General features: G+C 44.5%; 2 protein-coding genes and 1 pseudogene across 3 annotated transcripts; 1 reads left to right on the top strand and 2 right to left on the bottom strand.

Moving 5' to 3' along the window:
- Positions 1-14,279: 14,279 nt before the first annotated feature.
- On the bottom strand, positions 14,280-109,254 carry MAPK1 (mitogen-activated protein kinase 1). The gene is made up of 9 exons (XM_081252209.1): positions 108,915-109,254; positions 53,480-53,662; positions 51,559-51,748; positions 39,976-40,092; positions 33,996-34,110; positions 33,597-33,728; positions 22,480-22,589; positions 20,571-20,696; positions 14,280-15,803 (listed from the first exon to the last, which is right to left on the bottom strand). Exons 1-8 carry the CDS (start codon positions 109,028-109,030, stop codon positions 20,580-20,582), a joined length of 1,080 nt encoding a protein of 359 aa, XP_081108335.1. The 5' UTR covers positions 109,031-109,254; the 3' UTR covers positions 14,280-15,803; positions 20,571-20,579.
- LOC308626619 (non-histone chromosomal protein HMG-14-like) lies at positions 46,064-47,616 on the bottom strand. Its single transcript, XM_081251891.1, has one exon. The coding sequence runs from the start codon at positions 47,537-47,539 to the stop codon at positions 47,234-47,236; it is 306 nt and encodes a 101-aa protein (XP_081108017.1). The 5' UTR covers positions 47,540-47,616; the 3' UTR covers positions 46,064-47,233.
- LOC308626918 (small ribosomal subunit protein eS27-like) lies at positions 70,152-71,659 on the top strand (annotated as a pseudogene). The gene has a single exon. The product of its transcript is annotated as a small ribosomal subunit protein eS27-like (transcript).
- Positions 109,255-127,963: the final 18,709 nt, after the last annotated feature.

The raw sequence follows: 127,963 nt of genomic DNA, 5'->3' as shown, positions 1-127,963 counted from the left end.
TATACTCTCCTGCTTTATTTTACTTAACCACAGCCTGCATATGACTCCCTACACAATTTCACAAGCCCTCCATCAGCCACAGCCATCAGGCTGCCACCCACTGCCTGGTCACCACCCTCCATACCCTCAGTTATGGGCAGCCCGCTCTGGGACACCACTCTGTTCCTTGGCCCCCTCCTGCTGGCGTCCCCACCACAGCCACCGTCACCATACTCAGGGCCGCACTCACTGTCCCCTCCGCCACCTACCCACCCTCATGTCTCACCTCCTGCCTCGGCCCCCTTCTCACACCACATACTTTCTGGGCAGACACCATCCCGGGTGGATGGGACTCTGCATGGCTTGGGGAGACTGGGTTCCGGGGCAGTGCCCTCCTCCTGGCTACCCTACACCTGCCACACCTCTTGTGTCTGTCTAAGCCCCCTTCCTGGATGGCGCTCCTCCCTCCTTCTGCTCCTCCCCCTTTGCTGTGTCCTGCTCCCAGCCGTCTCCCTGCCCACCTGCCACCACCAGTCCATGTGGTCCACCAGTGCACACACCCTTTCTCCTGCATCCTCGGTCCCCTCTTCCCTGGGTGGTCCCAGCAGATTTTGGGACCTGCTGTCATCTCCACACCCCCCTCCGCTGTCACCGTGCTTCCCCGCAACCCTGCAGAGCCAGCCCGGCTCCTCCTATTCTGGGATTCCCATCCCACTCTCCCCATCAAACCTCGGGTCTGATCCTAGCCACATCTGACAGGACAGTCCGAGCAGCATTTCACTCAGCTGGTCACCTTCTTTAACCGCTTTCTCACTCTGGTCCCGGGCTCTGCTCTCTCCTCCTCTCTGGTCCCGAGTCACCGGCTCTCCCACCCTCCTGAGGCTGGGGCCCTGACAGCTCCCAGCACAGACAACTCCCTTGAGCCCTGCACTCCAGGCTCACGTCCAGCTGCCGACTGCATCCCCCTCGGAGGTCCGTGAGACCTCAAGCTCTGCACACCCTCCATCAAGCTGCCTTCTTTCTCACTTCGGCAGAAGGCGCTGCACCCTCCCAGCACCGGCCAGAACCCCCAGCCCCTCACCTCCTCTCTCCCCATCACACCCCGCAGCCGCCCCTGTGCCCAGGGCCACACCACACTCCTCTCGTCTAGATCCTTGCCCCAGCCTACATGGCCCTGAGCTGCAGGCTTTGCCTCCTTAACTGTGTTCTCTGTGGACAGATGCTTTTAAAACAACAACCAGATCTGCCACCTCTGAAAGCTCCCAGGAGCTTTCTGCTTCCCACAGACTAAAAGCCAGAGTCCCTCCAATGCCCCACGTGGCATGGTTGGTCCCCGGCTCCCCTAACTTCCCGCTTCTGTCCCCTCAAGCTTTGAGGCAGCTGGACGTTGGGAGGGGACTTCTGACACCAACTGCAGGCTTGGGGTCTCCAAGATGACCCTCAGGTTTGACCGTCTCACAGAAGGACTCATGGAAAGTGTTACACACTCATGGTTTCAGTTTACAGCAGAGAAAGGATCCAGATTAAACTCGGCCTTCACAGGGTCAGGGGCAGAGTTCTTCCTGGGGCTCCATCACACAGGCATGACTTACTGATCTCAGGCTCCAGGCCCCCAGGCAAATGGACGCTCTTGTGAGGGCTGAGAGACCACCTCCCAAAAGCAAGGGGCGATGGTAAGTTCTTTCCCAGGAAGCCCCCCCTTGCTCACCGCCTCCAGACACAGCGCCTCCTGCCACTCTGCTCCGTCTCGGGGACTCCGCACCTGCCATCCCCTCTCCCGAAGGCCCCTCATTCCCGGGATTCTTCTCAAATGTATCCCCATGCCCTCCAAGCTCGGGGGACCACCGTGCCCACCACTCACCCCCTCACATCCCCTGGATTTGTTTTCCCTCCTTAACACCCCCCAGCAAGCGTCTTCTTGGTTTGGTTTCTTGCCCCCTCCCCTCACCAGGACGCCAGCCACGGAAGGCAGGGGCTTGGTTCCTTCTCAGCTGTGTCCCGGAGGCCGGGGTGCAGGCAGTCTCCACGAGGACCCAGTCAGGTGGGTGTCAACGGGCTGAACTCTGTCCCCCCAGATGTGACTGTACTTGGAGATGGGGGTCTTTAAAGGTGATTAGATTAAAATGAGGCCATTACGGTGGACCCTAATCCAGTCTGACTGATGTCCTTATGAGATAAGATGGAAACACAGAGGGTGATCATACAGGGACACAGGGAGAAGATGACTGTCTGCAAGTCAAGGAGAGAGGTCTCAGGAGAAACCAAACCAGCCAACACCTTGATCTGAGACTCCCAGCCTCCAGACTGTGAGATATAAATCCTGCTGTTAAAGCTGCCCAGTCTGTGGTGCTTTGTTATCGCGGCCCCAGCAAGCAAATACACTGGGTTTTAGGGGTAGAAAAAGACCAAAAGCAATTCTCCAACAGGGTCCCTCCACCTGCCTTCCATCCCTGTCTGCCTAAGACCCCTGGGTGGCCTGGCCAAGCAGCCTGCGTAGGGAATTCAAGGCAGGCTGGTGTGTGGCTGTGGGGCCTGGAGCCCTCAGCCAAGCGAGGGGATTAAGGTTCGCTGTAGCCCCTTGAGGTCTAAAATCTATGCATTGCTGCTGGTTTCCTGTGTGATATTCCAGCCCATTAGGAAGTAGCTGCTGTCGGCATAGCAACCACAAGCCATCTTACGTTCCTTCCAAACTAAAAAAATTTCCCAGCTTCAGGACTGAGGAAAGAAAGATGTAAAAGCAGAGATGAAATTAAATTACCGATGGAAGCGGTTGCCATGGCATCCTGCTGTCCTTGGAGTCCGCCAGTTACTGCTGTGATTTCTCCATTCTTGGTGCAAATGAATGGGTCCGAGAGAAGTTAAAACCTGCCTCCCGCAGTGAGGGAGAAAAATCAAGGCTGCGTTTTAACGAGAAATGGTAACTAACGATGGAAATTTATATTTTGAGAATAACTGTACAAGCAATGGACAGAGACTTTCAAAATTTAAACAAATCACCTGGGAATTTGTTAAAACGTTTGCCGAAATGCAGTATGTCTGAGGTGGGCCTGAGATTCTGCATTTTAATGTTTAATTGTGGGAAAATAAACATACCGTCAAGTTTGCCACCTTATAGCAGAGATTCTGCTTTTGAATGGGCTCCAGGTGACAGTGATGCTGCTGGTCCACAGCCCATTATTTTGCGCATCAGGCTTCAGTAGAGACTTTCTCTGTACTAGAGTCTGAGGGAGGCGGCGGCCATACCCAAACGAGCAAACCACGCAGCATGCTTTCCAGGAACTTCCTGGCAAGTGGATGAGAGAAGAGGCAAAGTCACTCCAGAGGAGTGGACAGAAAGCTACCTGATTCCCCAGTGAGGCTTGGCTTTGAATGTCGGGGAAGGGGAGGTGGGTGAGGACACGCGGACTCTGTCACAACTGTGTCCACTTGCTAAGTCCCCTAGATCATTCCCTAATGCTGGGCATGCAGGCTACTGACCTTCTTTCTGCTCTTACAAATAATGCTGGACAAACACCTCTGTACACGTGGCTGTTCTCCCTAGAATTACTGTCTGGGAAAAAAATCCCAGTAAAGGAATTACTGAGTCAAAACACATCTTCTGATTTGTTCCTGTCACTCTGCGGGACGTATACATTTACAGCACTGTTAGCAATGCCTTACAACTTCACAATGTTTGGCTTTTATAATTTCACCTTTGCTTAAAAAAACAAAAAACAAAAAAACAGACCACCACCAACAAAACCCCCAGAAAGTAGGGTGTGCACAAAATGGCACTGTGTCTTTATTTTCATTTGCATTTCCCTATTTACTAATGACACTGGGTACTTTTCCTCTTGTAAGCAGACAATGTTCTTTGATTGCCTATCAGCTGGGAATGAGGCAAGGTGCTTGTATTTTTGAGGTTCTTTTTATGTTTTGGAAAATAGACTTTTCTTGTTGGGTCCCCATGGCAGATGTGCCCCTGGCTCCCGTGGTGTCTCCTGCACTGTTGTCCTTATGGGTCTGTGTTGAAATCAGATGTGGACATGTTTTTCTGCAATCCTCCAGTTTGTCCAAGACACTGGACTTAATAGTTTTCTACAGCTACATCTGCTGCGCCAACTCCTTGCCCTTCTAGATGCCTTTGTTAGGAAGGGCAGCAAGTGCAAAACTAACTTCCAGTTTTAGCTTCAACATGTAAAGAGCTTGGAAGTCATCACCTGCCCTCACAACAAGAAAAAAGCTGAATAAACTGAAAATCAGTGACTTCTAGATCCATCAGATGGTTGTCACAGGACAACCCCAACCCCACAAACTGGAAGAGAGAATCACAGCTTACCAGCAACAAAAGCCACGGTGCCAGGAACTGGCAGGAACACTCAAATGACCCCATAAACGGTAACATCGAAGATGTTACCATCAAAGAAATGCTGGAGGCTGAGTGGACTGGCTTGAGAGTTAAAAAGTCACAGGGACCCAGTCTAAGAGGGCCCCACACTTTCACAAGTTTTACCTCCAAGGAACCCCACCAGGTTCTCACAGTGAAGACTGAAGCAAAATCCCCTGTGCATGACTAGGGACGGGGGAAGTTACCATCGGGAAACATGCCCAGATTGTTATCCACAAGGAAGGTCAGCTAGCAAGGAAGGGAGAGGACTTTCTCAGAGCTTCATCCAACACAGGGGAAGGGTAGACCTAAATCACCTCCTTAGCCTTTCTGTCTTACTTAAGGGGGCCAAAAAGCCCCGAGAAGCACTTGTGAGGGTCACAGGCCCACTAGGAGACTGAGACCTAATCATATGATCTGAAAATGCTTCCTCTCCCTCCGTTTCTCCTGCATGGTCAACAGGGCTCCTGTATACTGCAGAGAATTACCGCTGAAAGAACAGCAAGGCTCAGATTCCACCTAAGAAGGAGGAGTCTCTAGGGAAACCCAGGGACAACAGGGGAAACAAAGCAGGGATACTGGAGGACATTTCAGCCTCTGACACCTACAGCTGAACAAACAGTAAGCAGAGCCTTACTTCTAGCCAGAAAAACAAAAACCTCACACTAAAGGCCGGTCTACCCCATTTCTATTACCCAACAGATTGTGTCTTACTTTCAACAGGAAGTTACCCATGTGCTGAGAGAAAAGGAAAAACACAGTCTGAAGAGCAAAGGAAGCATCAGAACCAGACCTAGACATGAGATTTTGGAATTACTGGACTAGGAATTTAAAACACTTACAATTAATATGCTAAGGGCTCTAATGGAAAACATGGACAACATGCAGGAACAGATGAGTAATGGAAGCAGAGAGATGGAAATGCTAAGAAAGAATCAAAAGAAAATTCTAGGGAAAAATAACCTAACAGAAATGGAGAATGCCTTTCATGGGCTCATATGTAGATTGGATGCCACTGAGGAAAGCGTCAGTGAACTTGAAGATATGCCACTAGAAACTTCTCAAACTAAAACACAGAGAAAAAAGAATGAAAAAAAAAAAAGAAGAACCAGAATGTTCAAGAACTGTGGGACAACTGTAAAAGGTATAACATGTACACAATAGGAATTCCAGAAGGAAAGGTGGGCAGAAGAAATGGTTAAAGTAATAATGGCTGAGAATATTCCAAAATTAATGACAAATCATGATTCCAGGAATCTCAGACAACACTGAATGGGATAAATGCCCAAAAATCTCCATGCAGGCATATCATATCCAAGCTGCAGAAAACCAAAGACAAAGAGGGAATCTTGAAAGAAGCCAGAATAAAACAAACAAACAAACTCTCTTAACTATAGAGAAACAAGGATAGGAATTACAGCAGACTTCTTGTCAGAAATCACACAAGCAAGGAGAGGACTGGAATATTTTAAATGCTTATATGGATCTAAATTTCTGATCTGTATCATTTTCCTTTTCTCTGAAGAATTCTTAAACGTTTTTTACAAAGCAGATCTACCAGCAATAAACTCCTTTAGCTTTTGTTTGTCTAAGAAAGTCTTTTTTTTTTTTTGGCCACACCACACAGCATGCGGGATTCTAGTTCCCCGACCAGGGATCAAACCTGTGCCCCCTGCAGGGTAAGTGTGGAGTCTTAACCGCTGGACTGCCAGGGAAGTCCCTATTTCTCCATTTTTGAAGGATAATTTCACTGGTACAAGATACAAGGTTGTTTTTGTTTTTTCTCTTTCAGTACAATGTTTAACAGGAGTGCTGAGAGGAGACATCCTCACCTTGTTCCTCATCTAGGGGAGGAAAGCATGCAGTTTCTCATTATTAAGTATGTGGCCTGTAGGTTTTTTATAGATGCTCTTTAACAAGTTAAGTTCCCCTCTATTCCTAATTTGCTGAGTTTTAATGATGAATGGGTGTTGGATTTTGTCAAATGCTTTTTCTGCATTTATTGATGTGCTCATAGGAGTTTTCTTTAGCTTGTTGATGTGATGGCTCACGTCAACTGATTTCCAAGAATTGAACCAGCCTTGCATGTCTGGAATAAATCCATCTGGTCATGGCATATAATTCTTTTTATACATTATTGGATTCCATTTTCTAGTGTTTGGTTGAGCACTTCTGCATCCACATTCATAAAAGATACTGGTTTGTAGTTTCCTTTCTTGTAATGTCTTTATCTGGTTTTGGTATTAAGGTAATGATGGCCTCACAGAATGAGTTAGGTGTGTTCCCTCTGCTTCTATTTTCTGGAATAAACTTTAGAGAACCCATATAATTTCTTCCTTAAACCTGTGCCTGGTGCAGTTGTGCTCCTTGGTATTTACCTGAATGACTTGAAAACCTATGTCCACACAGAAACCTGCACCCAAGTGTTTATAGCAACTTTATTATTGCCCCAAACTGGAAGCAACCAAGATGTCCTTCTGTAGGTGAACAGATAAACAAACTGTGGTCCATCCATACAGTGAACTCTTATTCAGCGATGAAAACGATGAGCTGTCATGAACTAGAATAGAATGGTTACCAGGGGCTAGGGGGTGGGGGAAATGGGGAGATGCTGGTCAAAGTGTGCAATTCTTTAGTCCTTCTTCAGTTCTGGTGGCAGGGCTGCCGCGAAGGGGGGCTTGGCCTCCATCCTGGGGTGGCCTCAGCTCTCTGCTCCCTGCCTGTGGTCTCCAGCCTCCAGTTTGTTCTGACACTGGAGCCAGGACAGTGGGTGGGCTTGGAGGGAAGAACCAGGAAGGGTGTGGGGTCATGGGGCTGGAGCAGCAGCTGGACAGCAAGCCAGACCCTCCACAGGAAGGGGAGAGATTTTGAGTAGGAGATCACCGTGACCTGGGGATCTCATCCCCGAGGCTCGTGGCTGCTGTCCAGGTGGAGAGAGGTGGGGATGTGGTGTCGAGGACCAGAGGGATGGGGGCAAGCTCCCTTGGGGGCCTGATACTGCTTCCAGAACAAGAAATGTATACCTGTTACTTCAAGGAAAAACAAAAGGCAAAGCCAAGCAGCAAAACACAAATGACAAGGAAGGTGGGGGGGGGAGGGGGGAAGCACCGGTGTGGAACCCACTGCAGATGCAGGACACACCCGTCCTCCTGAGTCCTGAGAGCCACCATCCCAATTTCACCAGCGGAGACCTCAAGGGCCTGAAGTGCCTCAGCTACGGGTCAGGCTTAGGCTTCCATCTCTTCCCACCCCTTCCCCGCCGGGCTGCATCCCTCCCCCCAGCAGGGACCGAAGTGGGCCTGGCCAACGGCTGTGGCCAGACAGCCGGCGCTCAGGAGGCTAGGGGTGAGTCTGCCTGCCTTTTGGAGCGTCCCCTGCCCATGGACTTGCATCCTCTGAACCCAGGCGGGGCATCCTACCCTGATGGCCACACGATTTAAAATCAAGCAGTGGGTGGGTGGGCTGAATACCCGCACCTGCAGCAGCCAGTGTGGGAAACTAGAGAATGCACATTACAGGTCATTCCAGGTCGGTGCCCTCGCTGGCCACCGTGGGGGGTGGGGTCAGACCCCCCCGTCACCCAGCTACGTGTCTCCGGCCAGGCCTGTCTAAGCCACCACATCTGAAAAAGGGAGAGACAGCCTGTGACTCCCTCCAAAGCTCTTAGGCTCCAGGCTATTCTAAGACCTCGTTCCCTGTGGAGCAGCCGGGCCATCCCACGACCTGGTGGGTGGTCAGGGAGGGGCCCCGTGCCCAGCCGCCATCTGGGAGAGAGCAGACTAGGCGTCCTGTTTGCTCGGCCATCATGACATCCATCATCTGTCTTTTTCGTCCTTCTGACTTCACCCACATGCTCTGTCTGCACAGTCTGCTACTTGCCTTTTCAGGGAATGTACCCTGGTGGCAGCGCACACACACCTGCCCCTGTCCTGAGCCCCCCGTACCTCCTGGCCAGGGGAGGCCTCTTCTGACGGTCACTTCCTCCTCCTTGCAACCTGCTTGGCCCAGCGTTTCCTTCTGAACCAGCATGTTCACAGACGACGCAGCTGCCTCTGCAGACATGCCCTTGCCAGACGCTGCATCAACACTGGACACTTCATCCTCCATCCTTACAAGCTCATCTTCCTTATCATCTATCCCCCCACTCCCTATTTGTACTTCTCAGTGGTCTTAACAATGTTTCCTTCCCTTTTTAAAATATATTTTGTTTTTATTAGAATACAATTGCTTTACAATGCTGTTTGTTTCTGCCACACAGTGAAGTGAATCAGCCACACGCATACACACATTCCCTCCCCTCTTGGACCTCTCCCACAATCCCACCCAATTAGGCCATCACAGAGCATCAGGCTGAGCTTGTTTCCTGCACTTTTAAATCAGGAGGCTGACCCCAGCTAATCCACCGGTGAGGCGCTCCCGCAAGTAACCGCCACGCTGCCGGCCCTCCCTGGTCCACTGTGGACGTGGTGTCTTCTGTGGCCTTGTTTCTTCAATTGCTGCCTTCTTGTGGCATCTGCTCTTCTATGGCTCCTATGATCATCTTTTGGTTCTTCTGGGGAAGAAACATCATGCTCTGTGGGATGGAGACAGGTAGGGGTGCTGGGGTGCCCCACCCCTGCTTATTCAGAGCAGATGAATTTTGAGTTCACTTCATGAAAGGGCACTGGTGATAAAAAATACTTGAGGGCTTCCCTGGTGGCGCAGTGGTTGAGAGTCCGCCTGCCGATGCAGGGGACACGGGTTCGTGCCCCGGTCTGGGAAGATCCCACATGCCGCGGAGCGGCTGGGCCCGTGAGCCATGGCCGCTGAGCCTGTGCGTCCGGAGCCTGTGCTCCGCAACGGGAGAGGCCACTACAGTGAGAGGCCCGCGTACCGCAAAAAAAAAAAAAAAAAAAAAAAAAAAATACTTGAAAAATTGAAAACCGGATGCGTAAGTGCAGCAGAGACTTTCAAAAGCAATCTAAGAAACCCCAGTTCTTCAGAAGAAATCAGCTCTGGCTCCCTGGTGCCATTCCCACTGGTCCCCATGGCGGGTCTATCGCTGTGGTCGTGCACTCGTGTTCTCCTGCTCCCTGGGTGCTTGATTCAACCTCAGGAACCCCACACACTCCAGCCTACAGAGCTGGCCAGCTCCCCACACTCACGGAATGGGAACACTTCAGTGTGGAGTAACAGCACTCAGTTGGGCTTTGAGGAAAGTAAAAAGCGGGCACAAATTTCTGGGAGTGGCGATGTGGCCACTGGTTCCTGACCAACTCTGGCCTTAGGGTCAGCCTGGTGATCTGCTGGGGACAGACAGCTGGCTTGTGTGCCCACACCGCCAGGCTGCGCAGACCCCTCAGTCACCCGCCAGCACTCGGACCTGAAAGCTTTGGCTCCGGTGCCCCAGGCCCCAGCCCCACCCCCAGCCCCGCTGCACCCTTTCTGGTCCTCCCACTATTTCCACGGCTGATATCAGACTTGTTACCTTCTGGTCTTAACTGAAAAAGGGGCGGTGGCTTCCCTGCCCCTCTGGCCAAGAATTTCAAGCGTAATCCTCTCCAACTCCCACCCAATTCGGTGCTCCCCTTACCTAATAATACCTTTACCCCCTAACACCTCTTTCCCAAGCCTGCGGCCACAGCAGAAAAGAGCTGGAGGCCGTCCTCGGACCCAGCCCAGCACAGGCTGAGTCAGGACCCAGTACCTGCTTCTGGTTGGTCTGGGGGAAAGCATGTCGACACCCAACATGTGAATGCACATTGTTATGTGTAGAATTCCTTAGACTCCCAATTTTAGAAAGAAATTAGTTAGGAAACAGGATGAAGGGGAAGGAGAAAAGAGGAAATAACTTGTCCAGACATTAGTGATTAAAGATGCCTTAATTTTGAAATGAGGAGGCTCCTGCCTATTTTCTGTGTCCATAGCACTGGGGTGGCTTTCAAGGCCCTCATGAAGGGAGTGAAGATGACCCGCAGGGTCTCCCTGATCTGCTCAGAAAAAGACAAAACTTTGCTTTCTGATAAAAATGACTAATTTTCACATTCCTGTTGTCATCGTTAAGATTTTAAATCCACACATCTTTGTGGACCTGCGCAGACATGGTCATTATCGCAAAGCTGCTAGACACAGGTCCTCTGGGCCTTTTCTGGCTGAGAGGTTCCCCTTCCCTCACAGGCCGGCAACTTCATGGATTTCCTGGCAGGCAGGGCCTGGCACCCAGTCCACTGCGAGCAGATCAGCCTTGAGGCCGGCAGGCAGGAGGTCTGCGTGACCGGAGTCTTCCAGGGGTGGTCACAGCTCAAGGTGACGGGTCTCTCCCCTCCCATCACTGTTGTCACCCCCCGAGGGTGACCTGGCGAGCCCCGGGAGCCTCATTTGCACAGGACCCGGGTATAACAGCACCAGATCTCCCTCTACCTTCCTGTACCTCTCGCCACGCATGCTCAGCAGTGGCAGGTGCCTGTGCAGCCTTGGTGGCCGTGGCTGTCACTCAGCCGTCTCTCCCAGGCCCCGTATCACCCAGCCGTGGGTCACCGCTGATGACGTGGTCCCTCAGGTCGGCTCCACTGCAGGCCTCCTCGGATCTCCTCCTCACAACACCGTTCCCATTTCACCTGGACAGACATGTTGTGAGCACCGCCACCCCCTCTAGAAGATGACCTTTGTCCTCAGCCATCCTTGGCGCTGGACTCAAAGAAAGTGCCATGGCCTGGGTCCGCCTGGACCTGCTCCCCCCACCCTCAGCCCCACAGGTGGCCAAGCCCCCATGACACCAGGCATTGCTCGGCTATTCCTCTGCAGACACCCCAGCCCCTCTCCCCCTCCCTCCCACCTCCACCTGCTCTGCAGTCACAGTCGGCCCTGGACACTCTGGTTCTGACTGAACACAGTGAACTGGGCCAGCTGAGATGCCATCTACAGTGCCAACCGGAATGGCTGCACTGCTGCTAAGGCCGGGGCTCACGATTAAAGTGGGGGACGTAGGGTTATCAGACTCCTGTGTCCACTAACAGGAGGATCATTTGAATCGTCTAAAGGACTGGGACAACAGCAAAGCGTGTTCATCTCTCCAGGGAAAGCAAATGCAATATCAGTGCTTCAAACACCCCTCAGAAACTCCCAGTTCAGGTGGGATCCACTCATTTGCCTGAAGAACGTTTGGGGCAGTTTTCCTCTCAGATGAACAGAAAATAGTTTGCTTAGCAGACACTGTCGTGCTGCCTCACAACAAACCTTAAAGCAATAAAAAAAAATTTAGGAAGATTTACCGCTTGCTTGGAGGTACTACGCTAGGCACTTGAAGTATCTGTATATACCCTTCACCGTGCTCAAGGCGAGCGTGCCGGCTCCACAGTGCAGCTGCGGGTCCGAGGCCCAGAGCCGAGCTCCTGCTGTCTCACCGTGGACACTGCTGGTATCTTTTCTCGTAAATAAGCCACCGCACGATGCCCAACAGTGACAGGAACCAAATGTCCAACAGTCCCTCCCATGGTCATGATTTCTTGGTCTGAAAAGAGGTGGCCAGTGACACCTGCCCAGCAGCGGGGTTGCTGAAGTTCAGGGAGATGAGAGGAGATGCACGTGGCACTGCCTTCTCCCCCTACGGCCAAAGGTCTGAAGACCACTCTGGACAGACTAGGATTCCAGTGCCTCCAGAGCACCAGCTGACGGTACTACCACCATGTACTACGAGCAAAGTCAAACCAGAAGACGCACTTGCTTGGGAAATGTAATAAAGGACCAGGTGACTCCATATCTTCATGTATGAAGATTCCAGTTAAACTAGACATGCACAGTACCATGTTATTTTGGTAACACGGACACAATTTAATGATTCTAATTTTTTTGTAGTTTTTGTTTTTTTACAAGTTAGGTGCCATAAACAGTCAAATAATCCATCTTTTAAAAAGTACGTTTACAACATCAAAAGAATTAAGATGAAATATAAACCTTTCTACTTACAATTTTTATACAGATTAACCAAATCACAAATACCACAAATAAATGTTAAGTTGTAACAATATAATGAATAAACATTCAGATTCTTAATAAAATCTTCCTTTAACATTTGTTTTTAACTTACCATTATACTAAATAATCTATGCAGAGTTTGGGGTTACAATACCAAGAAGGCACCAACAGTACAAAGCAGGTAACAAAGCAGTTTCAGATCTTGAGTGCCCTACACGGATAAACAGCACAGAAAAGGCCACGAGCTACAGGGAAGCTGGTGCAAGCCTACATACAGCATCCATCTGGATTTCCCGTCTCTGACCCATGATGCCAAGCTGGCTGCAGTGAGGGAGACAGCGTGTTTCCTCTGCTGGGACACGCCTCTCATCTGTACTAGGAGGATCATATTTCAAACACCAGCACGACAATTTTAAAGCACAAATGCTTTAAAATGTATAAGCAAAAGGACTGCTCAGATTTTCAAAACCACCACATTTACAAAAATATTTCCCTTAAACTTGGGATTGCTCCAAAACATTGATTTACAAATATAAAAGTATTATGGAAGGACCCAAAGCATGTGTGCATATGTATGTGTATTAACATACTATTACCATACTATAGAAAAATTACCAATTTAAAATCTGTATTAACACGTAGCAAATAAAGGTCAGTCTCCTCTGAATGGTCTGCACGTGACTGGTACTCGGCTTGTCGTAGGCAATACACCTGTCTGCCTCAGGGACAGCCACCGACCACTGTGGCCCCGCCACACCCGTCGCTGTGCCTGCAGTAGCAGGAGTCACGTGAACACACTGCGCACCAACGCAGTGATCTTCTACCCTCACGTCCACGGTCTGCATGTCTCTACCAGCTTTGAAGGCTGTGTCTGCACAGTCATCCTGAGTTCTCTCAAGTCCATCCTGCTGGCTTGCTAGGTATTTTGTTTCATACTAAGTGAAAGGACTGGAATGTTTCGACAGGAATTTTTTGCTTACATTTTAGACACCAAAAAAGCCATCAGTCTGAAACTTATCTGCGCGGAGCAGTAATGGAGGCGTTCGGGATCACCAGCATGAATTTAGATGACCTAACCTGTACATTTTTAGAGGTGAAAGATCCAAATGATGAGTCTTTCACACCTAACAGCTAGTACTTTTCACAGGTACCTTGGTTAAGACAATTCCCTGACGTGTTAAACCAAGTTTGGCATGATTAGTAAAAAGCACACAACCTGTGGCTACAGGGACTCTAGAACGCAGTTAGTGGTTTCATGCCCATCTGACTCCATGGTACCAGGGGAAAAGAGCCTAGAGTCCCCAGGGATTAGTAACCAAGGCTATGGCTTTCTTTCTAGTTAGAGGACTGCAGGTTAACCTCATAATACTGCTAACATTCCATTTAAAAAGTACAAAGAAACAAGAGCAGTAAAACTACCAATGCTCCTTTAAAAATGTATCGAGGAACAGTCAAATCTCTGTATCTTTTCAATGCTGTGTGGACCTTCACAAGGCAGCTCTGTGCATGGAGGTGAAAATCACGTATCTCAGGGCAAAAACCTAGACGTAGTTTTGATTTCTGAGGATGAGTCAGCCACCTGCTCTGGCCCGTGAGGTGTGAGCACCAGCACGCTGGGCTGGAGGGTGGGGGGTGGAGCCCTTCCCAGCACTCAACTGGGACACAGGCCGGCCCTCTTTAGAAAAAATCAGAGAATCCAACCTGAGACATTTGGGCTGCTTCATCAGAGCCTGACAGAACACTGTAGACCTATGATCTGAAGAAACGAACATGTCAGAATTGATTCTCTGCTGTGTGGAAGGAAAAAAGAACCCTCCAGAAATGCTTTCTAAATCACCTGACGTAAAGCAAAGTGTTTGGGCAGTGCCTGGTGGGAAGGGGAGGCCTGCAAGCCTTTCTGTTCTAAAGCACAGACTGAGCCTGACTGTCCATTTGGACTCGCTAATCCAGAGGAAATCAACACCGAATCTTAACATGAATATGAAGATAGAAGATGTACATTTATTTCCATGAATTACAAGTGCATTGCTGTTCATATTAGCAGGCAGTCTTTATATAACCCATTCTCCATTGCTGTCAAAAATCAAACAAGGAAAAAAAGGACAGCTGAGAAATGAAAAGCTAAAAATAGAATTATTTTTCCTAAGTGATCTGCTGGATAGCATTTTCCGTGGAACACAACTCAGAGGTAACAATAGATTTTTTGTTTCAATCATAGGCATGTGGCACTTGGACAGTCATCTCCGCACAGAAAGCTATAACAGTCATGCGAGGGTACAGTAATTACTGAACAAGGCAGATTTCTCACCACAGAGAGCAGTGGGGGAGTCAAGAGGAGGCACCGCACGGGGACAGAACACCGAGTCCACACCACAGGGTGCGGCAGCGGGAACAAACACTAGAGGGCTCAGGAGGGCAGGGGCTAGGGCTCCACGCACGCAGGACCTAGTGCTAGCTGCTCCTGACGGCCTGAGCTCAGTGACATCAGAGACGTGAGCGAGCACTTGACGACAGAACAGTGCTCCAGTCGTGAGCTCATGGAGGCTTTATTACAAACTGTTATATTGTAGGTTGAAAATGAACTTGAGATGCTGACATGCTGTAGGAGGAAAAGGAAGTGTACACTTTCTCATTGAAAGACGCAGTGTTCCTCTCTGCTAGACCCTCAGGCGTCGAGCGTGGCTACAGCGCCCGTGGCACCTGTGCCCACTGGGCGTGGAGCTCAGCCCCATACCACCTGGGCAGCCTGCATGACCTCGCGCACCTCTCACCAAATCCCGAGAGAAGCTGCCACTTTACGTCTTTTTGCATAAGTCTTGCAAACACCCAGAACTGTATATAACACATTTTGGCAAGTGTTGTGCCCCTGTAAATGGTACAGGTGGAACTGCCTGATGCAGGACTTCTTCCTTTTATTTAGAAAAAGGACTGAATTTTCTAAATGCTGGGCAAGCAGTACATATACCTTACATCTGCTAGGGATTAACATGACACGAGGAGAGGTGCTGCCGAGTACCCACAGGGTCCAGGGGCGGGAGCACGAGCTGCAGGGGCCCCGGCAGGGTGGGAGAGGAGTGCAAAGAGGGGCCGTCACTGCCTTAAAGTGCCCGAGGAGCGGCCGCCCTCCCGGAAGGTGAGACGCAGTGACCGACGGTGAGGGCGGGGTCAGCAGGGCATCGGGAGGGAGGATTAGAGAGGGTGGAACCACTGCATCTTTCAAACCAGAAAGCGATTAGTGACTAAAGCAAGGTGAGCAGTAGGTGCCCTGAAGTACGTACTGCCACAGGTCACCGGAGGGCGACACACACAGGGGTGCCAGGAACAGTTCTCTGGACTGAAGGAATTCTTTGAAAGCATAAAAGCCACAACTACCAGAAACTGCCCCTCCGAACGGCTCAAAGGAGTCAGGTGGACACGCCGAGACAGGCTGGAGACAGGCCCGGGGTCAGGAGCTGGGAGGAAGAACAGCGATGCCTGCGCGTGGCCCGTCCTCGGAGCCCGTGTCCTGTTGGGAAACAGACAGACCGACTGTGAGCTAAGGGTGAACCACGTGGGAAAAGCAGCAGCAGCAGTGCTAGGAAAACGGAAGAGTGAAAAAGCAAAGGAAAAACACTCCTGCAGGAAAGGTCGTTTCCCTCAGAACCACGTGGCACGAGTCACACCCGAGGCTCCTCAAGGGTGGGCTTGCCTCCACCCCCCAACCCCCGGGCACCTCCTCTCAGACATTTAACAGAGGATGTTTCCAGAATACTCCGGGGGGAGACACGCATGCTCGCTCACAGCCAGGCCGGCGTCAGTATTCCCCAGATGCTATTTATTAACCAACGGTCCAAACCAGAGTCTGAGAATCTTTGTAAACGCATGTGTGAAGTGGAAAACGCTTCTGCCTCCTATTCTCAGCACGTCTCTCTCTCTGGATGAGCAGGTAGGTCACAATCAACCACACAGGACGCAGAAAGTGTGTGTTTTTTTTTTTTTTTTTTTGCTGTACGCGGGCCTCTCACTGCTGTGGCCTCTCCCGTTGCGGAGCACAGGCTCCGGACGCACAGGCTCACGGGCCCAGCCGCTCCACGGCATGCGGGATCCTCCCGGACCGGGGCACAAACCCGCATCCCCTGCATCAGCAGGCGGACTCTCAACCACTGCGCCACCAGGGAAGCCCAAGTGTGTTGTTTTTAATGCTCAAGTTTTCTGTGACTAAGCACAACAAGCACAATCAAGTGCTGGTAGGAAGCGTGAAGCTGGTGGGCCTGGACCCAGGAAGGGCAGGAGGGGACCCAATAGCTGCTGTCCCGCCAGGTCCCCCTGGCCCTGAAAACACCCGAGGATCCCTCAGGAGGCCCCCGAGGTCCCCCATCACTCTCCTAACATCTCTATTTTACTTGAGGAAATTATATTCTGGGTTAAATCCACTCCACCCGTTTACAGACTAGCAGTTCTCAGCTGTGAGCACAGACGGCTGGGGGTGGGGCGCGGGTGGACGTGGGAATTCCCTCCACTCCGAGGACCATCCTGGGGAGGAGAAGTGCACGTTCTCTGTCTCACGACGAAGCCGCATGGAGACAGCAGGAGGGTAATCGAGTGCGTCAGGATGCAAGCAAAGCAGACCTTCCTTCCCCTGGAGACGGGGCCTGTTAAGCGTGTCACCATGAACTGCAGCCACACCTAGCAGCTGACAGAAAACTAAAACTGCCCTAAATGCTTTTATCTTTAATGAAACCAAAGGGAAACAAGAGGTTAATGCCCCTAGTAATCAGTCCCCCCCCACCCCCCGAGAAAGTCCAGTGACGGGCGAAGGAGGAAGAAAGGCAGGCACCACCTCCTCTTCCCCAGCTTCTCGGGGAAGCAGGTAAGGAGATGGCCTGTAAGGATGAGGCTGACCCCAGGCCGGAGGAATCGGAGACTTGTCACAACGTATTAACCACTTACACCTTTTTACCTTTCCAGTGAAAACATTTCTAAACTAGAGCCCCTTGAACAAAATATAATGAATATACTTTGACCCTTTACAATCACTCAGAGCCGCCACTAAGAACATCAGCGAGAGGGCTTCCCTGGTGGCGCAGTGGTTGAGGGTCCGCCTGCCGATGCAGGGGATACGGGTTCGTGCCCTGGTCCAGGAAGATCCCATGTGCCGCGGAGCGGCTGGGCCCATGAGCCATGGCCGCTGGGCCTGCGCGTCTGGAGCCTGTGCTCCGCAACGGGAGAGGCCGCAACAGTGAGAGGCCCATGTACCGCAAGAAAAAAAAAAAAAAAGAAAAAAAGAACATCAGCGAGCAGGGGACACCTAGGGTCTCCCCTGGAGCGGTCCCTGCTGTCCCCTCCAGCAAAGCCCCCACAGCTGTATGAGCACGTTTCCCCAGCGGCCCCGTGTGTCACAGCACCGTCACCTCCAGGCTCTCCTCTGCGCAGTTCTGCCCTCGCTGCAGACTGCGAACTCACACCCACGGTCCCTCCATCTCCCTGGGGAGCAAACCTAGGTGAAAAAAGATCTCTGAGTTTAAAGGACCTGGACTCTCTGCCTAGTTTTGCCACCGATGTATAATCTTGAGCAAAATGCTTAAACACACTCCTTCAGTTTCGTCAATCGCAGACCTGGGCTGTGTGCTGACTTCAGAGAACGTTGCTGTGATCATCAAAAGGCAATGTCTGTGAAAGAACCTGGCCCAGAGCTTAACAACGCCCCCGCCCCACCCTCCTCTGCACTCACTCTTCTATCCTAGATGACTAAATTATAAGTCAGTCTAGATGTTGGAAATTTCCTTTGAAATGCACAGAAAAAAACAAGATGGATTGATGGGTAGATGGAGGAATGGATGGACAGATACATGAGAAGGCAAAGAAACTATAATAAAACATTAATCATAGGATCGGGGTGGTGGGAATATGGGTGTCTACTGTAAAACCCTCAACTTCTCAGAATAGGTGAAAATTGTCATTTAAAAAACGTTTGGGAAAAAAATCAGGCTACAAGCACATTCTGTGCCTTCTGTGTGCCTGGAGGAAGTGAACTAAACACAGAGCAACCCCCCTGCCACCGCCTCCACTGGTGACAGGCCCCAACCCTGGATACTCAGAGCTGGGGTGGGCCCCGGGTGGGCTCGGTCCCCGTGTGTAATGGCCTCCAGTAGGCATCCAGTCAGCAGCCTTGTCCTGCGGCCCAGGACCCTGGTCACTGTCACGGTCCCCTGTGCCTGCTGCCTGACCAGCCACCCCACAAGTCCCTGCTCAGGTCCCGCCACCCAGACTGCCCAGTGTCAGATGCCCTGACACTTCAGGACCTAAGACCACCTGTGAGGACAGGCGGGCTCCTCCCCACCAGCGGGGCGCCCCCTCCCGGCGCTCTGCATCTTTGGGGCCAAACCCTCCCCTGGTGCAGCACCACAATGCTAGGCCTGACTCCCCGGGTCCTGCCATCAGACTGCTAGAAAGCAAAGCCTGGGTCTTACCCATCCGTTCCCTCCTACCCGGCACTAAGAAGTATGTGACAGGGATTAAATGAACAATGACAAACTGATAGCTCCATCACCCCCAGATGTTCTACACCAAAGATGTGCATGACGGTCTGTGTCTTTCTCCCCTCTCAGGCCACGTGCTCCTTGGGGGCCACGTTCAGTCCTGTCTGTTCTGCTCACTGGGGTGAGCACACAGCATGTATGCCCTGAAACCAGAAGGCAGGGAAATCAGGGGCCACGAACACACAGGAAAGCAACCCATGGAAGGGACCCTGCAGAAAGTTGCTCAGCTTGACCTTCCAGGCCAGGGGTGAGTGGCCTAATCTGTAAAGAGCCAAACAAGAGCTTATTCACCCAACGCAGCCAGGCCGACCTGGCACGGACACGGGGACGGGAGAGCAGGCCCCTGGCAGAGACAATCCCCCCACCGTGAATGCAGGCAGAGAGGCCAGGAAGGGGTGAAAACGGCTGGGTCCCAGGGGCTGCTTTCCTTCTGTCGGTGAATAACCGCACAGTGCCTTGTGTGCAACAAATTCTTCAAGAGATTGTCCCGATGTGAGGTGTGGATGGATGAACGCTTCCAACCCCACTGGACTGGCCTCCCTGTCCCCTGTGGCATCTCCCCTTCCTGCTCAGACACTTCCTGAAGGTTGGCTGCTGGGGGCACATGTGCTCGGGCTTGGAGTCTGGCCTCTAGTGTGTCCCAGCAAGGGCCTGCCAGTCCCCCTCCCTTGCTTGGTTAGGGAATCGGGGTCTTTCGGGCTCTGCTCCCCTCACTCCCCTGCAGTCTCCCGACCACACCCCAGTCTGAGCCCCAGGTCTGGAAGCTCCTCTCCCACCCTCTCTGCCCTGGTCCGGCCCTGGTGGCTCTGTGAGTAGGTGAGCTGATCGCATCTGCTTGTGGCCCCCCTTCTGCCCTTCCCTGTCCCCTGCACTGGGGCTGGGACCCTGCCTTAGCACCGCTGCCTGTCCTTGGCAGCTGCTTCTGGTGGGACTGCCAGTGGCAGGCACTGAGAGGAAAAGCCTTCCTTCTTCCGCCTCTAGTGACACATGGCTCTTTGGGAGGGCTGGTCCTGGGTTTCAGAGGTACTGGAGGGTGGTGGTGACTCAGGCCCCTGAGGTCCCTGGGTCAGTGGCAGTCTGGCTCCTGACCCTCCTCAGCAATGGTGATGCTCTAACAGCTGCAGTTCTGGCAGGGGCCCGGCACCCTCCTGGCCTGCTGACCAGACAGATGCTGGCTCACATCGCTTCCCCTGAGGCCCTGCAGACCCCCATCTGCAGGAAGCCCCACCGCCCCCCTCTTGCTCTCCAGCCCTTCCACAGCCTCCTGACTGATCACACACCCTCTGTGTGAAATACCTCAAGCAGCTTCTGATCTCAAGCCTGGACGCTGCCCAACACAGGTTACCTCAGACCAACCCTCATCCTGACCCCCATATGTGAAAATTAAAAAAAAGGCCCAGGCAGGCGAGAATGGACTTAAGATCAAGCTAAGAACCCCCAATGCCCACCGCTGCAGAACCCCCACTTCGTAACCCTGCCCGAAGCCCCCTCGGTCACCTGTCTGCAGACCCCACTGCCCGGCCATCCAGCTGTCCCGGGCTGGTCTGTCCAAAGCATTTCCCCAGCAGGTGCCTCAACCCTTGGTCATAATTCTTTATCTCACTGCTCATTTCTACAGAGTTCTAACACAACAAGCCCCACTCTCTCTCCCGTTCCGTATATTCTCTAAAATTGAGATTTGTGTTTCCTCTTTTTGAACGCTTTTTACCTGTCTCCTCTGCTAGGATATACTATATGGTTAAAGCTCCAGGTACCTGAGAAATTTAAGATCTGTATCCTGGCTGGAATCTAGCGGTCTCTTCAAAAATGAGTTCTTTGAGCTTTTCCTTGGGCAAGTCATCCAATTCCATGTCAAACTTGAATGGTGCTTCGGCGATGGGCTTGAAAAGAAAGCAGAACGTTTAGACAAAAGTGGTTGTGGCTGAGGCAGTCATTCACTGCTCCACAGAAAGACCACGGCTCAGGCTTTGGAACTGAGATGGCAGGACTGGCACCTGTGATGAGCAGCCCTGTGCTGCGCTCCAGTCGCGGAAGTGCACCTCCCGAGAGCCCCGAACCAGTGAGAGGGAGCATCCCCACGTTATTCTCCAATGTCTTCAGGCACTGCATGCACATGGCAGCCACAGGAATCTGCTGTGATGGGAGGGCTGCTGCTGGTGGTAGTATGTGTACACAATCAAGACCCTCAATACTTGAATAAATACATTTGATTATATACATCACAGTATCTTTATATGAAGAAATATTATGGAGCCATTAAAAAATGAAGCCGCAAGAAAGGTGAAAATCATGGCAAAATGCCCATATTTGTGTTAAACAGAATGAACTCTACTTTATTTTTAAAATTTAGATATAGAAATGTAAGACTGAGAAGAAAACACTCCAAAATTTTAATAATGATAACCCCATAACAAGACTACAAAGTGATCTTTCTTGTATTTTTCTGCAAGTTTTTGCTTTTTTTTAGTATACTTTCTCTATAAATAACCAGAAAGCTAATGCTGTCTATTCATATCAAAAAACCTCCATGCATACTCAATGATAAAAGATGTAATTAGTCAGTTAATATTTTGATTTGTAAGCACCCCCCTCCAAAAGAATGCAATGTTACAGAACCTGATGACGATACAGCTGTTACCAGGCACCCCAGACCTTATCCATGTCACCCTCACAACAGGTATTAAGGGGAAGGAAACGTGCACCCCAAACTCTGCGCTAGGCTCTGGCCTCTTGAAAGGGGGAAAAGAGAAAAACAAGCAGCTCCCCTCCCTGAAGGAGGGCTCGACGTACAGGACCCTACACATGCCACCCTTCTAATCCACCTGGCCCCCTTGGGGTGTGCGGTACCACCCCAGCCTGAAAGTAGGACGTGGGGCTTAGGAAACTGCCAGCTCACAGGGCAGTAAGAGCCCCAGGTCCCATGTTTTCAGCTGCTGCCCTGTTATGTACCACGGAGGTCGTGTCAACTGTTTCCTGGAAAGGCTGTGGAAGGGGAAGCTGACTGATAAATGCTTCCTCTGATTTCCTCTTTCTCTTTTTCATGTAACTGCTTTTCACTTTTGTAGTTAGTTCTTCCTTTCCTCTTCCATTTCCCCTTTAACACACTCCTCTTGGTTCTCCCTTTTTTAAAAACAGGAGTGTGAAGGCTTACTGTCTATGCATTTGAGCCTCAACTAGAAAGATCCACATTTCTGGTTCCTACTGCACTTTCCTTCATTATCCTCCAGAGAACAAAGTTAAAAGTGAGCCCCCAGAGGAACCAAAGAGCCAAGGAATGGGGACTTTTGGACAGAAGATGCCCGACATGCAGCACCTTCATCTGGATGCCCAGTGTGCACTGGAGACTCGCACACGCACCTCTGCGACCAGATTCCTCATCACAACAGGCTCTCGTGTCTCTAGGGAGGCACACAGGGAGGCAGACACGAAGCTACCAAGCTCTGGTGGGACTGTCCTGGCTGACCTGTCCCCTCCTCCCCTCCACCCTCAGGGCGGGCCCTGCGGTTCCATGTCTCTTCCTGTCCTGTGCTCCCCTCCCCCTCCATTTCCCCGGCCCCACCCTGTGCAGAGGACCTAGAGGAAGGGGTTTCAGGCTGTGGGGACAGCACTAGTCTCAGGGACATGATGGCAGGGCCACTCAGCCAGGGGGGTGCAGGCTCTTACCTCGTCACTTGGGTCGTAGTACTGCTCCAGGTATGGGTGGGCCAGAGCCTGTTCCACCTCAATCCTCTTATGAGGGTTGAACGTCAACATCTTGTCCAGTAAATCCAGAGCTATAAAGAGAAAGGTTTTGCAGAGGTGAGAAGCCAAAGAAACAGTCAATGAAATACTCTCTTGTCTTCCTGTTTAAGTCCACTGACCCACAAGACAACCGAGCTAAAAGAGCCCCTGCCACCCAGGGGTGCCTGTTCCATCTCTGAGCTTGAGTCTGAGCACCTGTTAGTAGAGACCCAGACTCAGGAAGGTGATGTGCTCAGCAAAGGCTCCACATAGTGGCCAGGATTCAAGCCCAAGTCTGCCCCCAAAGCCTGGCCTTGTCCTAAATCACGGCTCTGCTCGCAGGGTCAAAAGCAGAGGTTTTATGTATGTACTGCTCTTAAGTCAACTCCAAAGTCACTTCTGCAATGGTCACTACCTCCTATGTGGTTTCAGCCTCCTCCTTCCAGGTCCTGGGTGAGAGACGTGTGTAAAGCACAGGCCCCCTAGCCTGTTCTGCAGCCTGGCGTCTTTCTCCAAGGCCCCAAACTAAAAGTATTCTCTCGACCTGGCCAGCAGTTCAGCCCTGACCACCTCTTTCATGTCGACAAGGCAGCAAGTGTAGGGCCAACAGGAACAAGCCGGAGGCGGTGGCCAATGAGCAGCCTGCCCTGGGGCCTCTGCAGAGTGTCTAGGCACCACCTCAGGCCGTGAGGACAGCCAAGGGGCACGGCTGACAGTGGCTGGGACCAGGGTTAAGGGTCATGTGACAAAATACTTCCTGTATTTAGTGTCAGAAGTAGGTTTCAATGAGGGAGAATACATGCTAGAAAAGACATCACTGTTCTGGTAAAGAGGTAAAAAGAGGCCTTCTTTTAAAACTGTCTCCTTTTATTTAACAATGCTCAGACCAGTGATGCTCACAGCCCTGAGACACCCCTGAGAAATCCAAGGGCTCCAAGAAATAAATCTAAAAACTACTAGGTAGGGCTTCCCTGGTGGCACAGTGGTTGAGAGTCCGCCTGCCAATGCAGGGGACACGGGTTCGTGCCCCGGTCCGGGAAGATCCCACATGCCGCGGAGCGGCTGGGCCCGTGAGCCATGGCCGCTGAGCCTGCACGTCCAGAGCCTGTGCTCCGCAACGGGAGAGGCCACAACAGTGAGAGGCCCGCGTACCGCAAAAAAAAAACTACCAGGTAATTATTATTATTATTATTATTCTTTTTAAATTTATTTATGTATTTTTGCTGTGTTGGGTCTTCGTTTCTATGCGAGGGCTTTCTCTAGTTGCGGAGCACAGGCTCCAGACGCGCAGGCTCAGCAGCCGTGGCGCATGGGCTCAGCCGCTCCGCGGCACGTGGGACCCTCCCAGACCAGGGCCCGAACCCGCGTCCCCTGCATTGGCAGGCAGACTCTCAACCACTGCGCCACCAGGGAAGCCCCCCGGTAATTATTAAAGAACACACATTTTTAGAAAATGTATTGACACTAACAAAAACAAAAGCACTGGTATCTACTTAATGAAGCCTTGTTACTCACGGTGATAGTTTCTTATTAGGTTATCAACCTCATCCATCTGCAAATGAGCACCCGACTCTAAGCTCTAGGATAAAGAACGGTGATGGAAAATCACTGTAGTCACTAGGAAATGTGCTCCCTGATGGAGAGCAGCCGGCGGCTGGCCAGGGAGTCGCTGGGAGAGAGTGCGTGGGTGGGGTGCCCCACTGCCCGAGGTTGGGGACCCCCCACGTGCACATCCCTGCACACCACCCCACTTACCTTCAATCAGGAGATCATTGATGTGGTGCACTGTGTGTTGGATATGATGAGAAATTCCACACAACAAAGGACTTTTTTCATGTCCATAAAGTGAAGTGTGAAAACCAGTACGTTTTTTTAAAGCCCACATAATGAATTTCTACAAATAGTACATTTTCAAACTGGTAGACGGGCGAACACACCTGCTGGGCCTCAGAGCCCTACCATACCTAACACAGGTACTAAAACCGACCTCATTTCCCGCTCCCGCCCCCTCCCCTAGAGCTCACAGACATTTCTCCAAGGACTGCCTTGAGATCAGATAACCTCCGAACATGTCAGGAGAAGCCGAGGGCCCAGCCACAGTCAAGAGTCTAACAGCATTGTTTTTAAATTCCAAGTCTTGTTGATATTAAGGAGGGATGCACTCCAAGGCAACTGGATGCTCTGCAGCTGACACACTCCTAAAACAGACCTTTCAGTTCCTTCAAGTTCAATCCTAGGCAACAATTTCAAAAGAAAAGAGCTTAAAAAAGTTTTTTTTTGCTACTTGAAAACTGACTGGCTCTCCAGCCTCTTTTGACTGCAGCACTATTTCTGCACTGCTCGCAGCTACAGGAGGGGAGGGGGGGAGATGGGAAGCAGCTGGCAGGTGCTGCTCCCACAGTCAGAGAGCCCGGCCTCCCTCCTCCTCCCACATGCTCAGCATCCCGCTGGCACCACTCCGACGTATGAATCACGCTGGCTGTGCATATGCTTCCTTGGATGCAGATTTTATTTCCCCTAAAAGACTGAAGCCCCTTCAAGGCCAGGATGACATCCGACCACGATCCTGACTCTCCCTGGTGGCGACCATGAGCCCACACCTCTCCTCTAACTCCGGGGTGTGTGTAGCAACATGACCGCACCCTTCCGGCTCATCAGTCACTTCTCCTTCCAGGTCCTGGGGCGGGTCACCCGGCTGGCAGCACTGCTTTGGGGCCATCTCACCTACCCAGCAACACTCTGATCCCAGATCAAGGTTGCCATCTGTCACTTCCATCCTCAGCTCGAATTTCTGAGCAGGGGCAGAGAAAAAGGCCACCTGTGCAGACTGTGCCACCGCAACAGTGCTTCTCAAACTTTCTGATCTCAGAGCCCTACTCCTGAAAACTACTGAGGATCAATTATTAAAAAGCAGCTAATTCAACTCACAGTTCAAACAACTGCACAGCACCATCCTTTGAGGAAACCACTACACTCAGTACGTGGCAGATGTGTTCTGCGTGCACTTATCCCGCGCTGTCACATGGAGCACTAAAAAGACCGGCACAAAGGACAGGACACAACAAAGTGAGTTCTCTGTGCTGCTTCACCAAGGGCACCTCACATGCAGCTGCCCTGGTTTTAGCTGGGAGGCTGGCACTGCTGCCTCGCCCTGCACTGAGCACAGATGGCAGCACAAGGGACAGGGTGCAGGATGCCTCAGTGTCGCCATGAAAGCAGTTTTCACCTCACCAACCCCCTGGAAGGATCTTGGGGACCTTAGAGGTCTAAGGAGCACACTACCAAGAACTGCTGAGCCACAAAAACTCAAGATCTTTAATCTTATCATGGTCCCCAAGATCTCGGGGAAAGCCCTGGTCAGCCCTTCTCTACTCACATGGGTGGATCATGCCCTTCCTGCCCACCGGCCCTCATTTCTCTCAGCACATCCTTCTGAGAAAATCAAGATCCCCAGGGGTGACTTTCCTGGACATACCTCCACCAGATCCACATGCATCCTTCTGTGGAAAGAGGGGACCCTCTCCCCACCCAAAGCCGATCCTCCCTGCTGCCCTCACCTGGCTCAGTCCTTTCTGTCTCCATGTTCCCACTCCTCTTATGTGGTCACCCATGACCTGAACTGGAGGCCTCTGTGCCACGTGGAGGTGCTGAACTCGGCCACATTCTCACAAGGCATTATCTGTGTGCATCTCCTCTACAGGTTGCGAGAATCCCCATCCCTCCCGCACTGCCCAGGGAAGATTCTTGTCCAGCTCCTTACACATCTCACTCTTCACCTCCCCAGCCTCTTCTAGGATTTCAAATGCTATCTGTTAAAAAAACTCCTAAATCGGGGCTTCCCTGGTGGCGCAGTGGTTGAGAGTCCGCCTGCCAATGCAGGGGACACGGGTTCGTGCCCCGGTCCGGGAAGATCCCACATGCCGCGGAGCGGCTGGGCCCGTGAGCCATGGCTGCTGAGCCTGCGCGTCCGGAGCCTGTGCTCCGCAAGGGGAGAGGCCACAACAGTGAGAGGCCCGCCTACCGCAAAAAAAAAAAACAAAAAAAAACTCCTAAATCTATTATTGTCAGCTCAGGACTCTCACTCTCTGTATACAGAGACTCTCTGTAGGTAATGAAATAGAATACAGCTTATTATCCCATTGAGAACATATATATGTACACGCATTTACAGGAGCAGTAATAAAGTCTGGAGGCTTTTCAAATAGCAGGTTATCTGAGAAATGGACACAGACTTCTCACAAGAAGGGCATTTTTTAAAATTTCAAAAAATAGGGGAATTCCCTGGCAGTCCAGTGGTTAATACTCCGCTCTTCCACTGCAGGAGGTACCAGTTTGACCCCTGGTCAGGGAACTAAAATCCCGCATGCCGCATGGCATGGCCAAAAAAACCCCCCAAAAACAAAAAACGAAAAACAAAAGTGGGACCGAGAGAACAGAATTCCTCATCTTTCTTCACGCGCTGACAGCCGTCTGCTGGCTTTCCGCACCAGTGTCCCCTGCCCTCTAACCACAAGGAGCTGCACTTGCCAGGGGGAGCTGCACTTGCCATGGGGGAGCTCTCAGGCTTGCCCGTGGGAGCGCTGACACCAGCTTGGCCACATTCACTGGGTTCTCTTGGCCACAATGACTGTCAAGGGTGTGGACAGAGAGGCAGTGAGTGTCAGCCCCACACTTGGGCTAAAACTATCAGGAAACAGGTCAGCGTGAGCCTGGAGATGCTGGTGGCCATCGTGTCACCACGAGAAAAGAGGCTGGTTAACAAGAAAGATGGACCAGAGGAAGGCAACGCTGAATGACAAAGTCCAGATTGTGGTCAAAGCAGCTACGCCCGGAATCAAAGCCCTGCTGGGCCTGTCGGTTCCGAGAGCCAGTGAAGCCCTTCTTCAGGCCGAGGCCAGTCCCAGTGGGTTCTCATGAAGTGGATGGAGAAGGCCTCAAAGAGCCGACCCTCCAGTCTGTGACGACTCACCCCATGCCCACAGCCCCATCGCTCAGTGGGAACCACTGCTCATCTCTGGACACGTTTTGTAGATTTCCCTGTGCATCTTCTTTCACACAGTTGAGATCATATTATACATAACAAAGGCTGTGTTATTTCCTCAGTCAACACTGCTCATTAGTATTTTCCCATGCTACAAAAACATCGTAAAAATCACTTTTAGGGACTTTGAGTAGATGTATCAGTTGACTCTGATCCATGAACAATGAACAGTTAGTGCTGAGGTTGTTTCTAAAAATTTTTTTTTAAATTTATTTATTCTTGGCTGCGTCGGGTCTTCATTGCTCCATGTGGGCTTCTCACTGTGGTGGCTTCTCTTGTTGCGGAGCACAGGCTCTAGGCGTGCGGGCTTCAGTAGTTGTGGCACACAGGCTCAGTAGTTGTGGCTCGCAGGCTCTAGAGCACAGGCTCAGTAGTTTTGACGCACAGGCTTAGCTGCTCCACGGCATGTGGGATCTTCCTGGAGCAAGGCATGAACTCCTGTCTCCTGCATTGGCAGGCAGATTCTTAACCACTGTGCCACCAGGGAAGCCATTTGTAACAATTTAACACGGCCCAGACCAAACTCTCAACTGCTAACTCCCGACTGGCTCCTCCCACAGTGACCTCTCAGCTCATTACCTCTTCATGGAAGTTGTGTGTTCTTGTCCTTTGTTCATGTATTTATCCACTGATGTCTTAGATTTCTCTCTGCTCTTTAAACACTAATAACATTAACAAGAAGTCTAACATTAAGAACTACTGTTCTTAACCCTCTCTAATGTTCTTAGCTCTCAACCTTCCCAATTATCCTATGAGGTGGGTAAAACTTGCCCCAATTTTGAGATGAGGAAAATGTGAAAAAGTGAGGTCATAAGTCTGCACTCAGGAGGCCAATCGCAGAGTACAGGACCTAACCACCATGTGTGTGGCCATCAACAAAACGGGACAGGGATTCTTTAAATGTTATTCAATCTAGAACAAATTATATCTATTTGTCCACACCTGGTCTAATCTAGTTTAAATTTTAAACTTTTAAATCTACTACCTTTCATTTATGTTTGTCTTCTTGGTTTTGTTGTTTTTTTTAATTAATTAATTAATTTATTTTTGGCTGCGTTGGGTCTTCGTTGCCGCACGCTGGCTTTCTCTAGTTGTGGCGAGCGGGGGGCTACTCTTCATTGCGGTGTGCAGGCTTCTCCTTGCGGTGGCTTCTCTTGTTGCGGAACACAACAAGGTGCGTGGGCTTCAGTAGTTGCAGCATGCAGGTTCTAGAGCGCAGCCTCAGTAGTTGTAGCACACAGGCTTAGTTGCTCAGTGGCATGTGGGATCTTCCTGGACCAGGGATTGAACCCGTGTCCCCTGCACTGGCAGGCAGATTCTTATCCACTGTGCCATCTTGGGGTTCTTTTGTGTTTTTTTTTTTGCGGTACGCGGGCCTCTCACTGTTGTGGCCTTTCCCGCTGCAGAGCACAGGCTCCGGACGCGCAGGCTCAGTGGCCATGGCTCACGGGCCCAGACGCTCTGCGGCATGTGGGATCTTCCCAGACCGGGGCACAAACCCATGTCCCCTGCATCGGCAGGCGGACTCTCAACCACTGCGCCACAGGGAAGCCCATCTTGGTTTGTTTTTAAAGCTTAGGAAGATATTCTTCCCCCACGCAGAGATCAGAAAAATACTGAATGCTCTAAATATTGTTCGTTTTTAATAGTATGATTTTTTAAAAAGTATTTGATCATCAATTGTTTTGGAATTCACTTTGATGTGTGAATAGTGATTTAAACTGGTTTTCTTCCAAATAGCTATTCAACTAGCCCAGTACCATCTGCTGAAGAATAATCATTTCTTCCCCCTCACGGGAGTAATTTTGGAGAGAATCCTAAGCTAGATTCCTTTGAAGAAAAATCTACAATACTACTGGTTCAAGGGACTCAACAGTCACAAATTTCCAACACACATGTGAAAAAAATATTCAATCTCACTCTTAAAGAAAAACAAATTAAAATGTCACTTCCCCCCCATTTGGTTGGCAAACCCAAAAGTGCAATACCCAGAATTGCTGGAACAAAAGACATGTGACAGAATTGCCAAGCTGCCTTTCAGAGAGACTCCACGGATTCACACTCCACCAGCTGCCTCTGAGAAGATCCCCTTCCCCACGGCCTTGACCACACAGTGGGTTATCAAACTCTGTGATTCTTGCTACTGTGATGACTGGGAAAAAAATGGAATTACTGACCTTTCAATGTTCGTATCTCATATAATAAATAACAATGAGTCCCTTTTCCTATATTTAAGAGACATTTACATTTCCTTTTCTGTGAACTATTTGAGTTCACTTGGGTTTTCCCATAAGATCTTATGGAAAAATCTGAACATTTTGGCCAACCTAATACTATTAACCAAACTTAAAAGCACCAGTGTTTCAGCTTGAAAGTTTTAATTTCTTGAGATCCCCGGGGTCTTCCATTCATTTCTTCCTGTTATTTTCTTGCAAATCTAGATTATTAGCTACCTGCATGCATGTTCTTAAATCTGTCTTATTGCTGCTGTTCTATGTCCAGGGCCTTAGAACAGACACCCATCTATTTATTAAATGAATACATTTACCAATGTTGTAGTAAGAAACTAGAAGCAACCTGGTGGCAGATAAATATGGCCCCCATTTCTTTGCAGCTCCTCCCACGAAGGGGTGGATTCATTTCTCCCCCTCTTGAGTCGGGTCTGACCTTGTGATGTGCTCTGACCAACAGACTGTGGCAGAAATGTCCATTTCTGAGACCCGGCCAGGAGACCTTGCAGCTCCTGCTCTGGTTCTTTTGGAATGCTGTTGCCAGCATGAGAAGCCCAGTCTGGACCACTGTAGGACGAGAGCCAACGGGGTACTAGGTGCTGTGAGGCACCCTTAGGCCATGCAGCACGAGGCAAGCCGAGCAGACCCGCCCAGCTGCACCCAGCCCTGTGGGCTTTGGAACAAATATGTGCTGGTCGGGTTTTTAAAATTTTTGGTAATAAGGGTCAATTTTAGTAAGATCCTCTTCTATATCTCATTTCACAAGGTGCCACATTAACCTAGTTATGGTTTGGTTTCAATGTAACTGTTTCTAAGTTTCAGGTGTGCAGCATCATATGGGGTGATCTGAAGGCCCGGAGTTGTGGAGGGGTTTGTTGCACAGCAACAGATAACTGATGTGAATGTCAATGTCCAACATGAGGTTGTGAAAGACACTACAGGCCACGCACAAGGGAACGTTATGTACCCATTTTTTATAACTACAGAGACATAGAAAGGACCCAAGATATATAAATGAAAAACTCTGTCTTAAGATCTCAGAACCTAGTCCTACCAAAACCAGCAGTATAGACATTCACACAACCCTGTGATGCAGGTACTAATATATATATTTTTGTTGTTACTGTTTGTTTTTATTCTTTTGTTTTAGGCTAGGGAATTTTTTTTTATTAGTTTCTGCTTTATAACAAAGTGAATCAGTCATACATATACATCTGTTCCCCCACTCCTTCCCTCTTGCGTCTCCCTCCCTCCCACCCTCCCTATCCCACCCCTCCAGGCGGTCACAAAGCACGGAGCTGATCTCCCTGTGCTATGCGGCTGCTTCCCACTATCTATCTACCTTACGTTTGGTACTGTATATATGTCCATGCCTCTCTTTCGCTTTGTCCCAGCTAATATTTTATAAATGGGAAAACAAGAGGCCCAGAGAGGTTAAGTAGTTTGTCCAAAGGATGCTCAGCTGGTAAGCGGCTGGGCTGTGGACTGAACCAGGGAGGTCTGGCTGCAAAGCCTGTGCTCTGGACACATGATGTTTTATGCCCATTTCAGCACTAAACTCCATCTTTCCACTTGATTCTATGTATAGTTCTTCCCCGCTTTTTCATTATATTCACCCAATACCTACAATTCAAATTTAACTGGATTTTAGTGGGGTTAATTATTAACTGAACGAACCAATCTCAAAGTTCATGACCTTAACCTAAGGAAAATAAGCTAAAGAAAACCTCAAATAATTTGATGCAAATTATGACTAACTAGAGAAAAGAATGAGGAAACAAACAGGAGAAAAGCCCAAGAGTTCTGTTTCTTGTAAGGTCTTAATTGTACAGTTTTGTTATGTACACACCTCTTAAAAAAGGTAACTCAGGAAATCAGATCTAGGTAACATGCTTGGGATGGACGATACAGCACACAAGCCAGTCTAATCAGTAACACGTGGCAAGGCATGGGAAGTTCTAATTTTGAAAATTCTGCAACTAGAATACATTATATAACTATAACTAAATAGGTAGAAGCTGTGCACACGTTGGTAGAGCAAACATTAAAGGTTATTTTGGGATTCTGATAATTAAGACTATTTCTTATTCTCTTACTTTTTCTATACATCCAAACTGTCTACCATAATCATACACTACCTTTATATCAGAGAGTTTAAAAGACAGTTCCTCTTATATCCAAAAGAAATTCAATTTTAAACCAAGTGTTTCTGAAACTTGGCTCAGGTCAACACAAAAAACAAATTTAACATCTAAGCAAATCGTTGTTAATGTTAAAAAATACACATATATGTACACACACACATATATGCATACACACATATTAGAAAAAGCTAAAATTCAGTCAACAGCAGACTGGATGTAAATATTGTAAAATCGCTGCACTAACATGTCAGCAAGCTGTTCTTGGGTTCCCTCCTCTGACACCTTCCTTCCACTCTAAGGACCCCTTTGATGACACCAGGCTCACCTGGACAACCCATGCTAATCTCCCCACCTTAAAGTTAGCTGACGAGTAACCTTACCCCTCTCTGTCATGTAACCTAACATGGATTCAGTTTCCGGGAATTAGGACACGGACATCTTTGGGCATGGGGTCATTATTCTGCCTACCACACTTCTATGACAGTATAAAGTTAAAAAAATAGCTGCCTAATATATTTAACAGGTACATGTTAGGCAGGAATGAAGGATAATATAATTATTAAACAAAATTAACTTATAAGATATCAAAGACTAAAATAGAATGTATGACCTTTCTCTTTTATGGAACATGCTCTTGGAACATATATAAGATATCTTCACCCAACCTAAGGCCATGAAGATTCTATCCTGTTTTTTTCTCAAAGCTTAATAGCTTTGGTCCTTCTATTTAGGTCCATGTTACTTATTTTTTGCACACAAATGTCTAATTGTTCCAGCACCATTTGTTGAGGAGACTGCCACAGGCACCAGTACAGATAAATCTAAATCTGAAATGCATTCTGCTGAGTGGAAGAATCCAGACATAAAAGGCTACATATTACATAATTGCAATTCTATGACATTCCGGAAAAGGTAAAGCCATAGGGACAGGAACCAGATCAGATGTTGATTGCCAGGGACTAGGCGAGGGAACTGACTATGAAGGGGCACAAGGCAACTTTTGGGGACAATGGGAATGCTCCAAAACTTGACTGTGGTGAAGTTACAGGACTGCATACGTTTGTTAAAATTCAAAGACTTGCACAACTAAAAAGGGTGAATTTTACTCTATGTGAATTATTCTGTGATAAACCTAACTTTCAAAATGATCAAATGACAAGATGACCTTAAAAAAATTGAACTTAATCCAAGTTAAAAAGTAGCAAAGAGGGCCTCCCTGGTGGCGCAGTGGTTGAGAGTCCGCCTGCCGATGCAGGGGATACGGGTTCGTGCCCCGGTCTGGGAGGATCCCATATGCCGCGGAGCGGCTGGGCCCGTGAGCCATGGCCGCTGGGCCTGCGCATCCGGAGCCTGTGCTCCGCAACGGGAGAGGCCACAACAGTGAGAGGCCCGCATACCCCAAAAAAAAAAAAAAAAAAAAAAGTAGCAAAGAAACCAAAACGCGGAAAACTAAACAGTCACCTCCAGACTCCCTTACCCTATGGCCACCGCTCCTAAATAAGAGGGAAGAAAGAAATGAAGAGTGACCACCAAATAAGGCATTATCCAACAGCCATAGACTAGTGACCTACTGCTTTAATGAATAAGACAAAGAAACAAATAAAAGCTAAGCCTAAGAAAAATAATCAATGAAATCACATTTACCTTTGGAGTCAGCATTTGGGAACAGCCTGTTCCATGGCACCTTATTTTTGTGCGGAAGAGAAAGCAAATAGTTTCTAGCTTTTAAATTTATTATACAATTCAGGTCTTCCTGGGATGGGGATCCAAGAATACCTATCAGATAAAATAATCAGCTGTTAATTATCAAAACCAAGGTAAACCAACTGCATACCATCAGCAGTGGGGCAGAATGGGCACTGACATTCAATGTCTTCTCACTGCCTCCCAATGCTTTTTAAAAAGTCCTTAATGTTTTAAATCAAGGAAGATTAAAAAAAAGCTCATGTCCATCACAGGCTGAAGAGTTGCTGGAACTCTTCTTAATTTCCTGAGGGTACTCTGATGTATACAGTGGGTCCCCAGAATGCTCACGAACCTTACCCAGAATGTGGTTCAGTTGGTCGAGGTAATGCTTCCCCGGGAAGATGGGCCTGTTGGAGAGCATCTCTGCCAGGATGCAGCCTACAGACCAAATATCAATGGACTTGGTGTAGCCCTGCAGTGGAAAGGAGAGAAGATGGAGAATGACCTCTGCTGTTCCATGACACAACGAGACCTTTCTGCATGACAGGCACAGGGCTGCTGGAGTGCCAGCTTCTCCTCTGGCTCTGTAATTCAGAAATAAGAGACCATGGAGGACAAATATCATTTGGCTTTCTTATAAGACACTAAACAACCCAGATTGCTTGATTTTATTTCTCTCTTCAAAGCTGATTAACTTGTTATTAAGTTAGAATTTCTGCAGTATACTTCATTTCTTTTTTCAAATGATTTGAGAGAAAGAATCAGAATCCTTGTAAGCTGAAGCTGGAAAAAGAAAAAAACAGAAACAACCACTGATTGCTTTAGGACATTTGTGGCCCACTTACTCATTTTGGAAACCTGGACTTCCCTGGTGGTGCAGTGGTTAAGAATCCGCCTGCTAATGCAGGGGACTCGGGTTTGAGCCCTGGTCCGGGAAGATCCCACATGCCACAGATCAACTAAGCCCGTGTGCCACAACTACTGAGCCTGCACTCTAGAGACCGCGAGCTACAACTACTGAAGCCCGGGCGCCTAGAGCCCATGCTCTGCAACAAGAGAAGCCACCACAATGAGAAGCCCGTGCACCGCAACAAAGAGGAGCCCCCACTTGCCGCAACTACAGAAAGCCCGCGCACAGCAACAAAGGCCCAAAGCAGCCAAAAAATAATAATAAAAATAAATTATAAAAGGGGGGGGCATTGCTACATATCCAGAATATCTTTATCCATTTTGAAAATCATTAAAAACAAAACACAGGGCTTCCCTGGTGGCGCAGTGGTTGAGAGTCCGCCTGCCGATACAGGGGACACGGGTTCGTGCCCCGGTCTGGGAGGATCCCACATGCCGTGGAGCGGCTGGGCCCGTGAGCCATGGCCGCTGAGCCTGCGCATCCAGAGCCTGTGCTCTGCAACGGGAGAGGCCACAACAGTGAGAGGCCCGCGTACCGCAAAAAAAAAAAAACCCAAAAAACAAAACACAACAATTACCCATGATCTCTGCCGAAAAGAAGCACGTGCCGGCTCCATCATGTCTCACCGATCCCTATTGCTTATCTCCTTTTTCTATTCATTTTTCAGGTATATTTTTTTCTTTTAAAGGAATTCGGTGAAAAGACATGGAAGAATTATCATACAACAGTAAAAAAAAAAAAAGATGTTACTATATAAGTTGAGTTTTATGGAGAATGCTTAGGTATAGTGATAAATAGAAGAAGAAATGTGGAGAAAAGCTAGAGGGAAAAAATTTCTACAAATATTAAAGTTTATGGAAACATAGCAAAGTATTTTTGAAAATCAAAGAATTAATGATGAGATCTACAGCTCTGATAAAATGGGATGAATTTCAAAACAATTCTCTTCAGTAAATTACAGAGATTTAAAGTATCTTCCCACAATTTCCTAGTACATTGATTGATTCATTCATTATTTATGGCTGTGTTGGGTGTTTGTTGCTGCACACAGGCTTTCTCTAGTTGCAGCGAGCAACAAGAGAGGCCACAACAGTGAGAGGCCCACATACTGCAAAAAAAAAAAAAAAAAAAAAAAAAAAAAGGCTGAGGAACTATTTCAGATTAAAGGCGACTAAAGCAACAATGCAACGTGTGAGCCTTACACACATATTGAGAAAAGCTACGAAGGTTATTATTGGGACAATATCCAAAATCTGAATATAAATGGGGCATTACTATTGGATTAGTGTTAATTTTCCCACTTTTGATTACTGTACTATGGTCACGTGAGAGAACACCCTTCTTTCTCACCTCCACTGCTGCCGCTCAGGGCTGGACAAGTCTTTGTTGGGGGGCCGGCCTGCGCACCTCAGGGTGCTCGCCACTGCTCTGACCTCTCACTGCTCGATGCCGGCAGCACCTCCCCTACTAGTTGTGACAACCAAAAATGTCTCTAAACACAACCAAATGTCCTCAGGGAACATTCGAACTACTGTTCTAAGGACACACATGGTGAAATGCTTAGTGCTAAAGGTGCATATCTACAATCCATTCTCAAATGACTCACAAAAACAGGCACACAGAGAGAGAATGAAAAAGCAAACGGGACAAAACATAAAGAGCTGGTGAGTGTGCATCTGAGGTGAAGGGTGGAGAGTTCCAGCCAGCAGCTCTGTGAGGCGGCTTCCCTCTGCTTTAATACGACTGTGATTCTGTTTTCCTCTTCACTCATTCTCTCACATGTGTACAGGAGATTTTTCTAGAGATTACATGACATTACAGGATATTATACATGAAACGTGACAACAGTGAACCGTGCTTCCCTAACGCTCTGTGTTACAGAATCACGCATGGGTGTTGGTGTCAGGAAGAGCTATGGATGCCATGGTTTCAGATTTCACATGGCAATTAGCCTTTCCTCTGCTGGGTTTTGGTGTGGTATCAATGATGAGCCAAGCGTAGTTGAAAAGACTACTAACTCTCCCTTTCCGAGCTTCGTGTGAAGACTCTTCACTAACTCTTCACTAACTTCACCAAAACAACATATTTGACAGACTGAATGCAGAACCAGGTGAGAATCCAGCAGTGTTCAAATCAAGCCAGACGCTGAAGAGATATGCAAAGATGAGAACACCACTCTTCTCACTAAAATGTTTTTGTTGTGGAAAATAAACATTTTAAAAATGAGAACTATGTAGCTTTTTAACATTTATTTTTAAATAAATTAATTTAAAAATTAATAAATACTTTAAAAAGTTTCAGTTTTGGGGCTCCAAACTGGTGGCTCAGCAGTTAAGAATCCGCCTGCCAATGCAGGGTACTTGAGTTCGAGCCCTGGTCTGGGAAGCTGCAACTACTGAGCCCATGTGCCCTACAGCCTGTTCTCCACAACAAGAGAAGCCACTGCAATGAGAATCCCATGCATCACAATGAAGAGTAGCCCCCGATTGCCACTAGAGTAAGCCTGCACACAGCAACAGACCCAATGCAGCCAAAAAAAAAAAAAAGTTTCCGTTTTAATTTCTATATAGTAAATATTGATAGATAAAACCCACATAAACAAAACCTGCTTGGGGTCTTGGATAAATTTTTAGACATTCCGACATTGAAGGAGTCTTGAGAACAGAATGTTTGAGAACCCCTGCCTTTTCTTTTCTTGCAATGTTTCTGCGAATTGAAAATTCTATCAAAATGAAATGTTACAAATACACATATACACACAGTGCTCTAGCTGGCCAAAGCTAAGAAAATGAGTATAAAAAAAAAAAGAAGATAATGCACAGCAAACAAACAAACAAAAAACCCCACAGCCACCATGAGTCCATAATCATGTTTTCAAAACAAAGACAGGGGTCAGAGGAAGAGAAAGAGAAAGGGGGGAAACCTCTTCTTCACAGATGAATGCCAGCTCATCGATGTAAAAGGAACAATCAATTTAGAAAATCACGTTTTGCAATGGAGACAATGGTCCTCAAGGGCGCACCCCTGGGGAAGAGGCTGCCAGGAAACAGAGGAGCCACACACATGGCTTCCAAGACTCTGTGGGGTTTGTGCCAGAAAAGTGTGACCTAAACCTAATCAGGAGGAGCCAGTCCCAAGAATTCAGAAAGAGAACCGCTGGGCACAACACCACCTCTGTGCTCTGCCAAGTATTCCATGTCATGGAGAAGCCAGGAAGGCGGGAGGACTGTCCCAGATGGGGGTGACACACACAACTGGGATGGCACTGAATGAGCGCCGGCCGTCACAGGCGCTCGCAGGGTACTGCGGCTGTGGGGAAGCACACCACCTTTTCGGGAGTATCAGTGAACTCCTAGCATCAGTCGAGGTGTGCAGTGCTGGTTTATGTTGGTGAAGTGTGAGAGGGTTTGACACAAGGGAAGAGAGAGAAGAGACAGGGGAGAGAGAGGGAGGCAGAAGATGTCAACAGCTGGTGCTGTAAGGGGAATATGGGTATTCACTGGACTCTCTTCTGTGGGTGTGAAAATGTTCTAAATCAATAAAAAAAATCCTGAATACATTGCTAGAAGTAACATTCTCAGGCTAGAGGTGTTATAAATAAAAAAGGATTCAAACTCAGTTTTGACTGTAGTTAACTCTGCAAAAACAGAGGCCACCCTCCTGGCTACTTCCCCCTGGAGGGTGGCCAAGAAGTGAAGACAGGGGAGCAGCTCAAGTGGGGATGAGTGCTGTAAGACCACAAGGCCCCAGGACCCAAAGGACAGCTTTCCTTCCAGCTGGCAGGCACTGCTGCACACACGGGCGCCTCTGGCGTGGAGTGGCTGTCACGTGGCCCATCTATCCACAGCAAGAACCTGTTGTGTGGGATTGTCGTACAGAATTATGAGAGAATCAACACAACATTTTCTCCTTTGAAACATCTGTTACACCAAATCCTTCTTTAAATGTAATATATTTTAATGGAATTTTACTTCCATAGCTAAACTAAACACAGGTATGATATCAAGAATAACTAACTGCTTTAAACAAATTCCGTTTCCTCACAAAAGCAACCTACATCCCAAGCCCTTTCACTCGTAAAGGATGGAGGAAGAGAATGCAGCCTATGGGCTAATTACACCTGTTCTTCTCATTCCCACGAAACCTCTCAGGATGATTTCTGGTTCCTACACCTGAACACGGGGTCCAAAGTCTGTTTTTATAGCTTTTTTTCTTTTTTTTTTGGTTGCACTGGGTCTTAGTTGAGGCAGGTGGGCTCCTTAGTTGTGGCTTGCCTGCTCCTTAGTTGTGGCATGCGAACTCTTAGTTGCGGCATGCATGAGGGATCTAGTTCCTGGACCAGGGATCGAACCCAGGCCCCCTGCATTGGGAGTGTCGAGTCTTAACCACTGAGCCACCAGGGAAGTCCCTATTTTTATAGCTTTTCTTCATGTATATTAATGTTACATTATGGAAGATGGAACCGAGATCAAGAATCTGTCTTGAGATATGAGAAACAGGATTAGATATTAGATGTCAGTTGCACTTAACTTCTCAAATGTGACACCTTATTCAAATACTACTTGCAAATGATATATTAAAAATACTGAAACTCCAGGACCTCCCTGGTGGTCCAGTGGTTAAGACTCCGTGCTGTCAATGCAGGGGGGCACGGGTTCGACCCCTGGTCAGGGAACTAACATTCCATATGCCGTGTGGCATGCCCAAAAGATAAAACAAATAAAAAACAAAACTGAATCCCCACAGCAGCCCTCACTGTTTGCCACTGTTGCTCATACACCTAACAAGGATGTCGTACTTCACTCTCTTGCTTTTATAAATTTTTCAATCATTCCTCATGACCCAGACAAAGACCTTGTTAGAAGTGTGCTTTCGATCCAGATGCAGGGACTACCATTTGGAAGCAGGACCATCATATAATTTTGAAAGAATTATAGCAGCTCCAATTTTTTCCACACTAATGTTTTCTTCCAATTATACTATAATTTTGCTAAAGAGGCATTCTTCATTATCAGGTATGTCTGACCTTTACAGAAAAGCTCTGGTCCGCATTCACAGAAACACACACCGTATACAGAGCTCGTCTCTGACACAGAGCCAGCCTGCCCCTGGCAGTGGCAGCCGCAGGAGTGAAAGCTGCCCCAGGTAGGACTGCAGCAGAGCTGACCAGGGGGTGGGACACAGACCATTCATTGTACCAGTGACCAGGGAGGCGGGCCCTCCAACTCTATAACACATCAGCACTACCCCAGCCAAGGGCCCAGAAGTTCAGTGTTGAATGGGAGACAAAGACATACCTTGGTTCTGACCAGACAGGCCAGGCCTCAACCCAGGTGGAAAGAGACTTACTGAGTGGGAGGCTTACTGCAACTCACGTCCAAAGCTCTTTTGCCTCTTGGTTTTCCTTTATGCAAACTTGGTCCTTACCTTGGAATTCAACATAATTTCCGGAGCCCTGTACCAACGTGTGGCAACATACTCCGTCAGGAACCCTGTGTGATCATGGTCCGGATCTGCAACACGGGCCAAGCCAAAGTCACAGATCTAAGAGAGAAAATAACAGGACACGTTCTTAGAGATTCTAACCAATTTAACATCAAAACATCATAAACACAAAAAAGACAGCAGTAATGATGACAAGTAACTGCTACCATTCCTATGTGGCAGATGCTTCTTGGAATTCTACACACTCACTCTTACCTAATCCTCACCACAATCTGAAAGGCAGCTGCCACGCATCAGACAGGAACAGGCTGGAGGAGTCTTGAACAGAACACATCTTCAGAGGTATCCTCACCTCTCATTATCTGCTTATCCCACAGCAACCTTGCTTAGGCCACTTGACAAAAACTGTTCTGCTCGGAAAATAAGGTTACCCAAACCAGACCTCTCCTGCTGACGCTCAGGGGTGGTCACCGTGGGATCAGCCCCTCTCCCACACTCGCCCTCTCTCCACAGACCTGACCTCCTGCTGGTCCTCCACCTGCTCTTCCTACCTCCTTCCCCCTCCACGTAGCCAAACCCACTCCCAAAGCTTTAAAAGATATTTCACATACTGAAGATGAATCTTTTAAAAAAACAAACACCCAGCTTCTAATTTCTCCTGACTCACAAAAGTACTTGCTGGCCTTTCACCATTCAACGCTTTGGTGCTACTCCAGCTCCAATGTATAAGGAAAGTAACTATAACATATTTAGTCCCGTACAATTGCAGGATATTTTAATTCCTAGCTCCTGGGGAACTAACCCGAGAAACAGAGAGAGATGTTAACAAAGACAGGCCAGAGTCTAGCAGAAGGCAGCCTGGAAGACAGAGATCACTTTGGAGGCTTATTGCTTTAATTCACCTAAGAAGTGATAAGGGTCTGAGCTCAGGCCATAAAAATAGGATAATGAGGAAGGGACACACCTCAGAGATACTCATGAGACGTAAATGGACATCAGTCTCTGCTGAGAGATCCCATAGTTGAAGTTCTCGACAATTCAGAAAGACTCTGAATGCTCCCGTCCACCTCACCAGTGTCTCCCTCTAGCCTTGGACACTGGCATCCCCATGTGGCACCTCTGACCCCACAGGCCCTGCTGCTTGCTTTGACTGCAGCACTCAAGAGAAGTGACGTATCTGTGTCGCCCAATTTCCGTCTTTTAACATACTGTCACTGCATCTTCAAAAGGAGCCAATGTCACATCTGCTTCCCCAGTTGCTCTTCCATAGGCTACGCTCTAAGCGCACCCTAACAGAGCTGCATGGTGAGGCTGTCTGGGCCCTCTCGCAGCTGACAGTCCCCTCTTGGCCTCCATCACCACCCCGCGCCCCCCAGCACTAGCCTCACCTCTCGAGCCAGCCAGCTTGCTGATGCCATCGCACCCTCAACAGTCCCGGGCCTGTCAGAGGATCGGGCTGATGGACGGCCATAAGTTTTACAGGGGGACCGTGGTAAGCTCTAACCTCAGCTTGACTGATCTTGAGGCTTTCGACATACCTGCAACCCTATTTGTTTCCTTAGAGCCTATTCTACCAAGTCCCATGAAACAAACTGCAGGAATACTCAATTCACCAGCAGTACAATCCCTGCAGGCGTGATTCCAGCTCAGGAAGCAAGAGAGGAGCGATTTCTCCTTAAATGCAAAGGTGGGTCCTCTAAGCCATCCAGAAGTCACCATTTGCCATGCCGGACTACCACCAATTCACGTCAATTCCGTGTGGCTTCAACTTTCAACACAGCCCACAGTTTCTCTTTTTTCAGGGCTAACACCTCATCCTCTGATTCAAGTTCAATCAAAGCTCAGCACTTGGTCTGCCCTCTGCATGTAAATGGACACTTGAAGCCATATTCTGAGTTGTGTGCTCAGAGAAGAAATACTGCATCTCAGCAGCAGAGTAAAAGCACTGTAAGCCCCTGACCAGGATTCCCAGATCCTTCACCGCCCTCTACTACACTCAGCCCCACACAGCGTGGATGGGTTCAGACTTCATCCACAGCTTTTTGTGGGTCAGTGGAACCACAAAACAAATCCCAGATTTAAAAAAAACAGCATATAGGCAATTCCCAGCTCAGTGAGGCTAAGTACCGAGGCTGACGTCTCCACACACCTCTGGGAGCGTGGACAAAGAAACAGAAGCCGCACTTTGGGAGGCTTGATGAGATTCTTAAACATCTACAAAGACAGGATAAGTGGTGTGAGCAACTTTACACACAGCTGTGGCAGACTGGATTTTCTAAAGAGGGTCATACCAATACAAACCCTTACCCATGCTCCTGTTTCAAGCTCTTTGGCTGAATTTTTATCAAGAGGGCAGGATCTATCTTCCCTTCTCTTGAATCTGGCCAAACCTTTGTAACTGCCTAAACCAACAGAATATAGTGGAAGTGATGCTGTGAGACTTCCGAGGCAAAATCATAAAATGCAATGTGGCTTCTACCTGGCTCTTTCCACTGGGGTACTTGGAACACCCTGCCCACGTTGTGAGGACACCAGGCCACGTGGGCTACACGTGGCCGTTCCGTGGCATCAACTGCCAGGCCCTGTGGGAGATGACTTGAGCCTCCACCCCCGTATCTTCTAGCCGAGGCCCAGAGGCTGGAGCAGAGACCAGTCACCGCCCACCACTGCACCCTGACTGAACTCCTCACCTGCAGAAACTATGAGCTCAAACGTGATTCTTGTTGTTTAAGTCCACTACATTTTTTTTTTTAATAACAGATTTTCTTTTTCTAGGGCCATTTTGGGTTCACAGCAGAATTCAGCAGAAAGTACAAAGAGTTCCCCATGTACACCTGCCTCCCCCACTATCAACATCTTGCACCAGAGCGGGACGTCTGTTACAGTCGAGGAACCTACACTGACACATCATTATCACCCGAAGTCCATAGTTTACCTTCAGGTTCACTCTCGGTGTTGTATATTCTATGAGTTTTGACAAGTGTGTAATGACATGTATCCACCAGTACACTGTCATACAGAAATAGTTTCACCACCCAAAAAACTCCGTTTTGCCTTCACTTGGTCTTTTTATCCTCAATTTCTTCTTCTTTGGAAGGCCACTACATTTTGAGGTGATTGTTACAGAGCAAGACACAGCTAACATGGTGGTGCTGGACAGCGTGCTTATTAAGATGGAGCAGCCCTCTCTGAGGAGGACCCATGTGCAGTGACACTGGAACACTGAAGAGATTCCAGCCACAGGAAGACCTTGGGAAACCAGAGCAACTGCCCGGGAGTGTGTGAGGGACAGGGTGGCCCCACAGCTGAAACCTCCCCAAGTGGCTCTTCAACTGGCTGCCCTTCCAACATCTCAACCGACAGGGCCTTAGTCTGTCTGGAATTAGGGAGACTCGCTTTACCTGACTGCAATCCGATTCCTCCTCAAAATTCCTGCCAGAGTATTATTTCTAAAACATAAGTCACCTTTCTGGCTCAAAAATCTTTTAACCAATCCCCTCTGCCTAGTAAATAAAGCCCAAATTCTTTAAGCAAAGACCCTCCACACACTGTCTGCTCGGCTGTCTCCCACCACCATCTCTGTGCCACATCTGCTCCTACGGACAGTTCCAGGCCCCTCCTGACTCCGCGACGCCCCCTCAGTTGAGGACCTGATGCTCACCATTGCCTGACCCTAAATACCAGCATAAAAGTGACCTCTTCTGAGAGGTTTCCCAGGAACCAACACCAATCCCACGAATGGCTCACATTTCTGAACTCTGGTAATACTTTGCTTGACATGTATTATATGTAAGCACATACCCACAATCCATGACAGTTAGCTGGATATATGCCCATCCCCACAGCTGGAATATAAGTCCCTAGAAAAAGGCAATACTCAATTAACTTTTTATCCCTAAGTGGAGTGGGCTCTCAATATCAGGTGAATTAAATGCCTTATTTCAAATGTTTATAGGAAGCATAGCAACTCAGGTGGATTAACTGGCAGAGACTAGTACTGACCACTTTTCACAGTATCTGAACTACTGATTATCTCTTAAAAGTAAAAACCAGGGCACAGCATTACCATTAATGTAAAATCTTACATTAATACTTAAACAATAATGTTAAAAAAAAACCCTGCATTGTTCAGAGTGGCAAAATGAAGAAGGAAAAGTTTTAGAATTAGCAGCATTCCTTCCCCACGCGGAACGCTGCAGTACTGCTCCTTCTTTAAACAAGAAATAAAGCAGCAGTTGCTCCTCCTGTCTGGAAGCCATCAGAAGGGGTCCTGTGGCCTGAGGGTCACTGTGGGCTGGGAGGAACCGCAGCAGCCCGGTGGGCTTGAGAGAGGGCTTCAGACCAGGACATGGTCTAGGTGCAAGGTGAACAGGGAGTCCACATGGGGAGGCGGTGGCAGCCCACTCAGGGGACTGGAGGCTGAGCAGAGGGTTCAGGGATTATATTGCACAAATCAATTACGTCACTGAAGGCTGCAAAATGGCGACTTCTCTAATTTTATTATTCCTTGTGCATTTATTAGCTGGCATTTATTTTAAGGAAGAGCCATCATTCATCAACTGGGGCTATTTTCTTACCCTGATGCCCAGATCTCACTGGAAAGACAGGGAAAATGTTTAATCCTTTCCCTTTAGTTACCAATTTTCAGAATGGTGAGTTGGTATAAGGAGGATCGTGTTTCATTACTTGTATCCTCCACTCCTAGTATTAGGCATAGAACCAGCAGGTTCTCAAAATTTTTGATTATAATTTAAAAAATAAAGAGGGTGATGTAGGGTTTAGACCTCTACAAGATTGCACAACTCGGGACTTCCCTGGTGGTCCAGTGGTTAAGACTCCACGCTCCCAATGCAGGGGGCCCGGGTTCGATCCCTGGTCCAGGAACTAGATCCCGCATGCTGCAACTAAAGATCCCGCACATGACAAAGATCTCGTGTGCTGCAACTAAGACCCGGCGCAGCCAAACAAATAAATATTAAAAAAAAAAAAAGAAAGAAAGAAAAGACTTCACAACTCCATTCACGGTCATCAATGGAAAGCTCATGTGATTTTTTAAAGTTCCTTTAACACAGCATTAACCAAAAAACTGTCAAGGCTTCAAAATAAAAAAGCAATAAAATTCACTACAATTCTATAAGAAGGAAGGTAGACAACCAGGATACAGTACAAGAAATATAAAATGACCTATCACTCCTACTTGGCTACTTTTTGGGCTGAGCAAATTCAAATTCTCATAAGACAAAAGCCAGCCCCAAAGACGGTTCATTTGTATCTTTCAAAGTCCTCCTTCCCATGCATACTCAGAACCACACGTGCTGTGAGCCTAGCAGCCCGGAACTCCTCCTGGGGCTGCTGGGGGCTCACTACGCAAACGGCGAGGACACAGACTGCTGGAGACCACACTCCTCTGGCAGTTTCATTAAAAATATGCAAGCAGAATCTCGAAGTAGGGTCTACAACCCTTGTTTTTCTGCGGTCCTGAGTAATAAAGAGGAAGCCTACAAGGAGAGGGTCCCAGGAGGGCCCTGAGAGGCTGGTGTCTGCTGGGTCTCTGGGCTTCAGGTAACAAGTACAAAGCATGTTTATAGAGCCAAAAACTAAAGGTCTAAGACACTGAGAAGAGTTGATATCCTGAGGGCTCAAGACTAGAAAATACTTAGTAACACAAAAGCTAATGGAAAAAGGAAGAAGTGACATCATTACCTACTTGAAAATTCAAAAAGGACCAAATAACAAGTCAGTAAGGCCACCGGTCACAAACTTTCTAGGTACAGGGCTTGTGGGAAAGCATCATGGTCACCCCAAGGTCTGAGGATGTGATGGGCATTTGGGGAGTCCAGAGCTCCACCCTCCCACGTGCATGTGCCCTGGCTGTTGGACATGCTCCCACGGCAAATTGGTGACTCGGTGACACACCACACTCATCTATGGAATGAGAGTCTCTCCTGAATATTCATGCCCATGTGGATGATGTACACCCCACATGGACATTTTGAAATGTGGGTGAATTGCACTGCTGTAAATATCTAAAACATCCTATTGTGTTTCTGAGTGTGTGTTAAAATTGGGCTTTGAAAACAATGCCTGGATTGTGCAGATGGCCAACAAGACATATATATCAGTGTGGGTGTCCATTTTGGTGAGCAGTGAATAAAATGGCCCGAGGTAAAGACAAGTCCACAAACAGTGAAGAGACAACAGACAAAGTAGTCTAGTTCTGTGCTTCTTCTTAAGGACAAGCATTTTCAAGCCAAAGTAAAAGTCAACTTTTCCCAGAAATATTCCATACTTAAAATATTAACAATGGCTCTCCAAAAACAAACAAAAGCAATCTGCCATAAAAGGACTGTGATAAGAAACAGAAAGAAAAAAAAAGCACTAGGAGACATAAAAATATTCACTGTAATTTTTTTTCATGTGCTTCAAGAAATTCTTTCATAATTGAGATTTTATTGGCTGTTTTGAGGATCAGTACACAGACATTTCAATTTGTACACAATTCTCAACATACGTACCAAAAACCTAAAAAATCATGTAGTTGTGATTCTTTTCTGAACAGTTATTCCAGTGACTTTCCAGCTTAAAATTTGGGGGCAAATTTTCCTTCACAGGATATCAAGTACCAATATCTTCAAATATTGATATGTTGTTACATCGTAAGTCCCACTAATTCACAATTTAATATCATATACACTACATACTCAAATTGTCAGTTGTTCACAGCACATTAACAGTTACTAGAAGAATTGGACTACCATGACCAAAGATGTTACAGAGTGCACAAAATTCTGCCCAGGAGAGCCAAGATCAAGGGGTGAGTGGTTTGCTTTAGGAAACAATTCTACCAAAAACAACGTGGGAAGAGAAGTAATTTAAAGTGTTTAGGACATTATATGCACAACTGACTTCAAACTGCCATTTAGTATGCTTTGTATTATAGGATATAAAAGCTACCCTCCATCTGTGGAATGTTAAGCTGACACCCAAGACAATCAAAGCCTCCCATATTCAATATCCCACTATTTTCTGGTTGTACCAAAAAATAAACAACCAGCAAATGATTTCACTTCTTTAAAAAAAGCACTTACACTTAAAAAATGGGATGAGGTGGGATTCCTTCCTTTTTAAAAATGTTTCTAGAGCTACTAAAAAACTTGCATTTACAAAATAGTTGATAAAAATATTCCTCTGGATTGTACAAGAAGGGAAACGGACCACTGACAGGACCAGGTGTGTGATATTAATCAGACTTGGCTTCTTTCTCTCCTGCTTCATCAGAAGCTGGGCTCTCCTCATTTTTAGTTTCTCCATTTTCTGCAGGTAAGTCTTCTTTAGTCTCTTGGTTAGCCACTTCAGCCTGTTTTCCCTTTGCTCCCCTTTTCCCTTTTGTTTGCACTTTTTTGTCGGAAGATTTATCCTTTCTTGCCGCCTTTTTTGGCTTCGTTTCCACTTTTGCAGGAGCCGGTTTAGCTGACAACCTCGCTGATCTCCTCTTGGGTTCCTCCTTCGCCGCCCCCTCGGCGGAGCTGACCTTCCTCTTGGGCATCGTGGAGGCAGGGTGGGCGCATGCCAGGTGCCTGCGGGCCGCGGCGCGCCAAGAGCCTTTGCGAAGCTGGGCTGTCTGGACGCTCTTCACTGTAATTTTTCAAGAAAATCACTAAGAGCCGACAAAGTACGGCCATTCCTTGTGTGCCAACCTGGCTCTCATCTGCACAGATCCATGCACAGGGATCTGGCTACACCCTATGTAGGAAGTACATGAATTTAACTCAGAAGGATCCTAAGAGGTGACAAGAGTCCAGCCGAGTCATACCTGATGCAGGAAGCTGTCCTCCACAACGTTTCACAGGACATCTGCCACCCTGCTTTAAACACCCAACGACAGCGGATAAGATGACTGCCTGATGACAGGACCCACTGCCTTTTTAGATAGTTCCAGAAGGCTCTCCATGATCAACACTTCAGTGATTACCAAAGCTGCAGCCACACAGCGCAGGCCTCAGTGTTGGTGCACTCTTATTCTTACTATATTCTTATTCTTATATATTCTTATTCTTACTATATTTCTATTGTTCCTTCTGCCTGTGCCCAGCCACTCGCCCACTGCAAGCCTGACATGCTGAGAGGGACAGCACGACAATCCTCCTTCCTGATGCCTCACAGCCTGGTCAGAACCAACTCACCTCTCTCCTTTGTGTGTGTTACAACAGACAGTACTGCAATCATCTATTGCTTATCAGACTCCTGACCTATCAGTTTTCAGACTGCAGGGACAGACACTCACCTCCCTTGCCAGGTATACCTTACACAGCTTCCCACAGGAACGTCTGTGGAAGTGAAGTCCACGAAATGATCACTACTATACATCTATACGTACTTTTCAAACAAATTTATGGAGATATAATTCACATACTACACAATTCTCCCATTTAAAGTGTGCAGTTCAATGGTTTTTGGTATTATATCACAGAGCTATATGACCAATACTACTATCCAATTTTAGAACATTTTTATAACCTCAAAAAGAAACCTCCTGCCCATCAGCAGTCTCTCCCAATGCCTCCCCAATCCCAACAGCCCACAGCAACTGCTAATCTACCTTCCATCTCTACAGACACATCTATTCTACAATATGTGATCTTTTATGACTGGTTTCTTTCCCTCACATACTTAATAATGTTTGCAAGAGGCATCCATATTGGGCTTCCCTGTTGGCGCAGTTGTTAAGAATCCGCCTGCCAATGCAGGGGAAACGGGTTCGAACCTTGGTCCGGGAAGATCTCACATGCCATGGAGCAACTAAGCCCGTGTGCCACAACTACTGAAGCCTGTGTGCCTAGAGCCCGTGCACCACAACAGAGAAGCCACCACAATGAGAAGCCCGCGCACCGCAACAGAGTAGCCCCCACTAGCCGCAACTAGAGAAAGCCTGCATGCAGCAATGAAGACCCAATGCAGCCAAAAATAAAACATAAATAACTCATTAAGATCCATTAAAAAAAAAAAAGATGCATCCATATTGTAGCACATATCAGTACTTCATTCCTTTTTATTACACTGTATGGATCCACCACATTCTATTTATCCATCGTAATTTGGACATCTGAATTATTTCTGCCTTTGGGCTACTACGCCACTATGAATATTTCTATATCTGTCTGTGTGCGGATGCATGTTTTCATTCCACTCAGGTATACACCTGGGGCCGAGTTCTTGCTGACACTTATCATCTGATTATATCATTGTAGTGTGTGTGAAGTGGTATCTCGTGGTTTTGATTTGCATTTCCCCACTGACTAATGATGTCAAGCATCTTTTCATGTACTTATTGGTTGTTTGTATACCTTCTTTAGATCCTTGGTCTTTTCAGACTCTGCCCACTTTTAAATTGTGCCATTTATCTTTTAGTTGTTAAGCTGTAAGAGTTTTTCATATATTCTAGATATAAATCTCTTATCACATATATGATTTCCAAATATTTTCTCTCATTCTGTGGGTTGTCTTTTCACTCTCTTGATGAGTTACTTTGTAGTGCATGCTTCTCATCTTGATGAAATACTTTTTTTTTTTTTTTGGCTATGCCACACCACGCCACGCCACGCCACGCCACGCCACACAGCTTGCAAGATCTCAGTTCCCCGACCAGGGATTGAACTCAGGCCACAGCAGTGAAAGCACCGAGTCCTAACCACTAGGCCACCAGGGAACTCCCTGAAATCTATTATAAAAAAAAAATGTTGTTGCTTGTGTTTTTGGTGTCATGTCTAAGAAGTCTGCCTAACACAAGTTTGCAAGAATTTACTCCTGTGTTTTTTAAGTGCATTCTAGTTTCAGCCTTTAAACTTAGATCTCTAATCCATTTTGAGTTAATTTTTGTACATAGTACAAGGCAGGGAGGGGTCCAAACTCATTTTTTTTTTTTGCATGTGGTTATCCAATTGTCCCAGCACCATTTGGTGAAAAGACTATTCTTTCCCCAGGGAATGATCCTGGCACTCTTGTCAAAAGTCAGTTGATCATAAACATGTGGGTTGGGGCTTCCCTGGTGGTGCAGTGGTTAAGAATCCGCCTGCCAATGCAGGGGACACGAGCTTGAGCCCTGGTCCAGGAAGATCCTACATGCCGCGAAGCAACTAAGCCTGTGTGCTACAACTACTGAGCCTGTGCTCTAGAGCCCACAAGCCACAACTACTGAGCACGCATGCCACAACTACTGAAGCCCATGCACCTGAGCCTCTGCTCCGCCAACAGGACAAGCCACTGCAATGAGAAGCCTGCGCACTGCAATGAAGAGTAGCCCCCACTTGCCACAACTACAGAAAGCCCGTGTGCAGCAACAAAGACCAAACGCAGCCAAAAATAAATGAATAAATGAATGAATGAATGAATGAATGAAAAAACCCAAAAACATATGGGTTTATTTATTGACTCAATTCTACTCCAGTGGGCTATATGCCTACTCTTATGCCAGAATCACAATATCTTGATTACTATAGCTTTGTAGTAAGTTTTAAAATCAGGAAGTGTGAGTACTCTAACTTTGCTCTTTCATAAGATTGTTTTGGCTATTCTGGGTCTCTTGAATTTCTATATGCATTTCAGGATCAGCCTGCCCATTTCTGCAAAAAAAGCCACCTGGGACTCTGATACGGACTGCATTAAACCTGTAGATCAAACTGGGAAGTACTGCCATCTTAACAATATTAAGCCTTCCAATCCATGAACATGGGATATCATTTCATTCATCTAGGTCTTAAATTCACATGCATTTTTACTAGACTGAATCCACATTCCCTTCATCATACTGGAGACAGCTGTAGCCCTCCCTCCTTATTTAGCTCTGCCATGTATTAAAATAGAAATATATATATAAATGCTGCCCTTTTTTTTTTTTTTTTGCGGTACGCGGGCCTCTCACCGCTGTGGCCTCTCCCGCCGCGGAGCACAGGCTCCGGACGCACAGGCTCAGCGGCCATGGCTCACGGGCCCAGCCGCTCCACGGCATGCGGGATCCTCCCAGACCGGGGCACGAACCCGTGCCCCCTGCATCGGCAGGCGGACTCTCAACCACTGCGCCACCAGGGAAGCCCTGCTGCCCATTTTTAAGAGAACTCTAAGGACTATAAAGGATCTAGGGTTTCCCTATTTATTGGGAGTGCATTCTTTAGGAATCTAAATCATTAAGGTCGACTTTTCTGCTGTTTTCTGAGTGTTTACTGTATAAAACTTATCAAAGAAAAAGGTGACTAACGAAATATATCTTTTAATGTACACATGATCCTATTTACATATATAAGTTAAAAAGTACATGTGTATATAAGAGCATAGTAAAAATTTAGATGAAAATACACCAATTTGTTATAGTGGTTACCTCTGGAGAAGGAGGAGCAATGGGATGGAGAAGAAAAGGAGAACTAGCACCCTTTACTTGCATTTTTTTTTGCCATAAATGTTTTCATGTATTTCTGGTGTAATTTTAAATCTGAGTAACAATAAATATAAATATGCCCCAGTAACATGAGTTTTTCAACAGATATCACCCTAAGAGTAAATAACCAAGCTGACCTTGAGATCGCAGGTGGTGTTGAGCAGCAGGTTGGAAGGTTTGAGGTCACGGTGCAGCACATTAGCTGAATGGATATATTTTAACCCTCTGAGGATCTGGTAAAGAAAATAGCAGATATGGTCGTTGCTGAGGTGTTGCGTCTTCAAGAGCTTGTAGAGATCTGTTTCCATGAGGTCCTGTACTATATATCTGTTTGGAAAGATTAAGGTAACACACCAAAATAGCTGGTCACACTTAGCAAAGCACTGAAAACAAAACGAACCCAAAAGGTCCATTATTACATCATGAGGCTCAGGAGGGAAATGAGAACCTGATGAAAACTTGGTACACCTCAACAGAAGGAGTTGGAAAGTCGTGAACTCCTTCTTAGGTCCTGTGAGACAGCAGGCATCACGCCTGCCTGATGTGCGCAGTGATGCGCTAGCGGAGACCTGACGCAGGTGGTGTGGACGAGTCCTGGTCTCCAAGCTGTCCACCATCAACAGACGCCCTCTGGGGTTGTTGGAAAGGGCTGGGGGAGGGTGGGGGCCAGCACCAGGCACTCCCTCCTCTCTGGCCTAGCAACAACTCAAAACGTCACTGTTCTTTTACCTCCCTTCTTGTCCCCCTCCTTCTCCACAAAAATCAACCATAAAACTTTTGGAAACACAGGCCTAGAACACATTTGCTACTAAACTCAACCCTCAGTCTGTATGCTTCACTCTTCAATTAAGGTTAAGAGTATAAATAACTAAGACTGTTGGAAGTTGTGCTAGGAAGGGGTCTGTCCTGGTTGAGCTCCTCTTGTTTTCCTGCCTATCCGTGAATCTCAGCATCTAGAATTTTAGTTATGGCTAACTTCATTCCCACAGAAAATAAATTATAAAAGCCGCTAGGTTTTAACTTCACCACGATATTATTTCATTAGTGTTTTTGCATTTCTTTTATTCATTTCTGTGTAAATATTACACATCTACAGATTCATGCTAGATGAGACATGGTACAGGTTTTGAAGGAAACATGACTGGAAAACTTGTCATCTGACAGAGATGTGATTTTCAAGGCAAAAGGTAAAGCAGGACAACAGATGGCAGGAGGAGGCATTTCACTTAAAATATCATCAGAACTTAGTGACAGAGCTGTCTAAAAATGGAAAGGCTAAAAAATAATAATAATAAAAATAAAAATAAATAAAATAAAAATGGAAAGGCTTCCTGGAGATAGTGAGCTGCCTCTCCCTGGAGGGGCAGAATGCAAAGTGGGCAAACTGGTGGGAACACTGCTGCGGCCAGAACTGGAACCTTCTCCCATCAGGTCCTCCTCAGCACACTTCACACTTGTACCTTTCAAACACAGTCTTTACCCAGGCAGCCTCCTTTACCCAAGCCTTTTACCTGCTTAGTCCAGATTTCTAAATGTTGGTCATAGTTAATCACACAACTTCAGAGCTGAACCAGCCTTGAAGATCATGAGGGCGAGCACGCCAGTTTTAAAAACGAGAAAACTGGACCCAGATGTGAAATGGCGCTAAGATCAGGACAGTCTGGACCTGACCAGGTGCTGTACAGGGCACCCTCCTCCACAGTCGACTGCTCTTTCCTTTTCACCATCATAACAAACCATACCTTGAGTGGCAAACACATGACTGGAAAAGGTGTTCTCCAAAATTTTCCACAACTACACTTAAAGGAAATCTTTACTGAAACTGACAGAAAATATTGGATTTGCAAAAAGATACTAAAATCAGTTACTGACAAATGAAAAAATGAATCAGAGAAAAAATGTAAATGATGCAAGTATTACAGTAAATGACAAGCAAAGTACAGTTTCCCCTTAAATGTGCTTTATTACTTTTCCTCCGCCCCTATAAGTGCAGGACACGTCCAGTTACATTACTCAACCAGGTGACGGAGCAGTGGAGCAGTTGCCTGAAAAGGATACACATCTTTCATCTGCTCGATGGTTGGTGCTCGAATAATATCATTGATTCCAATGATGTTCTCATGTCTGAAGCGCAGTAAGATTTTTATCTCCCTCAGGGTTCTCTGGCAGTAGGTCTGGTGCTCAAAAGGGCTGATTTTCTTGATAGCTACTCGAACTTTGTTGACATTATCATAAGCAGAGCTAAAAAAATAAATAAAAAAGGAGGGGAGGAGGGGAGATGGCGTTAAAAACAGTTCTCAGAACAAGGCGGTAAAGTATTAAATGTTTAGCACTCTGGGCAAATACTTGTTTCATACACGTGAAGGAAGCATGTGTATAATCCACAAAGAGGTCTTAAGCTAGGGAGGATGCGGCTGGCAAAATGCAGCACACACAGAATCTCAAAACTAACAGAGGGCCTGGCCCTGGGAACTATACAGATGCCCATTTTCATAAATCCAGGAACACGGGCGTATGACACACACACGCCATTTTCCCACTGTTTTTAACAGCAACTGCATTCTGGTGAGAGCAATCATTTCTGCCTCCAAAACAACTTCCTACTGTTGTATCAGATTCCACTGACTCAGCAGAAACAATCAAATGACCATCAACCACATCTTCAACCCAAACAAAAATGCACCCAAGAGAGCAATAAGGATATACTGCATAGCACAGGGAATTATAGCCATTATCTTGTAATAACTTCTAATGGAGCATAATCTGTAAAAATACTAAATCACTATGCCGTATATCTGAAATTAATATTTTAAGTCAACTATACTTCAATTAAAAGGTGGGGCAGGAGGATGCATTGATTGCTTGCAACAACTTTGTCTTACGTGCAAAATGACATGACTATTTCTTCCTCCTCCCCCCACCACAAGAAATTTAATCAAGATGTTTGGGTAGTCTTATAACAAAACCTAAAAAGTATTGTTCAAAAAATACCTTCACAGCCATAACACAGGGCCCAGTTCTTTCCAAGTTGTCCTGAAGGTCTGACTTAATAGAATTCCAAGCAGAAGCAATAACAATTTTATCTTCAATTTTATGATGAATTTGAATCTTGAATATTACTACTATCTTTATGAACAATATTCTATTGAATCTTTTCTGTAAGAGCTTTTCATATTAACAAGTATCAACATCTGGTCCATTGACCGAAGCAATGAAAGAACACGGACGGGCAGTAAGACATTACTTCTGGTTTCCTCTGGGTAAGTGCTAGAAACAGGAAACAGTAAAATAAGTTTATTCTCAAGTTTGTCCTTCTATAATCATATCTATCAGTCTACTTATACTGAGAATTAGTGATGCATTTGTCTGACTCTACCACAAAACTATGCTGTAGGAGGGACCTTGTCTCACTCAGCTTCGGTTTTCTCACACCATTTATACATTGCACTCGGGTACCCCAACACTTTGAAGTGACGTCTATTTCCTTAAATAAAAGAATAACTACTCAAATCTTATTTTGCTTTGGTTTGCTGCAAGAAGGCCTAAACCACTGATTTTTAGGTAGACAGGCAAAGGGATATGTCGTTCAAGCAAGCTTATTCAACACTGGGAGTAAATACTATTAGAAATCAAAACTTTTTTGGTAATTCAGATTTTAGAGCCTGAGTTCAACAAAAGAGAACACAGGTAAATATAGTTATAAAATATTGGTTTACACTCAACATTATAAATATCCAGGGCTTCCCTGGTGGCTCAGTGGTTAAGAATCCGCCTGCCAATGCAGGGGAAATGGGTTCGAGCCCTGGTCCGGGAAGAACCCACATGCCACGGAGCAACTAAGCCCGTGTGCCACAACTACTGAGCCTGTGCTCTACAGCCCATGAGCCACAGCTACTGAGCCCCCATGCCATAACTCCTGAAGCCCACATGCCTAGAGCCCGTGCTCCACAACAAGAGAAGCCACCGCAATGAGAAGTTGGCGCACTGCAACGGAAGAGTAGCCCCCTCTTGCCGCAACTAGAGAAGGCCCGCATGCAGCAACAAAGACCCAACGCAGCCAAAAATAAATAAATAAATATTTTAAAATTAAAAATAAATAAATAAATATCCAGTTTTACTGAAGCATGGTAGTCAAACAAACATGGGCATAAACTTGCCTTCGAGGATAAGACTGCTTGCGGAGAGGGGCTTATGGTCAGCATGCCCCTCCAACTGTACTGACTGACACTCAGTGATGAAATTGGAACTCGGTATGTTATTTAAAACAGAGACAGGGTGTCCCTGGTGGCACAGTGGTTAAGAACTCGCCTGCCAATGCAGGGGACACAGGTTTGAGCCCCGGTCCGGGAAGATCTCACATGCTGCGGAGCAACTAAGCCCGTGCGCCACAACTACTGAGCCTGCGCTCTAGAGCCCACAGTCACAGCTACTGAGCCTGTGTGCCACAACTACTGAAGCCCGCGCACCTAGAGCCCGTGCTCCACAACAAGTGAAGCCACTGCAATGAGAAGCCCGCGCACCGCAACGAAGAGTAGCCCCTGCTCACTGCAACTAGAGAAAGCCTGTGCACAGCAACGAAGACCCAATGCAACCAAAAATAAATAATAAATACATTTAAAGTAAATAAATAAATTAAACAGAGAGAGAGGCACAGACACACACAGACACACAGACACACATCCCTAAGTAAAGGAGGAAACTTTTTCCAGCCATTTGGTTATACTAACAGGATACAAAGATTATACTATTACTGTGCCCTTGAGGAGCTCAAGCTATTGAGAGCACCCAGTCATCTTACATAAATGCAGCTTCAAGTCCCAGATGAATTCTATCCTGAGATACATAAATGGTGGGGAATGGGAGGTCAAGCCCAGAGGTGAGCACATTCAATTCTTAAAACGGTAGATTCCTACTATTCAGCAATAAAAGGAAACAAACTGTTGATATATACAACACAGATGAATCTCAAAATAATTATGCTGAGTGAAGCCAGACCAAAAGAAAAGTACCTCTACTTATATAAAATGCAAACTAGTCTATGAGGACAGAAAGCACATCAGAAGGGTTTACCTGGGGCTGCTGGGAGGGAGGGATTACACAAATGGAAATGGAAGCTAGATAGCTTTTGGAGGTGATGAATGTTCATTATCTAATTGTCTTGATAGCTTAATGCGTGTATAATATGTCAAAACTTAAACTGTAGGCTGGTATATTGTTCATCAAGCAATTCTTAAGAGAGCAATTAAAAAAAAGGAGCCAGGGCTCTCCAAATGCATGGTGAATTCCAGGGCCAGGGTGGGTGGGAACAGAGATTCCAGAACTGTATTTAACCAGTTAATGTGGAAGTAGAAGCCCACAAAATTCTGGAGTAGATTTATTTAACAGATGTTTTGTGATCGCTTAGGGAAGAAAAGGGAACCAGCATGAGTCAATTATGAACAAGTCATGCTAAACTAACCTCATTTCCTGTTTTGACAGGGTTACCACAACAACAGGAGGGTGACGCCAGAGCTGCGGCGGATTCAAGCCACACTTGTCGAGCACTTCCCACTTCTGAGACTTCATGTTAGTACTGGGGGCAAAACCAAACAGTGATCCTCCTCTTAAAAAACTGGCAATTTAGTGAGGGAAGGAGACAGGAACAGACAGGATGCACTGCCTTTATCACAGTAAAGCACTTCTGAAACCCAAGGAGAAGGTGGGTAGATTAAGTCCAAATAAGGGCAACAAAGAGAGGATTAAAAGAAGATGAGGCCTGTAGAAACCATACCCTGAAAGATGAGCAGGCTTTCGAAAGAGGAGCAAGGGCACAGAGAAGGCGAGAGGCAACATGTGGAGAGGAAAACAATCAGGCCATCTACGGGGACAGCTGGTCCTCACCCAACCAGGCACCTCCTCACCCAGTGGTGATTATGGGGTCCGGGGAATGTGCCATCAGGAGCCCCAGAATCCCAAGGTGGCGAGCAGAATGCTCCTCCAGGGTGTGTACCACAAGGGGAGCTATCTGCAGGGTATACACGGTGTGTGGACTGTTGGGCTGGGGGTCCACAAGCTCCAGCTCATGGGGGTTGGGGGGCACAGCACTGGCTGGGAAGAGAAGAGGGCTATGCTGGAGGCCTGCTCTCCTCGAACTGCTGATACCCAACTCTCAAAAGCCCAAGATCTTTCAATTTGAACCTGATCTTCCAGGTCTTTAAGAAAGTTTATCTGTCTCGGGGTGTGTGTGTGTGGGGGGGGAGAGAATACATTTCTTGTTTCTTAGTTTGATTTATATGGTATGTGATGCTCCATTTGTATTCCTGACCCAGGCCTTGCAAACAAAACATGAGGGGCAGGCCTGGGTTTGGGAGGCACAAAATGAAGATGGGGGTAGGGGAAGACAATGACAGTCTTGTACTTCCTGATTTAAAGATCTGAGGAGGCTTGCAGATGATTCGGATGGCTCTGCGCTTCTAGCAGCATTAAAGAGAGAGAACAAGGTTAGGAGTAAGATTTGGGAATTTTTAACAGAAGCCACAGAGGGTTGCACTACTGAGGAGAGATACGTGGAGAAAACAGGTCTGAGGACAGAACTCAGGAGCAGACAGAGGAGGAACCAGCTAGAGAATGAGGAAGCACCTATAAGCACCAGGAGAGAGTGGTGTTTCAGAAGCCAAGATTATAAAGAGTTCCAAACAGGAATGCTTGACAACAACTGGAAAGCATTCAATGAATCTGCAATCAGCTGATGTGTGGCGCCCTGGGCGGAAGTAAATGGAGGCGAGTGGGGACAGGAGTGGAAGCAGCAAAGGTGACTACTTTTAAAGAAGGCGAGGAGGAGGAGAATGATTGGCAAATCCAAGGGAACATCCAAAAGGCACAGGCTGTTATGAAAGCAGTGGGTGGGTCGAAGGCTGGCAGACCAGGTGGGGTGAAGAGAAGACTCCCCAAAACTAGGCAGGTGTGAGAAGGCAGTACACACTTCAGGCAAAGCAGAGGTGCATGCAAAGCTACAGAGGCCTGTAGGAACCTGCGGCAAGAGAGTGGGACCCAAGGGGACACAGATGGGATTGAAGCCGGAGGCATAAGAAGGAACCAGGCCATGTTTAAATATCTACAATTTTACCCTGGGGAGGCACCAAAGGATGTTAGGCAGGGATTTTAAGCATGGCGATATTTTTTTTTTTTTTTTTTTTTTTTTTCTTTTTGCGGTATGCGGGCCTCTCACTGCCGTGGCCCCTCCCGCCGCGGAGCACAGGCTCCGGACGCGCAGGCCCAGAGGCCATGGCTCACGGGCCCAGCCGCTCCGCGGCATATGGGATCCTCCCAGACCGGGGCACGAACCCATATCCCCCGCATCGGCAGGCGGACTCCCAACCACCGCGCCACCAGGGAGGCCCCATGGCGATATTTTTATGAAGTTTCCTCAGGTAGTAGTTTATTGAAGGAATGGAATGGGGAGGGCAGTGCACCAGGCAGGAGCCGTCTTAGCCAACTTGGAACGATGGTGGAGCCACAGCTTTGGAGAAAGTGGCAACTCAAGTAGTGCCTACTTCACAAACCTCATGTTTCCTAGCTTGGTTCTGTTCAAATGCCCTCCATTCAATTAGACTATATTCCTCAATGGCAGAACTATACGTTCTAAATCACTTATGTCTTCTTTCTAGCAGCTGTAACCAAATTCACAGGGGAGAAACAAACAGTGGAGGAGAAGAGACAAATCTTCCTAACAGAAGAACTTAGAGTAATATGTGTAGATCCTCTCCCCTCCAGGAGGTGGAACTCAATCTCTCCCAGCCCCCACACCTTGCGGGCAGGCTGAACTTAGAGACTTGCTTCAAAAGAACAGAATGTGAAGAAGGAAGGACAGTAACTTTACAGTGGAGAAGCCTGGCAGATACCACCTCCACCAGGCGATCAGTTACCACTACCAGTGACGTCATGTGGACATTGTGACTCCCTGATAGGATGAGGCGAGAAAGGTAGCTCATCTCTGTGATATTCTTTCCCTAAACCTGTAACTCCAGGCTAATAGTGAGAAGAACATCAGACAAACCCAAGTTGAGGGATATTCTACAAAATACTTGACGAGTACTCTTTAAGTCATGAAAAGAAAAGTGAGAAAACAGTCACAGAGAGACAGGCAAACATAACAACTAAATGCATGTAGTATCCTGGATTGGATCCTGGAACAGAAAAAGGAAATCAGTGGAAAAGCAAATTCCAAATAAAGTCTGAAATTTCTTTATACCAATGCTGGTTTCTCAGTTTTGATAAGTGCATACAGTAATGTAAGATGTTAACATCAAGGGAAACAGAAACTGGGTGGGGGCTTACGGGAACCCTCTGCACTATCTTGGCAACTTTTCTGTAAACCTAAAATTATTCCAACATAAAAGTTTACCTGAAGGTCTTCCACTAAATTATACCTCCAAAATTGATGACATAATTATAATTAACATGTAGAAAATATGGGCTTAATTTAATAAGTAGAAGGAGACATAAACATTTCATAATTATCTACTTTAACCCTCCATAAAAATAAAAATGAATGCCCAATGGAAAAAAATATTCCTAAAAAGGTAACTGAAAACTTTACCTAATTGAACTTTAAGTTATGTTCCACCTCAATCATTTGACAAACATTTACTAAATACCCAATATAGGCTAAATCTCACTGCAGATTGAAATAAATAGAACATCATCCCACCTGCCTTTCTCCCTTTGAGCATCCTTAAGAATAGGGATGATATTTGAAGGTATTTACCACAATACCTAAAAGAACCTGTATTGCCAAACATGAGGATTAATACATTATGGAATATTTATATAACAGGTCACTGTGCAGCCATTAAACTAAGTATGAAGATCGTATTAACTAAAGGTGAGATTCAAAATAAACCAACAGACTGCAGCTTAAAAATATTTATCTAGAAGAGGCAATATACAGAGCAAGCTAGGATGATGGGACCATGAGTGACTTAAAACATAATTTAAATTGTATTTTGTCTTACTATTTCTGTCTATTCTGTTGGGAGAAAAAAATAACCAGTGAGGGGTAGGTAATATAAGATAAGGCAGCTTGAAGGAAATAACTTGAGTTTTTAAATGAGTTCTTAAAGTTCTACATACTTTCACAGGCTTTTGCTTCTAACCATGATGAAGAACAGGGACTGATCCAACTCTCTTACCTTAACTTAAAAAAACCAGACAGTATTTATGAAATAACAGTTTTCTGACACCCAGCAACAGGAAACACAGGCCAGCAAGCTGAGTCCTGTGACTGCCCCAGCTTACTGCCTGGAGTTTCCAGGCTTCAATGCAGAGAAGGAAACCCAAATGGAGCCTGGTAGTCTCCCTAGAGACAGAATTCGAGATCTGGAGAGTCCAACTCAGAATGTCTGCAGCTGAGTACAGGAGAGGAGAACTTCAGAGAAGGTTGGGGAGATCCGCAGAGGGTTCCCTCTGAGTGTCCAGCTGATAATGATCAGAGCTTGTGCATGATCAAATTCCAAGGCTGGGGAAGGAGCCACCAGAGAGGAGCAGATGGACTAATCCATGTGGAACAAGGCTGGGAACAGTTCCTCTTCTACCACTTTTCCAGTAAAGACCTCCTCACACCACGACAAAAAACTGAGTCCTCAGAAAGGTTGCTGACTCAGTACTGGGGCTAAATTAGCCTTTGACTAAAGGCTATTCTGGACTAAATGCTTAAAAGAGGGCTAAAATGCTTAAAAGAGAGCTTTCAAGGGATCAAAGTGTTCCAAGTAACTTAACTGCATCCCAGAAAAAAAAGTCCCGAAGTATTTAAAGAAATACCAAAAAAAAACTAGCACTCAATGTAAAATCCAGTGTCTTGCATCCAATCAACATCCAAACCCCACCCAAAATAAAAAATAAAAAATCCCCAGGAACTATATTCAATATCTTGCAATAACCTATAATGGAAAAGAATCTGAAAAATATATAAATATTGAATATACTGAATCACTTTGCTGTACATCTGAAATACTGTAAATCAGTAAAAACAACAGCCACAAAACAAAAAAGCAGGAAAATACAATCTATAATGAAGAGAAAAGCCAATAAAAAAACATACCTAGGAAGTAGAGATGATGGAATTAGTAGACAATCATGTGTACTGGTATAAATATACTCCATATGTTCATGAACGTAGAGCACGATATAAAGAGAGAAGTGGAAGGTATAAGAAAGACTCAAAATGAACTTCTAGAGATGAAAAAAATACAATGGTTGAAATTAGCAAGAGATTATACACTGAAGAAAAACCTGGTGACCTAGAAGACACAACAGTAGAATCTAGCCAAAATGTAATGCAATGGGGGCGTCAGGGGAAACAGAGCACCAGCAAGCTGTGGGACAAGGTCAAGGAGCTTAACATACATTTAATTGGAGTCGAACAACTTCACATGTACAAAATCCGAGGGAAAGTAAGTATTTCTAGAAAAGTGTTAAATGTCAAGGAAAAAAGAAACATACAAGTGCTCTCTCTACACTGGTTTCCAACTTAGCAACAGGCACCACTTAGTAGCTGAGATTGTCATTACAACAGAGAGTGAAAACTTATGCTGATGCCCAAGTATTAGCTGAGAGAAGCTGCAGTATGGTATTAAGCTCTGAGATTATAAAAGAATTATTTTCGGATTCCCACTTGGACATACAGAAATAATTTGATATATTATGGACTCTGAGAAACAGAGGAGCCATTTCAAATCTACTACGTTTGCCAGCTGGAATGACAGCGGTCTTGCATGTGAAGGAAAAAAAGGCCTGCTCCAAATTGCTCCATGAAAGCTGTACCCTTTATTCTTTAAAAAAGCATTATTCCAAAATTTCAGGATTTCTAGTTATTTGGTTATTAGAGTTTAGGAAAGAACCTTTATTCTTAAGACTTTATTCATTTGAATAGCTTTACTTTTGTGGTATAGTTCCTTTCACTGTTAGAAGTTCTTTAATCCTGTCTCATAAAATTGACCTTCCCCTGTCATCCTGAGCTTTCCTGCTTTTTTTCTAGGTATATCTGGGTCTGTCCATAGCCCTGACGGCAGGGCGCTCAGCATGGTCACTACTCTCCAGTGCTGGTGGTGCCCACACCAGCTCCACTTCCAATTCGGCTACTGCATTCTCACCCACACTCCAAGGCTGTGGGGTGTGAGGAGCCGCCCACAGAGCTGGCTTGTACTGCCAACTCTTTACACCCTCGACTCCTGATCACACCTCCTCCTCTCAAAGTCACACTTACTACAGTGCAAAAAGCAACAACAGTTAACAGGGTTGATGCAGCACTTTCAAGTCTTGTTTCCCCCAGGCCAAGACTTTTATTTTTGATGTATATTACATGTGAGGCATATTTTCGCTTCACATCATGTTTACTCACAATTACTGATATATTGTGTTGCCTTGTTTCTTATGTGGACATCACTCAAGATATTTATAGTTTGGTGGTGATAATAAAAAGAAATTTTATGAACAATTCTTATTTAATAATAGCTACAATTTATTGAGTGTTTACTATGTGTCAGACATTGCTCTATGTTAATATCTGTGAACCTCTTTCAGAAGGTGGTATTTATTTAAGGTGGGTTAAAAAGCACAGCAGGGTTTAATAGGCAGTCTATGAGGAAAGGCTTGCAGAAGGAAGGAGCCGCAGGAACTAAAGCATGGAGGGCTGGGTACAAGTGCAAAGTCGTCCAGTACAGCTGGAGTTTAGAGCTCATCTGGGTGAAAAGCAAAAGGTGACGTCACACAAAGAAAGCTGAGAAATATGTACTTTATTCTTTTTTTCTTTTTAATTTTAAAATTTTATTTTTTTATACAGCAGGTTCTTATTAGTCATCAATTTTATACACATCAGTGTATACACATCAATCCCAATTGCCCAATTCATCACACCACCTCCACCCCCCCCACAGCTTTCCCCCCTTGGTGTCCATACGTTTGTTCTCTACATCTGTGTCTCAATTTCTGCTCTGCAAACCGGTTCATCTGTACCATTTTTCTAGGTTCCACATATATGCATTAATATACGAGATTTGTTTTTCTTTCTGACTTACTTCACTCTGTATGACAGTCGCTAGATCCATCCACGTCTCTACAAATGACCCAACTTCGTTCCTTTTTATGGCTGAGTAATATTCCACTGTATATATGTACCACATGTTCTTTATCCATTCGTCTGTTGATGGACATTTAGGTTGCTTCCATGACCTGGCTATTGTAAATAGTGCTGCAATGAACATTGGGGTGCATGTGTCTTTTCGAATTACGTTTTTCTCTGGGTATATACTCAGTAGTGGGAGTGCTGGATCATATGGTAATTCTATTTTTTTTTTTTTTTAAGGAACCTCCATACTGTTCTCCATAGTGGCTGTATCAATTTACATTCCCACCAACAGTGCAGGAGGGTTCCCTTTTCTCCACACCCTCTCCAGCATTTGTTGTTTGTAGATTTTCTGACGATGCCCATACTAACTGGTGTGAGGCAATACCTCATTGTAGTTTTGATTTGCATTTCTCTAATAATTAGTGATGTTGAGCAGCTTTTCATGTGCTTCTTGGCCATTTGTATGTCTTCTTTGGAGAAATGTCTATTTAGGTCTTCTGCCCATTTTTGGATTGGGTTGTTTGTTTTCTTAATATTGAGCTGCATGAGCTGTTTATATATTTTGGAGATTAATCCTCTGTCCGTTGATTCATTTGCAAATATTTTCTCCCATTGTGAGGGTTGTCTTTTCGTCTTGTTTATGGTTTCCTTTGCTGTGCAAAAACTCTGAAGTTTCATTAGGTCCCATTTGTTTTTTTGTTTTTATTTCCTTTACTCTAGGAGGTGGGTCAAAAAAGATCTTGCTGTGATTTATGACAAAGAGTGTTCTTCCTATGTTTTCCTCTAAGAGTTTTATAGTGTCTGGTCTTACATTTAGGTCTCTAATCCATTTTAAGTTTATTTTTGTGTATGGTGTTAGGAAGTGTTCTGATTTCATTTTTTTACATTGTTTCCCAGCACCACTTGTTGAAGAGACTGTCTTTTTTCCATTGTATATCCTTGCCTCCTTTGCTATAGATTAGTTGACCATAGGTGCATGGGTTTATCTCTGGGCTTTCTATCTTGTTCCATTGATCTATGTTTCTGTTTTTGTACAAGTACCATATCGTCTTGATGACTGCAGCTTTGTAGTATAGTCTGAAGTCAGGAAGTCTGATTCCTCCAGCTCCGTTTTTTTTCCCCTCAAGACTGCTTTGGCGGGCTTCCCTGGTGGCGCAGTGGTTGAGAGTCCGCCTGCCGATGCAGGGGACGTGGGTTCGTGCCCCGGTCTGGGAAGATCCCACATGCCGTGGAGCGGCTAGGCCCGTGAGCCATGGCCACTGAGCCTGCACGTCCGGAGCCTGTGCTCCGCAACGGGAGAGGCCACAGCAGTGAGACGCCTGCGTACCGCAAAAAAAAAAAAAAAGACTGCTTTGGCTATTCGGGGTCTTTTGTGTCCCCAAACAAATTTTAAGATTTTTTGTTCTAGTTCCGTAAAAAATGTCATTGGTAATTTGACAGGGATTGCATTGACTGTAGATAGTTTTGGGTAGTATAGTCATCTTCACAATATTGATTCTTCCAACCCAAGAACATGGTATATCTCCCCATCTGTTGGTATCATCTTTAATTTCTTTCATCAGTGTTTTATAGTTTTCTGCATACAGGTCTTTTGTCTCCCTAGGTAGGTTTATTCCTAGGTATTTTATTCTTTTTGTTGCAGTGGTAACTGGGAGTGTCTCCTTAATTTCTCTTTCAGATATTTCATCATTAGTGTATAGGAATACAAGAGATTTCTGTGCATTAATTTTGCATCCTGCAACTTTACCAAATTCATTGATTAGCTCTAGTAGTTTTCTGGTAGCATCTTTAGGATTCTCTATGCATAGTATCATGTCATCTGCAAACAGTGACAGTTTTACTTTTTTTCCAATTTGTATTCCTTTTATTTCTTGTTCTTCTCTGACTGCCATGGCTAGGATTTCCAAAACTATGTTGAATAATAGTGGTGAGAGTGGATATCCTTGTCTCGTTCCTGATCTCAGAGGAAATGCTTTCAGTTTTTCACCACTGAGAATGATGTTTGCTGTGGGTTTGTCGTATATGGCCTTTATTATGTTGAGGTAGGTTCCCTCTATGCCCACTTTCTGGAGAGTTTTTAGTACAAATGGGTGTTGAATTTTGTCTAAAGTTTTTTTCTTCATTTATTGAAACGATTATATGGTTTTTCTTCTTCAGTTTTTTAATATGTTGTATCACATTGATTGATTTGCATATGCTGAAGAATCCTTGCATCCCTGGGATAAATCCCACTTGATCATGGTGTATGATCCTTTTAATGTGCTGTTGGATTCTATTTGCTAGTATTTTGTTGAGGATTTTTGCATCTATATTCATCAGTGATATTGGTCTGTAATTTTCTTTTTTTGTAGTAACTTTGTCTGGTTTTGGTTATCAGGGTGATGGTGGCCTTGTAGAATGAGTTTGGGAGTGTTCCTTCCTCTGCAATTTTTTGGAAGAGTTTGAGAAGGATGGGTGTTAGCTCTTCTCTAAACGTTTGATAGAATTCACCTGTGGAGCCATCTGGTCCTGGACTTCCGTATGTTGGAAGATTTTTAATCACGGTTTCAATTTCATTACTTGTGATTGGTCTGTTCATATTTTGTATTTCTTCCTGGTTCAGTCTTGGAAGGTTATACCTTTGTAAGAATTTGTCCATTTCTTCCAGGTTGTCCATTTTATTGGCACAGAGTTGCTTGTAGTAGCCTCTTAAGATGCTTTGTATTTCCGCGGTGTCTGTTGTAACTTCTCCTTTTTCATTTCTAATTTTATTGATTTGAGTCTTCTCCCTCTTTTTCTTGATGAGTCTGGCTAATGGTTTATCAATTTTGTTTATCTTCTCAAAGAACCAGCTTTTACTTTTATTGATCTTTGCTACTGTTTTGTTTCTATTTCATTTATTTCTTCTCTGATCTTTATGATTTCTTTCCTTCTGCTAACTTTGGGTTTTGTTTGTTCTTCTTTCTCTAGTTTCTTTAGGTGTAAGGTTAGATTGTTTATTTGAGATTTTTCTTGTTTCTTGAGGTAGGCTTGTGTAGCTATAAACTTCCCTCTTATGACTGTGTTTGCCGCATCCCATAAGGTTTGGATCATTGTGTTTTCATTGTCATTTGTCTCTAGGTTTTTTTTTTTTTTTTTTTTTTTTTTTGCACTACACAGGCCTCTCACTGCTGTGGCCCCTCCCATTGCGGAGCACAGGCTCTGGACGCGCAGGCTCAGCGGCCATGGCCCATGCACCCAGCCGCTCCGCGGCATGTGGGATCCTCCCGGATCAGGGCACGAACCCGCATCCCCTGCATCGTCAGGCGGACTCTCAACCACTGCGCCACCAGGGAAGCCCTCTAGGTATTTTCTGATTTCCTCTTTGATTTCTTCAGTGATCTCTTGGTTATTTAGTAACGTATTGTTTAGCCTCCATGTGTTTGTGTTTTTTATGTTTTTTTCCCTGTAATTCATTTCTAATCTCATAGTTGTGGTCAGAAAAGATGTTCGATATGATTTGAATTTTCTTAAATTTACTGAGGCTTGATTTGTGACCAAGATGTGTTCTATCCTGGAGAATGTTCTGTGCACACTTGAGAAGAAAGTGTAATCTGCTGTTTTTGGATGGAATGTCCTATAAATATCAATTAAATCTATCTGGTCTATTGTGTCATTTAAAGCTTGTGCTTCCTTATTTCTTTTGTGTCTGGATGATCTGTCCATTGGTGTAAGTGAGGTGTTAAAGTCCCCCACTATTAACTGTGTTACTGTCGATTTCCTCTTTTATAGCTGTTAGTAGTTGTGCTTTATGTATCGAGGTGCTCCTACGTTGGGTAAAAATATATCTGTAATTGTTATATCTTCTTGGATTGACCCCTTGATCATTATGTAGTGTCCCTCCTTGTCTCTTGTAACATTCTTTATTTTAAAGTCTATTTTATCTGATATTGAGTATTGCTACTACAGCTTTCTTTTGATTTTCATTTGCATGGAATATCTTTTTCCACCCCTTCACTTTCAGTCTGTATGTGTCCCTAGGTCTGAAGTGGGTCTCTTGTAGACAGTATATAGATGGGTCTTGTTCTTGCATCCATTCAGCAAGCCTGTGTCTTTTGGTTGGAGCATTTAATCCATTCATGTTTAAGGTAATTATCAATATATATGTTCCTATGACCATTTTCTTAATTGTTTTGGGTTTGTTTTTGTAGGTCCTTTTCTCCTCTTGTGTTTCCCACTTAGAGAAGTTCCTTTAGCATTTGTTGTAGAGCTGGTTTGGTGGTGCTGAATTCTCTTAGCTTTTGCTTGTCTGTAAAGCTTTTGATTTCTCCATCAAATGGAATGAGATCCTTGCTGGGTAATCTTGGTTGTAGGTTCTTCCCTTTCATCACTTTAAGTATATCATGCCACTCCCTTCTGGCTTGTAGAGTTTCTGCTGAGAAATCAGCTGTTAACCTTATGGGCGTTCCCTTGTATGTTATTTGTCATTTTTCCCTTGCTGCTTTCAATAATGTCTTTAATTTTTGCCAATTTGATTACTATGTGTCTCGGCATGTTTCTCCTTGGGTTTATCCTGTGTGGGACTCTTTGCGCTTCCTGGACTTGGGTGGCTACTTCCTTTCCCATGTTAAGGAAGTTTTCGACTATAATCTCCTCAAATATTTTCTCTGGTCCTTTCTCTCTCTCTTCTCCTTCTGGGATCCCTATAATGTGAATGTTGTTGTGTTTAATGTTGTCCAGAGGTCTCTTAGACTGTCTTCATTTGTTTTCATTCTTTTTTCTTTATTCTGTTCCGCAGCAGTGAATTCCACCATTCTGTCTTCCAGGTCACTTATCCGTTCTTCCACCTCAGTTATTCTGCTGTTGATTCCTTCTAGCATAGTTTTCATTTCAGTTATCGTATTGTTCATCTCTGTTTGTTTGTTCTTTAATTCTTCTAGGTCTTTGTTAAAACATTTCTTACATCTTCTCCATCTTTGCCTCCATTCATTTTCCGAGGTCCTGGATCATCTTCACTATCATTATTCTGAATTCTTTTTCTGGAAGGTTGCCTGTCTCCACTTCATTTAGTTGTTTTTCTGGGGTTTTGTCTTGTTCCTTCATCTAGTACATAGTCTTCTGCCTTTTCATCTTGTCTATCTTTCTGTGAATGTGGTTTTTGTTCTACAGGCTGCAGGATTGTAGTTCTTACTTCTGCTGTCTGCCTTCCGGTGGATGAGGCTATCTAAGCGGCTTGTGCAAGTTTCCTGATGGGAGAGACTGGTGGTGGGTAGAGCTGACTGTTGCTCTGGTAGGCAGAGCTCGGTAAAACTTTAATCTGCTTGACTGCTTTTGGTTGGGGGTGGGTTCCCTCCCTGTTGGTTGTTTGGCTTGAGGCAACCCAACACTGGAGCCTACCTGGGCTCGTTGGTGGGGCTAATGGCTGACTCTGGGAGGGCTCACGCCAAGGAGTACTTCCCAGAACTTCTGCTGCCAGTGTCCTTGTCCCCACGGTGAGCCACAGCCACACACACCCCTCTGCAGGAGACCCTCCAACACTAGCAGGTAGGTCTGGTTCACTCTTCCCTTGGGTCACTCCTTCCCCTGGGTCCCAGTGCACACACTACTTTGTGTGTGCCCTCCAAGAGTGGAGTCTCTGTTTCCCCCAGTCCTGTCGAAGTCCTGCAATCAAATCCCACTAGACTTCAAAGTCTGATTCTCTAGGAATTCCTCCTCCCGTTGCTGGATCCCCAGGTTGGGAAGCCTGACGTGGGGCTCAGAACCCTCACTCCAGTGGGTGGACTTCTGTGGTGTAAGTGTTCTCCGGTCTGTGAGTCACCCACCCAGCAGTCATGGGATTTGATTTTATTGTGATTGTGCCCCTCCTACCATCTCACTGTGGCTTCTTCTTTGTCTTTGGATGTGGGGTATCTTTTTTGGTGAGTTCCAGTGTCTTCCTGTTGATGACTGTCCCGCAGCTAGTTGTGATTCTGGTGTTCTGACAAGAGGGAGTGAGAGCACGTCCTTCTACTCCGCCATGTTGGTTCAGGCTCTAAATTCCTTTAGTAAAGACAATTCCCAAATCTGTACTTTATTCTGATAACAGAAAGAATTCTCCAGCCATGAGAGTGACACTATCAGAAATATAGGTATTTCTGGGCTTCCCTGGTGGCGCAGTGGTTCAGAGTCTGTCTGTCGATGCAGGGGACGCAGTTTCGTGCCCCGGTCCAGGAAGATCCCACGTGCCGCGGAGTGGCTGGGCCCGTGAGCCATGGCCGCTGAGCCTGTGTGTCCAGAGCCTATGCTCCGCAACGGGAGAGGCCACAACAGTGAGAGGCCCGCATACCAAAAAAAAAAAAAAGAAAAAAAAGAAAAGAAATACAGGTATTTCCAGAGACTGAAGGAGGCTAAACAAAGAAATATTAAGACCAATAAAAAGCCTACAGTTGTAATTCTCGAAATATTTATATGTCTCACTACTTTGAAATTACAGTAGTTGTCACATCTGCTGTTTGATCTTGCTATTTAAGGAATTAATAAAGCAGCACATACATTAAAGATGTATTTTCTTAATTAAAAAAAACAGTACTTCAACATAACCAATTTCCTTGGTAACCTTACATAATTTATTCTATTCATTTAAGACCACTAATCTGATCTGTCAGTGAGGACCTCCTCAGGAGAACGTGCCTCTCACAAAGGATCTCCTGCGTCCCTCACCAGAAGAGGAAACACAACAAGAAGCACCTGCTGCGGAGCCCCACCTCCTACTTCATGGATGTGAAATGCCCAGGATGCTATAAAACCACCACCATCTCTAGCCAGGCACAAACAGTAGTTTTGTGTGTTGGCTGCTCTACTATTCTCTGCCAGCCTACAGGAGGAAAAAGCAAGGCTTACAGAAGGATGCTCCTTCAGTTGGAAGCAGCACTAAAAGCACCCTGAATCAAGATGAATGAGAAACGATCCCAATAAACATATTTTGGATTAAAAAAACCAAACCAAAACAAAAAACAACCCACTAATCTGAGAAGGAGCCACAGGTTTCACTGACTGCCTAAAAGATCCATGACACAATAAAGATTAAGAACTCTTATTATCAGGGCAATTTACAGATTCCGTGCAAATGGCAGAGATAGAAAACTAGTACATAGAAGTTTGTACTCAAGAGAAAAAATGTCATTTGGGATCTTGAAGGAGGCACAATGAATAAACTTAAAACCATTCAAATGTTAAAATCAACTTTACCAGGTATTCATTAATCGTCTACATCGTTAAGCGCTATGGATACTACAGAGAAAACAGAAAGCTCCTTACTCTCATAAACTTTATACAACATGGGGGAAATATAAAGAGACATGTATTAGGGGACTTCCCTGGTGGTCTAGTGCAGCAGGGGTCACAGGTTCAATTCCTGGTCAGGGAACTAGGATCCCACAAGCCGCGTGGCAAGGCCAAAAGAAGAAAAGGAGGGGTGGGGTAAGGAGACATATATTAAAAATAGATAAATTATGATAGATGCTAAGAAAAAAATGCAAATGCTATAATTAACATCATGGATAACTAGAGAACTTGGTTTAAATTAGGGGCTCAGGGAAGGCTCTTCCTCTCTAAGGAAGTGGCATTTAAAACAGAGACCTGAAGGATAGGCTGGAATTAGCCAGGTGAGGGGTAGCCGAGAAGGCAAGTGTCCTATTGAACAGAGAGAGGTTAGGCCGGTGAATCTGTGGACCCCAAAGAAGGCTACTGGTGGCTGGCACATACCAAGCCAAGAGCACATGGCTCAGGACGAGGCTGTGACCTGGAAGTTGTGCTAAGGGTTTAAGATTCATCTTAAGTGCACTTCCACTTTAAGGACTAAAAGTACCCAATTTATATTTATAAATGCTCTCTCCAGCTGTGATATGAAGAATAAATTGTAAAAAGGAAAGAGTGAAAAAAGAAACCATTTGAAGCACTGCAATAGTACCAGTAAGAGATGGTAGTGGCTTGGACTAAGAAACAAGCACAAAACTGGCATTTTAAGCCAGTCAGTTAATTGTATGAAATCATGCCGCCCAGTGTAGGACATTCAGCATCCCAGACTCAAGGGCACTGTGAACCAGCAGCACTCTCAAATCAGTAAAATACTCACAAAAAGAAAAAGCAGCACACCTCTAAGGGCAGTGGTAAAGCCTCTGGAATGTACAAGATGACAACAGTGGAGACAGGAGGAGTTACTGAGATTGCAAAGGAAAGGTGCTGACTGGGATCTAGTGAGCAAGGTGGGTGAACAGGCCAGATAATACTGTCAAGGTCAAAAATGAGCTGTGCATATGGGAGAAAAAATTGCAACATGTAGGACTTGTATTTAGAGTATATAAAGAGCTCTTACAACTTCAAAATAAGATAAACAACCCAAGTTTTTTAATAGGCAAAAGGATAGACACTTTTTGTGTGACAATACACACATACAAAGATGAATGTCATAAGGGAAATGTAAATTAAAACCACATAACATACCCATTAGAATGGCTAAAATGAAAAACAATGACCATACCAAGTGCTGATGAGGATGTAGAAAAGCTAGAACTCTCATACCCTGCAGGTGGAACTACAAAATGGTACAACCACTATGAAAAAGCTTGGTGGTTTCTGAAAAGTTAAATGCACACTCACCATACAACCCAGCAGTTCCACTCCTAATTATTTACTTAAGAGAAATGAAAATATATGTCTATGACAACAGCCAAGATACGGACACAGCCTAGGTGTCCACTGATGGATGAATGGATAAAGAAGATGTAGTATACATGTACAATGGAATACCAGTCAGCCATAAAAATGAAAGAAATCTTGTCATCTGCCACAACATGGATGGACCTTGAGGGCATTACGCTAAGTGAAATAAGTCAGACAGAGAAAGACAAATACCACATGATGTCACTTATACATGGACTCTAAAATACAAAACAAACAAAACAGAACCCAGGTGGTTGCCAGAGGGGCAGGGGGTAGGGATGGGGGGGGAACAGGTAAAGGGGGTCAAGAGGTACAAACTTACAGGTATAAAATAAATAAGTCACGGGGATGCAATGTACAACATAAGGAATACAGTCAATGATACTGTATTGACTTTGTATGGTGACAGATGGTAACTGTACTTATTGTGGTAATCATTTCGCAATGCATACAAATGTCAAATCACTATGTGGTACATGTGAAACTAATAAAATATGGTATGTCAAATTACTTCTATTAAAGAATAAAGAAAATATACATCCATAGAGACTTGTATACAAATGTTTGTAGGAGCTTTATTCATAACAGTCACGAACTTGGAACAACCCAAATAGTCATCAACAAGGAATGAGTAAACAAACTGTGTGTCACCGGTGCAATGGAAGAGCACTGAGCAACAAAAGGGAAATGACTACATGCGACAACAAGGATGAACCTGGAAAACCCTATGCTAAGTGAAAAAGCCAGGCAAAAAAGAGCAAAGACTTCTAAATTCCATTTATCTGAAACGCTAGGTAAGCTGAGGCTGATCTACAGTGATAGAAAACTGATCCATGGTTGCCTGAGCTGAAGACTGACAGCAAAGGGCACAAGGGTACTTCTTCCTGGGGTTATGTAATGTTCCATATCTCCACTGTGGTGGTGGTTACACAGGGTATGTATTTGCCAAGACTCAACTGAACTTTGCACAAAGATAAGGTCCATTTTGTTGTATATAAATTATACCTCAAAAAGTGATTTTTAAAAACTGAGCTATGCTACAAAACTGTGGGGCTCATTTTCTCTCATGGTTCATATGCTCATACTGAGGACAATTTCATAGGAAGTGTTCCAAACAGGTTTTGAGCAGTGGCAACATCATCAGAATAAATGCCCAGGCTTCCACAGTCATTTCTGAGGCTTTGGCATAAATATAACATTTCTGGTACGTTCAGGCTTTCTCCCCATCCTCCCCAGCCCCCTGTCGTTATAATCATTTCATAGCAGAGGCTCAATAATATTTGTGGATAATAAAGTTTGTCTAATGAAGGAGGAGCTATCTCCTCATGCATTAGCACCACATACTGTACACTGTTGTTAAGCAACTAAAATGCTATCAACTGTTAATGGGTTATTTTTAGAGAGAGCTATTAAGCTGTTCTCTAAGCTACCCATTTCGGTGAACTTTAATTATCTGAACACAAAACCACAGTACTTTGTTTCACAGATAAAAATTAACTTGTCTTCAGATGCTAAGTAAGTTAGACTGATCCAAATTAATGTTCCAAAAGTAAGTAGGTAGATAATACAAATGACTGCTTTAAAAGAAAACGTATTCGTTCTTTTAGCCGGATTCTCTCATCAGTTACTAACCAAGAAAGCCAGTGCAAAGGTTTCTTTAGAGTGTGCGAACCATTCAGTGAGCAAATAAAAGCTAAAGTCATTTTAGCTGTAAAACCATCATAATTTTGCATTATTTTAAGACTGAGTGCTCCAATAATACTTCAGATGTTGCAACTTAAAATCTGATGTCATGAACACATGTGCACCCTCTCTAGGACCCAGAGCTTGAACAAATTTGGTTGTCTACATATGCATTTTTTAATCTCTTCAGTAATAGAACAGGGGCCAAAGAGTCAGGTGAGTTCCAATTCTGGCCCCTTCCCTTACTAGCTGAGAGACATCACTGAACTACCCAACACCTCTGAGCAACCATTTGCTCGACTCAAAAATGAGTATAGCCTATGGGTTATTAAGATTGTAAAAACAGCAGATGAAAAGCCTGAAAGATATTAGACCATCCCCAAAAAAGTAGAAGTCTTTTTTTTTTTTTTTTTTGCTGTATGCGGGCCTCTCACTGTTGTGGCCTCTCCCGTTGCGGAGCACAGGCTCCGGACGCGCAGGCCCAACGGCCATGGCTCACGGGCCCAACCGCTCCGCGGCATGTGGGATCCTCCCAGACCGGGGCACGAACCCGTGTCCCCTGCATCGGCAGGCGGACTCTCAACCACTGCGCCACCAGGGAAGCCCAGAAGTCATTTTTAATTACTTTATTATTTTTTATTAATTTATCCAATGAAACCATAAAAAGAAAGTAACATCAGAAAAAAAAAACTAGACTTCAAATCAGGAGGTCTGAGTTTTAGTCCTAGCTTGACTATGCCCTGTATGTCTGCCCTGATAGTGTTGGCCAAGTTACAAAAAGAAGATACCATTATTCTTTGTTCAGGCTTCTTCCAAACACAAGTGCAAAACTTCTTTAAAAATTTTTATATGTATACAAGAGACTGGAAAAAACCCCACACCCAATTATATGACTAAATGTACATACATACATATATATGCATAGATATAGCCATAGAAAGATGAAGACTTGTAGTGACTTATACTCAGTAAAGGTTCTACAAATTTTTGGTGGGCTCAAGTACACAAATTATTAAAGGAAAAAGTATGAAAAACATTTCTCTCCGATTAATAGGAAAAATGAGTCTCTATTACTAGATCTAAGATACCCCATCAGGATTTAGTACCGTGACTATCATCATCCTAAAACCCCACAACCATGAACTCTGTTATTTGAAGCACACTAGAGTAGCACAAAGTCAGAGTTAGTACTCTGGAACAGATCCAATCAGTACTCTAATCCAAGCAGTACTCTTTAGAAATGACTTTTGGAGTTCACCTATGCTCTGAACTTGTCATGAGAGAGACCCTGATGAAGCAGATGGGCTACTACTTACTTGTGGATCATCCCCCTACATTTCCTTCCTCCTCTCCTGCCTTCACTGGGCAAGAATTCTAGGATGGTCCAGGTCGGGCTGGCTCGCGGTGAGCTCTGAGAACAGCCAGACGTATTGAACCAAGACTAAGAGCGTCAAGTCTCCTCCAGTGCTATGCATTCCGGGTAGCCGCCCAGGCAGCTCTGCGCACCTCTGGCCCTGAAGTTGAGTGAGACACTGAGAGAGGACCGCAGTAACCATAATGACCACCGCTTACTGAGCCCTCAGCACAGTGCTGAGAGCTTCAGAAAAACCTTTACTTGCTGTCTTCACCACAACCCTATGGCGGTAAAGCACAGCCCCTACTTTACAGATGAAGAAACTAAAGCAGAAGGGAGGAGTCAAGTAACTTGTCTCTGATTACACAACCGGCAGCCAAGAGAACTGGGATTCAATCCCAGGTGTGCTGACCTCCAAAACCCATGTTTCTCAGCCACTACACCATGCGAGGGTCAGTAGTCCTCCACTGGCTATGCCCTTTTGCTGGTGATGAACCAAGGTCTGGCTCATGATTCTGACAGGGCAACTGAAAAGAAGCTGAGGACGGCAGACAATGAGGGGACAAAACCAAAAATCATCGTACTGACCACGATACAGAAAGCATTCTGCTTCCCAAGGGAGCCTATCTGTTTTGAAGGTTCTGGCTATTTAGATCTTCTTCGTCAGGATGAGGCAAAACCTGTCTCCTCTGAAACAAGAGGTAAATATGTCCTGTAAATGAGGTGTGGGAGAGCAGACCTGAAGGCAGGAGATGAAAAGGCAAACCAAACATGAGGGGAGGGAGGTGAGATCAGGGTCTGAATGGGGACAAGTAACAAGATATCCTGGAGACCAGCAGGAATGAGAATCCAGAGATTTTTAGTAGTGTCAATCGTGACGATTCAGTAATTTTCTCTAGCATATACCATCAGCCTGTGAGTAAGATCAGACAGAATAAACAGTTGGGTTCTCGTAAAATGGAAGTGGAGTTGTCAAGAGAAGAGAGGAGAGGTCAGCAGACAGATCCAGACCCAGGCCAGACAGGACTAGGAGATTAGAAACCATAAAGGTGAGGATCTCAAGTGAGGGTACAGGGGAGAAGGAGCAGGAGGAAAGGGAGCTACAGTCCGAAAGAGGATGATCTACTTCGTAAGGCCACCCTTGCTCACCTTTGTAAACTGTACCCCAGTGAGTCAAGTCAGAGAAAGAAAGGCTCGGATGATCATCCCCCATCATGGAAACTTTAGGTTAGTCAAGAAATGCAAGTTTCTCACGAACTGCCCCAGTGTCAGAAATATTAACACCCGCCCAGACCTGTGGAAGATGGAAAAGTGTTTAAACTGGAAGCAAACAGCATTATTATCTAAACTGAAAAGAACTGCCTGCACAACTAAGCAGACAGTGAGATGTTATACAACAGATGCTAAACTAAGTAAAGTAGAAAACTGTAACATAATTATAACTCTAAAATACCAGTAAAAAAATCTCCAGTCAGAGCTGGAAAACTAATTTTACTTCTTTCCATTAAAAAACCTTCTACAGTTGGAGTTGTTTTTTTCTTTCCCCAACCCATCATGATAGAAGAGAAAGTAGATAAGGAAAGGAAGACCCTGAACAAAATCTGATAATCATTCATATGTATGTGTTATAAAATATATGCAATTAACTCTCAAACACTGCTGATGGGAAGACAGGTTATAAACCCTCTGGACAGGTTGGTAGGACAGTCCTTACCAAAATCAAACATCTGCACCTATCTTTTTTTTTTTTTTTTTTTGGCGGTACGTGGGCCTCTCACTGCTGTGGCCTCTCCCGTCGCGGAGCACAGGCTCCGGACGCACAGGCCCAGCAGCCATGGCTCACGGGCCCAGCCGCTCCGCGGCATGTGGGATCCTCCCAGAACGGGGCACGAACCCGCGTCCCCTGCATCGGCAGGCGGACTCTCAACCACTGCGCCACCAGGGAAGCCCTGCACCTATCTTTTGATTCAGCAATCCCACTCCTAGGATTCTACCCTAAAGATACATCTCCAGTGATATGAAAATACATAAGCACAAGGTAATTCACCGCAACATTATTTGTAACCGCAAAATACTAGCAGCAACCTAAATACCCATACATTGGAGAAAGGCTGAATGAACTGATACACTCACATGATGGAGTACTATGCAGCTGTAAAAAAAAAAAGGAATGAAAAAGATCTCTTACAAACTAACACGGAGTGGTTCCAAGAAACAATGTTAAGTAAAAAAAGCAAAGTATGAAAGAAATTTATACTATGCTACCCTTCATATGAGAAAGAAGGGTTATTAAAAAAAATAAATGTATCTGCTTATCTGTATAGCAGAAATATAGGAAGGATAAACCCAGAACTAAAGAAATCGACTGTATACAGGGGGTGAGTGGGAAAGCGGTGAAGGGGAGGATGGGAACAGGGTGGTAGGGATGAGAAGGGAGGGACTGTTCCTTGAGTATACCTTGTGTATCGCTCTTACTCTGAGAGTCACAGTCATATCACATATTCAAAAAACTAAAGAAACAAAAGAATGAGGACATGGGAAGAACCCCAAATGGAACACCAACAGTAACAAATGAACCTAACCGTATTACAAATGAATGACATAACCACACTGAAGGGCATGAGGAACTAGAAACCAGCCTAAACAACTTTAGAAAACAGTATTTTAACTGGATGCTGTAAAGCTAAAGCAGGAAAGGGCTGAACACAAATCCTGTAATCTAATTAGCGAACTTGTTTCTCACAAGGATATGGGTTAGCAATTCTGCATCTACTTTATGTATAAATAGAATGGGACTGAACAAATAAGCAAACAAAATGGAAGATAATGAGAGCCAGGCTGGGGAAAGAATTACAAGCAAGAGGAAAGGCTAAAATAAGCCACATGGTGTTGGATTAGAATCAGAGACATCAGTATGAACTCATAGTTTTTAACATATACACAGACAGAGAAATACAGATGTGTGTATGTGTGGGTTGGTGTACACACATCTATTTTCCCAGCTCTGTTCACTGAGAAGACTTAGAAGCAACTACACCCCAGTAGCAATGAGCACACTTTGCCCTTAAAAAGGTACTCAAACAAGGGTGGAGTTTGTTGAAAGCAGTCACTCTGAAGGAGCAAACAAAGGTCGAAGTTGCAACAATTTGAAATAAAAAATGACAATACTGGATTACAAACCCACAGAATAAAACAAATACCCATGAGTTCATACTGACACAAATAAGTGAATAAATCAGTGGGGAGAAGGAACAGCTCTTTCTCACAGAGGCACTCCAATCAGATGGAATGAGGAAAATAGAATAACTGTCATTAGGTAAATACCACAATAATTTTTTCAGAAAAAGATCCATGGATGGATGCTTAATCTAGTGAGTAGAAATCTGAGAAGAAACAGGGCATCTGCTTAGGCTCAAAGTACATCCTCTAAGATATTTTTTAATTACAAAGGGGTAAATAGATGGACCCCATCTTAACCAGGTGATTAAAGTTAACATCTCTAAGGATAAAATATCTCCACAACACCAACTCTCTGATGTGATGTATCAAGAAAGGCACATCACTTCTGTTAAAACTGCATAATCTCATTCCATTCATGAAAAACCATCAGATAAACACAAACTGAGGGACAGCCTACAAAAATAACAGTCCAGGGCTTCCCTGGTGATGCAGCAGTTAAGAATCCGCCTGCCAATGCAGGGGACACAGGTTCGAGCCCTGGTCCGGGAAGATCCTACACGCTGTGGAGCAACCAAGCCCGTGCGCCACAACTACTGAAGTCTGCGTGCCAAAACTACTGAAGCCCACACGCCTAGAGTCCATACTCTGCAACAAGAGAAGCCACCGCAATGAGAAGCCCGTGCACCACGACGAAGAGCAGCCCCCGCTCACCACAACTAGAGAAAGCCCGCGCACAGCAACAAAGACCCAACACAGCCAAAAATAATAAAATAAATAAATTTACAAAAACGACGGTCCAGTACTCATTAAAAGTGTCAGGGTTATGAAAGACAGAGGAAGAATAAAGAAATGCCACAGTTGGAAGAGACTAAGGAGACAAAACAATTAAATGCAAAATGAGATCCTGGAAGAAAAAATGACATTAGGGGAAAATGGGAACTGTGAATAAGGTCTGCATCTAGTATTGTACCAGTTTTAAGTTCTTGGTTTTGATGACATTCCTACAGACATACACCATGTTAACATGAGGAAAAGGTGGGTACATGGGAACTCTCTGGACTATTTTTGCACCTTTTTTCTAAGTCTAAAATTATCTCAAAATAAAAAGTTAAAAAATTACATCCTTTTGTTAAAATTATATGCATATATGTATATTTGTGTGTGCATGTGTGTAACAAAGATTTTAAAAAGAAAACAGGGAATGAGAAGAATGTGAAAAGAGAGAATGATGGAGCCACTGCCATGATTCTTGATGATTTCCCAATTCCTCAATTGAGTCCTCCTTCCCTCAGGTCCTGGCCTGAGTCCCTGTGTTTCAATAATCTGAGAGTGTACACAAAGGATCCCCAAAGACTTCAGAGACCGACAAGAATTCCGTAGGATCCTGATCAGCACAGCCAAGAATTTCTCAAATGTTTCATTGCTCAAGTTACTGTGGAAATCTTATTTCTGAAATCAGTTTCTTTTCTTTTCTCCCCATATTATCTCTTCACTTTCACCCTCGAGCAATAAATGTATCTGTTCCCAGACACAATCAAAGATCCAGACAGAGAGGAACACTGCCAGAGACAGTGGCTGCCCCCAGATAATTCCCAACACTGATCCTCCGCACATTCAGAGTGACAGCTGATCTCCAGGACAACTGCTGAAACTAGGGCCTGTACTCCGAAAAATCTACCCAAGTGACAGACTGGCATGTATCTGAAGAAACAACCTTAAAACTAGTCAAGTTTTATTTTGGGTCAAGTTACAAAAGCTCTGGTCTTGGACGTCCTGAATCTGAATTGAAGTTCTTGCACTGTCACAACTCTGTGCTGAACCTCAATATCTCCCCCATAAAATGGAAAGAATACTTATCTCTCATATATAGGCTTATCTGGAAGAGTAAGTATCTGCGAACTCATTTCATTAATTCAACACAAATGCAAACAATACCACTGCCACCTACGTGACAACAATTTTATCAGAGTTCCAGCCCAACAATCTTTTTTTTTTTTTTTTTTTTTTTTGCGGTATGTGGGCCTGTCACTGTTGTGGCCTCTCCCGTTGCGGAGCACAGGCTCTGGATGCACAGGCTCAGTGGCCATGGCTCACGGACCCAGCCGCTCCGCGGCATGTGGGATATTCCCGGACCGGGGCACGAACCTGTGTCCTCTGCATCGGCAGGCGGACTCTCAAACCACTGCGCCACCAGGGAAGCCCAACAATCTCATTTTTTAATTATTTCATTATCATTTTTAAATGAATCAGTTAATAATTATATCAATTTTCAGTTCATCACTGTACACTGTATTATTTTAATTTTCCTTATATTCCCATCAGATATAAAAATTATGCCAATTTTTAAGAACACAACTATATAAAACTTTAAAAGAACTAAGTGCTACCATATAGTCTAAATATCTTAGCCAAAGCTACCCAATGCGAGGGCTAGGATTAACACTTGGTTCTTCCTCTGAATTCTGTGTTCTTTCCATTATGTAAAAATGTGCCCAGAAAGTCTTACACAAAAGAACTTTGGGAAGCACTAAGTGAGAAATGGTACAGAATGCTGCCTCCTTCAAAACTCAACAAAATAAACATGTTATAAACAAAGAACAAAGATAAGACTCAACTGAAGGAACACAGCAAGAAATTTTAAAGGGCAACGAGGAGCGGGAGTGGCCACTAAGCACAAACCATAAAGGTCCAGGAGAAAAGGAGCAGGCTTAGCAGAGTCACCTCTAAGAATGGAGATAAAGACAAAATGGGACTCATTAATACATTTAAAGTGTTACACACAAGGGGAATGCTAAATAAAAACAGACCAGAATATATTCTGCAGAAGCGTGACATATTACAAAAGAATTTAAAATAAAAAAAGAATTCTGCAAATAGCAGAATCGGGAATTTTAAAAAAAGAGTAAGAAGAATGTAAATTAAAAAATAATAATTTATAAGGTAACAATAACAGAAATCAGTTAAATAGACAGAAGACAGTGCAGATGGTACCATCAGAGCTGGAAAACAGATAAAAAAAGAATTAGGGACTTTCCCGGTGGTCCAGTGGTTAGGATTCTGCACTTCCACTGCAGGGGGCACAGATTCGATCGCCCATCAGGGAACTAAGACCCTGCAAGCTGCACGGCGCGGTCAAAAAATAAAAATAAAAGAATTAAGCTACAATAACAGAGGCCCACAAAAAGAGTTAAGATTAACTCTTTAAAATCAGAGGCTTCAATAAAATTTAAAAAAATAAATAAAAATCAGAGAGAAAATAAATAATATTTTTTTGAATTAAAAACAAAAAGGATTTCATTGGCAAGAACAAAAGAATAGTGTGCCTACCAATCAGGGTTAAATCCAAGAGGAAGAGGCTCAAAAAGGAAGAATAACTAGTGGCAAAAGGAGGAAAAACAAAGATCTGAGAATGCAGAAAGATGAGAAAATGATGCACACCCGGGCCCAACTATGAGAAGTAAAGTAAGTGAAGGTGGTTATTCGCCAAGTTCATTTTACAGAGCCAATGCCAAGTAGCAACTAATGACTCTAAAAAGTAAATCTTGACAACCTAACAAAATAGTAAAATGCATGTGAAAAGAAGCCGGAATGTAAAAGGGCACCCCTTCCACCAGCTCCATGTTGGCAAGAGGCTCTGCACAGGGGTTGATTACTGGGGGAAATATGGGGAGGGACTGCTAGGTGCAGGGTTTCTTTTTGGGGTGATAAAAACGTTCTGGAATTAGATATCATTGCCCCCGCCCCTGAAAAAAAGCATGGTCTCATTAAAAAAAAAATTATTTTTTCAGATCGCTATATCAGGTGCTAACGCTTAAGAGTTCAACCTGAGGGAATTCCCTGGCAGTCCAGGGGTTAGGACTCTGCACTTTCACCGCAGAGGGCCTGGGTTCAATCCCTGGTTGGGGAACTAAGATCCCAGAAGCTGCGCAGTGTGGCAACAAAATAAAATAAGGAACTTCCCTCGTGGTCCAATGGTTAAGAATCCGCCAGCCAATGCAGGACACATGGGTTCAAGCCCTGGTCCAGGAAGATCCCACATGCCACGGAGCAACTAAGCCCGTGAGCCACAACTACTGAGCCCACGCGCCTAGAGCCCGTGCTCCACAACAAGAGAAGCCAGTGCAAGGAGAAGCCTGCACACTGCAACGAAGAGTAGACCCCGCTCGCTGCAACTAGAGAAACCCCGTGTGCAGCAATGAAGACCCAGCACAGCCATAAATAAATAAACAAAATTTATAAATAAATAAATAAACGTTCTTTAACGTCCAATGTTTGGCATCATTAATTCAGTAACAATGGTGATACTAGATGACCATGTGATTTAAGAAGTACTTTTATAATTGTCTAGGAACAAAGAGAAAATACATACACACGTGTATATACACAGACTTCTAAGTTGTAAGCGCCCTACTGTATTTACTAAAGGCTCCTCTGAGGTAAGGGTTGTGTTTTATTCATATTTTTATCCCAGCAAGTGCTTAACACAATATTTATTGAGAGTCACTCCCACTTTAGCTTCCAAATATTTAGTGCTGACAGACAGCACACCAAACACACAGAGCACAGGACCCATCAAAACAAACTCTCCACCTCACACACATTAGGATGGTAACTATCAAAAAACAGAAAACCAGTACTGGTGAGGATGTGGAGAAACTGGAACCCCTGTGCACTGTTCGTGGGAATGTAAAATGGTACAGCTGCTTTAAAAAACAGTAATGGTAGGGCTTCCCTGGTGGCTCAGTGGTTAAGAATCCGCCTGCCAATGCAGGGGACACAGGTTCAAGCCCTGGCCCGGGAAGATCCCACATGCCACGGAGCAACTAAGCCTGTGCACCACAACTACTGAAGCCTGTGCACCTAGAGCCCATGCTGCACAACAACGGAAGCCACCTCAATGAGAAGCACGTGCACCACAACGAAGAGTAGCCCCCGCTCGCCACAACTAGAGAAAGGCCACGTGCAGCAACAAAGACCCAATGCAGCCCCCCCAAAAAAACAACAGTATGGTAGGGGACACTTCCCTGGTGGTCCAGTGGGTAAGCCTCCATGCTCCCAATGCAGAGGACCCAGGTTTGATCCCTGTTTGGGGAACTAGATCCTGCATGCATGCTACAATTAAGAGTTTGCACACCACAACTAAGAAGTCCACATGCCACAACTAAGACCTGGTGCAGCCAAAAATTAAAAAAAAAAAAAAAGTACGGTAGTTCTCCCAAAAATTAAATACAGAATCATATTCCACTTCTGGGTATATAGCCAAAGAATTGAAAGCAGAGTGTTAAAGAGATATTTGAACATCTACGTTCATAGCAGCATTATTCACAACAGCCAAGAGGTGAAACCTACCCAATTGTTCATTAATGGATGAATGGATAACAAAGAAAATCCTGCCATCTGCAACAATATGAATGAACCTTGAGGACATTAATGCTCACTTATATGAGGTACTTAGAGTAGTCAAATTCATTGAGAAAGCAGAATGGTTGTTGAAAGGGGCTGAGGAGAGGGGAGAATGTACAGCTGTTAATGGGTAGTTTCAGTTTTGCAAGATAAAGAAGTTCTACAAATCTGTTATACAGCAAAGTGAATATACTTTTACTGAACTGTACACTCAAAAATGGTTAAGATGGTAAATTCTGTCATATGCATTTTACTGCAATTAAAAAATAATTTTAAAACCCCAAAACAAACTCCACAAGTTACCTACTTACATAAGTGTTCAGCCTGCACCCAAGTCATTCATTTCAATGCTTTATCTTCTAAACCCATATTGAGATGGATCAGGATTACAGTGGTTTAGTTGATGTAGTCATTTCAGCACTCAAAAGGCATGATACCTGTTTCACCAAAGAGTGAAATGAGACTCTGAGAAGAGACTGTGAGAAGTTAAATGACATGCTGTCAATCACCCAGCTATTAGTGCCAGAGCTGAGATTTTTAAATGCAGTTTCTAAACTGATAAAAGAGATATGTTCCTGCTGCTCTTAAAGAGGCCTAAGGGGCACGAGGAACTTTATTTCTTCTTTCATTCAGGTATTCAAATAATATAGGGAAGTAAATGGAAATGTGAGGACAGCACAGAGCTAGCAGCCTCAGCTAGCTAGCTAGCTCAGCCTCAGTATACCATCACTGGTACTATTCCACCTGGCTGATTTGACAAATATCTTCTGAGCACCTACTATGTGCAATGTGTGTACTAGGTACTGGGGTGACATCAGTGAACAAAGTCCTCACTCTCAAGGAGTTGGGGCAGTCCTTTGCTTCATCTCTGGTTGACTTTCAAGCACACAAGAGCTGTCCCAAACTTTCACCACGCTTTCCAAGCCTTCGATCCTCCAGGCAATGCACTCTTGGCAGATGTCCGACCTAACCTCCTACTTGACTCAGAAGCTAAGGCCACCTGGCAAAAAACCCTGTCACATACACTCAGTCTGCCATGGTTTTTCCAGTGATGTCTGTTCTTCTAGTGCCCTTACTTTCTTCCCTTGAGCTAAAGGGAAAGACCTCCTCTAGCCTTCCCAACTGTGATCTCACAACATGCACAACTGCACCAGACACAATGCAGGCCAGAGGCCTGCTCCTTACTCCTTCCCTGGAGCTTCCTCCCACCAACAGCCCTTCTCTGAACACTGCCAGTCTAGCAAGCAGAAAGCAGTTGAGAAAATGATGAAGTTCACCAGAGAACTGAAATCTGTGACACAGAATCAAAGAGACTCCCTTAAGAGCATGAAAAGGCAACTCCCAAAGTGGAGAAGGTATTTGCAATACATAAACCTAAAAAAAGACTCATGTCCAGTATCTAGAAAGAACTCCTATTATTTAATAAAAGGCCAAAATCTCAATAGAAAAGAAATGCAAACAACCTGAACACTTCACAAGACAGCCAAAAGACTAATATAAAACAGAGCTAAGACCATCAGGAAAATGCAAACACCACCCAGCCCACAACAAATACCACTTCATGCCCCCCAGAATGGTTAAAACTAAGATAGAAAATATGATGTGTTGATCAGAATACAGAGCAGTCTGAACTCTAATACACTGATAGTGGGCATGAATACGATTTAACCACTTTGGAAAACGTCTTGGCAACATCCACTAACGTAGAATGTATGCATACCCTGTGACGCAGCCATTCTGCTCCTAGGTATACACCCAACAGAAATTTGCACACATGTTCACCAAAACACATGCACTAAAATGGTCATAGTAGTGCTAATAATAATGGCCAAAAACTGGAAACAACCCAAATGCATATTCACAGTACGACAGATAAATAAATTATGGTATAGTCACACCATGGAATACCAATACTGCAATGAGAATGAATAATCCACAACCACACAAACATGATGCTGAATAAAAGAAGCCAGCTACCAATGAGAACAAATGTATTATACGACTCCATTCATGGGAAGTACAAAACAAAAAGAATCCATGCTGTTACACATCAGGATAGAGCTTCCCCCTGGCAAATGGCGACTGGAAGGAGTCCAAGGGGATCTTCTGAGGTGCTGGGGTTCTGACTGTTTATCTGAACACTGGTTAGTTACATGGGTGTGCTTAGTTTGTGAAAATTTATCAACCTGTAATCTTATGTGCACATTTCTGTATGTATATTATACTTCAATAAAAGTAAAAAAATTAAAATTTCTTAAAAAATAAAAAGGGGGAGAGGCAGAAAAGAACAATTATCACCAAAATCGAGGACAGTGGTCAACTCTACAAGGGGATTTGATAAGACATTTCTAAGGTCCTGACAGTGTTCTATTTTCAAATTTGCTCAATGATTATGTGTATTTAACTTATTATTATTATTATTATTTTTAAGGTATGCAGGCCTCTCACTGTTGTGGCCTCTCCTGCTGCGGAGCACAGGCTCCGGACACACAGGCTCAGCGGCCATGGCTCATGGGCCCAGCCACCCCGCGGCACAAACCCGTGTCCCCTGCATCGGCAGGCGGACTCTCAACGACTGTGCCACCGGGAAGCCCTAACTTATTCTTTAAACAGCACATACAAAAAAGAATACAGGATTGGTTCAAAACGGTGGAGTAAAAGGACGTGCACTCACTCCCTCTTGCGAGCACCAGGATCACAACTAACTGCTGAACAATCATTGACAGGAAGACACTGGAATTCACCAAAAAAGATACTCCATATCCAGAGACAAAGGAGAAGCCGCAATGAGACAATAAGAGGGGTGCAATCACAATAAATCAAATCCCGTAACTGCTGGGTGGGTGACTCACAAACTGGAGAACCCTTATACCACAGAAGTCCACCCACTGGGGTGAAGGTTCTGAGCCCTATGTCTGGCTTCCCAACCTGGGGGTCTGTCAATGGGAGGCGGAATTCCTAGAGAATCAGACTTTGAAGGCTAGTGGGATTTGATCGTAGGACTTTGACAGGACTGGGGGAAACAGAGACTCCACTCTTGGAGTGCACACACAAAGAAGTGTGTGCATTGGGACCCAGGGGAAGCAGTGACCCCATAGGAGACTGTATCAGACCTACCTGCTAGTGTTGGAGAGTCTCCTGCAGAGACGGGGGCGGGGGTGGCTGTGGCTCACCGTGGGGACAAGGACACTGGCAACATAAGTTCTGGGAAGTGCTCCTTGGTGTGAGCCCTCCCAGAGTCAACCATTAGCCCCACCAAAGAGCCGTAAGGCTCCAGTGCTGGGTCGCCTCAGGCCAAACAACCAACAGGGAGGGAACCCAGCCCCACCCATCAGCAAACAAGCGGATTAAAGTTTTACTGAGCTCTGCCCACCAGAACAACACCCAGCTCTACCCACCACCAGTCCCTCCCATCAGGAAGCTTGCACAAGCCTCTTAGATAGCCTCATCCACCAGAGGGCAGACCGCAGAAGCAAGAAGAACTACAATCCTGCAGCCTGTGGAAGGAAAACCACATTCACAGAAACACAGACAAAATGAAAAGGCAGAAGACTTTGTACCATATGAAGGATAAGACCTCAGAAAAACAACTTAATGAAGTGGAGACAGGCAACCTACCAGAAAAAGAATTCAGAATGATAGTAAAGATGATCCAGGACCTCGGAAAAAGAATGGAAGCAAAGATCAAGAAGTTGCAAGACATGTTTAACAAAGACCTAGAAGAATGAAAGAACAAACACCTAGAAAAATTAAAGAACAGAGATGAACAATACAATAACTGAAATGAAAAATACCACTAGAAGAAATCAACAGAATAACTGAGGCTCCACAGACGGGCGCGAGTCACGACTGAAAGCGCGGAGCGCAGTGACGGGAGTGGGACGCTGGGGCTGCTGCTGCCGCCGCCAAGAAGCCTGTGTGCGAGCGCAGGTCACTGTCCACACCGCCCTTCCGGGAGCCTGTGCAGCCCGCCACTGCTGGGGTCCCGGGATCCAGGGGCGGCTTCCCTGGGAGAACGCACGGCGCGCCTCGGGCTGATGCAACGTCACGCCGAACTCTGCCGCTGCAGGCTCGCCCCGCACTCCGTGCCCCTCCCTCCCGCCCGGCCTGAGTGAGCCAGAGTCCCCGAAGAGGCTGCTCCTTTAACCCTGTCCTGTCTGAGCGAAGAACAGACGCCCTCCGGCGACCTACACGCAGAGGCGGGGCCAAATCCAAAGCTGAGACCCAGGAGCTGTGAGAACAAAGAAGAGAAAGGGAAACCTCTCCCAGCAGCCTCAGAAGCAGCGGATTAAAGCTCCACAATCAACTTGATGTACCCTGCATCTGTGGAATACATGAATAGACAACAAATCATCCCAAATTGAGGAGCCAGGAGTCAGTGCTGTGCCTCTGAGGTGGGAGAGCCAACTTCAGGACACTGGTCCACAAGAGACCTCCCAGCTCCACATAATATCAAACGGCGAAAATCTTCCAGAGATCTCCATCTCAACACCAGCACCCAGCTTCACTCAACGACCAGCAAGCTACAGTGCTGGACACCCTATGCCAAACAACTAGCAAGACAGAAACACAACGCCACCCATTAGCAGAGAGGTGGCCTAAAATCATAAAAAGTCCGCAGACACCCCAAAACACACCACCAGACGTGGACGTGCCCACCAGAAAGACAAGATCCAGCCTCATTCACCAGAACACAGGCACTAGTACCTTCTACCAGGAAGCCTACACAACCCACTAAACCAACCTTAGCCACTGGGGACAGACACCAAAAACAACGGGAACTACGAACCTGCAGCCTGCAAAAAGGAGACCCCAAACACAGTAACATAAGCAAAATGAGAAGACAGAAAAACACACAGCAGGAGAAGGAACAAGATAAAAACCCACCAGACCTAACAAATGAAGACGTAATAGGCAGTCTACCTGAAAAAGAATTCAGAATAATGATGGTAAAGATGATCCAAGATTCTATTTCCCAGATCCAAAATCTTGGAAATAGAATAGACAAAATGCAAGAAACAGTTAACAAGGACCTAGAAGAACTAAAGATGAATCAAGCATCGATTAAAAACACAATACATGAAATAAAAAATACTCTAGATGGGATCAATAGCAGAATAACTGAGGCAGAAGAACGGATAAGTGAGGTGGAAGATAAAATAGTGGAAATAACTGCTGCAGAGCAAAATAAAGAAAAAAGACTGAAAAGAACAGAGGAGAGTCTCAGAGACCTCTGGGACAACATTAAACGCACCAACATTCGAATTATAGGGGTTCCAGAAGAAGAAGAGAAAAAGAAAGGGACTGAGAAAATATTTGAAGAGATTATAGTTGAAAACTTCCCTAATATGGGAAAGGAAATAGTTAATCAAGTCCAGGAAGCACAGAGAGTCCCATACAGAATAAATCCAAGGAGAAATACGCCAAGACACATATTAATCAAACTGTCAAAAATTAAACACAAAGAAATCATATTAAAAGCAGCAAGGCAAAAACAACAAATAACACACAAGGGAATCCCCATCAGGATAACAGCTGATCTCTCAGCAGAAACTCTACAAGCCAGAAGGGAGTGGCAGGACATAATTAAAGTGATGAAGGAGAAAAACCTGCAACCAAGATTACTCTACCCAGCAAGGATCTCATTCAGATTTGATGGAGAAATTAAAACGTTTACAGACAAGCAAAAGCTTAGAGAGTTCAGCACCACCAAACCAGCTTTACAACAAATGCTAAAGGAACTTCTCTAGGCAAGAAACACAACAGAAGGAAAAGACCTACAATAACGAACCCAAAACAATTAAGAAAATGGGAATAGGAACATACATATCGATAATTACCTTAAATGTAAATGGACTAAATGCTCCCACCAAAAGACACAGATTGGCTGAATGGATACAAAAACAAGACCCATATATATGCTGTCTACAAGAGACCCACTTCAGACCTAGAGACACATACAGACTGAAAGTAAGGGGATGGAAAAAGATATTCCATGCAAATGGAAACCAAAAGAAAGCTGGAGTAGCAATTCTCATATCAGACAAAATAGACTTTAAAATAAAGACTACTAGAAGAGACAAAGAAGGACACTACATAATGATCAAGGGATCGATCCAAGAAGAAGATATAACAATTGTAAATATTTATGCACCAAACATAGGAGCACCTCAATACATAAGGAAAATACTAACAGCCATAAAAGGAGAAATCGACAGTAACACAATCATAGTAGGGGACTTTAACACCCCACTTTCACCAATGGACAGATCATCCAAAATGAAAATAAATAAGGAAACACAAGCTTTAAATGATACATTAAACAAGATGGACTTAATTGATATTTATAGGACATTCTATCCAAAAACAACAGAATACACATTTTTCTCAAGTGCTCATGGAACATTCTCCAGGATAGATCATATCTTGGGTCACAAATCAAGCCTTGGTAAATTTAAGAAAATTGAAATTGTATCAAGTGTCTTTTCTGACCACAATGCCATGAGACTAGATATTAATTACAGGAAAAGAGCTGTAATAAATACAAACACATGGAGGCTAAACAATACACTACTTAATAACGAAGTGATCACGGAAGAAATCAAAGAGGAATTTAAAAAATACCTAGAAACAAATGACAATGGAGACACGACGACCCGAAACCTATGGGATGCAGCAAAAGCAGTTCTAAGAGGGAAGTTTATAGCAATACAATCCCACCTTAAGAAACAGGAAACATCTCGAATAAACAACCTAACCTTGCACCTAAAGCAATTAGAGAAAGAAGAACAAAAACACCCCAAAGTTAGCAGAAGGAAAGAAATCATAAAAATCAGATCAGAAATAAATGAAAAAGAAATGAAGGAAACGATAGCAAAGATCAATAAAACTAAAAGCTGGTTCTTTGAGAAGATAAACAAAATTGATAAACCATTAGCCAGACTCATCAAAAAAAGAAGGGAGAAGACTCAAATCAATAGAATTAGAAATGAAAAAGGAGAAGTAACAACTGACACTGCAGAAATACAAAAGATCATGAGAGATTACTACAAGCAACTCTATGCCCATAAAATGGACAACCTGGAAGAGATGGACAAATTCTTAGAAATGCACAACCTGCCCAGACTGACTCAGGAAGAAATAGAAAATATGAATAGACCCATCACAAGCACTGAAATTGAAACTGTGATTAAAAATCTTCCATCAAACAAAAGCCCAGGACCAGATGGCTTCACAGGCGAATTCTATCAAACATTTAGAGAAGAGCTAACACCCATCCTTCTCAAACTCTTCCAAACAATATCAGAGGAAGGAACACTCCCAAACTCATTCTACGAGGCCACTATCACCTTGATACCAAAACCAGGCAAGGATGTCACAAAGAAAGAAAACTACAGGCCAATATCACTGATGAACATAGATGCAAAAATCCTCAACAAAATACTAGCAAACAGAATCCAACAGCACATTAAAAGGATCATACACCATGATCAAGTGGGGTTTATTCCAGGAATGCAAGGATTCTTCAATATACGCAAATCAATCAATGTGATACACCATATTAACAAGTTGAAGGAGAAAAACCATATGATCATCTCAATAGATGCAGAGAAAGCTTTCGACAAAATTCAACACCCATTTATGATAAAAACCCTGCAGAAAGTAGGCATAGAGGGAACTTTCCTCAACATCATAAAGACCATATATGACAAACCCACAGCCAACATTGTCCTCAATGGTGAAAAACTGAAACCATTTCCACTAAGATCAGGAACAAGACAAGGCTGCCCACTATCACCACTCTTATTCAACATAGTTTTGGAAGTTTTAGCCACAGCAATCAGAGAAGAAAAGGAAATAAAAGGAATCCAAATTGGAAAAGAAGAAGTAAAGCTGTCACTGTTTGCAGATGACATGATACTATACATAGAGAATCCTAAAGATGCTACCGAAAAACTACTAGAGCTAATCAATGAATTTGGTAAAGTAGCAGGATACAAAATTAATGTACAGAAATCTCTGGCATTCCTGTACACTAAAGATGAAAAATCTGAAAATGAAATCAAGAAAACACTCCCATTTACCATCGCAACAAAAAGAATAAAATATCTAGGAATAAACCTACCTAAGGAGACAAAAGACCTGTATGCAGAAAATTATAAGACACTGATGAAAGAAATTAAAGATGATACAAATAGATGGAGAGATATACCATGCTCCTGGATTGGAAGAATCAATATTGTGAAAATGACTCTACTACCCAAAGCAATCTACAGATTCAATGCAATCCCTATCAAACTACCACTGGCATTTTTCACAGAACTAGAACAAAAAATTTCAAAATTTGTTTGGAAAAACAAAAGACCCCGAATAGCCAAAGCAATCTTGAGAACGAAAAACGGAGCTGGAGGAATCAGGCTCCCTGACTTCAGACTATACTACAAAGCTACAGTAATCAAGACAGTGTGGTACTGGCATAAAAACAGAAAGATAGATCAGTGGATCAGGATAGAAAGCCCAGAGATAAACCCACGCACATATGGCCAACTTATCTTTGATAAAGGAGGCAGGAATGTACAGTGGAGAAAGGACAGCCTCTTCAATAAGTGGTGCTGGGAAAACTGGACAGGGACATGTAAAAGTTTGAGATTAGATCATTCCCTAACACCATACACAAAAATAAGCTCAAAATGGATTAAAGACTTAAATGTAAGGCCAGAAACTATCAAACTCTTAGAGGAAAACATAGGTAGAACACTCTATGACATAAATCACAGCAAGATCCTTTTGGACCCACCTCCTAGAGAAATGGCAATAAAAACAAAGATAAACAAATGGGACCTAATGAAACTTCAAAGCTTTTGCACAGCAAAGGAAACCATAAACAAGACCAAAAGACAACTCTCAGAATGGGAGAAAATATTTGCAAATGAAGCAACTGACAAAGGATTAATCTCCAAAATTTATAAACAGCTCATGCAGCTCAATAGCAAAAAAACAAACAACCCAATCCAAAAATGGGCAGAAGACTTAAATAGGCATTTCTCCAAAGAAGATATACAGACTGCCAACAAACACATGAAAGAATGCTCAACATCATTAATCATTAGAGAAATGCAAATCAAAACTACAATGAGATATCATCTCACACCAGTCAGAATGGCCATCATCAATAAATCTAGAAACAATAAATGCTGGAGAGGGTGTGGAAAAAAGGGAACACTCTTGCACTGCTGGTGGGAATGTGAATTGGTACAGCCACTATGGAGAACAGTATGGAGGTTCCTTAAAAAACTAAAAATAGAACTACCATATGACCCAGCAATCCCACTACTAGGCATATACCCTGAGAAAACCATAATTCCAAAAGAGACATGTACCAAAATGTTCATTGCAGCTCTGTTCACAATAGCCCGGAGCTGGAAACAACCTAAGTGTCCATCGTCGGATGAATGGATAAAGAAGATGTGGCACATATATACAATGGAATATTACTCAGCCATAAAAAGAAACGAAACTGAGCTATTTGTAATGAGGTGGATAGACCTAGAGTCTGTCATACAGAGTGAAGTAAGTCAGAAAGAGAAAGACAAATACCGTATGCTAACACATATATACGGAATTAAAAAAAAAAAAAAAAAGTCATGAAGGACCTAGGGGCAAAACAGGAATAAAGACACAGACCTACTTGAGAATGGACTTGAGGATATGGGGAGGGGGAAGGGTAAGCTGTGACAAAGCGAAAGAGAGGCATGGACATATATACACTACCAAACGTAAGGTAGATCGATAGTGGGAAGCAGCCACAGAGCACAGGGAGATCAGCTCGGTGCTTTGTGACCGCCTGGAGGGGTGGGATGGGGAGGGTGGGAGGGAGGGAGATGCATGAGGGAAGGGATGTGGGAACAGATGTATATGTATGACTGATTCACTTTGTTATAAAGCAGAAACTAATTAAAAATAATAATAATAAAAAAAAAAAAAAAACAAAACAAAACAAAAAAAAAAAAAAAAAAGAATAACTGAGGCAGAGGAACAGGTAAGTGCCCTGGAAGACAGAATAAAGAAAAAACGAATGAAAAGAAATGAAGACACCTTAAGAGACCTCTGGGACAACAGTAAACAGAACACCATTCTCATTATAGGGGTCGCAGAAGGAGAAGAGAGAAAGGACCCAAGAAAATATCTGAAGAGATTATAGTCGAAAACTTCCCTAACATGGGAAAGGAAATAGCCACCCAAGCCCAGGAAGCACAGAGAATCCCAGGCGGGATAAAGCGAAGGTGAATCACGCTGAGACACATAGTAGTCAAATTGACAAAAATTAAAGACAAAGAAAAATTATTGAAAACAACAAGGGAAAAACGACAAATAACATACAAGGGAACTTCCATAGGTTAACAGCTGATTTCTCAGCAGAAACTCTACAAGCCAGAAGGGAATGGCATGATATGTTTAAGGTGATGAAAGGGAAGAACCTACAACCAAGATTATTCTAGCTGGCAAGAATCTCATTCAGATTTCACAGAGAAATCAAAAGCTTTACAAACAAGCAAAAGCTAACAGAATTCAGCACCACCAAACCAGCTCTACAACGAATGCTAAAGGAACTTCTCTAAGTGGGAAACACAAGAGGAGAAAAGGCCCTACAAAAACAAACCCATAAACAATTAAGAAAATGTTAATAGGAACATACAAATCAATAATTAACTTAAACGTGAATGGATTAAATGTTCTAGCCAAAAGACACAGGCTTGCTGAATGGATACAAAAACAAGACCCATATATATGCTGTCTACAAGAGACCCACTTCAGACCTAGGGACACATACAGACTGAAAGTGAGGGGATGGAAAAAGATATTCCATGCAAATGGAAATCAAAAGAAAGCTGTAGTAGCAATACTCAATATCAGATAAAATAACTTTAAAATAAAGAACGTTACAAGACACAAGGAAAGACACTACATAATGATCAAGGAATCAATCCAAGAAGAAGATATAACAATTATAAATATATATGCACCCAACATAGAAACACCTCAATACATAAGGCAACTGCTAAGAGCTATAAAACAGAAAATCGACAGTAACACAATAATAATGGAGGACTTTAACACCTCACTTACACCAATGGACAAGTCATCCAGACAGAAAATTAATATGGAAACACAAGCTTCAAATAACACAATAGACCAGATAGATTTAATTGTTATTTATAGGACTTTCCATCCAAAAACAGCAGATTACATTTTCTTCTCAAGTGCACACAGAACATTCTCCAGGATAGATCATATCTTGGATCACAAATCAGGCCTCGGTAATTTAAGAAAACTGAAATCATATCAAGCATCTTTTCCGACCACAATGCTGTTAAGATTAGAAATCAATTACAGGGTAAAAAACTCAAACACATGGAGGCTAAACAATACGTTACTAAATAACCAAGAGATCACTCAAGAAATCAAAGAGAAAATCAAAAAATACCTAGAGACAAATGACAATGAAAACACAGTGATCCAAAACCTATGGGATGCAGCAAAAGCAGTTCTAAGAGGGAGGTTTACAGCAATACAAGCCTACCTCAAGAAACAAGAAAAATCTCAAAAAAATAATCTAACCTTACACCTAAAGGAACTAGAGAAAGGAAAACAAACAAAACCCAAAATTAGAAGAAGGAAAGAATTCATAAAGATCAGAGTAGAAATAAATGGAACAGAAACAAAGAAAACAACAGCAAAGATCAATAAAAGTAAAAGTTGGTTCTTTGAGAAGATAAACAAAATTGATAAACCATTAGCCAGACTCATCAAGAAAAAGAGAGAGAGGACTCAAATCAATAAAATCAGAAATGAAAAAGGAGAAGTTATAACGGATACAAAGCATCACAGAGACTACTAAAAGCAGCTCTATGCCAATAAAATGGACAACCTGGAAGAAATGGACAAATTCTTAGAAAGGTATATCCTTCCAAGACTGAACCAGGAAGAAAAGGAAATATGAACAGACCAATCAAAAGTAATGAAATTGAAACTGTAATTAAAAATCTTCCAACAAACAGAAGTCCAGGACCAGATGGCTTCACAGGTGAATTCTAGAGAAGAGCTAACACCCATCCTTCTCAAACTCTTCCAAAAAACTGCAGAGGAAGGAACACTCCCAAACTCATTCTATGAGGCCACCATCATCACCCTGATAACCAAAACCAGACAAAGTTACTACAAAAAAAGAAAATTACAGACCAATATCACTGATGAATATAGATGCAAAAATCCTCAACAAAATACTAGCAAATAGAATCCAACAGCACATTAAAAGGATCATACACCATGATCAAGTGGGATTTATCCCAGGGATGCAAGGATTCTTCAGCATATGCAAATCAATCAATGTGATACAACATATTAAAAAACTGAAGAAGAAAAACCATATGATCATCTCAATAGATGCAGAAAAAGCTTTTGACAAAATTCAACACCCACTGATGACAAAAACTCTCCAGAAAGTGGGCAGAGAACCTACCTCAACATAATAAAGGCCATATACGTACGACAAACCCACAGCAAACATCATTCTCAATGGTGAAAAACTGAAAGCATTTCCTCTAAGATCAGGAACAAGACAAGGATGTCCACTCCCACCACTATTATTTAACATAGTTTTCGAAGTCCTAGCCGTGTCAATCCGAGAAGAACAAGAAATAAAAGGAATACAAACTGCAAAAGAAGAAGTAAAACTGTCACTGTTTGCAGATGACATGGTACTATATACATGGGGAATCCTAAAGATGCCACTAGAAAACTACTAGAGCAAATCAATGAATTTGGTAAAGTTGGCAGATACAAAACTAATGCACAGAAATCTCTTGCATTCCTATACACTAACAACGAAAGATCAGACAGAGAAATTAAGGAAACAATCCCATTCACCATTGCAACAAAACGAATAAAATACCTAGGAATAAACTTACCCAAGGAAGTAAAAGACCTGTACTCAGAAAACTATAAAACACTGATGAAAGAAATCAAAGATGACAAACAGATGGAGAGATATACCATGTTCTTGGATTGGAAGAATCAATATTGTGAAGATGACTATACTACCCAAAGCAATCTACAGATTCAATTCAATCCTTATCAAATTACCAGTGGCATTTTTTACAGAACTAGAAGAAAAAATCTTAAAATTTGTATGGTGACACAAAAGACCCCAAATAGCCAAAGCAGTCTTGAGGGAAAAAAACGGACCTGGAGGACCCTGACTTCAGACTATATTACAAAGCTACAGTAATCAAGACAGTATGGTACTGGACAAAAATATGTATCAATAGAAATATAGATCAATGGAACAGGATAGAAAGCCCAGAGATAAACCCACACACCTATGGTCAACTAATCTATGACAAAGGAGGCAAGGATATGCAATGGAGAAAAGACAGTCTCTTCAATAAGTGGTGCTGGGAAAACTGGAGAGCTACATGTAAAAGAATGAAATTAGAAAACTACATAACACCAAACACAAAAATAAACTCAAAATGGATTAGAGACCTAAATGTAAGACCGGACACTATAAAACTCTTAGAGGAAAACATAGGAAGAACACTCTTTGACATAAATCACAGCAGCAAGATCGTTTTTGATCCACCTCCTAGAGTGATGGAAATAAAACCCAAAATAAACAAATGGGACCTAATGAAACTTAAAACCTTTTGTAAAGCAAAGGAAACTACAAACAAAAGGAAAAGACAACTCTCAGAATGGGAGGTAATATTTGCAAGCAATCAACAGACAAAGGATTAATCTCTAAAATATATGAACAGCTCAAGGAACTCAATATTAAAAAAACAAACAACCCGGGCTTCCCTGGTGGCGCAGTGGTTGAGAGTCTGCCTGCCGATGCAGGGGACACGGGTTCATGCCCCGGTCCGGGAGGATCCCACATGCCGCGGAGCGGCTGGGCCCGTGAGCCATGGCCGCTGAGCCTGCGCGTCCGGAGCCTGTGCTCCGCAGCGGGAGAGGCCACAAGAGTGAGAGGCCCGCGTACCGCAAAACAAAACAAACAAACAACCCAATCCAAAAATGGGCAGAAGACCTAAACAGACATTTCTCCAAAGAAGACATACAGATGGCCAAGAAGCACATGAAAAGCTGCTCAACATCACTGATTAGAGAAATGAAAATCAAAACTACAATGAGGGGCTTCCCTGGTGGCGCAGTGGTTGAGAGCCCGCCTGCTGATGCAAGGGACACGGGTTTGTGCCCCGGTCCGGGAAGATCCCACCTGTCGCGGAGTGGCTGGGCTCAGAGCCATGGCTGCTGAGCCTATGTGTCCAGAGCCTGTGCTCTGCAATGGGAGAGGCCACAACAGTGAGAGGCCTGCATACCACACACACACACACACACACAAAAAAAAAACCGACAATGAAGTGTATCACCTCACACCAGTTAGAATGGGTATCATCAGAAAATCTACAAACAACAAATGCTGGAGAGGGTATGGAGAACAGGGAACCCTCTAGCACTGCTGGTGGGAATGTAAATTGATACAGCCACTATAGAGAACATTATGGAGGTTCCTTAAAAAACTAAAAATAGAATCACCATATGACCCAGCAATCCCACTATTGGGCATATACCCAGAGAAAACCATAATTCAAAAAAACCGTAATTCAAAAACATGCACCCCAGTGTTCATTGCAGCACTATTTACAATAGCTATGTCATGGAAACAACTTAAATGCCCATCGACAGACGAATGGATAAAGAAGATGTGGCACATATATAAAATGGAGTATTACTCAGCCATAAAAAGGGACGAAATTGGGTCATTTGTAGTGACGTGGATGGATCTAGAGACTGTCATACAGAGTGAAGTAAGTCAGAAAGAGAAAAACAAATATCGTATATTAACACATACATGCGGAACCTAGAAAAATGGTACAGATGAACCACTTTGCAGGGCAGAAATAGAGACACAGATGTAGAGAACAAACATATGGACACCAAGGGGGAAAGTGGTGAGGGGGTGGTGGTGGTTGTAGGATGAACTGGGAGACTGGAATTGACATATATACACTAATATGTATAAAACAGACAACTAACAAGAACCTGCTGTATAAAATATAAATAAAATAAAATTCAAAAAAGAAAAAAAAGAATATAACATAACCAACCAGGATTTACTCCAAGAACGCAAGGAAGATTCAATATAAGGAAATCCATTAGCATGATCCTCAATGCTAAAGAGAGAAAAACCATATGATCATCTCCATGAAGGCAGAAAAAACTTGAGAAAATTCACTTATTTATGTTAAAAACAACCAAAACAGAAGCGATGGATATTTCTGTAAATATAATAAATAAAATACACCTCAGCCCAATGCCAGCATCTTAATAGGGAAACACTAGAGCCTTTCCTGCTAAAGCCAAAAACCACATGAGGCCAAAATATTTTCCAAGTTACATTTTTATAGTTAAGCACTACATTCTAGGATGCTAGATAAACATTTACCAGTTCTTGAATGCTACATTCTGCCTGCTGGGGTATCCAGAAGCATTCCTAAAGTTTCTATAAAACTTTAGCCCTCTTATGACTAATTTCTGTCTTACACTTTCTCTGTGGCAGGAAACAAATGGCTCTTTCCAACAGTTATGTCAGAGTGGACAGAGAATCAAAAATGTCTTTTCTTTCCAGCTCGCTTTGGACTAAAGAAATAATTTACAACACTCTTAAGGAATATCACTTTTACCATCACTTGAATTAAGGGATCAGAGTTGTCCTGAAAGGATGCCTGAAAACAGCAAAACACACAACAGGTAGAATGGCTCAATGAACATACCTGGAAATGGTAATAGATAATAGATTACTTAGCATTCCTATCAAATGGTTTCTCACTGGTCTGAAACATAACATCAAATATTTTTATATGTCTATATAGTCCTGAAGTAAATAACTCATGGGAAAGGATTATATTGATCCTTTAAAAAAAAAAAAGTATGTTTCAACCATGAAACAGAAAGATGATGTAATGAGGGAGATACAAGTTTGAGGATGGGTTCAGCACTGATACACTGAAAATGGAAGGAAATCTCAAATAAGCCCCAAACTAAACATTTTCACATATCTACTGAAGCAATAAGTAACAGTACCATGAACTTAGCTACTGACTCAAGATAAATCCTTGTGACCAAGGTACATCCTGTAGGTTTTACTCTCTACTTTGCAAGCCTGACCTGTGATCAGTGGCAATTTAGGTATTAATTGGAGAAATGTGATGGTTTTACTTATTTTCCTTAGCTATGCAGCTAAAACTATTTGTTCTATAAAAAAGACTATATTTACTTTTTCCCCAGAATTACTTTTAATCAGTTCTATTTAAGAATTTCCCTATCTCTGAAACTCCACATTTTTCACTATACATTTGTTCCCAATGACAATGTGGCAACATTAACATTTGGTCTAAGGACTTCCCTGGTGGCGCAGTGGTTAAGAATCCGCCTGCCAATGCAGGGGAAACGGGTTCGAGCCCTGGTCCAGTAAGATCCCACATGCCACGGAGCAACTAAGCCCATGCGCCACAGCTACTGAGCCTGTGCCCTAGAGCCCACGAGCCACAACTACTGAGCCCACGTGCCACAACCACTGAAGCCCACGTGCCTAGAGCCCGTGCTCCGCAACAAGAGAAGCCACCGCAACGAGAAGCCCACACACCACAACGAAGAGTAGCCCCAGTTCGCCACAGCTAGAGAAAGCCCACACGGAGCAATGAAGACCCAATGCAGCCAAAACTAAATAAATTTATTTATTTAAAAAAAAAAAATAAAAACAAAGAACATTCCTTCCAGCCACTCAGTTAAAAACTCTCTCTTAGCCAAACACACATGAATAACCTAATCACTTGAGGTAAACTATTACTCTGGAACAACAGTATTAGAAAGTTCTTTAACTTTATAGTACAGAAAATAATTTTCCTCAAGGCTTTGATTTTGGACTTAAATGATTTATCAATAAACTGAAAAAAGTATCTTAGACATGTCTAGGATAAGTACTATAAAAAGAGAAATAAAAGAAAAGTATTTATTTATCTATTTAGGCCACACCATGTGGCTTGTGGGATCTTAGTTTCCTGACCAGGGATCGAACCCGTGTCCGCCATAATGGGCGTGGAGTCCTAACCACTGGACTGCCAGGGAATTCCCATAAAGGAAACACCTTAGAAGGAACCTAAAGCCAAGGCCTGACCAAACCTTTCTAATCTTCTCTTCAAGCCACTCCCATTCAGCCAGGCACCCATAGACCATGAGCTCCCTGAGGGCTAGATGCTTCGTTCACCAATGTAGTGGAACAACTAGTGCGTGCCTGGTGTACACATACACTATTTGTTGATTTAATTAGTAACTGGGAAGCCGAAGTGGAGTTAGCTGCTCTGTCCAGAATGATCTCAGAACGGTATTTTTACCACACCGACACAGTAATTTATTTCCTTATCAGTCTGTCTCCAACAATGCACTGCAACATTCCTGAGAGAGGGCAGGAACATGAACCAGGGTAGGCACACGAGATGCTCTGATTGTTAAATCAAAGAATGGGAGAGGAGACTTCCCTGGTAGTGTAGTGGTTAAGGATCCACCTGCCAATGCAAGGGACACAACACAGGTTGGATCCCTGGTCCGGGAAGATCCCACATACCACGGAGCAACTAAGCCTTTGCGTCACAACTACTAAGCCTGCGCTATAGAGACCACGAGCCACAACTACTGAAGCCTGCGCTCCTAGACCCCGTGCTCCACAACAAGAGAAGCCACCACAATGAGAAGCCCGCACACCACAACAAAGAGTAGCCCCCGCTCGCCACAACTAGAGAAAGCTTGCGTGCAGCAACAAAGACCCAACGAAGCCATAAATTAATTAATTTAAAAAATGGGAGGGGCTTCCCTGGTGGTGCAGTGGTTGATAGTCCACCTGCCGATGCAGGGGACAGGGGTTCGTGCCCCGGCCCGGGAGGATCCCACGTGCCGTGGAGCGGCGAGGCCCGTGAGCCATGGCCGCTGAGCCTGAGCTTTCGGAGGCTGTGCTCTGCAATGGGAGAGGCTACAACAGTGAGAGGCCCGCGTACCACAAAAAAAAAAAAAAAAAAAAAAAAAAAAAAAATGGGAGAGGAAGTTGCTCAAGATCAACTAATGTTAGTCAGTTGGTCATGGCATATCCCATGCAGACCCCACCCATACATACACTCCACTTCCCAGCTCCTACTAGCGGTGGATGGGTTCAGAACCCAGAACCTGCCCTAAGACTGTGCATCTGAGAGAGATCTTGGAGAATGTCTATCCTGTTGGCTTTCCAATGTATGGGAGCCCCAAGAGAAGCAAACCGGGAGAAAAAGCATTTCAGGGTTAGGCAGGTGGGCAGGCAGAACAGGCTGGATGCATGATGGTGAGGTAGCTCTAGATGTTTGTTGGGGAATCAGTTGTTTTTTACTTAGTAGATATGTTAATGTGAGATGAGGAATAAATTATAGATGATTCCTGGGAAAACTCAACTTGGATGCTTTTCATGAGACTCCTTTTATAAATACTTGAGAATTGAGAGCATTCCCATTAAATTCATGGGAATGGCCTATCAGAGCTAACCACCAAGATGTTATTAATATCAAACTTAATTTTGTTTGAGTTTTACTTGCACTCAAAACCGTTCAGAAACTCTGGATATTCTGCTGCTCATCTGAGCTGGTCTCCTCACATCTTTGAGCTCCAAAAAGCATAGAAGAGACATCTTTATTAAAAGTTAAATTAACAGTTAACAAGCAAAACTATGAGTCTGAATCCAGATGTGTTTCCAGGTCTCAAGCCTTTATAGATGATATATACTACTGCTGGCCCTGCCTTTCAAACAGGTGGTACAAATACCCAGCAGAGTTCCAGGGAGGGCAGGAGGGAGCACTACAGCAGAGAGTAACAAGCACAAGTTTACAGAGGAGATGAACCTTAGAGGAAGACAGGACTTGAACAGGGCCCAGTGTTTCTTGGGGATGGGCTGGAGGGAAATACTGCTGGCCTCTTAGCAGGATGGTCCTCCAGTGCAGGACTACACCGTGAGCTGCAGGTTGTTCAGCACATCTGCCTTGACCATACACACACCGAAGGCCAATAACACCCCCCAAACAATTTAATAACCAAAAACCAAAATCTGACCCATATACATTTCAAAATGCCACTGGAGAGGGGGTAAAAATCACACCCACTGAATACCCCTAGATAAGAAGAGAAAATAAGCACAAGCAGATAGAGAGTATAAGAGAGACAAAGAAGGGAACATAAAAAGTGATGAGGAACTGGCAGAAAAAGGGCATCCTCTAATGACTTTCACCTAGAAAATCAAGTCTGAACTCAGTAAACAATGTCCTTCAGAATCTGGCCGGGCCCATCCCAACTGTCTCAACTCCAGCTTTCTTCCGAAGGCACTCAACCCATACCCCTAGCTTCCCAAACAACTCCTGGTTTTCCTGACCTGATGTGCTGTTTTCATACTTCTGTGCCTTTGCACGTACGTCTTCCTCTACCTAGAATGCACTTCTCAAGGCAAACTCCCAGTCACATAACATCCAGCTCAAAAGTTTGTGAAGCCATACAAAGACAGCCCCTGTCACTCAGGCCTTCCTTTTTTCCTCATAATACTGCACACGTCCCTTCTGTATGACACTGGTACATTCTTTGCATTACTGCCCAACTCCATCCCACTAACTGGACTAAGAGCTACTAAAAGGCTGGGACCATGTGCATCCTAGCATATAACAAGTGCTCAGTGAAAGTTTTCTGAGTGAATAACCTCGTATGAAAGGTTTTTTAAAAGGCTAAAATGTAAAAAAAAAACAAAAAAACAAAACAAACAAAAAAACGCTAAAACGTGACACAGGGCTTCCCTGGTGGCACAGTGTTTAAGAATCCGCCTGTCAATGCAGGGGACATGGGTTCGAGTCCTAGTCCAGGAAGATCCCACATGCTGCAGAGCAACTAAGCCTGTGCTCCACAACTAGCGTATACACTCTAGAGAGCCCATGAGCCATAACTACTGAAGCCCATGCGCCTAGAGCCCATGCTCCGCAACAAGAGAAGCCACCATAATGAGAAGCCCGCACACTGCAACAAAGAGTAGCCCCCGCATGCAGCAACGAAGACGCAAGGCAGCCAAAAAATAAATTAAAAAAAATTTTTTTAATTAGAAAAAAGTAAAACATGACACAAGCAAAAAGCAGACAACAGATATTTTCTGTTACTGAAAACATGTATTTTCTCAACTTGGGTCTTTGGTGGAGTATCACTTAGGAACCAGATTAGGATGCTCTATCACTTGCGAGCTCCGTGTCCATGGGCAAGTGAACTAACCCTTCTGTGTCTCAAATTCCCACTTACTTAAAGTAACCACCTTGACAGTGTGAGGATTAATTAATGTATGTTAATTAACGTATGTATGTTTAAAAAACAAAACGTAACAAAAGTTCTATTAGTCTGCCATAATGACAAAAAAACTTCACAGGACAGGATATTATACCATCAGGAATGTGATCACAATGAAATTTTAGTAGGAACCATCTGTTTTTGTTTTTTTTTAAGGTCTCAGATATTTATTACTGAGCCAAAGCCCTAGTGCACAAACACACAAAGAGAAAAATCATTTTTGCAATAAAACACATCCAGCTGTTCAGATAGTAGTGATGTTCTCAGAGTGACATGGTAAGATGCAGCATAAATATGTGTGCCACCTCATGTGCAAGGCTCCTTATAGACCCAGCTTGGTTCTTCTCCAATGTCTTCTCTTGGAGTTGTATCTGATTTTATTACCAGTTTTCACTGGAATCCAGTGGTGAATGGGACGATTCTGCTTTTGTTTCTTGGCCAAGAATCGCTTGATCTTGAAGTCTTGTGAAAAGGCATGGTGAGGAGCAAACTCAACCACACACAGGATGGCAGAGAAGAGAAGAGAGCCCATCTGTTAGGAGAGTTGAAAGTTAACAAATCTAACAGCTGCTCTTCCAGCTGCACGGTGCTCTCTACAGTATTTAAACCAATCCCTAATGACCACGACCTCCCTTGGCTCCTTTGATAGTGCAAACTCTGGTTCTCTGGTCTCCAACCACATTTCCTCCATCCTCTTCTGTAACTTGCCCTCTATTGACACCTAAAGTCAGGCATTCCTTTGGCTCAGCTCTCACATTTTTCTCATCTTGTCCACTCTCAAGGCTTCAATTAGTGTCTCTATGGAGATGACTCCACAACCTCTCAGTCACATTTAGAAAGTGTTTCAAACTGAACTTATCCAAAATACTTATCTTAATTAGATGACCAAGCAAAGAGCTTCAATTTCTCCTCTTTCATACAATTTTTTTTTTCCTGATTCTTATACATCTCACCAGTCCTCAGCTTCCTCTTCCTCTGCCCATCTATTAAAAGCACTTGTTTGCCAGAGCTACCTCTTTGGTCTCACTGGTTCTTAACCTTTCTGGAATAATGGACCCTTTGAAAATCTAATGAATATTATGGATTGTTCACTAAAAGGATAAACATACAGAACATATGCATGCAATTTTACCTAACCAATGACCTCAAATAAGAATCTGTGCTCTGGACTTCCCTGGTGGCACAGTGGTTAAGAATCCGCCTGCCAATGCCGGGGACACGGGTTTGACCCCTGGTCCAGGAAGATCCCACATGCCGCGGAGCAACTAAGCCCATGTGCCACAACTACTGAGGCCAGTGTGCCTAGAGCCCGTGCTCCGCAACAAGAAAAGCCACCTCAATGAGAAGCCCGCGCACCGCAATGAACAGTAGCCCCACCTCGCTGCAACTAGAGAAAGCCTGCACGCAGCAATGCAGACCCAACACAGCCAAAAATTAATTAATTTAAAAAAAAGAATCTGTGCTCCTCCACCTAAGACTATCACTTACACAAATTTTCATCTCCAGATTTTACTTCCCTCTTATTTTCAAGATGCCTTCTGGATATAGCTTAAATGGCCTAAAGGCATCACAAACTTAACAAGTCCAAACCAGAACTCACTATTTCTCCTTAGCAAACTCCTCTGCCTATACAGTATTCCTTCTCTCATAACACCACCACCATCCTCCCAGGCTCCCACGCTAGAAGCCTTGGAATTAACAGCCATGTCCATGCCACATCATCAAGCCTGGAAATCCCTCTCAAATCCAAATCCCACCTCTCTCACCTCTTACCCATTAAGACCTCACTCATCATCGTCTGCTTCATCCCACACTTGCCATGATTAGAAGTCCACCACTCTTCTGACAAGAGCCCCTATTACTGATTCTATCTTTATAAGGGCTCTCATCTCCATCTGCTATCTTCCACGCTCACTATATTACTTCACCTCTAGAAGGTTACAACAGCCTAGTTGATTCCCCACATCAGTTTTTTTTCCTGTCATTTCCACCAGTGTTGATCTATCCTCCCCCCAAATTCCAAAACTGACCATGTGCTTGCCTCTTTTCAAAAATATTCATGCATCTCCACTGCACAAATATACAACCAAACTCAGTTTTGCCTTTAGAGTCCTCTACAAGTTTGTCACCTAAATACTTTTCCAGGATTAGATTCCACAGCTCAAACTGTCACTTTCACCTATTATCCTTCTATCAAAATCACACTCACTCCTAAAGGCCCAATTCAAACTCCACTTTTCATCTTTATATCCTCCACTTGATGATTAGGAAAGGACTCTGCAAGAAAAAGGCAAATTCCTAATGAATTGATTCAGGAAATTTAAAAAAAAACCTTTTTTCCTGAAAATCCTTAAATCCTTCTGGAAGCATTAATTTTTTAAAAATGCCACTATTCAAATATTAACATTTCAATCAAGAAATCCTCCATAAACCCAGCATTGTTAACCAACATTTACTAAATGCTAATAGCGTTTGACGTAGATTAAATTCTTATATTAAATAAATATCATCAACCTGAAGATAAAAAGCTATAATCTGGACCCAGATTCTAATTCCAATAATATCTGTACTTGGATCTTACTTAAGAAAAGAACATCACAGTAAGAGGACTTGATATTTCACCTGACAGACTGAGAAGGTCAAGTAAGTCTACAGCAGTGATAGAAAATTACCAGATCTAAATCAGCTTCAGATTAAAGAGAAATAAAAAAACTTTCAACTGAAATGTCATAAACCTAGTTTTTTTTAGTACATATTTTAAAGGGCGAAGGACGTGATGGGCAATTCTGAACCTCTCATAAGGAGACATGTTTACTGGCATACTTACCAGCAGGTGCAACAGAAGTGATGCTGCAGGCAGTTCTTTCTCTCCGTTACATTCTAGGACCTTATTTCTTTTTCTTTAAATAAATTTTATTTATTTATTTATTTATTTTACTTATTTATTTTTGGCTGTGTTGGGTCTTCGTTGCTGCGCGCGGGCTTTCTCTAGTTGCGGTGAGCGGGGGCTACTCTTCATTGCGGTGCGAGGACTTCTCATTGCGGTGGCTTCTTTTGTTGCAGAGCATGGGCTCTAGGTGCACAGGCTTCAGTAGTTGTGGCTCACGGGCTCTATAGCACAGGATCATTAGTTGTGGCACACGAAGTTAGTTGCTCCGCGGCATGTGGGATCTTCCCAGACCAGGGCTTGAACCCGTGTCCCCTGCATTGGCAGGCAGATTCTTAACCACTGTGCCACCAGGGAAGCCCTAGGACCTTATTTCTTTTAGGCCTGACCTAATTTAGTTTCTCTTTTGGCTCCTAAGCCTCTGAGTTCACGTTAATTTTCACAGTTGTACACTGTGAAACATTTTGCTCCTGAAGAGAATGAAAATATTCGAGATTCAATTAAAGTCTTTTTTTAAAAATAATTTTAACTAACACTTGGCAAAACATGCCCTCTATGGTATTTCTAAAATTATGATCATTCAAATTTGAATACATTTCTGAAATAGAAATGCTTGTAAGAGTAAAACACCCTAAAATTCTAATATGATTAATAACACTATTTAAGGAAAGTGGGGTGTAATGAAAAGAGCTGCAGCAACTGAAACAGGATCTCAGTCCACAATCTCAAGTATGCCTCTTTAGTTGTATGACCTTAGGAACTGGTTTCACCTCGAAATACTTTCTCATTGAAAGACATCACCGCGTTCCCCTCCCTCCAGCTGTTTGTTCAAACAAAATGAGATAATGGACCTAGCACAGTACCTGCCACGAAGTGTTCAATAAATGTTAGTTCACTTCCTTCGTTCAACAGAAAAGACACACTCACGAGAAGATTTCGGTGTAAGGGAGTCTACACTTGCACAGGTCTTCACCAGCACAAAACACGACAGCTAGCTGGTTCTAATGAAAAACAAGACCGTCACCCCCATTCCACAAACGTTTCGGTGAGCTGGATCGAGACGAGAGCGCCTGAATGTGATTCTGCAAGAACTCCATTAGGGCTGCACACATACTGACCACTAAAGCATTAACAGGGAAAGTCCACAGTAATTGTGCTAAAACGTCTGGATGCCTTTATGCTGGTAAGAGAGCTCAACGGGGGGCAAAAGAAAAACAAGTTAAATTAGGCCCAACTCCAAATGACTCCTTAATAAACCAAAAGAGCAATGCTGGCTTATCCTTCCTGAAACGCTAGCAGTACGGTATTAAAAACCCTTTAAAGACTTCAAAATTGAAATAGTCCACAACGAACACTGCTGCCACTAACGCCTTTTAGAAAGCCTGCGTAGGAGAGCCCCCCTGGCACCACGGAAGGCACTTAACGAAAGCCGCTCGCGGAAAACGCAGGCGACGGGAGGAAAATCATATGATTATTTCGGAGCTGTGCACACACGCCGCGGCGAGCATCCGAAGGAATTCGAGGCCGCGCTGTGCGTACACTGGGGGCGGGGGCGCCTCGCTGCCGGTCCCGGGGTCCCGGCCCCGGCCTCCGCCCCCCGGGCCCAGCGAGGAACAACACCCAGGCCCGACGGCCCGGCCCGAGGCCCCCAGCTCGCTGACGACGGCGCAGCCCGGGTGGGGGCCGAGGTCGGGGGCCGGGGCCCGGGCGAGACCGCGGCTGCGTCCGCCAGGCCCAGGCGGGGGCGGCCGGGCTGCGCGGCGCGGACACTCACCACACCATGCCGTAGGCACCCTCGCCGATGTAAGAAAGGTTGGTGTAGCGCGGCCCCACGTCGAACACCTGCCCGCGGACCATCTCGGGGCCCGCGCCCGCCGCCGCCGCCGCCATGTTGGCTGCCGGGCCGCAGCAGCCGCCGCGCTGGGCTCGACGCTCCGCGGCCGCCGCTCGGCCCACGCCGCGCCTCCCGGGGGACCGCGCCGCCGCCGCTGCAGCCGCCGCCGCTGGCCGGGAGGGAAGAGGGAGGCCGCCGCGCGGGAGAGGCGAGGAGCAGCCAGCCGCTCGGACCGACTGCCTGCCTGCCTGACTGACTGACGGGCGGGCCGGCAGGCGAAGGGAGGGGCGCGCGCCGAGGAGGGCGTCGGGCGGGGCCGGGAGACGTGCGCGCGGATTGGCTCCCCACGCCCGGAGGCGGGGCTGCGCGGCCGGCGGAAGCAGCGCGCTCGGAGCCTGGCACTGCGGCGGCTCTGCGGGGCGCGGTCACGTGCACTCGCGGGAGGCGGACCCCTAGGCACAGGGGACGCGGAGGCTGAGCCAGTGGGCCGGCGGGGCCCAGGAAGGCAATCTCCGCCATACCTCGCCGCGCGCCCCGGTTAGGCCTGTGCGAGCCCGCGGCCCACACGGACTTAGAGGCCTAGACACACGGACAGAAACCGGAAGGGTGACCGAGACCGAGAAAGACATTTGCATCCTGAGAAAGTGTGAAACCTAGAGGTGGAGGCCGAGACGAGAGGCCAGGACGGGACCCGCTGATCAGACAGAGGCTCGTTCAACAAGTGTTACCCTGATCCTGTGCGTCCACTCTGCCACGAGTTACATTCCAGCAGAAGGAGATGTGGCTCCATGGATGGATGGGTCGCTAGGAAGGGAGGGAGGGAGACTCGCGTTGTGATAAGTGCTATGAAGAAATATAAAGATCAGTAAGGGGTTCGGGAGTAGGGGGCCGAGACACTGAGAAAAACATTGAGATTCAGAGACTGAGACCCAGATTGGTACAGATGGACAGCGTCTCAGACATAGGACATACTGAAATAGAAACGCAAAGATAGAAACGCTGAAGTCCAAAGCATCAAGATCTAGAGAATATGAGACACACCCTGAGGCTCAGAAATAGTCACAGACACCAGAGGTTGGAAAATAAAAGTCGGAATCTTGAAGCGAGTGAATACCAAGAATAGCTAATGCAATGAGACAGAAGATGATCTAACCACTGCTTCTGAACCGACCCCCCGGGCCATCTCTGGACGGGGAGTAAGGGTGGGGAACCCTGCATCCTGATTGTCCAACACTGTGATCTTGTAAGCCTGGACTTCCAGGCATCAACAACAAAGATCAGCTAGACAATATTAAAGGTGAATAAGGAAAAAAAAAATTTTACCCTCTGGGAAAGAAATATGTGGCACATGAGAAAAATAAAGTGCTAGAGCCAAAAATTACTCCTTTGCAATATATTTAGTCCATGAAGCAGAGCCCAGTTTCAGAAAACACCTAATTCTTACTCTCGACTAAAAGAAGACATTGCATCTTTTAAAGAACAGGCCAAGATAAATGGAGAGTACTATGAAATTAAAACCATGATCGCCAAAGTAAAAGCAATGGTTAGAGCAGTAAAAAGCAGACTTAACAATGCAGAAGAGCAAATCAGCAGTATAGAAGAAAAAGTCAGTGATGAAATTCTTTAAGATAGAAAAAACGTACAGGAGAATACCACGGAGAGTCAAACTATAGGCACCCCCCCAAAGAAGACAGCAAATCAATTAGAGACAATAACTTATAGTAAAAGAAAACTTGCCTTAGGTCTAAAAAGATCTGATGTAGAAGTGGAAAATTGAGTGAGTTCTCTGAATCCAGAAAAATTAATAAGCAGAAACCAACTTCAAGACATAATCTAGAAAAGTTCTTAAATTTCAGGGATAAAGAACAAACACAGGGTTTCTCTGGTGGCGGCATATGTAAAAAAAAAAAAAAAGAAAAAGAAAAGAACAAACACAGTATCCAGTCAGAAAAAAAAAAAAAAAAAAAGATTATTTAAAAGCTGGTTTTCTTCAGAGTCCTCCTCTGTAATAATTAAATGCCAAAGGAAAATGGAACAAGATTGGCAGCACTCTGAGGTTGTAGCCGTTCTTGCATGGTTTAATTCCCACTGATGCCTCACTTCCTCCCAGGTCTTTAACTGTCAGAATCTGTGGTCAGCGTGTCCACCTGGACATCTCCATGTGACATCCTACAGGGGCTTCAACTTCACATTTCCAAACTGCCAATGGTTAACTGCAGGAGTTCTGCCCTCAGACTACCAGAGAGAGTTTGAATCTTGGCTCTTCCACTTACTACCTGTATGACCTTGGCCTCAGTTTCCTCACTCTTAAAGATCACAATAGGGGGGCTTCCCTGGTGGCGCAGTGGTTGAGAGTCCGCCTGCTGATGTAGGGGATACCGGTTCATGCCCCGGTCCGGGAAGATCCCACATGCTGTGGAGCGGCTGGGCCCGTGAGCCATGGCTGCTGAGCCTGCGTGTCCAGAGCCTGTGCTCCGCAACGGGAGAGGCCACAACAGTGAGAGGCCCGCGTACCACAAAAAAAAAAAAAAAGATCACAATAGCACCTACCTCCCTATTGTACAGAATAAATAAGACAGCATATGTAAAGAACCTGGCACGTAGTAAATACCCAATAAATGTTATCATTATTATCGACCCCACGCAAACCTGTTCCTCGTCTTGTACTTGTGGATTGCATCACCACCCAGATACTCAAGCTGGAAGTTTGGGGATGATCCTTAACAACGCATTTTTCCTTGCTCACAACGCCTCTTCCCATCCAACCCATCACAAACACATATAAATTCTATTTCTTAATATTTTGGAAATTGTTGCTGCTCAAAGTGTGGTCTCCAGACCAGCAGCATCAGCATCGTGTGGGGGTTTGTTCGGAAGGCAGCATCTCAGGCTCCGCCCCAGACCACTGATTCAGGGTCTGCATTTTAACAAGATTCCCCAGTGGTTCATATGGATATTAAACTTTGAAAAGCACTGTTTTATTTGCTTTTTTTTTTAGTTGAGGTATAATTGACACACAACATTACCTGCCCTCCTCACCTGCCCTCCCCTGTGCTCCAGCCGGACCAGGCAGCTCTCAGTTCTTTCCTACCTTTCAGCCTTGTAATATGTCCTCTCTTCATTCTTCCAGTGTTTATGGACATTTTAAAGTCACTGTATTATCATGGCATGATGCATCTGGCCAATAACCTTTCTCCAGAGAACTTCTCTTGCCTGGTTCTGTGGTCACTAAGCTACCTTATGATTAGAGTTTGGCTTAACTTGTGGTTTTTGACAGGGAGAATGCACTGACCAGGAGACAGCCCTGTTTAGGTCCTTTGGCAATAACTGTTCCCTCTAAGATGGGATTTAGATATACATCTGTCTCTGCTGAGTCAGGCTGGCGTGAGCCAGGCCCATGGGGGACAGTCATCTAGCTAGACTGACAACAACAAATTTCCAGAAGCACAGAGCTGAGAACGAGGCTCTGGAACACTGTGAGACCATGCTAAGCCACTATCTAAGCCTAAGACCCTGCTTAGATGGCCAGCTGGCCACCTGGATGTCTTCCTTATTGTCTCTCTAGAGCGGTGACAGTTCACAGATCTGTAGAATCTTGGAAAACAATGGATATCTGTTATTTTTTGCCTGCCCAGCATTGACCCCTTCTCCTTCTGGTAGCAACAATCCTGTTTTTCTTTGGTGAACTGTCCCTTTTACACCCTTATGTGGTTTGCAGGGCTGGCCCCACCCCCAAGTCAAGAGTAAGCATGTGATCCAGGGCTCCACAATCAGAGTCACAGACGTTGGTTTAAAGGATGGGTATGAGACCTGATCCAGGCCATTGACACTCAGCCCAGACTTTTTTTTAAAAATTAATTTATTATTTATTTGTTTATTTATGGCTGTGTTGGGTCTTTGTTGCTGCACGCGGGCTTTCTCTAGTTGCGGCAAGTGGGGGCTGCTCTGCATTGCGGTGCACAGGCTTCTCATCGTGGTAGCTCCTCTTGTTGTGGAGCACGGGGTCTAGTCTCATGGGCTTCAGTAGTTGCAACATGCAGGCTCAGTAGTTGTGGCTCGCGGGCTCTAGAGCACAGGCTCGGAAGTTGTGGCACACGGGCTTAGTTGCTTCGCAGCATGTGGGATCTTCCCGGACCAGGGCTCGAACCCGTGTCCCCTGCACTGGCAGGTGGATTCTTAACCACTGCGCCACCAAGGAAGCCCAGCCCAGACTTTTAAAAATATATATTTATTTATTTATTTGACTGCGCCAGGTCTTAGTTGCGGCAGGCAGGATCTTCGCTGCCATGTGCGGGAACTTTAGTTGTGGCATGCTGACTCTTAGTTGCAGCATGCGGGCTCTTAGTTGCGGCATGCGGGATCTAGTTCCCCAACTAGGGATCGAACCCGGGCCCCCTACATTGGGAGCATGGAGTCTTACCCACTGGACCGCCAGGGAAATCCCTCAGCCCAGACTTCTGCAGAAACAATTGGGAAAGGAGTGCTCCCTTTTTGCCAAGGTGCCAGGGCAGGGAGTATGAGTCTGGGGTCAGACATGCCACCATGTGAGAACTGCCCTCTGAGAATGAAGCTGAGATGGGGAAAGCAGGGTCCAGAGATGGAGACAGTTTCCTGATGACAGTTCGAGGCTGTATTCAGTTGAGCCTGGACTTTACAGGTTCATGAGACAAATATATTCTTTTTTTTTAACTGAAATCAATTTGAATTTGGATTCTGTCACTTGAAACCACAAGAGTTTGTGACTAATACACGACCCAACTAACTCCCTTTTTTGCAAAAATTGCTCAGTCATACAATAAGTCACCGGGACATGAATCAGAAACTCATGAATGATGAAACAAGAGAAAAGAACTGGCAATGAGCCTTGAAACTAGCTAAAGATAGAGAGATAACTGAATAAAAACACTCAGTAGAGACCGATGCTGATAAGTTGAAATAATTGTTGTTGCTATAGTAACAAACAAAATGCAAAAGGAAAAACATTGAGAAAGAGGATTTTTAAAAATAGGGGGTTTTAACCTCAGATTAATGCAATCAGATAGGAAGAAAGAGGGTAGGAAAAGCAAGGTACTAAGTCTTTGTTTTACGTAAAATGAGGAAAAAGGTTATTTAAAAAAATTATAAAACTTCCCTTCCAGTCCAGTGGTTAAGACTTCGCCTTCCAATGCAGGGGGTGCGGGTTCGATCCCTGATTGGGGAGCTAAGATCCCATATGCCTCACAGCCAAAAAACCAAAACATAAAACAGAAGCAGTACTGTAACAAATTCAATAAAGACTTTAAAAATGGTCCACATCAAAAAAGAATTATATAATTTCAGATATTTTTTCAGTATAAAAAGCTGTATGTCTACCTTATAAATTATTACAAGAGGTAAAAGGAAGAAGGTAATTCATACAGCAAAAATCAAGAGTATGTAACCAGAAGTATACTAGACACTTTCCTCACGTTGTAAATAAAAAAGAAATGGCAAGGAATCATTAAAAAACAACATCAAAATACAAGAAAATTAGACGATGGAAAGTGAAATTAAGTGTAGCAAATAAGGGAAATGTAAATAAATAAGAAACACATAAATAGCTAAAATTCCTATATAAAAATATGAAAATCTCAGATCAGATCAAAGGACAAACTCTGAATATGTACTGTTGTTAGAAAAGATGTTCAAAAAATACACATAGAATAAAAAGTCACTGTAAAACCAAATGCACCAAATTATACAGCAACACAAACCAGAAAACAATCTTTAGAAATACAATACAACTAATAGAAACACAGTTATAGTAAAATATATTACACACCACTATCAGACTGTGATGTATAAAATAAACAAAAATAAGAATAAAGACGAGTTAAACAGCAGAATAATAACGCATAAAAACACATACTGAGTTCTACACCTACATAAAACATAAAAAGTATCCTACACTGGACCATAAAACATTTTAATAAATTCAAAGAAGCATATATTGTTCAGGTCAGATGCAGTAACATACTGTAGAAAATCATGACAATAAGATGGCTACGACTGAAAATTTGGAGGGCAAGTTTAGTATTAGGCTGAAGGCTGGGCTGGCTGCTGGCACCATTATTATATAACAGCACGCTGGCCCAAACAGAGCAGCTGTTATTCATCTCCTTTTCTGAGTTCCTCTTACCTGTCCATTCCTTACATTTCAGTGTCCTCTGCTTGTCAGTTAGAACCTTTCAGCTGTAGGTTCAGAAAACTTTGAATCACATAGGGTCAGGACCAGGAAGAGATGAGTGAGGCACTTAGGGTGAAACATTTAAGGAAACACTCACTCTCAGGGTCACACAGTGCAGCATCAGCATCTGACAGCAAGCGCCTCCTTAATTGCTACATCCTAGGCACTAAGTGGTGGTCCTGCCAAATCAAATTGGTATAAACAGTACGGACTCTTTCTCACCTGACGAGAATCGCACAAGTACAGCTTCTGCTCCCCTTCTCTGCCCTTCTAGCCTATTCTGTGCATTGGCATCATCCTCAGGCAGGTTAGGGAGGTGGCTGCAACAGTTCCAGACTATACATGGCACCACACTATTCAAAGGCAGAAAGGATGGTCTCCCCTGGTGAGTCCCCTTCTTAGGAGTGAGGAGACAACCAGACACACAGCAGCCTCCCTTCCTGCCTCATGGCAGACTGGGTCACATGCCCACCCCGTCTAATCATTATCCAGAGGAGATCCATTATGTTCAAATTGTGGAAACCCAAAGACAAAAAAAATTTTTTTAAACAGCCAGAGAGCAGTGACTCAGTATGTACAAGAGATTCTCGATAAGATGAATAGCTGATTTCTCCTCATAAATCATGGAGGCCAGAAGAGGAAGGATGGGGATGTAATATGATTTAATATTTAAAATAAGTTAGTATAATTCATAGTGTTTTATATTATAATTTAAAAAATTTTTTTCTTTCTTTTTGGCCGTGCTGTGTGGTACGTGGAACTTCCCCAATCAGGGAACGAACCCATGCCCCCTGCAGTGGAAGCGCAGAGTCTTGACCACTGGGCCACCAGGGAAGTCCAATAATTTTTTTAAATTGTTACTTAATTGAAATTGTTTATGTGTTATATTTATTTTATAATTGTTATAAATTTAAGATGTTAATTGTGATTCCCAAGGTAATTACTAAGAAAATAAAAATATACAGAAAAGGAAAGGGGAAGGGAATTAAAATGGTATGCTACCAAAAAAATCAACTAAATTTTTTTAAAAAGAGGCAGTAATGGGGAGATTGAAGAACAAAAAACACAAAAGACACAGAGAAAACAAATAGCTAAATGACAAAAATAATCTTTCTTGACTGGCAAAAGGCAGTTCCAGGACAACATTTGTGTACCAGGTTTAATGAGCAACCAGTCCAAAGTGGAGCAGAAAGACAGAGGTCTGTGGGATTAAGTCTCCAAGGAAAAGATGGAATTAATCAGTTATGGGTCGAATATTTGGAAAAATTATTGCTATGTGTTTGGAACCTTTGGAAGAAAACAGCTCTAGGTACTTAGAAAACTAAAAAAATTGAAGAAAGAAATAATTATTAACTCCAGATAAAATAAACTTGTAAGAAAAAGAAAATGTAATAATAATTTACAGCTTGAGTGAACAAAGTTTACTTACTTGGTCAATAACGTAAACACTAACTATTGATTTAACTATACACAGTGGAAAAATATATTGTGAGGATGAAAGGAGAAAAGTGGGGGTTAGAGTAGCACAGAAGAGCTAATTCATCACTGCCAGAATTGTCTAAAATTCATAAATAAAATAAATCCTTCTTTACTACTAATTACATTAGGGAATTCCCTGGTGGTCCACTGGATAGGACTCAGAGCTTTCACTGCTGAGGGCCCAGGTTCAATCCCTGGTTGGGGAACTAAGCCATGTGACATGGCCAAAAAAAAAAAAAAAAATGGACTAAACTCTCCTATTAAAAGATAGAGACTGGCAGATGGATAAAAATACAGGACCTTATCTTTATGAAGTCTACCAGAGGTTCACATTAGATATAAAAACACAAAGAGCTTGAAAGTATTGATAAAAGAATGGAAAAAGGTATTCTTTGCAAATAATAAACAAAAGAGCTGAGGTCACTATATTATTGTCAGACAAACAGAATTTCAATTAGAAAAGATTACAGGAGGGCTTCCCTGGTGGTGCAGTGGTTATGAATCTGCCTGCCAATGCAGAGGACATGGGTTTGAGCCCTGGTCCGGGAAGATCCCACATGCCATGGAGCAACTAAGCCATGCGCCACAACTACTGAGCCTGAACTCTAGAGCCTGTGAGCCACAACTACTGAAGCCCACGTGCCTAGAGCCCATGCTCCACAACAAGAGAAGCCACCACAATGAGAAGCCTGCACACCACAATGAAGAGTAGCCCCTGCTCTCTGCAACTAGAGAAAGCCCACACACAGCAACAAAGACCCAACACTGCCAAAAATAATAAATAAATAAAAATAAATTTAAAAAAAATTACAGGAGACAAAGAAGGTCATTATATATTGACAAAAGATTAAATAAATCAAGATGGACAGAACTGAAGGGAGAAATGGACAATACTACACTAATAGCTGGATACATCAATACCCACATTCAATAATGGATAGGACAACCAGATTGAAGAACAATAAGGAAATGGAGAACTTGAACAACACTATAAACCAGTTAGACCTGACATAAACAGAACACCACACAACAGCAGCAGAATACACATTACTCTCAAGTGCTCATGGAACATTCTCCTGCACAGATCATATGTTAGGCTGCCAAACAAGTCTTAATAAATTTTAAAAGGTTGAAATCATTGAGAATATTTTTTTCAATCATGATGGATTGAAACTAGAAATGGATAACAGAAGGAAAGCTGAAGAACTCACAAATACGTGAAAATTCAACAACATATACTCTTAAGCAACCAATGGGTCAAAGAATAAATCACAAAGGGAGTAAGACAATACCTTGAGATGAATGAAAAAGAAAACACAGTATACCAGAATTTAAGGTGTGCAGTGAAAACAGTGCTCAGAGGGAAATTTATAGCTGTAAATGTCTACATTGAAATAGAAGAGCTCTGTCTCTAAAATCAAGAACAATATCAAGATGTGTGCTTTCAACACTTCTACTCTACATACTATTAGAAGTTCTAGCCAGAGAAATTAGGCAAGAAAAAGTAATAAAAGTCATCTGAATTGAAAAGGAAGGTAAAATTACCTGTGTTTGCATACGACATGATCTTACATGTACAAGACCCTAAAGATTATACAAAATACTGCTAGAACTAATAAACGAATTGAATAAAGTTACAGGATATAAAATCGACACACAAAAATCAGTTGCATTTTTACACACTAACAATGAATAATCCAGAAAGGATATTAAGAAAACACTATAATAGCATCGAAAAGAATAAGATAGGGGTAAACTTAACCAAGGAGACCAAAGATTTGTATACTGAAAACCATGAAACATTGCTGAAAGAAATTAAAGAAGACACAAATAAATGGAAAGACATCCCCAGTTCATGGACTGGAAGACAATATTGTTAAGATGCCAATGCTGGAACTTCCCTGGTGGTGCAGTGGTTAAGGATCTGCCTGCCAATGCAGGGGACATGGGTTCGAGCCCTGGTCTGGGAAGATCCCACATGCCACGGAGCAACTAAGCCTGTGTGCCACAATTACTGAGCCTCTACTCTAGAGCCCACAAGCCACAACTACTGAGCCCGCATGCTGCAACTACTGAAGCTTGTGCGCCTACAGCCCGTGCTCTGCAACAAGAGAAGCCACCACAATGAGAAGCCCGCACCACAGCGAAGAGTAGCTTCCACTTGCTGCAACTAGAGAAAGCCCGTGTGCAGCAACAAAGACCCAGTGCAGCCAAAAAAGAAAAAAAAAAAAAAAGTTAGGGAGAAGCTTCATGGCTTACGATTTGGCAAAGAGTTTTTGGATATGACACTAAAAGCACACATAACAAAAAAAAAAGATTGTGTTTCATCAGAATTAAAACCTTTGTGCATCAAAGAACACTATCACTAAAGTAAAAAGGCAACCCACAGAATGGGAGAAAATATTTGCAAATCATATATCTGATAAGGGATTATATCCAGAATATATATAGAACTCCTACAACTGAACAACAAAAAGACAAACAACCCAATTAAAAAATAGGCAAAAGACCTGAATAGAAATTTCTCCAAAGAAGATATACAGTTGTCCAATAAGCACACCACTAATCACTAATCATTAGGGAAATGAAAATCAAAACCGCAATGAGATATCACCACACAGCCATTAGTATAGCTACTATTAAAAATAAAAACAGGGCTTCCCTGGTGGCACAGTGGTTGAGAGTCCGCCTGCTGATGCAGGGGACATGGGTTCGTGTCCCGGTCCAGGAGGATCCCACATGCCACGGAGCGGCTGGGCCCGTGAGCCATGGCCGCTGAGCCTGCGCGTCCGGAGCCTGTGCTCCGCAACGGGAGAGGCCACAACAGTGAGAGGCCCGTGTACCACAAAAAAAAATAATAATAATAATAAAAATAAAAACAAATGGAAAATAACAAGTGTTGGAAGGATGTGGAGAAATTGGAACCATTGTGCACTGTTGGTCGGGCAGTAAAATGGTGCAGCATTGGTGAAAAAAGTATGGCAGTTCCTTGAAGATTAAAAATAGAATTACCACATCATATGATCCAGCAATTCCACTCCTGGGTATTTAACTGAAGAAATCAAAAACGCTAATTATAAAAGATATATGCACCCCTATGTTCACTGCAGCATTATTTACAATACCCAAGATATGGAAGCAACCTAAGTGCCCATCAATAGATGAATGGATAATGAAGATGTGGTATATATATACAACAGAATATTACTCAGAAATAAAAAAGAATGAAATCTTATCATTTGGGACAGCATGGATGGACCTAGAGGGTATTATGCTAAAGGAAATAAGTCAGACAGAGAAAGACAAATACTGTATGATTTCACTTATATGTGGAATCTAAAAAACAAAACAAATGAACCAACAGAACAAAACAGAAACAGAGTCATAGATACAGAGAACAAACAGGTGGTTGCCAGAGGGAAGGGGGTGGGAGGGGAGAGGAATAGGAGAAGGAGATTAAGAGGTACAAACTTCCAGTTGCAAAATAAACAAGTCACAGATATGAAATATACAGTGTGGGGAACATAGTCAATAATTATGTAATATATTTGTGTGGCGACAGACAGTAGACAGACGGTAACTAGACTTATCGTGGTGATCTTTTTTTTTTTTTTTTTTGCGGTACGCCGGCCTCTCACTGCTGGGGCCCCTCCCGCTGCGGAGCACAGGCTCCAGATGCGCAGGCCCAGCGGCCATGGCTCACTGGCCCAGCCGCTCCGCAGCATGTGGGATCCTCCCGGACCGGGGCACGAACCCGCGTCTCCTGCATCGGCAGGCGGACCCCCAACCACTGCGCCACCAGTGAAGCCCCATGGTGATCATTTTTAGATGTATGGAAATATAGGATCTATACGTTGTGAACCAGGAATTAACATAGTGTTGTAGGTCAATTACACCTCAAACAAACTCATAGAAAAAAAGATCAGATTTGTGGTTACAAGAGGTGGGGGGAGGGGAGGGGAATTGGATAAAGGCAGTCCAAAGGTACAAACTTCCAATTATAGGATGAATAAGTACTGGGGTGTAATGTACAACATAATAAATAGGATTAACATTGTTGCATGTTATATATGAAAGTTGATAAGAGAGTAAATCCTAAGAGTTCTCATTACAAGGAAAAATTTTTTTTCTATTCCTTTAATTTTGTATCTGTATGAGATGATGGATGTTCACTAACCTTACTGTGACAATCATTCCAAGATGTGTGTAAATCAGATCATTATGATGTATACCTTAAACTTACACAGTGTAGGGCCTCCCTGGTGGCGCAGTGGTTGGGAGTCCGCCTGCCGATGCAGGGGATACGGGTTCGTGCCCCGGTCTGGGAGGATCCCATATGCCGCAGAGCGGCTGGGCCCGTGAGCCATGGCCGCTGGGCCTGCGCGTCCGGAGCCTGTGCTCCGCAACGGGAGAGGCCACAAGAGTGAGAGGCCCGCATACTACAAAAAGAAAAAAAAAAAAAAAAAAAAAAAAAAAAAAAAAACTTACACAGTGCTGTATGTCAATTATATCTCAATAAAGTTGGAAGAAAAAAATAATTCATTCTAGATTTTTTTTAAGGTACAAACATCCAGTTATAAAATAAATAAGTCATGGGGATGTAATGTACAGTACGGTGATTATAGTTAATAATACTGTATTGCATATTTGAAGTTGCTAAGAGCATAAATCTTAAAAGTTCTCATCACAAGAAAAAAAATCGGTAACTGGGTATGGTGACGGATGTTAAGATTTATCATGGTGATCAATTTGCAATGAATACAAATATCGAATCTTTATGTAGTACACCTGAAACTAATATAATGTTGTATGTCAATTATACCTCAATTAAAAAAAAAACTCCTACAACTCAACAACAAACAGACAACCCAATTAAAAAAGGAGAAAAGGACTTGAATAGACATTTCTCCAAAGAAGATACACAAATGGCAAATAAGCACATTAAAAGATGCTCAAGGGAATTCCCTGGAGGTCCAGTGGTTAGGACTCAGTGCTCTCACTGCCAGGGCCCGGGTTTGATCCCTGAACGGGGAACTAAGATCTCACAAGCTGCGCGGCCAAAGATAATAAATAAATAAATAAATAAATAAATAAATAAATAAATAAAAGATATTCAACATCATTAGTCATTAGGGAAATGCAGATCAAACCACAATGAGATATCGCTTCACACCTACTAGGATGGCTATGATTAAAAACAAACAAACAAACAGAAAATAAGAGTTGGCAAACATGGCAGATATTGGAACCCTGTACCTTACTGGTGGGAATATAAAATGGTGCAGCTGCTGTAGAAGACAGTTTGATAGTTCCCCAAAAGGTGAAAGATACAATAACCATACCATCAGCAATTCCACTCCTAGCTATTGATACCTACCCCAAAGATTTGATAACAGGAACTCAATGTTCATAGCAGCATTATTTACAATAGGCAACGTGTGGAAACAACATAAATGTCATGTTTGTTCACGTTTATCCATGAATGGATAAACAAAATGTGTACATACATACAATGGAATGTTATTCAACCATAAAAATGAAGTTCTCATATATTCCACAACATGGATGAGCCTTTAACACATTATGCTAAGTGAAATAAGCCAGATACGAAATGACAAATATTTATGATTCCACTTATATGAGTATCTAGTAATGACAGAAAGTAGATTAGAGGTTCCAGGGGTTGGAAGTAGGGTGGAGACTGGGGAGTTATTACTTAATGGGTCGACCTTCTACTTGGGGTGATGAAAATGTTTTGAAAATAGATAGTGCTGATGGCTGCACAACATTGTGAATGTGCTTAATACCACTGAATTGTACACTTAAATGATCAAGGTGCTAAATTCTGTTATGTATATTTAACCACAATTTAAAAGTGGTTAGGGGACTTCCCTGGAGGCGCAGTGGTTAAGAATCCGCCTGCCAATGCAGGGACACAGGTTCGAGCCCTGGTCCGGGAAGATCCCACATGCCTTGGAGCAACTAAGCCCGCGCGCCACAGCTACTGAGCCTGAGCTGTAGAGCCCGCGAGCCACAACTACTGAAGCCCGCATGCCTAGAGCCTGTGCTCTGCAACAAGAGAAGCCACAGCAATGAGAAGCCCGCACACTGCAACGAAGACCCAATGCAGCCACAAATAAATAAATAAATTTATTTTAAAAAAATGGTTAGAGTGGCAAATTTTATGTTAGATATATTTTATCACCAAAAAATCAGTTAGCTACATTTGTGATAGCTGATTTCTGGATTTTTTCCAGTTCCATTGATCTATCTGTCTACCCTTATGGCAGTACCAGACTGTCTTGATTACTGCAACTATACAGTAAGTCTTAAATCAGGTTCTGTGAGTCCTCCAACTTTATTCATATTTTTCTAAATTGTTTGAATGGTTTTAGTTCCTTTGACTTCCCATATAAATTTTACAGTCAGCTTGTCTATATCTATTTTTTAAATTCTGCCACTGGAATTTTTACTGTAATAACATTGAAGTTGCAGATCAGTTTGGGGAGAATTGGCATCTTTACTATTTTGACTATTCCAAGCCATGAGCATAGCCTGTCTCTCTATGTATTTAGATCTTCTCTGATTTATTTCATCAGAATTTTGTAGTTTTCAGCATAGAGTTCCTGTTCATATTTTGTTAGATTTATAGCAAGTATTTCATGTGTTTTGGAGCTATTGTAAATGGTAGTTTTTTGTTTGTTTGTTTTTTGCGGTACGCGGGCCTCTCACTGTTGTGGCCTCTCCCGTTGCGGAACACAGGCTCCGGACGCGCAGGCTCAGAGGCCATGGCTCACGGGCCCAGCCGCTCTGCAGCATGTGGGATCTTCCCGGACCGGGGCACGAACCTGTGTCCCCTGCATCGGCAGGCGGACTCTCAACCACTGTGCCACTAGGGACGCCCGGTAGTTTTTTTTATTTTTATTTTTACTTAAAAAAAAATTTTGCTCTTACCTGTTGTTTTTGTTTTTGTTTTGTTTGTTTGTTTTTGCCGCACTGCTCGTCATGCAGGATCTTAGTTCCTGGACCAGGGATGGAACCCGCACCCCGTGCAGTGGAAGTGCAGAGTCTTAACCACTGGACTGCCAGGGAAGTCCCTAGATGGTAGTTTTTTTTAAGAGCTTCTGTTTCCAAAATCAGTAGAAACGTTATTGATTTTCCTGTATTGAACTTGTATCCTGCAACCTTGCTAAACTAACTGGTTAGTTTTAACAGTGTTTTTAGGAGGATAGATTTTGGGGGACTTTCTACATAGATAATCACATCATCTGCAAAGAGAAACAGTTTCTTTCTTTCTAATCTGTATTCTTTTTACATCTTTTTCTTGCCTTATTGCACAGCTAGGAATTCCATTAGTTGGCTTTGTACTGTAAGGAAGAGCTTTTCTTTCTCCTTTTCAAAATGGACTCATGGGTTCCTGTGTAATTTAGTTATTTTATTTTATTTTGATTTCCAGTTGCCCCAGATTTGGTCAGTAGGAGCTCCTCCAGCTGACCCCTATATCCTGTGACATGTCACCATCATTCTTTGAACTTTGTTAATTTCCAGGTGGCCCAGCCCTGGAATCAGCCATTTCTTCAAGGAGCCCTAATTCTTTTTGGTGTAGGATGGTGTTTAGAAACCAAGATCTGGGTGTCTGGTGTGCTTGTTGCTAATGGGATGACATTGCTTCTAGGTGCTCTCAGCGGAGAGAGCTAGGGAAAAAAATATATGCATACGCGTGTGTGTGTGTGTGTAAATATATATATATATACATACAAATATGTACCTAAACTTATATATTTCACACTGACATCTCCAATTGCTCAGGGCTCTTTCCAGCCTCCCCCCTTTCCATATTTGCAATTCTCTTCTCAACAGTGAGAAAAACCTGGCACCCATACATTTGCTCAATTCCCTTGCATGTAACTGATTTTCCGACCACGCCAGCTGCCTCCTTGGCTTCCAGCCATGCTGCCACCTCCAAGGGGAGGCAAGGCAGGAGAGGAAAATGGAGCAGGAGGGTCTTGAACACTTTGCAGTCCAGCCCTCCACTCCCTCCCCACTGCCTGCCCTGCTTCTCTGTGGCAAGTAGCCCTCCCAGCTCTCCCTGCCTCAGCCTCTTCCTCAGCCCCTTCACTCCTGGCTTCCAAAAGGGTTTCTTTCCTTTCAATTTTATAAATTTTTTAAATTATAAAAATATTTCAGACTTCCCTGGTCTTCTAGTGGTTAAGACTCCGTGCTTCCACTGCAAGGGGCACGGGTTCGATCCATGGTCCAGGTAACTAAGATGCCACATGCCCCGCAGCTGGAAAAAATAAAAATAAAAATTCATGCTCATTTTTGCAAGTTCAAACCATGCAAAGCGTGTAAAACAAGGCATGAGGGCCAGAGCAGAGAAGCCCCTCCACTCCACCTCCAAGAGGTACCTGCCCTTCTTTCCTGTGCTTTTAAGAACATACTTCATATTTACATAATTAAAAATGTTAAATAAATAAACATTCGAATGGGATAGTTTTGTATATTTTCATTGCTTTTTTCCTAATAAATCTACCACAATCTTCTAACCAGACACATCGGAATCCATTATAAAAATGTACCATAACTTATCCTTTTACCTCCAGATCCCGTTTTCAAGGGTGACTGTCATGTGTGATGATGCCCTTCCCAGCCACCGGCTGCCTCAAAACCCTGCACTGCATCCGCTGGCAGCTTTGGGCCGGGCTTGGCAAGGGAAGGCTGGCAGGAGCCTGGAGGGGGAAGAAGAGGGTTTATTTGCTGGCTCCCCGCGTGCAGAGCGGAGCTCAGATTCCCCTGCCGCGGGAGCCTCCATGCACACGTGGGGCAAACACTTGTGTCCCTTGGCCAGTGGGCGAAGCGGTCACGCCCCCTTCCAGGCAGCACCACCCACCGCGGAGGGCTCTTCACACCGCAGATGCAGTTGCAGAGACCACAGGGGGCTTGTTGTTGCCGAAGGACACGAGACAAACACCAGTGCGGCGTCCCAGGCCCCTGGCCCGCACCCGTCACCCCAGGCCCCACGTGCTCCACCTTTGCCACCTGTGTTTGACCTTCTAAAAGTTCTTGAGACCTGAGACTTCAGCACAGCATGTTTAGGACTAATTGCCGGTGCACACAGTTCTGGTTTCTAACAGGCTGACTCTGTTCTCACCCAGCCCCACGGGCAGCCAGGCAGCTCTCTGTCCCGTAGGGTCCCAGCCACAGCCCGTGCAACCAGAGGTGGGAAGCTCAGTTCTGACTCTGGAAGAAGGTGGCCTGGGCTCTGCCTCACGCCAGCTGCAGCCCTAAGCCTCGAGCTCCTCCTCTGCTCAGGGATGAAGTGACCTTCAGGGCCGCAGTGTAACTGAGTGAGCCGCGCCTCTCCAGCCCAGGGTCTGGCACAGTGCACAGGTGCACAGTAAGTGCTGACTCTCCCCAACTCCTGGAGGGTTCACCCAGGTTCCCTTGTGGCTGGCTCTCTGGGCCCAGTGATCGTCCCTCAGCACGGCCATGGTCTAACCACCGCAGCACCCTGGGCCACTGGCCTTTTGACTGTCACTGTCCATCTGCTCGTGTGGCCGTCTTGGAGCTCCGTCCATAGCCCTGCTGCCTGGCACCTCCCCCGGTAGGCCTTCCCTCCCACCTTCCATGACTCCCCCAAGCACGCTGCCTGGGTTACCCAGAGTCTGGCCTAAGCCTTTTTATTTTGTATCCAGGTGTAATTTACATACAGCGAACTGTCCCGATCTTAAATATGTGGTCTATTGAATTTGGACAAAAGTGTTCATCTGTGTCACCAAGACCCAAATAAAAATGGAGACTATTTCCATCACCTAGAACCTCTCCTGGGGCCCCTTTCCGGCCAATCCTTCACCTAGAGGCAACCAGCCATTTTGGCTTCTAGGAACACAGATTAGCACTGCTCAATCTTGGAATCCCCAGTGGACTGCCCCAGGCTTCTCCGCAGTGGGGCCTGGTGCTCTCTGAGTGTCGTGGCCCTTTGTGGGCTGGTAGGAGGAGGCCAAGGAGCTACCAGGGCATCAGAGGCACAGATGCATAGGCCCTGTTGAGAGGGGGCTGCTGGAGACGTAGTGTCTAAACCACAAGAGAACACAGGGGCAGCAAACTCTTCCTCCCCGGGCTGGCCGCAGGCTTGCTCTTCCTTCCGCCCTGAGTGCTGTTCCTCCCTTTCCTCTTTGCAAGTGGTTAAGCGCTTCTACCATGGCCCCTACCCCTTGCTTTGACCCACGCGTGAGTTTGTGTGTCTGTCTCAGGTCTTAGCCACAGGCTCAATGCCAATTGCATGGCCTAGCAGCCTCCAGGCGCACTCAGAATGTCACTGGCCACCAGGCCCTTGTTCCCGAGCTCACGACTCTCCCACTGCCCCATCTCCAGAGCTCCTTGAGCCTGCCTCCTCGGATGGGGAGGTGTCATCAAATAGCCAGGCCTCCTGGCATTTGCCCACCTGCTTGGTCCTCGGGTCCCTGCCCACAGCAGAGCCTGCCCAGGCGGGGCCTCCGTTCCGTTCTCCACCCCAAGTCTAGACCAGCAAGCAATTGTGAAGGAATGAACCGTTTCTGTCTCTTTAAATAGCGTTAAAACTCCCCCACTCCCGCTTTGATTTTAAAAGTAAAACATACTTATCAAAAATTTGGAAAATATTACAAAAATAGTAATACAAAAGCCAAAATAGAAATCTGACTACCTAGAGGTAGGTAATCACGATTGCAATCATAGTGTGATGGCTTTCAGCCTTTCCTCTGTGTGGAGACTGGATATGTCTCCTTGTACATTTGTCCATTTACATAGGTGATCAGATACATGCTTTCAATACACTTTGTATTTTGCTTTTGTCATTTAACATCACCTAAGTTTTTGCCCTAATCTTTACATTTTTCTAAGTATTTAGATTTCCTTTTTGCCCCATTTCATCTTACTAAAATTATTTGGGAACAGCATTTTCAAACGCTAAGAGTCCACTCTGTGAACAACTCCAACTGGTGGAGCTCTAGGCTGTGTTCCATATCTGGCTACAGTGGCAGTGAGGACCCTGGTCACCCACTAGTCACTGTCCACGCCTCCCATGCACAGCGAGCGATCAGACATCCTGGTGTTTGCTGTTGTCCCAGCTGTCATTAATAGTCACTCGCTTGCTCTCAGCGGCGTCCCCATGTGGACAATAGGTCCAATGGACCTCCTTCAGGGGGCTAGGAGGCACCTGGAGATGAGGGTGGGCAGAGGCCACTCTCAGGTTCTGGGGACCAGTGTGGAGGATGGTGACACAATCCCTGAACTGAGGTGGAGCTGGGGGAAAGGGCAGTGGGTT

This window comes from Mesoplodon bidens, assembly GCF_964165515.1.
Source record: "Mesoplodon bidens genome assembly, chromosome: 13".
Taxonomy (NCBI): Eukaryota; Metazoa; Chordata; class Mammalia; order Artiodactyla; family Ziphiidae; genus Mesoplodon; species Mesoplodon bidens.
This window is presented reverse-complemented; position numbering and strand designations above follow the sequence as displayed.

Coding starts and splice junctions, on each gene's coding strand:
- LOC308626619 (XM_081251891.1), bottom strand. CDS start 47,539: ATGCCCAAGAGGAAGGTCAGCTCCGCCGAGGGGGCGGCGAAGGAGGAA.
- MAPK1 (XM_081252209.1), bottom strand. CDS start 109,030: ATGGCGGCGGCGGCGGCGGGCGCGGGCCCCGAGATGGTCCGCGGGCAG. Junction 33,729..33,995: donor CCAACTGAACCACATTCTGG/GTAAGGTTCGTG, acceptor TTTATCTGATAG/GTATTCTTGGATCCCCATCC. Junction 20,697..22,479: donor ACTACGACCCAAGTGACGAG/GTAAGAGCCTGC, acceptor TTTCTTTTCAAG/CCCATCGCCGAAGCACCATT.